At 41.8% G+C, this 144,179-nt stretch overlaps 5 protein-coding genes and 2 non-coding genes across 13 annotated transcripts; 1 reads left to right on the forward strand and 6 right to left on the reverse strand.

Moving 5' to 3' along the window:
- Window positions 1-1,132: 1,132 nt before the first annotated feature.
- SUPT16H (SPT16 homolog, facilitates chromatin remodeling subunit) lies at window positions 1,133-20,151 on the reverse strand. The gene is made up of 26 exons (XM_072149980.1): window positions 19,749-20,151; window positions 18,520-18,612; window positions 18,210-18,380; window positions 17,394-17,549; window positions 16,333-16,479; window positions 16,102-16,253; window positions 15,844-16,016; window positions 15,069-15,159; window positions 14,891-14,964; window positions 14,138-14,250; window positions 13,957-14,022; window positions 13,731-13,829; window positions 13,481-13,596; window positions 8,992-9,145; window positions 8,037-8,164; window positions 7,817-7,952; window positions 7,605-7,731; window positions 5,829-5,947; window positions 5,606-5,731; window positions 4,312-4,424; window positions 4,162-4,237; window positions 3,907-4,076; window positions 3,674-3,803; window positions 3,252-3,381; window positions 3,035-3,112; window positions 1,133-2,150 (listed from the first exon to the last, which is right to left on the reverse strand). The coding sequence occupies exons 1-26, from the start codon at window positions 19,812-19,814 to the stop codon at window positions 2,047-2,049; spliced, it is 3,108 nt and encodes a 1,035-aa protein (XP_072006081.1). The 5' UTR covers window positions 19,815-20,151; the 3' UTR covers window positions 1,133-2,046.
- LOC140087859 (small nucleolar RNA U6-53/MBII-28) lies at window positions 18,700-18,797 on the reverse strand. Its single transcript, XR_011850039.1, has one exon. It is a non-coding gene; the product is annotated as a small nucleolar RNA U6-53/MBII-28 (small nucleolar RNA).
- Window positions 20,152-30,043: 9,892 nt separating the features above from the next.
- Window positions 30,044-80,683, reverse strand: CHD8 (chromodomain helicase DNA binding protein 8). 5 transcript variants are annotated; one of them, XM_072150027.1, is made up of 38 exons: window positions 80,536-80,683; window positions 66,885-67,679; window positions 63,442-63,801; window positions 62,881-62,986; window positions 57,528-57,810; window positions 57,293-57,407; window positions 55,388-55,573; window positions 54,570-54,638; window positions 54,425-54,480; window positions 54,110-54,311; window positions 53,218-53,355; window positions 52,002-52,123; window positions 51,651-51,894; window positions 51,101-51,277; window positions 50,835-50,978; window positions 49,925-50,180; window positions 49,602-49,812; window positions 46,455-46,650; window positions 45,531-45,698; window positions 45,266-45,448; window positions 44,964-45,074; window positions 44,046-44,239; window positions 43,724-43,923; window positions 43,429-43,585; window positions 43,224-43,313; window positions 42,981-43,084; window positions 42,767-42,893; window positions 42,435-42,507; window positions 42,288-42,339; window positions 41,287-41,488; window positions 40,979-41,187; window positions 40,360-40,875; window positions 40,103-40,230; window positions 39,821-40,021; window positions 39,586-39,693; window positions 32,810-32,956; window positions 32,337-32,450; window positions 30,044-31,137 (listed from the first exon to the last, which is right to left on the reverse strand). In XM_072150027.1, the coding sequence occupies exons 2-38, from the start codon at window positions 67,545-67,547 to the stop codon at window positions 30,733-30,735; spliced, it is 7,017 nt and encodes a 2,338-aa protein (XP_072006128.1). In that variant the 5' UTR covers window positions 67,548-67,679; window positions 80,536-80,683; the 3' UTR covers window positions 30,044-30,732. The 5 variants fall into 5 exon arrangements, with proteins under 5 accessions (XP_072006128.1, XP_072006092.1, XP_072006111.1 ...); XM_072149991.1 differs by having other exon boundaries at window positions 40,103-40,233; XM_072150010.1 differs by having other exon boundaries at window positions 40,103-40,233; window positions 80,497-80,671.
- LOC140087837 (small nucleolar RNA U6-53/MBII-28) lies at window positions 42,590-42,699 on the reverse strand. The gene has a single exon (XR_011850038.1). It is a non-coding gene; the product is annotated as a small nucleolar RNA U6-53/MBII-28 (small nucleolar RNA).
- Window positions 80,684-92,840: 12,157 nt separating the features above from the next.
- On the reverse strand, window positions 92,841-107,217 carry RAB2B (RAB2B, member RAS oncogene family). The gene is made up of 8 exons (XM_072150071.1): window positions 106,951-107,217; window positions 98,965-99,036; window positions 97,947-98,014; window positions 97,297-97,379; window positions 95,728-95,820; window positions 94,967-95,078; window positions 94,824-94,892; window positions 92,841-94,738 (listed from the first exon to the last, which is right to left on the reverse strand). Exons 1-8 carry the CDS (start codon window positions 106,994-106,996, stop codon window positions 94,637-94,639), a joined length of 645 nt encoding a protein of 214 aa, XP_072006172.1. The 5' UTR covers window positions 106,997-107,217; the 3' UTR covers window positions 92,841-94,636.
- TOX4 (TOX high mobility group box family member 4) lies at window positions 103,895-119,720 on the forward strand. Of its 3 annotated transcripts, none has more exons than XM_072150058.1 (9): window positions 103,895-104,059; window positions 112,925-112,993; window positions 114,035-114,277; window positions 114,370-114,630; window positions 117,047-117,274; window positions 117,391-117,471; window positions 118,042-118,749; window positions 119,362-119,528; window positions 119,635-119,720. In XM_072150058.1, exons 3-9 carry the CDS (start codon window positions 114,209-114,211, stop codon window positions 119,693-119,695), a joined length of 1,575 nt encoding a protein of 524 aa, XP_072006159.1. In that variant the 5' UTR covers window positions 103,895-104,059; window positions 112,925-112,993; window positions 114,035-114,208; the 3' UTR covers window positions 119,696-119,720. The 3 variants fall into 3 exon arrangements, with proteins under 3 accessions (XP_072006159.1, XP_072006150.1, XP_072006142.1); XM_072150049.1 differs by lacking the exon at window positions 103,895-104,059 and adding an exon at window positions 107,120-107,349; XM_072150041.1 differs by lacking the exon at window positions 103,895-104,059 and adding an exon at window positions 110,442-110,629.
- Window positions 119,721-131,498: 11,778 nt separating this feature from the next.
- On the reverse strand, window positions 131,499-138,328 carry METTL3 (methyltransferase 3, N6-adenosine-methyltransferase complex catalytic subunit). Its single transcript, XM_072150083.1, has 11 exons — window positions 138,064-138,328; window positions 137,802-137,989; window positions 136,332-136,715; window positions 135,617-135,792; window positions 135,150-135,366; window positions 134,833-135,020; window positions 134,441-134,479; window positions 134,240-134,348; window positions 134,066-134,131; window positions 133,732-133,844; window positions 131,499-131,754 (listed from the first exon to the last, which is right to left on the reverse strand). The coding sequence occupies exons 1-11, from the start codon at window positions 138,167-138,169 to the stop codon at window positions 131,643-131,645; spliced, it is 1,698 nt and encodes a 565-aa protein (XP_072006184.1). The 5' UTR covers window positions 138,170-138,328; the 3' UTR covers window positions 131,499-131,642.
- Between the last annotated feature and the right edge of the window lie 5,851 nt (window positions 138,329-144,179).

The raw sequence follows: 144,179 nt of genomic DNA on the forward strand, positions 1-144,179 counted from the left end.
GTCTTCAAAAGTCGCAAAAAATGACACCACCCACAGCTGCATACACCAAAGTATGAAAAAGTTATTAGCGCAAGAAGACGGCAAAATGAAGAATTTTTTTTTTGTACAGGAGGTTTTAATTTTTGTAAATGTATGAAAACATTATAAAACCTATACAAATTTGGTATCCATGTGATCGTATTGACCCAATGAATAAATTAGACATGTCATTTGGAGCGCACAGTGAAAGACGTAAAATCCACGCCCACAAGAAAACGGCGCAAATGTGTTTTTTCACCATTTTCACTGCATTCAGAATTTTTTTCCCGCTTCCCAGTATATGGCATAGACAATTAAATGCCATCACTATGAAGTGCAATTTGTTACGCAGAAAACAAGCCATCACACAGCTCTCTACATAGAAAAATAAAAAAGTTATAGATTTTTGAAGGTGGGGTGTGAAAAATAAAGACGCAAAAACGAAAAAGGGCCTGGTCCTTAAGGGGTTAATGGAGCAGAACGGTCATGCACGGCTGTATGCTCCATTAGTCTGATGGAGCGACAAGGGGTTACATACAAATGTAATTGGATGTAATGGTACGTCCTTGCAGGAAGATACTTCCCACACCGGGACGTTCTATTACGTTCCGCTCCGAACAGAGCCTGCACCAGAAGCAACGGCGTCAGCTGTATATTACAGCTGATACCATGCTCTAATAAATCGCACAGCACAGGGGGGTCGGATCCTACTGGTAAGCACTGGGGAATGGGGTTCCGATCCACAAGTCGCATATACACCGAGGTCATGCAAGGCTGTGGCGGAGAGGAGTTGTGCCAATTACTATTTCAAAGATTTTTTTTTTTTTTTTTAAAGTGTAAAATTTGCTAATTTTGGAGCTGGCCCTTTTCCCATCCCTGTTATTATGAGAATATTGAATTTTTGGGAACAGTATGGCCATATAATTATATAATGTAAATTAAACAAAAAAAAGAAAACACAAACCAGAAGATGTGGGCTTTATTTCTTTTGTATTTTTATTTGCTACTACCCTAATAGTCCCCACTAGTGACACTACTGGAAATGAGAACATTGGCCCAGGCTCAGTGCGTCTAAATATTAGGTAATGAAAGCACAAAACCACACACAAAAAGGTGGCATTGTATCCCTGAGGAATCTCACTTTATTGTTTAGAACAGGACTGAACAATCACGGTGTCATTTACAAGTGCTGCTCAACAATTCGAGTGTTCAGTAAAAAGTCCCCAAATCTAGCACAAAAAAAAAAAATCGCAAACGGGGAAAAAGGTACAAAAAGTTTTTTTCTTTTATTTGTTTACACGTCTCCAAGGTCTGAAAAACACCATGTACACCTCACTGCTAGAGAGAAAAAAAAGCAATGGAAATGGAAAAAAAAAAAAAACAAGATGAAAACAAAAAAAGAAAACCACCACACCTTTATGGTGCCTGGAGTCAGAAGAGAGGGCAGTGAGGAGAATGGCGACTCCTGACACTTTAAACAAAAGAACATCGCAAATAAAAAAAAATGTTACATTTTACAAGAAATCCTAGGAGAGCAGCACGAGAAATAGGAAAACGGCAAGCGATAAGAGGCAGCAAGGGGATTGGTCAAGTGCACGTAGGGATACAGGCAAACCACCCAGCTCCGGAGACCGGCAGTGTCACTTTAACCACTTAACTGCCGCAGAGCATCACAAAGTCCATGAAATAATGGAAGGGTCTGTAGATACAATGAGAATGTCTTTGTAGGAACAATAAGTGGAGTATTTTTTATGTTGTGAAAATTCACAAAGGATTTCATTTTTGTGACCAGCCCAGTTAGGAGGACATGATAAAATAATGCCATATTGGTCCATTTAACCATCACATAGCATCCCAGTAGTCTGTAGCAGCAGAAGCACAGGTGACACACCTCAGACTCAGGGCAAGTGAAGGGAGAAATTTTGAATTCTGGGAACAGGACAAAATAAGGAGGAATGAGTAGAAAGATGGGACATTAGAAAAGGGAGGGGAAATGTGAGTTGGGAAAAGGAAGGGGTCTTGCTAGTGTTACTTCCTCCTCTTCTTTGATGGGGTAGGTGCATGTCCGTGACCCTTTCTCTTCTTAGAGTTACTTTGTTCCTCCTCTTCTTCATAACGACTTTCACGGTCAGCTGTTAGGATTAGAAAACAAAGAAGTTAACATACATCAGGCCAGTTCACATCTTGGTACTCTCCATCGAATTTACTGAGCCAAAACCAGATATGGAGAGGACAGAGGTAAACTCACAGTTTGCACCTCTTCTGTGTGTTCCACTACTCCTGATATTGGCAAATAACAGATAATAAAAATTTGATCTTGCCCCAAACAAGTCAACATAGCAGAAAATTGCATGTCATCACCTGTACTTGTCACTGTACAGATGCGTGAATGGCTTTTAAAGCACATTGACTACCTAAAACTGCAATATCTCATACACATTCTTGCTTGATGTTTTAGATTTATTGTTAAAGGTGTATTCAAGATTATTAAAGGTTGATATAATGTATACTGTGTGACTCTGAATATGCTTATATACAACTAGAAACCCCCTCTGAAGAATACAGACAATAGAAAATATATGAAAAAAATCAATTATACATATTTACTCCATTTTCCTGGAATTATTTCTCTGGTCAACCAGGGAGACTTTGAAGGGGCAACAGTTGATAAAGTTCCTATTTTATTACTGAAGGAATCAATGGCTTATCATGCACCAATACGCTTGTATAAAGCAAAATATACTTTCTACACAATTTAATGCTGCTATATCAACACAACTCAAGTAGACTAGCTTGAAGAAGATTGTAACTTACACAATGGCAATGTTACTGAAGCCGCATTGATTCGGGGAAGATTGACCACCACTGGACACAAAAGCCAGTGCAACATACAAATTTCATGACAGAGGTATGTTGAGCTACGCTGTAGAGTGTCTGATTTGGCTAGAGATCATTAATATATAATAAAATATAAAAATGCAAGTCAAAGCCCCCCATTAAAATAAAAAAACACCACCTTTCCTAGCTTCTTCTTCTAGCTCATCCCAGTCTTTGCCGCTCTCTTCATCACTGCCTAGAGAGTCTTCACTGTAGACTGCAAATAGAAATAGAAGTTTGTAAATAGTTCAGTCACTTGCTATACATTTTTATTAGTCCATTAGTGCTCACAACAATTTCTACTAGACTACTTAGGCTGCCATCACAGGGAGAGCATCATTAATCCAAACATTTACCCGATTCTTCTGTTTCATCTGAATAATCCTCATCACTGTCTTCCTCCTCCTCCTCATATTCATCCTCAGAGGGGTTAAATGTCTCATCTTCTACTTCAGACTCTGAACCACCAGCTTCTGCATCACTGCCCTAAAGGTGAAAATTCAATGTAGAGCAATTGGAGGGGTGGGGGGACTGGTTGCATATCAGAGACTTAAAACAGGGTTTTTTTGTTTTGTTTTTTTTGCACAATGCTGGATCTCTTCTATTTAGAACATACTGATCTTTTATTTTCCAAGAATGTTTGCTGTGTTGAATTCTTTTATATGATAGTCAAAGTTCTGAACTTCAATCAGCTTGTGTCAGGCTTGTTTTGGTCACCCAGTCTATTGACCGCTAAAAGGTGTATTGGATTTAAGCTACAATTACATTTTTCTCTCACCTCTCCTTCAGGCTCCAGGAAAGACCAGCCACCCTGTTCAAAGAAACCTTCAGGGTCATCCACAATGGTTTTCATAATTTTTGTCCAGTTCAGGGACTGCACTCCCTCTGTGTATTTAAGATCACATGAGCTAGAGGAGACAATATGAGAGCACATTATAGCAACTCATTTTCACTGGTAGCGCAGGTCACAAAAAGTCAACTATAGGTGCCCGTAAATCCATAAATACTTACTTTAGCCATTCTTTAATAGGATCAAGAGATGCCACAGGAATGGCATTGATCATAGTGACCTTCTTATTATAGTCCTTGTAAACGATGACCATATCAAAGTTCTTAAGGTGAAACTGGACTCTCTCAAAGTGTACAAGCTCAACCTCGTCTAATGTTACAACAAATGGTGGCTGTGAAATAAACCAAACATTAATAAAAAAACAAATAGGGCCATTTGAATGCCAATGCGTCTTATAACATTGTGTTAATACTCACCCATTCTGTTGTGTTTACAAGAGCACTGCTAGTTGGTTGCAAGAGACATGTACTTCTGTATGGGGCTCCATTGAACCTGGAACATAGACATGAAATTTATAGAAATCTGACAATTTTTGTCAATGGGCTACTGCAGAGATAGATTCTTACCCCAGGTCTCTGAATGGAACCTCAAATTCCAGATCCTCCTTTGTTAAAGATTCAACCTTTTCAATGAAGTTTTTGAAGGCAGTTTTCAGTTTGTGCCTCATTTCTCTCTCCAACTACATCATGAAAGACAAAATGAGGTTTATGTTCTGGATAAAATTTACACATTTAAAAAGAAATTTCAGTACAGCCATAGCAAATGACAACTTATCTACATAGGCAAGATAACATTGTCAAGAGAGACTGTGCATATTGAACGCTGGAGCAAGAATTAAAGAATAACTGTAAAGGCTCTTGGAATGTAAAACAACTTTGCCAATTATCTTTATTACCTATATGCAGGAGATTATTTGCTATAGCCCTCACATTAACTCATTGCTGCTAAGGCTGCCTCCTCTCCATTTGCTGACAAGCACTATGAATCCGTATGTTGTTTACACTTTGTTTCTGGTCGGTTTCCTAGGAGGGGAAGAGCTGCTGCTTCCAGCTCACAGTGCAAGAGGTCATGCGTCAGTGAATGTAGCAGAGCTGGAAGCGTACAGAACTGTATGCAGATGTCTCCTGTACAGAATAGTGAGGTCCAAGATCTCCCTGCTCGCTCCCCTCCATCCAAGTTCATCTGTCTCTGCTCTTCTCTTTGTTACCTTGTTATTGGCAGTATCAGCTATGTCCAGATAAGCTATTAACCCTTAGTGCTCACACAGCACAGGCTATAGACTGCATGTAACTGGGGTACTAATGATTTCTACCACTTATTACATGTCCCCTGCCCCTCCATGTGATGGAAGCTGCCAGGCTAGTCACCATACACATCCTGTACGTGCTGGACATGTGCTCTGTGAATGTACCCTGCTCCTCCATGTGAGGGAAGCTGCCAGGATGTCACCATATACATCCCGTATAATTTTTGGCAAACACTTTCGTAACAGAAAATGCCATAACTTTGGAAAGAAAAGGACGAGCAGCACGAAGTAGGCGTTGTTCTGTTTAGTCTCAAAGGGGGAATCACATTAATAATTTGGTAAAATCTCTATAGCTTTACAGTTACGCTTTAAGAGATTGGATACTGTTGAAAATCAGCATTACAAGCCTTACAATAATTTCCTCTTAAACTGTAGAAACATTTTTTGTCAAATAAAAGTCAACAAATTTTTCATCCATTTAAGTGGAACAAAGTGGAATAATTTTGTTAGCATTCAAAGACTGCAGGAAACAAACTATGGTGGAAGCAAATCACAATAGCATTTGCTATGTAGAAGAGAAGTTATGGCACATGTATAAGCATGGAACTACCAACCTGTTCTGCATACAGGTCATCACGGTCATGCATGTGCTGGTGCTTTCCAAGATCTGTTGTGATTTCGCCAACTTCTGTATAGAACTGGACATCTGTGTGTCTCTTTTTGCCAAACATTATGGCATTCTGCACAAACAAAAGGAAGCATATGTTTAAAATGGGATAGATATAAATATTAATAAATATTATTGTAGTTTTTTTTTCTCTCTCTGCCGGTCTATACCTTAAGGTGGAAATGAAGCACAATGATCATCTCTCCATCACAAGGCTGAAAGATGGCATGTTTAATGTTGTTATACAAAATATCCACTTTATCTCCTCTTACCGATGTGAAACGGAAACCTAAATAGTGAACAGAATAAAAAAAAAAAAAAAAAAAAAAGTGTAATAAAAATGAATGTATTATCTACCAGTAGATGTTTATGTCTCATATGACGATTCGTAATTGAATTACCACAATATATATATATATATATATATATATATATATACACACACACATATATTTATATACACATACATACATACATACACATATATATACATATATATATATATATATATACACACTAAAGAGGTTCTTTGGGTTTGTTCTTAAGTTGAATTTGTATATACCGTATTTTTTGCCCTATAGGGCGCACCGGACTATAAGGCGCATTAGTCCGATGCGCCTTATATATGTAATAATTACATATATAAGGCGCATCGGACTAGAAGGTGCGGGGTCCGGGGGCGTGGCGGAGACCCGACGGGACGCGGCGACGCGACGCGGAACGCGGGGAAGGTGAGCGGGGAAGGTGAGGGGGAGGTGGAGGAGGGCAGCGGACCATACTTACATAGGTCCCCGCTACCGGAGACAGCAGATCTCCAGCGGGAACTGCAGACCACGCGGCAGAAGTTGTTCGTGCCGCGTGGTCTGCAGTTCCCGCTGGAGATCTGCTGTCTCCGGTCTCCGGTAGCGGGGACCTATGTAAGTATGGTCCGCTGCCCAGCGCCATACATAGGGCGCACCGGACTATAAGGCGCACTTTGGATTTCCACGGAAATCCAATGCTTTTAAGTGCGCCTTATAGTCCGGAAAATACGGTAAGCCGACCCAAGTATAAGCCGAGGCCCCTAATTTTACCACAAAAACCTGGTAAAACCTATATACTTTTTACTCGAGTATAAGCCGAGTTTGGGGTTTCAGCACATTTTTTTGTGCTGAAAAACTAGGCTTATACTCCAGTATATAAGGTATTTTATAATTAAAGCTGCAGACAAAAGTTTTATGTCCCAGTGACAATTATATTTTCAAAGTGTTGTGCTGTCATAAGAACAAGGATTATTAATAAATCTTTATTGCAGACACCTTACAGCTGATCATTGGAGCCTGGGACTATAGTAAAGCATCCAGAGAGCTACACCAGAGGTCACAGTGGGCATGGAGGTCTGTCTGTAACTCAAGTGCTCTTAAGACGGGGGACAGCATGTACTTAATTAACTCCTTAACGACTTGGCCATTTTGCACCTTCCTGACATAGACCATTTTTAAATGCAAAAAAATTATACTTTTGGAGGGACCTGCTGGGTCCACTAAAGGACCAAATAATCGTAACACCCCATAATTTATCTCATTATTGAAACTACACCTCTCACTGTATATTATAAAATCAACCTTTGTAAAAAAAAATACCAAAATCTTCACAAAGTTCGAGGGGGTCTCGGTGAAGGGACCCCCACAGATCACTAGAACGGGGGTTTGATGATCTCTGGGGGATCTGTGGGGGCAATCCTCAAATGTATTTTACCGTGTTACAGTCGGGTCCTGCTCAGAGGCACTCAGCAGAACCCCAAGGCTGTCAATCCATGGAAGCCCCTTACATGTCACAGTTATGCTGCCCCTGCAGTACTATTATGTCCTTTGTCAGAAAGGGGTTAAATGGGTTAATGGCACTAATTTGAATTCAGGATTACAAGTGTTTAAGGAGAGGTTTTGCTTTTTACTATTCACACTTACCATTTACATGGGCCTCAAGAGAACCTTGCATTCGTTTTTGTGCAATATTGGGTCTAATGTACAGGTCTTTCAATTTAGGGTTACTCCGATTCAGATTAATGACAAGAGAATCTTGCTTTACAATGCCCTATAAAATGATTGAAATGCATCAATGAATATTCCTAGAAATCAGGAATCAAAGATAAAGACACAAGCCAGTCTTCTTTCCTCACCTCTTTCTCCTTCTCTTCGGCCTCTCGTGTCTTGTATCTTTTCTGCACCTCTTTAATAATTCGGAAAGCATTCTGCAAGTTTACTGATGGCACAGCAGTCTCTCCTGGAGTCTTCATATTGGAGGCTCGGTACGTTCTAAGTTAAAAACAAGATTTATGAATACAAATTGAAGGGAAAAAAAAATCTCTATGCAAAGGTCTTGACAGACTTATTACTTACATTTCCTTAACAAATGTGGCATCTGGGTTGGGAAAAATGTTGCCTTCATTTCGGCCTAAAGCACTACCAGGGCAGTAGAAATTAATTCGGAGATAAGTGTAGTCTCCTTCAACTGACATACTAATGTTCTGTGCAGAAAAGACAAACAATGTGAAATGATCTTGAATGCCATCAAACAGTACAGATGTGCATGCAAAATGTAGATACAATTGATAACATATTGACTTTTTCATACCTGACAGCTAAGACATAAAGGCAGCAATATGCCTCTATTCGGATTTCACATTTCTATATAGGTGTAGGGCACTAAAGTCAATCTGTCCATTGAACATGCTTTCCTACGTAAAAAGGTACAGCTACAGGTTGGTACTCCTAGTAGAAAAAAAATGGCATAAAAAACGTTTTGTATGGCTTAATAAGAGCACTGACAGAATACTGCAGATGCAGAGTGACGAAGTTGCTGTATTTACATATTGCATATACAATCTATCAGTCCCCTGAGGAAAAAGGCCAGGGCAAGAGGTCTCCCTCGTAAATACACTGGACTCATGAACTTCACAATATTGTATTTGTGCAATGCTCCTATTAAAAAGGCTCCTATTATTCTAAATCAATATTACTAGAAGTACCAACATGCTAGAACCACAAAGGCCAACATGTACAAAAGCTTTAAATATACCTTTTCATCAAATATCTGCTCACGTACCTGTAAATTCTTTATCTTTAGTAACCAAATGATTTGCACTAAAGTGGAACTACTATTATATAATTACAATCTTGTTTGTGGCCAGCTATGATAAGTGAAGAGGCCTCTATTCTGCTACATTGTGCATGGCAAACACAGCTCAACAAGTCTACAGGCCATTTACTTTGGCACAGGGGTCTTCAGAATTTACTAAGCTGTTGATTAAGCAAATGCATTGCCGTACAGTTCACACATCACATGCTTGTTTACCTTAATGGTGGCAATATGGAAGGGAGTAGCAATTCCAAACACAGGCATAATCACAGTCTCGTATTTCTTGTCTATATGAATTTTCATCTCTCGAATTTCTGGTTCTTTTGGCATTTGAGATGCATTTTTGTAGGAAACATTGGATTTCCGAGCCCTGAATAAAGAAATAATTATTGCCAGTAAATAAAACTGTAAAAAAAAAAACTGTAAAAACTGTAACAAAACAAGTTAGGCGCTATCCTCCGTGATGAGACCCCCACAGATCACAAGAGCAGTCCGCAGAATGAGCAAACCAACAGGACGTGCACAACTGAGCTCCATAGAATTGAATGGGGCAACCCGGCCATGCGCATCCTGCTGCTCTGCTCATCTCGAGGAGCGACTAGGGGTCCGTTGGATTCACTGAGACCCACACCAATCAGTAAGTTAAGCCCAAACTTGTTTCGTGGGAAAATCCCTTTAACAGGTCAAGGACTGTCTATAGAAAATGTCTGTCATAAAGAGGTTAGGGCTATATGGAGAAGTAGTCAACCTGTTAGTTTCCGTGGATAAAGACTCATTTCATATAAACAGCAGCTTCACCCGGGCGCACCACCATAATACGGTCAATCCTTACATCATCATGAGGGGTTATTGACTGATTGACATGACAGCTAGGGAGCCTCTGGGAGGCTGCAAATTGACGCTCTTTATCACAGCCTGCTGAAGACAGACTGTAATAAAAGATCTGTATATTCACATTATATACCAATATAGTTGTATATTGCATGAGCTAGTGAAAATGACCTGGTCCTTAAACGGTTATTATCACAGTATCCAAGATTACCTGCACCAGTAAGGCCCAGTTATGTTAGGTCTTCTGTTATTTTAAGCAAACTCAGGGGTGGTCAGATAAGCAGAACATATGCAAGTCTTTCAGTTGTACCTCACCTCTGTATAGATGCTGGAAACAGAATTAATGTGGTGATCATGACCAGGGTTGCATACAAGAATGAAGCGATGCGCCAATTACAAGACACGGACACATATATCCCCTTGAAAGGTAACCCTACACCTAGGTATCAAGATAGACTTCGATCCTTTTTAAGATGGGGAGTGTAACAAAAAGTTATATCAGAAAAGACGGCAACCAAATTGCTCCCTCTGAGTCCAAAATATCCATGTTGGTATTTCCTCCCCAAAGTGCACAAAACGCTTGTTAACCCGCCCGGCCGACCAATTGTGGCAGGGATGGGGTCTTTATTTGAACCCCTGTCACAATACCTGGACTGTCTACTTCGTCCTTTATTGGTTAACATACCCTCGCACCTTAAAGATACAAATGCTTTCTTAAAAGTCCTAGAACATCTACAGTGGCAAGAGACACACTGTTTGACTTCAATAGACTTAGAAAGCCTATATACACGCATCCCACAGGATCTGGAAGTAGAATGCGTTAGAGAAGTGCTGATTAATGCTGGGCAGAGCAATAAATATATTGAATTTGTGTGTGAGGGCCTCAGTTTGGTACAGTCACATAATGCCTTCACGCTCGATGGGAAGTGGTTTGTCCAAAAGACCGGTACAGCAATGGGCACACCGGTGGCTTGTACTTTCGCCAACATTTTTTTGGCGTGTTTTGAAAGCCATTATATTTTTTTCTTGGACAACCCATATGCATCGAATGTGAAGGCATACCATCGCTATGTGGACGATGTCTTCCTGGTTTGGGAAGGATCCCAATCCACCTTTTTGGACAGCACGAACACTATGAACATGCGTTTCACAGCATTTGGCAGTAAAAGCCTAGAGTTTCTAGACGTCCTGGTGTCAGTCAGGGGGAACTCTATCCACCACAGCCTTTCGTAAGCCCACAGCTACCAATTCTATTCTGCATTATAGTAGTTTCCATCCTGAACATACAAAAAGTAACCTTCCCTACTGCCAATTTTTACGGTTGAGAAGGATTAACAGTGATGAAAACAGGTTCCTAGTACAGGCAGAGGAATTGAGAAGTAGGCTGTTGGAACGGGGCTATCTGCTGAGCTTATTGGACTCTGCACAGAGAAAAGCCATGGAAATGTCACGTAAGGAATTACTAGGAAATAAGAGCAAAAGAAAAGGAGGAGACAAGGTTGAGAGTAAAGACACTAGATTTGCTTTTACTTTTGATAACAACCCATGTGAGAATGTGATATGTTCAGAAATTCATAAAAATTTGCAAATCTTAGGACAGGACCCGGATCTAGGGAACATCTCAGCCAACAGACCCCTAGTGACATTTAGGAGAAGTAGGACCATCAGAGATAGATTGGTACACAGCAGGTTCTCACCCATGGGCGCCACTTGGCTCCAGGGATGTGCTCCTGCTGGTAACCACAGGTGTGGCCACTGTAACTATTGTACCTTGAATGGCCAACTGAAGGTCATCAGTTTTGGAGGTATAGAACATGCTGTCAGGTCGTTTATTACATGTCGTTCTGATTTTGTAGTTTACGTGGTGTATTGTCCATGCGGAAGGTTTTATATTGGCAAGACAATCAGAAAAATGTTTACTCGTTTTAGGGAACATTAAAGGTCCATCATAAATGGTAATGGCAGCCCTCGGCTTGTGGAGCATATACAGAAAGAACATGGAGGGGATCCGGGGGTGTTGAAGTTCTCTGGAGTTGAGCGAGTCAATTGCCCCACAGCAGGAGGAGATCGTTCTTTACTTCTCCTCCAGCAAGAAAGCAGGTATATTATAAAATTCAGAGCGTTGGGACCTCTGGGCCTGAATGACCGTAATGAACTTGGGGTGTTTTTGTGAGGACGCTTTACCCTGGTTACTTTGCCCCTTTCCATCTATTTAATCCACTACGTTATTATGTATGTGTATCTGCATGTCCCTTTTTTTTTTTTTTTTTTTTGTCCTCAGCCATTGGCCATATGCTGTGTACCCACTTAAGAGGTCTGTACTATTGAGATTATAATGAAGCCATTAATACATTAATAATATGAATGCCGTAGCAACTTTTGTTGCAGTAGACATAATTAATTTTCTCCTCTGTCCAGGTCAGTACTCATACATGTTCCATGTGAGGTCTATATTTATGACTGTGTGCATGCATCATAAGTTCTTTAACCTATAGCAGTGATGGCGAACCTTTAAGAGACCGAGTGCCCAAACTATAACCAAAATCCACTTATTTACCGCAAAGTGCCAACATTGCATCTTAGGGTGAAGACACACATGGCGTTTTTACTAAGTGTGTTTTCAGATCGTTAAAAACGCATGCGTTTAAAAAAAACGGCTGCGTTTTTTAACGCATGCGTTTTTAACTATCTGAAAACGCACTTAGTAAAAACGGCCCAAAAACGCCATGTGTGTCTTCACCCTTAAGCAGTAACTTATTGCTACATGCTCTTCAGCATCTATCAATCATATCGGCCCCTTGAGGCCATTTTAAAATAGCGCTGATTGCAGCATCTCTTAAATTGCCTGGGTCTGCAGGAAGATTTGGTGAATTTGTCCCTGTTTAGTGAGCTCTGTCTTGGGGTCATTGGCCTGAGTGCCCACAGAAAGGGCTCTGAGTGCCACCTCTGGCACCCGTGCCATAGGTTCGCCACCACTGACCTATAGTATAAGGTGGTCCATCCTTTTGTTTGTTTTTAATGTCAAGGTGGTACCTCATGTCCATATGAACAACTAGGCAAGGTTGCTGGGACCTGTGGTCTTCCCACTTTTGATTTTAATTACTTACCTGTTTGCATGTGATTGTGTTTATCTTTTCTCACTTTGTATCATCATAGCTTGCATCTATTGTTATGATGCTGATATATTGCAAAACAGAGTATACATTGTATTCAGTCTTGGTGGCTCCGCCCACTGGTGGTCACATGAGTGCATATATGTGATGTCATCAGTGGGCGCCGCCATTGGCTTGAGAAAGCGCCACTGAGTGCGAAACGGCCCCGTTACCAAGGCTTGCTTCTCCCTGCATGTGATTTTATGCTTCTTCACCTGAATAAAGGACATTGCACTTTTCTAACAAGTGGGTGAATGCCATTACTTTCTTCTACATGTTGCTTATAGAATTGGCAGTCTCCGTAAGAATAACTCTTACTTCCCGACCCTAGTCAACAGCCTCTCACTCAGCCAAACCTGTTCCCTACAATGTACTTTAGAGACCCAAATAGGTCAAAACAAACAGTGCCATATACGGTTGGGAATCTGTTCCTTCTGGAATAGATATACTGGTTTGGTTTTAATCCCACTTCATGTCATTAGGCTTCCTGAATATCATGCTTGATGTCCAGGGAGCTGCATTACAAGGTAGCATAAATAGGCGCGGTTTTCTTTATCCTACCCGGGAAAATTATATGCATATTTTCCTAATTGCTGGAAAGACATTCACCCATTCTGTGTGTACAACCTAGCAAGGTTTTGGCTCAGAATAATTGAAAGAAAAACTGAAGACCTAATACAAATGTGAACTGGACCTTAAATTGTTAAAGATTAGGAACTCACTTCTGTGCCTGTTGTTCACCCTTTTGTTCCGTTAATCGCCGCCGTGCTTCCTCATTCAACTGTGTAGCAAGCTCTTTCTGATGAGTACGGCGCTTCTCTTCTGCCGTCATCTCATTCTATGGATGAAATTTCCAGAATCAAGAAAATACAGAATACTAAACACACACCAAAAAGAAAAATAAATAATATAACAGAAGAATTCTCCATATATTTCCCTCCTTAGATAATTTTATGCCTAACTTGAACATACCCTGGTTCTTTCTGTAAGTAGTGCTGCTGCTCGAGATCCCCGGCCAAGAAGGTCCTCAGCTTCATCTTTTTCTTCCTCCTCCTCCTCTTCATCTTCATTCTGACAAGACAGAATAGTCATTATATGGTACTGTGATTTGTAAAAATTCAAGTGTAATTTCAAGTAACAATATTTTAAGCTTTGAAGAGACATGTTTGATGAGAAAATTGATAAATTCATAATTTACCTTTAAAAAGATTCCCACATTCTTTACTTTCTTCTTAACACTGGTAAGAATAGTTGCTGGACCCTCCTAACAAAAAAAAAAAAAATCAAATGCTATTTTAGTTTTCATTTATTTCCACCAAAAACTCACAGAAATTTAAAAAATGCCTATTTAACAAAGTTCCCAAACTTTGGATATTTACCTCGTTAACCAGCACAGTATCTCCAACAAACAAGGCATACGTCTTTTCTTCTGGTTTCTTTCCTTCTTTGTTGGTAAGGTCTGCCAGGCCCAAGTGAACACTAAATACCATGCCTGAAAAGGAAGCAAACAAAGAACGATTTGGAGCAGCACTGTGGTATATTAAAAAAAAAAAAAAAAAAAAAAAACACACAAACTGGCACGTGCTAATGGTCAGACTTTACAAGCAGCAATCTTCAAAAAAATGGCAATGAAGCAGAACTCCATTGTAGAAGAAGACTTGATAATTCCTTCATGGAAAAGGCAAAACGTTGCTTGATGATTATGGTGGAATAAAGAATAAGGCTGCATTCAGACGCCCGTTGCCCGCCGTACCATAACACGGCAGGCACACGTCGGCGCACAGGGAGAGGAGGTGGAGGTGAGCGCTGCTCTCCATAGGGATATATGGTGCACGGCGCCGAATGCCGTGAAAAGATAGGACATGTCCTATCTTTTCACAGGGCACGGAGCCGTGCGGTGCCGCACCGCTCACGTAAGGCGCTGTGCGCCATTGCCTTCTTTGGGGGACGTATATCGGACGTATATATCTCCCCTATACGTCCGTCTGAATGTAGCCTTACACTTTTTCTACAACGGAGTGCTTCCTAAAAAGCCATGCCCAAAAAGGAATTAAGTCAGGAATAAAAAGAAAAATATATCTTGAGGTACAATAAGCATTTACTTAGAGAAAAACAATACACTGGATTCTTACCTTTCTTAAGTTTGTATTGATTTTTGCTGTTTATTACAAGAGATCCTTCCCGAAACTCTATTCCCATTGCAAAGCTGTACAGACAAAAATAAATAAAAAATTTCTAAAAAATGACTGTTCCCAAGGTGTGGGTTATCTGGTGCATTACTATATACACTGACATAAGTACTGCACATACCCCAAGTTCTTTGTGATCTTACTCATCAGATCAGGCTTCTGCTTCTTCACTTGATCCATAGTTGCTTGATAAATATCACTTATTTTTGCACCTGGAATTAATGCAAACAAATGTAAAAATCACCAATAATGATTCTCCTGATGCATACACACAACATATCCATATGGCCCCTTTTCTCCACCTATTACAAAGGGAACCCTATAGGCAACATATTGCAGCAGAGGAGAAAAATGCTCAGGAGTCACTTTATTCCAATTCAGTCTAATTAAGCTTCTTTCAATGATGAATGCAAAGGAGATAGCCCACTGGCTTCAGGAATATGCATAAATATAAAGAAAAATGCTTTCCTGCAGCCAAAATCTGATATGATCAAAAATAGATTTTCTCTAAACGCATAGGGTATGCTGTGAACAATTTTAGGATTTGTAACCAATGAAGAGGGTTGGATGCTAAATTATATTTATTGGACAATTAACATCTATGGACTTTAGAGTTTCAACAGAGATGGCCATTAGGTTTGTCGTGAAAAGCCATCTATCTTAACTGACTATGGCACCAAAATGTATGTAAAGAGTATTTTGCCCTGTAATCTGAGAAGTTTTTATCATATACTTGCTAAGCTACTGCTGTAAATTTACTGAGGGCCTTCACCTATAGGAGCGAACTAGCTGTAACCAGAGGGGAGCGATTAGACCCAAAGGCCTGTGAAGCCATATCTCATCTGCCCATAAGGCAATCAACCAGCACGCAGAAATATGGTTCATTTAGCACGTACCATGCTTCAACTCTTTGCACATTTCCTCCTGCAACTGTAGCAAAAAATTGTAATTTTCCTGCATTTCTTGTGTGGGATCCACCATGAGCGTGCGCACCAGATTGGAGCAATAAGATTTATAGCGAACACCCATGGCACATGTGATGGCCCCGAAGTGCATGTGATTTTTATCACTGTGAGAAATAAGAAATACACATGAGATTTACCTGCAGCTCCAGGACAATTACTCATTTTAGTATATAAAGATTACAAACCCACCTGACCACACTGAATTTTAGATTGTAGGTGCCTCCACTCTGGATTATTGGAGGGTAACACATTTCAATGGTGGATGGATCCGTCCCACTCAAATATTTTTTATCTTCTATGGCTTTCTCCACAGACTCTGCTAGCTTGCTGTGCCGTACTTTCTATAAGGGGAGCAGAATTATTTGTACATCTCTTTCAGTAGTGACAAGGATTCACATTTCTTCTGAAATATTTCCTTACCTCATCTGCGTCCACAATTTCCATGACTCGCTCTTTAAAGAACTTATTGAAGACATCAGAGGTTATTAGAGCTGCCTTTTTCATCAGGTTTAGTTCCCCATCCTCTTTTACAGCAATTGTGTAAGCCACTGCTGCACTAATATCCACCTGTAGAACAAAAGACTATGAGACACCAGCTAATATCTTATGTACCATTCAGTGTTTGCTTATTTCAAGGCCAATTCACAAAATCTTCCATTTTACCACAGAATTAGAATTTTATAGTATGAAGTATGAGTTCATCCAGAGTTGCCTTGTGCTGGACCACAAGCAGCTTAAGTGAACCCAACCATCCCATAGAAAGGAGTACAACATGCTGTAATGATAGAACCAGACCTCTATAGAAAACACCATTATTGAATTCAATTCTTACAACAGATTAAAGGGAACCTGTCACCAGGAGACCCATTTTTTGCACTCCCCCTTATTGTACCTTTCACTTCCAGGTGCGCTGTTACTAGGCACTTGTCCCCGGAGAGTGGCTATAGAGGAGCAGTTTCCCTCCACCCTTAGCGACGCCCCCTACTCCTCTATAGCCACTCCCAAGTGATGGGAATTATTCATATATTTGAAAAGGACACAAAAACTTTTTGGCAGTGTACGTACTATGCTCTGTGGGGACTGGGTCTTCTGGTGACAGCTTTAACGTAACAGCTTAGCTATGCAGCTTCCCTAGGTAAGCATGTTAGGAAAATTGTTGCCTAGACCTCAGGGAGTGGAGCTCGCGTCTATGGCCACGAGGGTATAAATAGGAGTTACGTGAACACTCTTGTGAAACAGAGCAGAATTTGTCACCATGACCTATTGATGGCCTGGGTGCCCACGAAGAGGGCTCAGAGTGCCACCACTGGCACCAATGCCATAGGTTCGCCATCACTGCACAAGAGCCTGCACTGCATCCCTGGTACAATCCAGACTGTAGATTTCCTTTAAGGAGTTTTCACATGTAAATGAAATATTCAACAACAGCAAAAAGTTTAAGTGAACAAAGGGATTTTCAACATAAACAAGTTATAACAAACCTTGTCAAGGCCTTCTTTGTTCAGGCAGTCATACCAGCTTTTCATGAAATCTCCTGGGAACTTGTCCTTGCTAAAAACACCAATACGTTTCCCCTTCTTGCTTCCTCGAATGGCCTCAAGCATCTTGTCGAAGTTTGCCTTGTTGCCATCATTTTGCTATAGGACAGACAAGCAATAGTTACAAGACATGTGCATACATTACCTATTCATCTAACTACAGTGGTAAAGATTTGGCAGTGTGGAAATGTATTTTCTACAGCACTAGTAAGGCTCCGTTTACATCTCTAGTTGCGATTTCATTTCAGTGGCTCTTTGTTATGATGGAATTAATGGGGGGAGGCTCTCAAAGCGGTGTACCAAGTTTGCATGTTGTTATCCCAAATCCACAGGATAGGGGGATAACAATCTGACTGGCAAGGAACTACCAACAATACAGGGAATAGGGGGTCCTCTTCTCACTAATGGGTGGAGGTTTTACGAAGCTGCTATTGAAGGTGAAACACTTGACATGCACTTGATGTTTTTATGAAAAAAGGCCAATTTTATCTAAATGTTGTGTAAGTAGAACAATAAGAAGTGTTTATTGGACTATACCATGTGCATATATTTCCAACAGAGATGTCGGGATATGGGCTAAGGAAGAAAAAAAAAAACTGCCGCACATTCCCAGATATGCATGGTATTTTATGCCAAGGACGCCCTCCAGAGAGGAAATGTGGAAAATCCCTTAAAATAAGGTAATATGATGACTGTATTTCCCTGACTAAACACAAAGTTTGCGGTTATGTTCAGAATAGTCATGTGTGATGCACATACCTTCTCCCGGACTAGCAGTGTGATTGCTGGGGTGCCATTGGCATTCTCATTGCCTTTTGTGTTTGCAATCTGTTTAAGAAACTCCACTTTTTTCTTGCTGGCCATAAAGATAATTTTCTCCTCACAGAAAATCATTATTGTATCAGTTAACTCATAACCGAAAAGCCAAGTCTAACACAAATAGACAAAAAAAAAAAAAAACAGAGAACATTAGATGAGCAAAAACAGAAGGATCAGCAATTGTGGCATACAGAAATGTGGGATTTTGTAAGAAGCTCTTCACTGGCTGTAGCCCATAGTGTCATCTCACCTGTAGGGCAGTGGACTTGGCGTACACTATCTCCTCATCCACCCCTACCGATACCACAATGGCATCTACATTGGAAAAGTCATCTTCACCTTTCTGAAAAATAAAAATCAGCAATTACTACTAGATCCTATTACCCCTACAGACATAAATGTGGACATGTTACCCATGTTTTTGTCATGGCAGCCTCAGAAAGTCATATGCACTCATTGCTGCCTGCACAGAAACCACATGTCCCTGGCTACAGCGTCAGTATTAGCATGGCAAACTCATCACAGGCGATGCCAGACATTGGTGGGCACAATCTTCCCTCACCATACACAGAGAATTAGCCAGTGCAATGAATGGTTACATGTGTAGGTGAGACTTGAACTCATGGCCTCAGCGTTACAGGGACACAATGCTAACCACTCAGCCACAGTGCTGGCCAGAAACCCCCTATTGTCTCAGGTGACCTGAGGAGACAGCAGGAACAAAGTATTGAGGTTGTTTACACTCCTCACACAATTATGGAGCACCCACCATTAGGCTGATTAAACCAATCTGAAAACACCTGCATGTGACATATCCATGTGATGAGCATGTACAAGGCACACATCACACACATGTATATGTACACATACCAGTGGGGTACGAAGCACACATATCATGCCTATGTATGTCTACACAGATCCCCGTGGTGTGTGATATAACATACACATCCCAGTAGTGTAGGAGATATATATCATATATACACTGATCCCCGTGGTGTGTGATATATCATACACGTGTATATATACATATCCCAGTAGTGTAGGAGATATATATGATATATACACTGATCCCCGTGGTGTGTGATATATCATACACGTGTATATATACATATCCCAGTAGTGTAGGAGATATATATGATATATACACTGATCCCCGTGGTGTGTGATATATCATACACGTGTATATATACATATCCCAGTAGTGTAGGAGATATATATCATACACGTGTATATATACATATGCCAGTGGTGTAAGAGATATATACCATACACGTGTATATATACATATACGTATAGACCTCCATACACACTGAGGACTCTCTGCGGCTACATAATGGGCCGCTGGCGGCAGCACGTGACCCGGCCGGATGACGGCTCTGCCGGGGCACAGGACGCGTGTTTCCCGGGTCTGTGATGGACGATGTGAATAGGGAGCAGGAAGCAATGAGGGAGACATACACACAACCCGGGATGCATCACCTTCCAGTTGCTGTACAGACGCTTAATACGCCGGTAATAGGCCTCTTTATCCAGGTTCACCGCCATCCTGTCCACTGGCTCCCTCCCGGAGCAGGCCGGGCTTGCCGCCTGTCTTTCCTACTCTACTGGCCGGCTCAGCTGCCAGTCAGCCGGGGAGCTTTCCGGGAAACACCGCGGGCTGGATGATGGCCTGCACGGGCTTCAAGCAGCAACGCACAAGCGATGGCACGTAGAGCGGGAAATCCCGGCCTGCTACACAGAACCGGGGGGTGGAGAGAAAGGACCGCGAAAGGCGGAGAGCAGCGCCCACAGCGCCCCCTGCCGCCGGATATCAGCGCATCTGTTGTCTTGTTGGTGAATGGTGGCGAGGTTTACATGGCACCACAGATGGAGCTCTGCATTGTCACTTACACGCCAAGGGCACATATACTGAGAGGCTGCGGGTGCCGAAACTAACCAATCAAGACCATTCTTTCATTTTCCAATGTTCCCCTGATAGATAAGAGGTTTAATCTGATTGGTTGCTATAGGCAAGGGCTTCACTTGTCTTTTTATATAGTTTTTTTTTGTTGTTTTTAAATCAGCCCCAGATACCTTTAAGGGGTTGTCCACTTTTGGCAAATACTGCATATGGTTAACTAGTAAAAGTTATACAATTTTCCAATATACTTTCTGTAAAAATTCCTCACGGTTTTCTAGATCTTTGCTTGCTGTCATTCTATAGAAAGCTTCTATATTTTACTTCCTTGGGTTATGGGATACACATATGGCCAAACCCCCTCTCACTTGCATTTTGGATGCATTTAAAAACATGACAAAAACGTGGAAGTCCACCCTGAGCATACACATGCCCAAAACACTGTGGGTCACATTTATCAAAAGTATATCAAATATTTGCTGAAAGTTGACAACCCCTTTAAGATATGGACCCAATTTACATTTTAGGTCTTATAAATTTTTTCTGCATTTCTGATGCTCCATTACAGGCCCTTTGACCTGCCCTGTATCCCCCCCTTCCACTAGTATTCCCACACAGTATACAATGACTCTTACACTATACTAGTGATAGTAAGTCTAGCTCTTTATTGTGAGCTGGATCATTAGGCTCCACTCACTACAAAGGGACGGCTCCTCAACAATTCCCTATGTAATAACATAGGGAATCGTATTCAGGCAGCCATTTCCACTCCACTTTCAACCCGAAATTTTCAGGTTTGAAGTATGAAAAAGTTTTCGTACATGAGTTTTTTAAAAATCTCTATTAAAACACCTTAAAACCTGTATTGATTTGGTATTCCTGTAATCGCAGCTTTGACAGGTATTTAACTTGGGTTTGTGCTGGGATTATGTCGCGTGTGATCGGATTGTGGCGCAGCTGCGCTGGTTTCCATGCAACAGTAAATGACATCACTATTGTCCATTCCCTCTGCATATCCAGTACAGTTCTGCCTCACACACCTTCATTTTTCTCCTACATGAATTGATCCCTTAGCAAAGATATCTGAGGCTGTTCTGCTCACGGGTCCAACCACCCTTCCTCAGTTGTAAGGTGATCTCCACATTAATTGTTACAGGGGAGGATAACATGGCTGCCAGTACTATAGATGACAAAGTATAACAGAAGACTCAGAAGTCGTAACTGTTTAATCACACTTTATTAGAAGACGCCCAGCCTTCTATATAAAAAACAGAAATACTTTGCTTATGGCGTAACAGGTGATAGAACACTAAACTGCTATAGGTTAGCTTGAATATACTTGGAGCACCTCCGAGAAAATCATCCTAGACCATTTTCCCAAAATAATGTTGACAAGTTCTAAGTTTGTATTCTCTGAAAAGCACTGTTCTCCAGGGAACAGAAATGTATTACTATCCTACCCACAAATATACTGTGAAAGTTCCCCAGAAGTCAAAACATGACCTTCCAGCAGAAGCTACAGAAAGACAAAGGCTTGCAAAGACAAGCTATCACTGGGTACATTACACAAGATAGTGGATGAACATGAAATGGATGACAGTTGATCAAATGGCGTCTGGATGAACAAGATGGTGTCTGGAGAGAAATATGATATCCATCACACACCCTTTTTCTAGCTAAAAATAGTTTACCTAAGGGTGCGTTCACATGTAATGCTAGCAATGCGTTAACAAATGCAGTGCTAGGGAACGAGCCCCGGTTATGTGTGAGCAGTGTTACACCACAGGGACGTGGGAGAAACAGGCCAGGGCCTTCATCAGCACATAAACTCACACCAATCCGATATTTACAAAAGAAGGAAAGATCTCCCAATGGCTGCACATTTCTCAAGAGAGGTCAAAACTATTGAAGATTTGCAGACTGAGGTTCTAATGGGACATTTCAAATACAGAGGGAGAGGAGAGTAGGGGATGCCAGGCTATATATGGATGCCAGGCTATATAGCAGAGATTTGATGCCAGCACCAATAAGGAGGACGCTGGCCCTTTAAATTCCTGAAGAGCCGGGCGTGCGCGCCCTAGCATCGTGAGTGCGCGGCCTCGGCAGGAAGCCGGCATGGGACCCAGATCGGATCGTCGTGGAGTCCGGAGCCAGGTGAGGTGAGTATGGACCTCGGGGAGTGGGGACCGCGGCAGCACAGCGGGACACGGGTGCCCCCGCAATCCGAGACATGGATCGCGGGGTCACCCGTGACAACCCCCAGATGGATCTCACTTGAATCGCAACTTATATACCCAGCATCCTTGCCGAGCCTGTTCCAGATGACAGGTCCCCTGCCCACCTCACTACAAGCCACTTCCCCTTTCTCACTACACTCTTTAAAACTTTGGCGTTCCATTAGATTCCAACAAAAGCTACATTCAAACCCCTCTCCTTTACTACCATTGTTTAATAACCCCACCTTTCCCCCAGGGATGAAACGTGGGGTTTCAGGTGGTCGGAGGCAAAAGGCATATCCCACATTAGACACCTGATGTCTGGGGGCAAAATTCTAACTAGCAATGAAATTGCTACTAAATTTGAAGTCCCCCCTTCCGAACACTTTTGGCTCATTCAATTATTACACTTTGTACGATCCATACCCTGAAGCACTGTCACAGACTCCCGAACAGCATTCAAGAGAATTTGCCTGAATAACCCGTTTGGTCAAGGGACAATTTCCCTCCTATGCTCAATCTTTAATGCCTCTCCCCAAGACATCAAGTCGCGATTTATGGATCAGTGGGAATCAGATTTAGGCTGTGTCCTTGCCGAGATGAGGACATTGTTGCTCCACTGTAGCAAAGGGCAGCCAGCGGGTATAATTGAAAGAGACCTCTCTTAGGTTACTACACAGAGTGATTATTACATTCCCGACGTCTGATCCCCACCTACCCACTACCTGCTTCAGAGGCTGTAATGCCCTGGGTCATATGGCCCACATCTGGTGGCAATGCCCCATAGTGGCTGCTCTGTGGAACAACATTAAGACCCTTTTCCGCTTTGTATGAGGTAATGTAACCAGCAAGGGTCAAAAATAAAGCACATCCATTGACTCAGTTTATTGGCAACTAGAATTTATATAGCAGCAAAATGGAAAACAGAGTAAACCTATTGATGTTGTTCGAAAGGATAGAGGTAACCAGGAAAGACACACTACCTGTACTTGGTACTTGGAACCCATGGATCACTGCAAAGGGTTCACATACCCTTGAGAGGACTCTGATTTTGTCCCCTCAAGGACATTGATAGATTATACATGGCTCATCGATATGTATGCTTGTTACCACTCTCACCTTTAGCGACCACCTATACTGATCTTGTCCTAACTCCATCATCAAGTTAATCCAACCCTTTGCCCTCCCCCTCCCTTTTTCCCCATTCATTTGTTCAGTTTGTTTATTACAGTTGCTGATTATGCATCACTCTGAAACCACTTCTATGAGATACCTCTGTGAGGGGCATATGTTATGCCATGACCTATTGTAAGGCACAGTTATGCTTTTAATTCAATAAAATCTTGTTCAAACTAAAGAGATATGGCAAGCTTGGCAAAATAGAAGGGTGCTAGGTTGAGTTTTCATCTTTTTTTTCGTGTTTGTTTAGTTTTTCTCTCCGAGTTTTCCACGAGGTGGGGGGGGGGGGGGTAGGGAAATGAAATGCTTGATAATTATATATTGATGCATATTGGCTTATTTGTATTCAGAGTTTGGCTAATTTAATATGTATTATTTATTGTATTGCCTATGTATTTTTCTATTGATATTCTGTATTCATATTTTGTATTGAAAATAAAATAGATAAATATTGTTGTAGGAGAGGGCTCTGCATCAGCTGCATCCTAAATAAGGTGCTCCATACCGCTGAGACCCTTAATATGGCCCTTAATATGGTACCAATAACGATGAGCAGGACTGTACCTGTCTTCCAGAGGCTGGTAGTCGGAAAATGCTGTAGTCTCCTGCATGTGGAAGGCTGTAGTCAAACAAAATGAAACCTGGAAGAAATGATTTTGGGGACTGCCATCTTCCTAGGCTCTAATACCAGCATTTAGTGATAAAAAAAACAAACAAAATAAACAAACAGGGGAAACAGCACACTCGAGGACGAAATGCGGAGGATGCAAGCAGCTTGTTGGTCCTAGTCAATGGGGGATATTTATCATATGCTGGCGCTCGTGCGCCAGCGTATGATCGCCCCGCCGCTGCAAATTCGCAGCCCGATACATGAAGAGGCTTCTGCCTCTTGATGTATCGGGCTGCCAGTTGCGCAGCGTTTATCCTACGGCAGGCAGGATAAAGGAATGAAAAGTCGCCGGCAGCAGAGATTGCGCAGGCGCGGGGACAGTAACGCCCCGCGCCCCCCCCCTTCACGCCCCACTGGCGTGAAGGTGGCGGATTGGGGAAAATAATCGCAAAAGCTAGCAATAAGCTAGCATTTGCGATTATTTCAGGGCCTCTGCGCCACTGGCGGTGCGCAGAGGTCCTGATAAATATCCCCCAATATGCGGAAATAAAGGTAGATAGAAACCAGAGCAGAACACAATAGTAAGGTGAAGCTCGACACAGTGGGGCAGATTTATCAAACTTACTGTAAAGTAAGAGAGTGCAGAGTTAGACTAGACTATCTTATAATGAACAAGATTCATGGAAGAGTCTGATTCTGGATGATAAATCTGGCGTAGACTGTTCTAGTCGTACTTTGCACCTCCTTTTAGTTCACATATTTTACGCTAGGGCATGCAGACAAAATCCTATCAAGTAAGCATTATTTTTGGCGCACAGACTGTTGGGTTGTAAGCCGCGCCCCTCTTACAGGTCACACTCCTTTTGCCATACAAGCCATAAAAATGCCTAAAAACTGAATAAGACCCATAATATATATGGTGCAGTTTTTATGTGCAAATTATGACAGAAATCTGTTGTAAACAGATAATAAATCTGCCCCAGGGTATTTAATCACTGATGCAACATTTCAGCTGCCATGCAGTCATTTTTTTTTTCAATAAAAGTTTATTGCACAATATAAACGTTAACATGTACAGTCATACATTGTCTACATTATATTTTGTGCGTCTGTGGATCATCAAAACAGAGCAATATCAGATCAATAAGACTCGAGACATGTGTAGTTACGATGACTGCAAGAAAAGGGTCCACAAGGACAACCAATCTAAACTCTAAGGCCCCTTCCACACTGGCGTTGCATTTCACGTCAGGGTGCAATGCGTGAAAAACTGACGTTTTTGGCTGCGTTTTTGTTCCATTTTTCCTTGGAGTAATTAGCGTTTTTGCGTTTTTCACGCGCGTGTTGTTAGCGTTTTTTTGCGTTTTCAGTCAATGAGATACGCGTGGAACGGTGCGCCCAAAATAGCATGTGAAGAACAATATATATATTGTTCTTCACATGCTATTTTGGGCGCACCGTTCCGCGCGTATCTCCCGACAAGTAAGCAGATGTGCCGAACATCTGTAATCTATTCTGCACTGTGTTCTGCACTGTGTTTTTCTCTTAAATGATCCTGTGTTCACTGTGTTCACTGTTTTTATTCTATTCTTCACTGTTCTTCATTGTGTTTTTTTAATTAAATGATCGTTCTCGAGTAGGGGAAATACTGTTATGCTGGTCACCTAGCAACCCTTACGTTTAAAACGCATTGCACTCGCATTGCACTTGCAATGATTGCGAGTGCAATGCGTTCTTGATGCATCTCCATAGACTTGAATGGGGCGTGAAAAACGCGCGTGACTCGCAAAAGTAGAGCATGCTGCGATTTTGACGCGCGTGGGAACGAACGCAAGCACGCGCGTGAAAACCAACGCTAATGAAGAAAGACCCATTGAATACAATGGGACAGAGTGCAATGCAAGTTCTGCGCGTCAAATGCACGCGCAGAATTCGCGCGTGAAAAACGCCAGTGTGGAAGGGGCCTTACTCTTACTAACACAGGAACTAAGAAAGTAAATAACTTGTCCTAGTTCTAAGTCAGACAAACAATGAAGCATAGACCAAATACACGCAGAAGACACAGAAGGTGTAAGGACACTGGAGGGTATAGGAAGAACAGATAACATCCTAGTGGTCAGAGATAAGAATAGGGAGTGGTCACCTGGAAACAGGAGCCTATCAGAGTCTGCTGGCTATCCAGGCTACAAACTGTTGGGAGCTCGGAAGTCTATCCATGGTGACCAAATTCTAGTATATCTTGAAATCAAGGTCTACCATGTGATCCATGGCTCTCATCTCCTCCATTCGCATTATATGATTAAGGGCTTCCCGCCCACTGGGCCTTACCAAAGATTTCCATAGTCTGTGAATAATCTGACACTGAGAGGCAGTGCCTCAAGAAGCCCTTCTTAATGGAGGGCATGGAGCTGGGTAGCATAGATAGCAAAGCAATCTCCGGCTTCATGGGAATGGAGTCTAACCATAAACTGTTATATAGGGTGAACACAGTGTCCCACAAATCCATCACCCCATGTAGCATGGACCCCACAGCCTCATTGCACCGCCAACACCTTTAAATGGAACTGACCCCCACAGATCTACCTATTAAGGTAGATCTGGTGGTAGGTGGATTTATAGGACGTGATATAGATATAGGTAGATCCGTGGTGGTAGGTTCCCATTAAAAGACCAGTCTACTCAGAGGTTTCACTTTACTTTACAGCAGCCTAAGGCTGCAGTCACAAGTTCCACTAGTGGCGCGTTCATAACGCGACCCTAGTGCATAGGGGGCAGGCCTTGGCCCTATCGCAAATGCGTTTCCCAGGAAACGTACATGCGATCGGGCCAAGGTCCACCCCCTGTGCACTAGCGTCGCGTTATGAACGCGGTCTTATGCCTATGGCAGGAATGGTCTGGACCTGAGTCAACTGGGATCATTTATCAACCGGTCCGCCAGGGAAGATTATCTTTTTACCAATACTAAGCAGAGGAAATAAAATTCTTAAATTAACTCTGGTATAATAATCAGTGAAATTTTTAAAACAAATTATTCTCATGTAGTAGCAATTGTTGAACCATTTACATTTTTTGAAATAGGATCCCGAAGTGGCTACTATTTTAGATCGAGGGTGCAAATTTGCAACTAAAAAGCCAAAACACTTGGTAATATATTGGCACCCAATTAATTATGAGGATGTTGGAGGAGCAAGGAGCACCAAGGATAGCAGTGAGCAGAAGCAAGTTGTAATTTAAAATTTTCCTCCTTGGAACTTAGCTGAGGGATCTGGTAGGGGTTGAGGTAAAGTTTCACATACAGTCATGGCCAAAAGTTTTGAGAAAGACACAAATATTATATTTTCACCTGATCTGTTTCCCTTTGGTTTTTATGTGTGTTTGTCAGATGTTTTTATCACATACAGAAATACAAGTGCAATCATATTATGAGTAACAAAAGCTTTTATTGAGAGTTAGAATGAGTTAATGCAGCAAGTCAGTATTTGTAGTGTTGACCCTTCTTCTTCAGGACCTCTGCAATTCTTCCTGGCAGCTCTGAGTCAACTTCTGGACCAAATCCTGACTGATCGCAGTCCATTCTTGCACAATCAATGCTTGCATTTTGTCACAATTCGTTGGTTTTTGTTTGTCCACCCGTCTCTTGATGATTGACCACAAGTTCTCAATGGGATTAAGATCTGGGGAGTTTCCACGCCATGGACCCAAAATCTCTATGTTTTGTTCCAATCCATTTAGTTATCACCTTTGCTTTATGGCGAGGTGCTCCATCATGCTCGAAAAGGCATTGTTGATCACCAATCTGCACTTGGACGGTTGGGAGAAGTTGCTCTTGGAGGACATTCTTTATTCATGGATATGATTTAAGGCAAGACTGTGAGAGCCGATTCCCTTGGCTGAGAAGCAACCCCACACATGAATGGTTGCAGGATGCTTTACAGTTGGCATGAGACAAGACTGGTGGTATAGCTCCCCTTGTCTTCTCCGAACAAGCTATTTTCCAGATGTTCCAAACAATCGGAAAGGGGATTCATCAGAGAAAATGACTTTACCCCAGTCCTCAGCAGTCCACTCCCTGTACCTTTTGCAGAATAGCAGTTTTTCCCTGATATTTTTTTCTGGAGAGAAGTGGCTTCTTTGCTGCTCTCCTTGACACCAGGCCTTGCTCCAAGAGTCTCTGCCTCACAGTGCGTGCAGATACATTCACACCTGCCTGCTGCCATTCCTGAGCAAGCTCTGCACTGCTGGTAGCCTGATCACGAAGCTGAAACACTTAAGAGATGGTCCTGGGGCTTGCTGGTCCTTCTTGGGCGCTCTGGAGCCTTTTTGGCAACAATGTAACACCTCTCCTTGAAGATGCAATAGATTGTTGACTGCAATCTTTCTAACTGCGATACTTGTTAGGCCAGTTTTGTGCAGTGCAATGATGACTGCACGTGTTTCTTTAGAGATAACCATGGTCAACAGTAGGGAAACAATGATGCCAAGCACCAGCCTCCTTTTAAAGTGCCCAGTTGTGTGATTCTTACTGAATCATGACAGATTGATCTCCAGCCCTGTCCTCATCAACACCCACACCTGTGTTAATGGAGCAATATGTAAAATTCCACCACATTTGGAATCCTTTTTCTAGCGTAACCCTTTCAAGACCAGTTTATTTTTCACTCCTCTCAGATTTGTTAATTTACAAAGCTATATGTTGGCTTGTTTAGTACCTACTACTTTTAATGTAGTAGCACCATTAAATATCCTGTGCGATGTACTGAAAAGCTGGTAATAAAATATTTAAAGGTGGTGGAATCAGCAAAAGACCATATTCTGATGGGCTTTATTCGTACTGCTTTCAATGTGCCGAAGAGATGACAACTCTCCGTAATTCTTTGGATCTGTTACGATCGCAGTGAAACCAAATTCATATAGTTTAGTAAATGTCTCAATACCTTAAAATACATCTAACACTGGGATAAGTTCTAACTTTCGGGAGGAGCGGGAATAATAAATGGAAATGGAAAACAGAAAAGTACTTAAAATTTTGGATCTGCAGAGCGGAATATTCAGGCAGTGTATCATGTTTAGTCGTGTTTTTCTGTTGGATTTCCGAATTATACCTTAGAGCAGTGGTTCTCAACCTTTCTAATGCTGTGACCCCGCAATACAGTTCCTCAAGTTGCGGTGACCCCAAACCATGCGATTTGCAGTAAAAACGAAATAAAATTGCAGCTCCGATGGCTTTAGGTGACCCCCGGTTTTAGTTGTTCGACCCCCGCTGGGGTCGCGACCCACAAGTTGAGAACCACTGCCTTAGAGACATCATCTTTGTTAAATTTTCCTTCCAATGGGATTTGTGATATAGTGTCTTTACTTTGCGTTTTGTACATTACGTTTTTCTAAGGTCTTTGAGGTGCTTTTTTTTTTAAAAAAAAAACAGCGATTGTGTTTTTTTTTTTTTTTTTTAAAGAGATTTGCGTCCCTGATCGAAGCTTGGAAAAGATGTAATCACATGCACAAACAGCAGCCAAATAAGAAAAGAACCTGAACGCCACATGTGTCAGCGAGCTTATTGTTGAGGGTCATACTGTACATGAGGAGGTTTATCTCCCAACTTCATGTGAATGTAGAAATGGTCAAGCATCCAGGTCTTGCTCAACTACTGCTACATCACTAATACGGGGAATACAAAAACCCTGTTATGAACGTTTGCCTAGGTAGGCCTCCGTCTGTGGAGAGATGATATATTAAAACACACTTTATTTTATGCAAAACTCAACCCCCACCCCTACAATATAAATATAAAAAATATGACCACATTTTAAGCCAATGGGCTAAAGCGAGACATAATGAAAACCCCATACAGACTAATTTGAGAAAAACACACACATTCTATTAAATCAAGTCATTTATTGATTTCATATGGATGTCTGAGGAGGCAAAGTGAGGGCTGGCTCCTCAAATCTCCTGCACCCTACAAAATTCATTTTCTGCTCCTCAGTGTCAGGTCCCGCATGTACACACAAACAGAAAGTGCCCAATCCCTCCCTCATACACAGTTTGCACAGGTCTAACTCTGCTTTGCAAAGATTTGTTTATGTCCTGTGCAACAGGTTAATGTTATGTTACCGCATCGTCTCCACTTGATCGCATCCCCGTTACAGTGACCTATGGGAGTGATGCACATCAGGGCTGGGTGAATAGTGGACAACCCCAAAATGGGAAAGAGACCTTGTCACCCAGTTCCCAAGTGCTTTATTGCACTTTAAGACTGTTCATTATGATCCAGAACCTGTTCTGCGCTAGTGTGGTGCAAGGCCCCTTCCAGCAATAGTTAATATTAAATTAAAAAAAAATATAGATAATAATTTGTCCTTTGTGATCCAGCGTGAATCCTGCCGCGGAGGATCCTGGGACTAGAAGCTGGAAAGAGTATGGAGTCCTGAAAAGGCAGGGGGGAGAACAAAAAAAAAAAAAAAAAACAGGCTAAGGAAGAGAAAATGGTACAAAGTCTCTAAGGAGGGGTTTTGGCCCTGCATCTCTGAGTTGTTCATGGTTCCCACAATGGAAAGGGTCCTATCAGGGTCTGTCCAAATCATCGTCACTAGAAGAAGAATTTGCTGGCATCATGGGGTCATCAAGCAAAGACAAGTGTTGCTGTGGGGGTTCATAGCCTGGTAAATCATCACCAAATGTAGGTCCTTGAATTCTGCTTGCAGAAGCTGCATGCAGAGAATGGAAACGGGGTAATCCCATTCCTCCAAGTCCAGACTGGTGCAGCATTCCTCCCCCTGTTCCTCCATACATTGCTCGCAGGGGATTAGCAGTGGGCTCTGGCCTAGGGTCCCTAGAAAAGGAATGAGAAGAGTCCCCAGCTGTGTGCATGACAGACGGAATAATGATCTTGGAAGGAGGACGTTTCTTCCTCTTTTTAGCAGATGTGGGAAGGTGTTGAGTGTCAAACGTAGAATCTGGAAGAATAGACTGAAAAGAGACACGGGGCATGAGAATTGGCATTCAAAATTCTTGTTTAAACATAAAAATGTGAAAGAGAACCAGTATTTATTAAATTGTATAAGAAAGAAAAGCCCTAAAAAACAAAACCAAAAATTTAACAGAACAATCATAGTAACCATGACAGTATATGGGGGTGAGGTGGGGTTATTCATTGAGGCTAGCAGACTCAAATTCAGAAAAGCATCCAAGTCTGCCATATAGTGCAATATGGTAGTAGTTCAACTAGTTCCTCCATACGTAAAATAAAGTTGACGTCTTAAATCCATTCTACTATCAGAAGGGGGGGGGGGGGGGCATATTGAGATTGTTCATCCAATACTTGGGAATGGCCGCTAGAAATTGGTGTAGCAAGCCCTTCATGGAAGAGTCTGGGGATCACAGAGAGAGAGAGAGATAGCCCAGGTGCAGATGGGGCACCATATCACCAGCCCAAACCACGTTATATATGTGGAAGAGCACCTCCTCCCCAGTAAGCGGTGATGGTTGGGCATGTCCACCACATAAGTAGCATGGAAGTGTAGCTCGGATAATGGATCCAACAAGCTGCAGGGACCCAATTTGCATTTTTAAAAGAGTTGCAGGATTTGAACTCAGGACCCTTGGCACCAGTGGCAGCAAGGACTCCCTGTCCTTTAGAAGTGTACTTTAGGGGCTTGCAGACTTGCTCATAATAGCAAAGCCTTCTCCCTTCCCTATCACTTCTGAGGCAAATCACAGATGAGGCTTGGTTTTGCCATCACAGTGAGGTATAGCATTTAACCCAATAACATGCATCACAGCAGGCAATACAAGTGGAAGCCAAGAGCCATCCTATTTAACTTCAATGTTTACTAAAGGCTTTAATTTTTGGTTAATGCAGAGCTCCGATTCCCTACAGTCATTTGTATTGTATGAGGTGTTGCAATAGAACTTTGTAACCCAATTCAAGCGCAGCAGGGAGGAGCTTGGCCCAGCTGCATTAATGTTTACACTGAAATGCTTGCAATAATCAAGTGCGTTGCATGTTGGAAATGCAACATACATGCCGCTTGCTCCAGGTGGCAAGCATTTCAGCATATAAACATATGCGATAGGGAGCCACACATGATTTGCGCAATAAGCACAATTCAAACACTCCCTGTGAACCCGGCCTGTGACTAGAAGCACCGCTGGCTTAGGTACCTTACCTTTTTACCATTGTGATGGTGGGATTGATGCATAGTTCCCCCGTGTCCAAGTGCTGTTGAGGAAGATTTTGATTTCTTGCTCTTTTTTTTACGTTTCCTCCGGTCTTCCATATACTGTGTGCGCACAAGAAAATATAAAGTATCCAAGGTGAATCCTTTACCGTATCATTACCATAACAGGTTTTAAAGAGGCTTAAAGCTACATTGATATCATTGGTTTGAGTGTCATTTTTCTAGTAAAAAAATTACTCCAATCATATCAGAACTCCAGGCCCATCTTGTATAACTTCTCATATATAAAGAGAATTGCAAAACTGTTTTGGAACCATTTGGCCTGTCCGTCGTCTTTTACGGTTAAATGCATATATATTACCAAAAAAAGGGTACGTTTCTGACACATGGTTGTAGTTTTCACTAGACACAGGTTAGATTCTTTATAATTTGCATAATACGAATTCTAAAAAGGGTCTTACTGCTAAAAAGCGGGGATCCACAATGTAGTCAGGATGCCTATGAAGCCATTCATGTAACTGACAGCGTTTAGGGGCTTCCTCCCCAAGGAGCACAGTGCCATCCCTCTGATTAACTACTGGAATTCGAGCATCCATGTCTAGATCCATCTGAAAGAAAGAAAAAAAAAGGCAGGTGATTAGACATTTTACAGCTCTCTACAAGTTATTTAACAGTTATACAGAAGTCTGGAGGGTTAATGCAAGTAGCTGGACCAGAACACATCACACAGGCTGATTACCATCTAACAGGACCCAATACAAGCCATAAAGAAAGTGACCACCATTGCTGCAAAGTCATCCTTGCCTTCATTATGAAGGCTTCTTTTAATAGAATGAACAGAGGAAGCAGCAGGCAAATGTCAACCTATTGTAGCCACTGATCTAATCTTGATCCTATTAGTAAGGTACATGATAGACCAACTTAAGCGTTGACAGGAAGGTAGTTTCTCTTCTCATTCCTATGACAGCCTTGACGAAAAACTCATTGGAATTAATGGAAAAACTGACTTCATGTCTAAACGTGATATGCCAAGTCTTAATGCAGGTCGCTTGATACAGCTGTGGACCAGAAGTTGACATAAATACAGGCACCAGTAAGAAGATTAAATACAATTTACTTTATATGGCTTTTCAATGGGAACCTACAGGGGTGTCCAAGAGGAAGAGGGGAGCTTTCCTTGCTCCACTAATAGAAAATATTTGAAGGTATATAATCTACATGCGTGCCGCACCTTCAGTATCCAAATGAGACATTAAAGTAACAGGTTTTTTTTACAGCTTTCGGTTCACACTGTTTGTCTGCATTTGTGGTCAGGATTTTACATAAACAGGGTAGAACGGAGCAACACAGCTCCCATAGAAATTATTTAGAAACAGTCAGTTCTACACGGTACATGTAAAAAAGTAGATTATAAGGGAGGATGAGGAGCCATATAAAGCAGCATACCAAATACATTTTAGAGAAAGGCTCCAGCATCGATCAATAAAACTAGTGCAAATGAACAGTGGAGCAGTTATCCAAGGCAAGTAAATCCCAACTTATATTATACACTACTTATACATCCCGGCAAAATGTTTTCCTAAAGTAGGTATCCAACAGAGGACACTTGTTTCATTGGAAACTTTATTTTATACAAGTAAATAATGGATTAGAAGATCCGCCATTCTAGCTGCAGTTTCAGAACAGTAAAAGAATTCCCAATCTCTGTGTCAGTGTGTGACTATGCCATAAGGTGGCTGGCTCTAGGACTTCATCAAGTCATCCAACTCCATTAGAGATTATGCAGAAAACAGGAGTTACTTACCGGTAATGATGTTTCCTCGTACCACGACGGCACCAACCAGAGAGAGGGATCCACCCCCGGGGACAGGAAACCTGAGCATAAAAACACGCCCCTCCTATCCTACCTCAGTGGGTTACAGAGACTTGGAAGAACCTTATTATTAGTATATCAGAAAAAACATTTTCCATGTAACCATAATTTTGACAAAATTATTTTATTACCTTTTTTATTTATTTTTAAAAAATTTAAATATCAATATTAATATTAATATTTATTTTATTTTTTGACACCCATGAAATACCACCAATAAGAGGTAGGAAAAAAATCACCAGGGTGGGAATATACCAGGTGCCGTCGTGGTACGAGGAAACATCATTACCGGTAAGTAACTCCTGTTTTCCCCAGCACCACGACGGCACCAACCAGAGAGATTTTCAGAGAGAAATATTTAGGGAGGGAAAAATCATAAGAAACACGCCCCCAGAGGAGAGCGCTTTTCTCTCCAAAGAGTTCAAGAGTACCCACCACATTTAACCGATAGTGTTTTAAGAAAGTGTGGGGGAGTAAACCCGCATGCTCCCTGACAATCCATCTCAATTATGCCCAAGATGTGGCTAGTGCTCGGGTAGAAAAGGCACGGATAGTTTCTGGGGCAGATTCTTCAGTTACTTCCTAGGTCAGATTCTATTTTTTATAAAGGTCTAGACCACCAAGTAAAAAGATTATTTTCTTTTACACCATACACATGATCTTAAGATATATTATAACCGAACAATTGGCCTCTAGGTAAAGAAAAACCTTCTTCCACTTCAGACTTTGGATTAGAAGCAAGGAACATAAGGAATATTCTGTATGACAAATGAAAAATAGAGGAGGCCAGTCCACAATACCTCCGTAACTACATAATTAGGCAAAACCTTTGCGAGTCGGAACATCCTACTGTGGGATCAAAAGTGAAACTGTCTTTTTAACCTAATCACCCATGGATTAGATGTCAACTATACTAACCAGAAAGCATAAGGTTTTTCCCCCCAGAGAAAAACCTGATACTAGAAAATAAAATGTTCCAAAATAACTTGAGATTTACATATGACGGACAACGGATTGATCTTCCATTTATATTAGGTGTTCCTAAGGAACACGTTAAAGAGCAACTTTGTTTACATTGTATCTCTTTTTTTTTTTTTTTTTTTGACAGTATATATAATAATTTATTAGAACCTCTTTTGGAATCCTGACAGCACCTTGCTTAGATTCCAAAGGTCCGACCACTAGACTCTCTAGTGAGGATTACAGCCTCTACCCTTCATGCAAAACACAAGTTGTAGTGATCTCAAATAAACTAAGACCGGGTAAGGCTGGTATAAAGGCCATCGTTAGAACTAGGAGGGACATGGGTGGCCTGCCGACTCAGATTAACTGGTTTATCTATTTTAAAACTTCCTATAAGAAGGTACAGCTTTTGCCCCTAATGGCAGATAGCTTTCTCTATATACAAATGCAGCATAGAGGAATGACTGGATATGAATGGAATATCAGGGTCCTCTCCCCTATTTTAGTATTATGTGATGTATATGATAGGTGGATGACTCCCTGACGTCATAGGGACTTGTGCACCTGTACACATTGTATCATAGAATGTGGAGGGACATGGGTAAATAATGGGGTTATTACACATGAATATATTTGATACCCAGATGGATGTTGGTCACTACAAGCTATTAATGGCTAATTTGAAGTGTAATATGGTTGTAGAATGTACCTTATATGATCACATGATTTAATGATGTCCATATACAGGTAGTCCCCAGGTCACGAACAAGACAGGCCCCCAGGTTCGCTCCCAGGCAGAACCCGCATGGAAATCGGAACTGTACGTTCCACAACCGTAGTCCCAGACCAAAAAAAAAAAATCTCTCTTTTTTTTTTTTTTTTTTTTTTTTTTTAAAACTGCAATATATTACTTAAATCTGCAGGATCTGAAAAGAGACACTGAATATGAGGGCGCTACACCAAAGACCATCACCATTATTATTCTGACTTGCTCTTGCTCTACCTTTGTGACCTTGAAGAGAGGCAGACTGTCGGGCTTATACAAATAAGCAGACCACCATCAGGGAAACATATCCCATTGGGAATCTCCAAGTCTGGGTACACATTGTTATTTGGAGTTCGCTGTACCCGCAAAGCACACAACGCCAGGAGCATATCTTATCAGTAAGGATTTTGCCCTTATTCACCACATCTTGCTCCCTTATAGAGAAATTGCTTGGAGCAAAGATTCTGATACCATTCACCCTAACTTGCTTACCTTTGGAACAGCTGCTCTCAGCAAAGACTCTGGCATCATTCACATTAACTTACTTACCTGTGAAACTATTGTCTCTATCAAGGTCTTTGACATAATCCCCATTATCTTGTGTATTTTGGATACTTGTGGAACCACTGCTCACAGCCTGGATCATTCACATTACTTTGTGCACCTGTGGAAACTATTCACAGCAAGGATTATGTAATCATTCATATTACCTTGGGTATTTGTGGAACCACCGGATTCAGCAAGGAGTATAGCATCATTCCAATTACTCTGTGCCTGTGGGACTATTCACAGCGACTATTATTGTGTATTTGTGGAACCACCGCTTACAACAAGGAGTATAGCATCATTCACATTACTCTGTCTATGGAACTATTCACAGCCACTATTATTGTGTATTTGTGGAACCACCGCTCACAACAAGGAGTATAGCATCATTCACATTACTCTATGCCTGTGGGACTATTCACAGCAACTATTATTGTGTATTTGTGGAACCACCGCTCACAACAAGGAGTATAGCATCATTCACATTACTCTGTCTATGGAACTATTCACAGCCACTATTATTGTGTATTTGTGGAACCACCGCTCACAACAAGGAGTATAGCATCATTCACATTACTCTATGCCTGTGGGACTATTCACAGCAACTATTATTGTGTATTTGTGGAACCACCGCTCACAACAAGGAGTATAGCATCATTCCAATTACTCTATGCCTGTGGGACTATTCACAGCAACTATTATTGTGTATTTGTGGAACCACCGCTCACAGCAAGGAGTATAGCATCATTCACATTACTCTGTCTATGGAACTATTCACAGCCACTATTATTGTGTATTTGTGGAACCACCACTCACAACAAGGAGTATAGCATCATTCACATTACTCTATGCCTGTGGGACTATTCACAGCAACTATTATTGTGTATTTGTGGAACCACCGCTCACAACAAGGAGTATAGCATCCTTCACATTACTCTATGCCTGTGGGACTATTCACAGCAACTATTATTGTGTATTTGTGGAACCACCGCTCACAGCAAGGAGTATAGCATCATTCACATTACTCTATGCCTGTGGGACTATTCACAGCAACTATCATTGTGTATTTGTGGAACCACCGCTCACAGCAAGGAGTATAACCTCATTCACATTACTCTGTGTCTGTGGAAGTATTCACAGCCAAGGTTATATCATCATTTACATCTCCTACCGTATCTTATGTATCTGAGGAACAACTATTCCCAGTAAAGGTTTTGGCATTATTTATCATAACTTGCTTGGTTTCTGGAACACTGCTCCCACAAGGATTCAGGCATAATTAACAATATCTTCTATACCTCCTGTTATAAAGCTGCTCTGTCTTTAGTGAGGAATCCCATCTTTCCATGCACTGGCGCTCAAAAATCACCAATACAATTACTGGAACTGTGGATAATACCAGCGCCCCTTCCTAACTAATATAAAGTCCAGTCCTAACTAATATATGTGTCCAGTGGCCCCACAACCACACTGTATTATATGAGCAAACCTTTTATATCCTATTGTATGCAGATGAACAAGGTTGGAGAGAGCAGTTTGAATTAAGTTAGGAAATTGCACACCAAAGTTACCAAACTGCAATATGCCATAAAAGAGTAGCTTTCAAACTTAAGTTTGCAGGCATAGAAGCACCCGATAATGAGGGTTTTTCTACCTCTTGTAATTTTGAGCCAGGTGATCCATGTTGATGGAAACTCACTTTCTGTGTCCAAGCAATGCTTTATGAAAGCGGCATGTGGCCTAAGATAACTGAAGAGCAACCATGTGCTCTGTGAAGTGTCTCAGTCCTGAACTTCTCTCCATACCTGGAGGGGAGGCTAACCTGCAAGTCGTTAGATGATTGACTGAACTACCTGAAACTCTCATACAAGTGCAGAATTCCCTTTAGCTGCACTTAGCTGTAGTAAACGCTCATAGGCTATAATTCAGAGCATGCTTGCAAACAGTTTATGTAGCATTTTTTGTCTCCTGATCTGCTCAGTTAAACATACACCACAATCTGACCATCAGCGAGTTCTGTGCAGGACGCCATAATAAACAGAAACCATGTGTTTCCTTGAGGCACCTCCACACTAAGCTCTTCTCCACACTGGGAGAAGAGGTTAACCTGCAAGCCGTTAGCCAATTAACTGAAGCTGGCTGCAAGGGTAATTAATCCAAGCTGCAACCCAAGCTACTGAACAGGATTTTAGACCTGACGAGAGCAAGTATGTTCAGCTTAGAATGGCTGGTAGTTTTCCAATGTATCCATGGGTTAAACTAGAATCCATATTACACATTTCATATCATGAGTGTAATAAAAAAAGTAGACTTACCACCCGGAACTCTCCTATGGGTACGATGGTTTTTCCGGGTCTGTGGGGATCGGTGACCTTTTTGTCAGGTCCTGTGAGCCCCCTCATAAGAGATAATCCAACAGACACAACCCATTCCACTGGAGGTGTGTACTGTACAGGATGCCCGAAGTCCCATCCTGTTAGCGCCATTCACCACGTGAGGTGTGTTTGGAGAGGAGGAATCACACCATGCAACTGTGAATCCTGTTTCTGGAGAGGTCGGATACTGGACACATCTCCCTGCATACCTGCTCCCACTCTGGGGTCGGTACCGTGCAGCAGAAAACCAGAACAGGCACACTCTAGTCCCCATTATACATCATGTTGTTTCTGGGGCTAGGACACACATAATGGCAACTATCATTGCTGACACTTTGCCTAGACCCGCAGCACCTCGCCTGTGCTGCTTTGGATCGCTCCAGATCTGGATAACCTCCAGCTCACTGGCCGGGTTCAAAACCTAGTACCTGCCGTCTGACAGGCACCAGGTAGTAATCCTCTTAACACTCAGGTTCCCGCCAGGGACAGGAAACCACTGAGGTAGGATAGGAGGGGCGTGTTTTTATGCTCAGGTTTCCTGTCCCCGGGGGTGGATCCCTCTCTCTGGTTGGTGCCGTCGTGGTGCTGGGGAAATAGATAGTAGTGCTGAGCCAGCTCACAATTCTAACAGCCACAAAACATCACTGACAATGCCGGGAAGTCCATAACACATTTGAGTGCTACATAATTCTTATTATTAGCGAAACCAATTACCTGTGCCAGTTTCTTTTTACTTTTTTTCTTATGAACATGCTGTACAGATTCCACTGCTCCATTATCTAGAAGCTTGTGTTTCTGAAACTTTATTTTCAGCCCTTCTTCCTAGATATTTAAACAAAACATATATAGAAGATTGATGCACATCACTATGGTCGGCAACATGGTTTCAGAATTTGTAAGTTAACCAAGCGTTAGGAAAGTTATTGCAACAAGCGATTGCGGTGCTTACACTTTTTATTTGTACTGTAAATTCCTTTGGATCGGGAATAGGCCGGATCTGTGTAAAAGAGGCCGGACTCCGCTCCTCTGGTGTTGGAGAGAGGCTGTCAGGACTATCACTTGGTGGATCTGTTATTCTTCGAGGTGAAGCCCATTTTCCAGTCAGCACCGCATTACATATTTGTTCAATTCTACAGATTAGAACCCGGTCCTATAAATAACACTGTGTTAGTCCCATGTACTATAAATCTAGGCCTTTGGGGAGCTGCAATGAGTGAAGTACCGCTCTTACCTTTGGCCAGTCTGCACTGTGTGGATTCTCCAGAACCGTCTGAGCACTGTCCTCAGTGTTGAGGTCAGCAGGGGAGGCAGTGAGCGACAAGCGACTTTCTTCATCAAATAAACGTGAATGTGACAGACCTGCTAAAGAAACACAAAAAGGAGCCAAATCAACAAAAACAATTTCTCTATGTCCCCCAGAAATTAAACACTTTAGGTAAAGTAGACTGTATAAAATGTCAGACAAATGGATCTCTTGTATACACTCACCATTTAATTTGGACAATCTGTTTTCATTGCCCTCATCTGAAGAATTGTCCGAACTTGACGATGAAGAGGATGAGGAACAAGAGGATCTGCGGGGAGCTGGAGAAGAGCTGACAGATGATGAAAGTGAAAGCAAATGTGGCTGTTGAAGTTCTGATGTAGGCAGTGAAGGAACAACAGAATTGGGAGTGGATGGGCGGGAGTGATTACCCACACCTCGAGACTGGAGGTAGCCAAGACGGCAACTTAAGAATGAAAATGAGGGGTCTGGCATCAATGTCAGATCAGTGCGGCTCAGACCATAGCGTGCTGCTCCTTCAAGAAGTTCCTTATCATGTCGACCACTCTCCCACCACTCTGGTAGTTCTGGGTCAGGCCGGCAAAGAGATAAACGTGCAGGAAGCAAAGGGTGGCACAGGACCTGTTCACGCACTCTACGCAGAAGGTCTAGGCGAAACAAAGCTCGGGAGGCACGCTCTTCTGATATAGGCTCAATGAAGAGAGATGGGTCTGGTGGCTCTAAAACAGAAGATTTACATGTACAATGAGTTGAAGGATTATCATTTCACATAAAACAGCAATTCTACCTGCTAGTTTTCATACACGTGCCAGTTTAACTTACCATCTCCTGCAGCTGGTGGCAAACGACATACTTGTCGGCACATGGCCACAAAACCATGAAAGTATTTAAGAAGGGATTCATCTGTTTTCTTATCCAACCGTGCCAAACTCCGAAATCTTTGCCATTCATAAAGTTGTGTGTCAGGGTCATATTCAACCCCAAAACTGGAGAGCACACGGAAAAAGTCGCAAGCCTCACGACGTGTCCACCTGTCATGACAGAAATGATAATAGAAGGTGAGGAATATTTGCCGTCCATACACATCCACATAGGATATATGTCCTTATTTCATGTAACAATATGCTCACCTTTGTTGCTTTTCCCGACGTGCAATTTCCTTCAGTTTAAACGCTGCCTCACAACGTTTCCTCCGTTTGTCGCCTCTTTCTGCAGCTTCCATCTTCAGTTGTTCACGTTTGTAGCTACGCTGGTATGCAGTAATAAGGCGACGGAGACGTGCTGTCAGAGCAGAACCCGGTGGCCATAACATGCCACTGGGCATAGGGGTTGCTAAAGATGAAAAGAATAAATTCTAGATTAACTGGTTTTATTAACAGTAGTAATGTTCCAACATGTACCCCTGGAGGCAAGTATTAAAGTTATTTTTAGGACTCGGTTGCCCCAGATTGGTCACCCAACAGCTACCGCATCATAATAAATAACGCGAAGCCCAGAAGCCAAATTTAGACAGAAGGCTGTGCTACATCAGCTGGTGGGTGGTCATTTGTAATGAGAAATACTAGGCAACAAGAGCCACAATTCTAGTGTAACTTGTGTCAAAAAAACTAACCTGCCTTGAACCACTTTTCCAGAACGTGGAACCATTTTTCTAAGGTCCCTTGCACAAGAACATTTTTCTCACACGTGTGTTGCCCGAGTCCACATTAAACAGTACTCAGTCTATTGTGCTGTGCAATTTTCATATGCTTTTCATGGTTCATTGACGTATGTGTGTGCGCGCGCATGTGTGGTTAGTGTTTCATGCATGTCTTTGAAGAAAGTTTCACAGAGCTATACAAATCGGAGGTGAAAATAGTTTTAACTCTGACAGTATGAGGACAAAACAGATAGCCGTCTAGCACTCAGCAGTTTCAAATCGGATCAAATATGGGTCAGAATTGTACAATTTAACACCTGTTTTTGAGTAAACTAGTGGGCCGTCCTTACATGCACCATCAACTTTACACTTATTAGCTTAGTTTAACAAACCTTTATTAAGTGTTCTTAAATCTTTTAGTTAAAGCACAGCTTCCTGTCAACTGTCTGGGCACCAACATCATCTCAAAGTGAATATTGAAGTTGAACTTACCTTCTTCTCCATCAACTACGGAAATTTCTTCATCCATCATTAAAGGGTCCATCTATAGAAACACAACAACATATCAACAGAATGGGTGGTGGAGATATTTAGAAACAAGCATGAAATTGAAGAAAGAGAAGGAGTGATTAAGCCTACCTCATCTTCGGGATCTTTCTGGCCATGTAGTGGTTTGTATTCTGGATCTTCAATGTCTCTATCAAAGTCTCCACTGCAGGATGTAGAAGAGTTATAAGACACATGCAGAAGAGAGAACCCCTTAAGAACCTGCATAGTGGGTGTATTTATAGCTGCCATCAGAGCTCACAAGTTGAGAAGGGAATTTAACTCACTCGCCCCCAGCACAAGTCCTAAAAGGCCCTGGCTGTTGCATCAGTATTAGCATGGCAATTCATCACTGACAGCAAAAATCTGTTGTAATGGTCAATAAAACCTTCATAGAATACAGATTATATATAAACAATTCTCACCTCTCAGGCAACTCAGCAAAGTCTTGTGCATGATGCTCAGCTGCTATTGCCTGCTCATCTGGTCCTCCCACCTTTTCCAAGAAACAAAGCAGAGGATCAGCCCGCATGGTGTTGTATTTTTCATAACCTGTACAGAAAGTAAAGCGGTCAATAGAATTTTTCCACAGCAGTTAAAGAACTTTACTATTTAATAGAGATTCCTACTCAAACTCACCATGTTTGAAAACACCAATAAGAAGAGATTTGTCCGCCTCTCTGTCCCACCAGAGTGAGGGAACATCTGCTTGATCAACCTGAGGAACCCATATATCGATTTCTCTGTTAAAAAAAATGGTTTGCATGTTTAGATTGTATGGTGCAAAGTTTAAAATGCAAAATAATGCAATAAAGAAATATATATAATAGACAACAAGTGAATCACAAGAAATTCATACAAATCAACCAGAAGAACTCTCACCTAGCATCTACTGGTGACAGCACCCTGGAGGCTTGGCTCCCAATAACCTCCTGTCTCAGGTAATACAACATTCGTACACGCAGTAGTACCCTATGGATAAAAATAAAAGGAACATTAGGGTTTTTACCAAGATCTGCAGTTTTATTAAATTTATCCTAAACAACTACCAACTACAAGATCTTACTCAGCCCCTATGTATACTCACTTATTGCACTGGTGTTTTAGATGCTTCTTATAACCTTCATCTTGAAACAAGGTGTCCGGGTTGTACTTCCTGATCCAGTCTGCTTTATGTATGTCAAAGCTGCTCTGGGACTTGATCTTTTTTCCCTTACGTCCCCGGGGGACAGGAATGGACAGACCTGAGAACATAGTTGTCAGCAATATAAATATCTTCATCAATTACAGAATTATCAATACACACACATGGTTATCTTATCCAAATCTACTGTACAAGAAATCAAACCGAAAATAAGTCAAGCATGTGCGGATAGCATTACCGGAGTGATTTTGCAGCTGCTTGGTTTTGCCATTTTCTGCAGGAGTAATAAGGTCCCAAATAAAGCTCTTTATGTTCTCATCTCCTCGGTAATGTAAAAGACAATAGACCAGGATGGCTCTGCAGATCCGTTCCACATCCCGCTCAGTCATTCCACGTTTAAAGCGACCATGTAATAAAATGTCACGCCATCGGCCCCATCTAGTTTAGACATGTAAAATATTCTCAACTTGAAATAATCCTTTTCTAGAATCTATGGTAACGTGTAACATTTTGTCAGCATGCAGTTGGAAGAAACAAACACTACACATATACAAGCTCACCCATATACAAGCAGATGTTTCTCCACCCTAAAACAGTCTGTACGACCATAACCATTTTTCCGATCTTGGCGTCGAGCTCTTGGACGGTCCTCATCATCGCTTTCCAAATCAGAGAACTCTACCATATCATCATCCTTGTTACTGAAGTGCCGAGTCTGTTTCCTAATACGGGGTGTGTCTATTACTAATGTGTTCTGCAAGGAAAAACAAAATAACAATACAAGTGAGCTTGTTTGATTTGGACGTTACAATGAAAAGGAGGTGGGGCATTTTCATAATGTATGCATAGTGTTACAGAACTACAAAAATGTACAATACACATCACAAGTGGGGGAAAAAAAAAAAAAAACACGCTTTTATGTGTAATGCTACAAGATTTTGCTAGAGAATTGAGAGTTTGCAGTACATAGAAGATAATCCCACAGCAGGAATGGCAATGCCTTCAGTAACCACATACTAGAAGGTGGAAACCACTATATATATATATTTTTTTTTAAGATTCTCAGGTAGGGTCAATAACATGTAGTCACATGTTACATTAACCCAAAAATAATACTATGGACATATACAAAAGTGATATCACAAAACATAAGTCCTAAGCCACCTACATGAACGAAAAAGACAAGATTACGGAAGTGCACTAGAACAAAAAGGAAAACCACTGATGTGCCCTGAAGTGCAAATGTGTTTGTAAAGGGTTAAATACTTTATCAAACATATGAAAACACATTGTTTAATTGGTGCACAATTTAAGATGGGATGTTGTGTAAATATGTACCTTGTAAGCTTCCTATGGGTTTCAAAAACATCCCACATTATAAGAAAAACAAGTATGTAATCTAACAAAGATGGATGGATAGATAGATAGATAGATAGATAGATAGATAGATAGATAGATAGATAACGGTGTCACCTTACCTTACTGCTGAGAAGATCTAGGTCTAAGTCTGCTTTCTTGGCCCACTTCTGCCAGAAATTAGGATCATCAAGTGAAATATCTGTTCGATTTTCAGAAGCCACGAAACTAGCCTGGTAAATCAAAGGAAATCCATTAAATGCTTTTCAAAATAAAATTGCTATTCTTCTTATCATATAGAACCTGAGTCAATGCAATAACCATTAAAGCATTACATTAATAAAACAATGGTGGAAGCTGTGGACAACACAATCAATTGTCCTCAAGAAGAAGTATTAAAGAGAAAAAAAAAAGAAGGACAAACCTTGGAGAAAGTTGAACCTTTGCCCTCCGACTCGATGGTAATTGTGGTAGTTCGTCTCAAGAGAATCTGGTCAATGTCTTCCTCACAAAACTTCGACCCTTCGTCATCTTCATCCATGATGGCTGCATATGCTCCTTTCCTAAGGAGGTCTTCAATTTCTTTCTTTGTAAACTGTTGTATTGGCTGAATGTATGACAAATTAAAGGTTAGGAGTTAAAAATCCATCAATGGAAGTCCAGGAAAGTTCCCATCACCAGGTACTCACCCCACTAAGGTGGTTGTCACGACCACTCATCGACTGGAGTACAGCTTTGTCAAGCCCTAACTTCAGACTGGCTTTGTCAAACATCTCCCTCTCATAGGAGTTTCGGGTTATTAGCCGGTAAATTTTTACTGCCTTGCTTTGACCGATTCGGTGACAGCGAGCTTGAGCCTTAAACGAACATGAAATGCAATGTTTTTTTTTCTAAAAATTTTCAAAGATTTCTAAAACCCTATAAAAACTCACATAAAAGGCAGCACTGGATAGAGATTTTATATCTATATACATAAATCAAAAAACAAGATGTGTATATGAACTAATGTGCTTTTATTTAAATGTAATACACATATACAAATTGAGAACAAATTAAAACCAGAAATGACCTGGATAGAAAGCAAACCCCACCTGCTACACCCCTCCTGATCTAGCACTTTAGACCCACATTTACAGTAACTATTTTAATATCTTATTTATGTATTAGACATCATGAGAACACTGGTGTGCATTTATCTGGGCTTCCTTCTAGCTTTGGCACTGGATTATTGGCATATTATTAGATCTTATATCACACTACATTATTTGGTATATGAATGCTAGAGGTAGGCAGATACATTACCATAGAAATTCCATAATTATCTGACCATTTCTTGATAGCGGGTTTGTCGATTTCTATCCAGATCATTTCTGGTTTTATAATTGTTCTTAATTTGTATGTGTATCACATTTAAATAAAAGTACATTTGTCCATATACACATCATCTTGGTTTTTTTTTTAGAAGCTTGACATTAAATGTGTGGACATAATATAATACACCATTTAGTCCCTCCCTTTTTCTATGAGATACATGAGAAAGAAAAATATTGTAATATGAGAAAAAAACAAAAACAAAACAAAAAGGGAATCTATACAATGCAAGGAAATGGTACCTGGAGGTCATTTTGGGGATTCCAGTCAGAGTCAAAGATGATACAAGTATCTGCAGCAGTCAGGTTGATCCCTAGTCCTCCAGCACGTGTGCACAGTAAAAACACAAAGCGGTCAGAATCGGGCCGGCTGAAACGATCAATTGCAGCTTGCCGCATGTTCCCACGTACCCTGCCGTCAATTCTTTCATACAGATATCTACATTTAGGGAAAAAAAAAAATGCATGAAAAATATAACCCCTTCGCTCCTAGGTTAGTTTGGCCATTGATACGTTTTTGATAGATTTACCACCTAAATAAGTTGCTAAATGAAATTTCCCATATGTCTACTTTCCATTTTCATAATTTTTGAACAGTCTGGATGATTTATTTTGTTGTCACGTGGCTTACAAATCGAATATCGATTTTCCGTATTTTAATAATTGACTATTGTGCGGATAAATGCGGTTTTCAATGAAATTTTAAATATTTAGCATTAAATTTCCCCTATTTAATCAACCCATTTTCAAATCTGCACCCCTCAAACCATCAGAAACAGCTTTTAGGAAGATTGTTAACCCCTTGAGATCTTCATAGTAATTAAATCAAAATGGACGTGAAATTTAGAATGGTCAAATTGTGCCGGTTATACGTTTATTTAGCCCTAAAATTTACACATTTCCAAAAGATAAAAAGAGAAAACCCACCATACAATTTGTTCTGCAATTTCTCCTGAGTACATCTGCTGGATGAGATGCTTTTTCCAGTGTTACCATTTTGGGGTTGGTATCTACTATTGTTGAAAATAGGAATTTTTTTTTTTTTTGAGGTCAGGAATAGAAAAGCATCAATTCTGTACTGGATTTTTTACTTTTTTTTTGTGTTCACCGCATAGCCTAATAATGATATCTTTATTCTATGGGTCGATACGATTACAGGGATACCATACAAGAATATTTTTTCTTACGTTTTACTAAATTTGCCAAATAAAACCCCAATATGATTTTTTGATCACTTTTTATTGCATTTTTTTGTGGGATTAAATAGGTAAAAATCATAATTTTTGGTGTTTTTTTTTTTACGTAATTTTTTTGCAGCTTTCATCGTACAGGTTCAATAATTATTTTGTTTTATTCTATGGATTGTTATATATGCGTTGATACTATATATGTGCGATTTGTTATGATTTAGACTTTTTTGTGGATTATACACTCACCGGCCACTTTATTAGGTACACCATGCTAGTAACAGGTTGGACCCCCTTTTGCCTTCAGAACTGCCTCAATTCTTCGGGACATAGATTCAACAAGGTGCTGGAAGCATTCCTCAGAGATTTTGGTCCATATTGACATGATGGCATCACACAGTTGCCGCAGATTTGTCGGCTGCACATCCATGATGCGAATCTCCCGTTCCACCACATCCCAAAGATGCTCTATTGGATTGAGATCTGGTGACTGTGGAGGCCATTTGAGTACAGTGAACTCATTGTCATGTTCAAGAAACCAGTCTGAGATGATTCCAGCTTTATGACATGGCGCATTATCCTGCTGAAAGTAGCCATCAGATGTTGGGTACATTGTGGTCATAAAGGGATGGACATGGTCAGCAACAATACTCAGGTAGGCTGTGGCGTTGCAACGATGCTCAATTGGTACCAAGGGGCCCAGAGAGTGCCAAGAAAATATTCCCCACACCATGACACCACCACCACCAGCCTGAACCGTTGATACAAGGCAGGATGGATCCATGCTTTCATGTTGTTGACGCCAAATTCTGACCCTACCATCCGAATGTCGCAGCAGAAATCGAGACTCATCAGACCAGGCAATGTTTCTCCAATCTTCTACTGTCCAATTTCGATGAGCTTGTGCAAATTGTAGCCTCAGTTTCCTGTTCTAAGCAGAAAGGAGTGGCACCCGGTGTGGTCTTCTGCTGCTGTAGCCCATCCGCCTCAAAGTTCGACGTACTGTGCGTTCAGAGATGCTCTTCTGCCTACCTTGGTAGTAACGGGTGGCGATTTGAGTCACTGTTGCCTTTCTATCAGCTCGAACCAGTCTGCCCATTCTCCTCTGACCTCTGGCATCAACAAGGCATTTCCGCCCACAGAACTGCCGCTCACTGGATGTTTTTTCTTTTTCGGACCATTCTCTGTAAACCCTAGAGATGGTTGTGCGTGAAAATCCCAGTAGATCAGCAGTTTCTGAAATACTCAGACCAGCCCTTCTGGCACCAACAACCATGCCACGTTCAAAGGCACTCAAATCACCTTTCTTCCCCATACTGATGCTCGGTTTGAACTGCAGGAGATTGTCTTGACCATGTCTACATGCCTAAATGCACTGAGTTGCCGCCATGTGATTGGCTGATTAGAAATTAAGTGTTAACGAGCAGTTGGACAGGTGTACCTAATAAAGTGGCCGGTGAGTGTATGTCTCTTTATATGTTTTGGGGTTTATGGCCGTTTTTATTGATTTATTAGTGTATTTTTTATTGAGTGACTTTTTTAAAACTTTTTTATTGTTTCCACCATGGGACAAACAAGCAATAATCTGATTGCTTATTCGTGATAATAAGCTGCAACACTTATGCATTGCAGAGTATTAGCAGTGTCAGCCTATGCACATGCATAGGCTGACACTGCCTTTAAGATGACCTCACTGACGCCATCTTAATGGCACTGCCTTCAGGCAGCCCTGGGGTCCCGATAGGAGCCCAGGGCTGCCATAGCAACAATCTGTGCCCCCCCCCCAAAAAAAAAACCGGCACGGGGAAGCAGATTGTGGGATAAAGACCTCCGTAAATTCTGCTGCATTTAACGGGTTAAACACCCGTGATTGGAGCCCACTCCGACTGTGGGCGTTACCCGGGTATGTCAGCGGTAGATTACCGCTGACCTCCTGCAACTCCTAATGCAGGTTGGGCTCCAATGCAGAGCCGGACTGGCATTGGCTCAGCGCCGTACGAGTACAGCTCTGAGCGCAAATAGCAGGAGCCCGCGTCCGTACTTGTACAGCGCAGAGCGCTAGGGGGCAAATTTAGGACACTAAACCACCAATCCATAATGAGATTGGGTTGGTTTAGTGGCCCAATTCACCCTGAACGGTTGCCATTACAGACTATATATACTTGGGTATTGAATGGAAACACATGTCAGGAAAAGTCCTCACCTGCGCTGGATGAGATAATCCTCTAATATATCCAAGCACCGAACCATTTGAGAAAAGATCAGAACCTTGTGGCCTCCAGCTCTGAGCTTCGGTAGAAGCTTGTCAATTAGCACCAGTTTGCCAGAGGAGCGCACCATAGCTTGTAAGTGGAAGTCTAGAGGGATAACTGGAGTGGCTTCCCTGAAGTCAGACAGTATCTTCTCTTCCGCTCCTAAACAGAACCAAAACAATTACATAAAAAAACCTCAAAAAAAATAAAAATAAAAAATAAAATCACAACTATGCAAAATATAGGAACATATTAAATCTACCAAGTACCATACCAGTAATGAGGTAGGGGTGGTTGCAGCATTTCCTCAGTTCCATCATGGTATTCAGCAAATTGGGTGTATTAGACTGACTGGCACCTTTAGTTAGGAATGAAAAATTCTTCTCCAAAATAGCCCTGTAATATTTCTTCTGAATATTTGTCAATTCAACTTCAATGATAGTTTCCTGCTTAGGAGCGAGATTCTTTTCTACATCTTCTTTTAACCTCCTCAGCATCATGGGCTTTAAGATGGCCTGGAGCTTCTGGACCTAACAGACCAAAGATAATACAATCAGAAGATGAGAAATTCTAACGCTTCTACCTTACGTTTGGGTGCAGTCAGGCCTTCCAAAACCAACCATCACAAAACTTGTTTTTTTTTTTAATTTACAAGAGGACCGACCTTGCATTACCTTCCTCAACTCCAACTCTTTGCATCCTTGAAAAAGCATAGTTCCATCAGGCATAGTTAGAAGCTTCTCTCAAATCCCCAAGCAATCAAAGTCGATATTGTTTGCCATCTACGGTTAGATGGGTGAACCCAGACTGTGTTTCAGCCTAGGACTACCCATTTGAAAGTGGAGAGGAAAAAGGGCCAGTAGTACCCAAACGTGATTGGTCAATAAAAGACTGCAATGTGTCTGGATTTCATGGACTAACCACAGTAAAGAGGATGATATGGGAATAGTTTTATGGACAAGGAGGGACAAACAATCCTCCACTCAGCACAGGGTTTAGCAGATTTGAGTGCAAGTCCCAGAGGTGGGGCCTACATTTATCAGGTATTTTTGCCATGACCAGTGAATATGTCATAAACACTGCCCCTTTAATTTAAAATTTTAGTTACGTTTGTGGGATTTGCGAAACCCTGTTTATGTTTAAATAATTTCAGAAAGGTTATAAAACGCCTTGCTTCTTAGTACCTGCTCCTCCGTTTTCAGATCTCCAAAGTCCTTCAAAAACTCAGCCTCTGAGGCAAACTGAGATGGTTCAAGGAAATGTAACAGACTGAAAAGCTCCTCCACAGTGTTCTGTAACGGGGTCCCAGTCAATAGGACTTTGTGCTCCTAAAAAAAAAAAAAAATATATATATATATATATATATAATAATAAAAAAATTTTTAGATGAAAGAAATAAATAAATTAGATATATATTATCTCAGAAAGGGTGAAAAAACTTTATACTCACTAGGTCCATATGCTTCAAGCTATCCAGCAGTTTGCAGTTTCTGTTCTTCAGGCGATGAGCCTCATCAATAATAACACAGCGCCATTCTATTTCCCGCAGCTCAGGGCAGTCAGAAAGTACCATTTCAAATGTTGTGATCAGAGCATCAAACTTGTAAGCTCCAGGGATAAGACGACCCTGTTGAATGTGTTCAACGAGCAGAAGTTCAAAATAAAAGATTAAAAGATACAAGAGTGATGCTCAAGCACCTCATAATACAATCATGTATTTTTTTTTCTACTTTTAAAAAAATAGGAGGTTTATTTTATATAATGGAAGAAAAATAACATGGATGACACAATGATTATGGCCTAAAAAAAACAAGTATCTAGAGTAACTGATGAAGGAAGAAATCACACAGTAACATTTTAGAGAAGTGAAGGCTGTGAGGATTATCTTAGTGTTGCCACCTATTCAGGTTTTTCTTGACATATCAGCAACGTTCATCTCTTTGGACTGGTTAGATATGTAACTAGATTATTCAAGCCAATTACCAGAGAAAGGAACTGACCTTGGAGTCTTTGCAGTACATTTCATACTGCTGAATCATCTGTCGGCTAGCCAGGCTGCCATGGTATACAATGGTGTTCATCTGGGTCCAACTTGCAAACTCCCTCTCCCAGTTAGTAATGGTGGACAGTGGAGCAATGACTAGAAAAGGTCCCCGAATGCCTACATTGTACACCTCCTGAAGAAATGTAATGGACTGGATTGTCTTTCCCAGGCCCATTTCATCAGCCAGAATACAGTTTTGCCTGCAGAGAGGATGAAACATGAGGTTACAGAGGCCTTAAATAAAAGTTAGCAATGAAAGAAAATCAAACATTTACAATATTGACCGAGTGAATGCCATGAATCGCACCTGTTGTACCAATTGAAGAGCAGCCAATTCACCCCCTCTAACTGGTATTCTCTAAGCTGGTTTCCATTCCTGTATTCCCGAGACAGTTCTAATTTATTCCATGTAGTGGCAGCAGGCCTGGCCTGGAGGAGAACAATTCTTGTCAAATCAATGAAAATAACATTGTACAGTCAAAGAATAGCAGCAGAGTTTTGATGGAGGAAAAAAAAAATAATAATAATTGCTTCCTTGAGTGCATATCAACAGGTCGCAGAATATAGGGAAAGCAAATGCAAACTTTTGTATGAATATTATTTTTTAACTATCCCCTTAAAAAGGAGCCTGCCAGCATGTTACAACTGGCAGAATATAAGGTTTTCTGGGAAAAGATTCCATATAACTGGACATTCATTAACTTTTAACTATTTGACAGACTTTCCAGTTAGCTAGACAAACACAGACACACACAAAGGACCACCTCCTTGACTTTTCCGAAAAGAAAGAATACAGACATAAATTGAATAAATCCCAAAATTTATATACATTTTCAAACTTGGGAAAGGCTCATCCCATAGCAGAAAAACAATATATAGCATCTGCTCAGTTTCTTTCTCTATAACATCCTACCAGCAGATGCAGGTTACCCAGCGGTGCAGACAGCTTCAGAAAAATCTACTTACACATCTAGCTACACTGAAATAAGTGTAAACTAGGACAGAAAGTGGGTCACGTCAAAGGATTTGCCCTGACAGCTTTTAAAGCAGTCAACATATTATATACAGATATTTTGAAAGTTTCAAAGAATTGTTGCAAATGAAAAGCTATGTTGAATATACAACAATTTTTCATACATTTTATCAAATTAATCAAATTGTTATATGTCCTCTGTCGGCTAAGCTGCTCAGATCTGTCTTCACTGGTCCGTATGTCCATTAGGAAGGAGAGGAACGTACACAGGGATATTGTGCTACAAGAAGTTTTGTGGTGGAGTAGAGGAAAGTATTCCTTTACAAAAAAAAAAGTTTTAAAATAAAATACACACACTAAAATGTTTTAAAACTAGAAAAGAAATAATGTACTCTTAATCCCAGTTCACACCTGTGCTCTTAAAAGGAGAGCATAACAGAAACTAAAAACAGAGGGTGTATAAATCTCTTTCATTCGTCATAGACATTTTGTTTCCTATCATTTCCCTAACTGGTATAATTCAAAGATGAACAACAATGTTGCTACTCACCATACGCTTTAGATTTGCCTGACGGGATTCTATACGTTTAAATTCATCAACCTTCCCATCATCTACATCTTCTTTAAGTTCCCAAGTGCTGTCTTCATAAGGCAGTGAGCACCACTTGACCAGATAATACACAACGGGCTGCAAAAAGAGACATGCAGCTTTAGGTCACCATTATTTACATTTAAGCCTCTTTCACAAACTCGAATACATTCACATACGGCCAAAAAAATTGAATAACACACATATATATATACACACACACACACACATACATACATACATACATACATACATCTACACCTAAGGCCTTCGGTGTAGAAATATACAAGGGGAGGGGGGGGGGGGGGAGGGGGGGATCTGCATGCACAAAGCCTCTGCCAACCTTAGCTTAGGCCTCATTCAGACGGCAGTCTGAAGATGTATACGCGGGCGCACCGTACACAGGGAAAAGATAGAGAACGCTTTATCTTTCCCTGTGTCTGCGGACAAATGCCACTGTTTTCTATGGAGGGGTCACCTTCTCCTCCTCCTCTCCACCAGACGGGCATAACGCCGTGTGAATGTACCCTTAAACAGGTTAAGAAAGTCATACAGGCTAAGGGGTGTCCTGTCACAGGACACCCCAGCCGTTCAGTGAATCAGTAGAGCCATGAAATTTTGAGCGTGGATTTTTCGCTACAATGGAAAATGGTGATGTACTAATGCTATATGTCTATGCTTTAAGTATAATATATAAAGAATAATTGCTAGTATATACGGTCTAAGTCATATCCTTTGAAGTCTGTACAAATCCCAAACGTGAGAGTCTTGGTATATTAGACTAGTGTTCACACTTACTTAAAATACCGAAGCGTTTTTACATATATATTAAGATAGAATAGGCTTAACATACCTCCCCATTGTCTTTATCAATACTATGGGATTCATCTAGAATTCGATCAACCTCCACATAGTCTGGATTAAACGGCTCCTCGTCCTCTGGCATGAAATGCCGCATCTGAGCCATCTTAGTTTTAAAACGTTTGAGCTTCTGGTGGATGCGTTTGTCTCTCTCAAGTTGTTCAATCGTTGCCCATTCACAGTGCAGATAAGAGCTGAAAAAAGAAAAAAAAAATATGTTCATTACCATCAAAGTACAGAAAGAGGCTTTCATAAATTAAAAAAAAAATTATGTACACATGTAAAATATAATTTCATTCATACTCACTAATTTTTATACTTTACGAAAAATTCTTCTGCATCAATATAACCCCCTGTAGAAAGCTGAAAAGTGAAAAAAATATCGGAGCTGAATTAGAGAGAGAAAAAAGATTAAATAAAAGCACTAAAATGTAGAAATAACATTTCCACACCTCTTTTTTCACCACTCTCATAGACAGTATTTTGTCTACAATTGCAGCATCTTCTTCACTTGGGTTTTCCTATAAATAAAATAAATAAATAAAAAAAAAGTCAAACTCTCCTGGATGCATACGTATAAAGCATTAATAGTTGTTTTGTAACCTTTGAGAATATTCTATACAAGCAACACAATTGCTGACGAGTCCAGTATCAGCTGCTGACTCCATAGAACCTACAAGAATCTCAGTTCTTATAGGTTGGGGAGCCCCATTGTCATAATCAGTGAGTGATCCTATTCTGTGGATTGGGATAACCCCTTTAATTTTCCTATCTCTCCATTTTTATATTGACTAAAATGATAAGTGTAAATATTTAAGCATAGAAATTTTATGTAATTAAAGGGGTTGTCCCATTGTAGCATATATCCACTAGTGGGACCCTGACAGATCATGAGAACAGGAGTCTGATGTACCCTCGTCGCACCCTTGAGTTGACTGGAGCTTATAATAAAAACTTATTACTGGTATAGTCCAAGAACAAAACTGACATTTTAGCCATCTACCGCTAATATCATCTACCATCATAAACGCTAGTTTCTAAGCAACCTGAAGGATAAATTAATTGCAATATTTAGTGGCAGTAAGTATAATGCTGAGCCACAGAGAGATGCTATTCTATATCTCAGAAACCAAATCACAGAAGTCTTAGCTTAGAAGAAAACACTCATTTATTTTTGTATATACACATTTTGGCTTCAATCCAGTAACCTGCTCATAGTCCAATGTCTACAAGCAAATAATTTTTATATATGGAGTACAAATCTACTTACAACAAAGAACTGCATGGAAGGGACAGCTTCATTTTCAGGTATTGGGATGGGTTCAGGCAGAAAGATCGGCTCACTTTTCACAGGTCCGGTCACATCAACTTCCTCATCATCTTCATCATCAGTAATCTTAATATCCAAATCCTCAGTATACTTTTTGCGTTTCACCTGGCGGTTTGATCGTCTCTTCTATAAAAATGTGAGAAAATAAGCTTTTTATGTCATTTTTTTCCACCGATTAAAGTTTTTAATACGTTATAATAAGTTTTAATAAATTACCACAATAGGATATAAATATGTACACCAGTATTCCTGGTGAAAGGGTTTCCTGCAGCCCCTTCAACATTCTGCTTTCAGCTGACAGGCTGGAGGGGGCACACTTTAAACGCCAATATCTCTAGAAGGCTGGAACCTAGAAATACAGTATAATAATTCGAGTGTCATATTAAACAGGAGAGTCTCCCGTTTAATAAGATATACATATTGTTTATGGTCGCATCACAGGGCCAGAGATATCCACTCTTAGGCTGCATTCACACTACCGCAAGGGGGACGTATATACGGCCGATATATGTTCCCCATAGACGGCAATGGGCGTGCGGCGCCCTACGGGAGCGGTACGGTGCCGCACATGTGCGGCACCGTACTGCTCCTTGCCCCGTGAAAAAATATGGAGAGGGGCAGGGGTGAGCAGCGCTCTCCCCCTCCTCCTCTCCCCGCGCTCTGCCGTGTGCCCGCCGTGCCAGCCTTAAATTTACATTTAGAAATAGAAAACTGTACATAAAAATTTAACTTTTTTTTGTACAATTATAAGAGTGGATATTTCTGGTTTTGTGAAGCATTCATATACAATCCTCATATCATATTAAAAGGGGAGATTTTGCTGTTTAATAAGACACCAGAATTTAGTTGCTAATGTTCAGGAAATATAGGCGTTTGAAGTTGGCCATGGTCATGAAGTTTATCAACGTCCTTTCTGCACAGAGCATGTGCACATATATAGCTGCATGGCAGTCGTGCAGGGGTTTATACAAATGTTGCGGTTTTGTTTTTTTTTTCCTTTTAAAATTCAATATTTATCAATGTAAAATGTATTAAATCTATATATATTTATTTAGATAATAAAAAAAAAACAAAAACATTTTCATACTGGCCAAATTAGAAGCACTGAAAAGGATAAAATAATGGCCCATATTTATCAATAGTGACACACCCTACACGCTCCGGTCATACCTAAACTGAGTGCACCAGTGCGCAGCATCTTACAACAACAGGCTATCCCATCTGGTTTGCATTTAGTTGGACCATCATTTATTTTTCAACAGGACAATGACCCCTAACACTTCCAGGTTGTGTAAGGGCTATTTGACCAAAAAGGAGAGTGATGGGGTGCTACGCCAGATGACCTGGCCTCCACAGTCACCAGACCTGAACCCAATCGAAATGGTTTGGGTTGTGCTGGATTGTAGAGTAAAGACAATAGGGCCAACAAGTGCTAAGCATCTCTGGAAACTCCTGCAACACTGTTGGAAGTCCATTTCTGGCAACTACCTCTTGAATGCCATCAAGAGAATACCAAGAGTGTGCAAAGCGGTAATCAAAGCAAAAAGGTGGCTACTTTGAAAAGCCTTGAAAATATGTCTTTTATTCAGTTACACACTTTTTTGTTATGTATGTAATTAAATTTTTATAGTCATGAAAATACAGAAAACTTTGAATAAGAAGGTCAGTACTTTATCTGTCTATGTGAAGCCAGCCCAAAACTCTAGGCATTTCATGGCGACCTTGCAGATGCTATAAGAGCCTAGAAGTGCAAAATATGTATCTGCACGATTCGTTTAAATACCAAGAATTAAATTTAGCTTTTTTTTCCTGGGAGGAACACTGGAAGGACTGGGAGCACAGTACCTGAACACTATCCTCATCTTCAGCTGGAGAAGCTTGGGATGGCACAACTTCAGCATCAGAGTTGTCAGACGATGGGTTACGCTTTCTTTTCTTACTCACAATGGGGGTGATGGTACTAGAAACAAAAAGGAGATTCATACTGTACTGTCAAAAAGGCTTCACACTGAAAGCATTTACAAGACTTTCACTAGCAAGTATTCTACCAGAGTTAGGCATCTTGTGCATGGTCACTCACCTGGGCTTTGACTTGCTCTTGGAACGTGAACTACTACAGGATTTAGAGGACTTCTTGGACTTGTCAATAGAGCTCCCATCTCCTAGGTCACCCTTCTTTTTCTTCCTCTTTTTCCGACTTCCATCATCGTCATCAGTATTGACACTTGGAAGTTCATCCTCATTTAAGACACGGGGAATATTTTGCTCTCCTCTAGCACGGGCTCTGGCAATGGCTTCAGCCACAATACGGTTTGCTTTTTCCTGTTTCTTCTGATTATCCAGTTTACGCGATTCACCAGGTACTAAATACAAAATTTGCTCAGTATTAAGTATTATTAGCCATAAGCTAATAAAGTGAAGACATTTGGTTAAAAATGGCACAATTAACCCCCCTGCTATATATCATCTTTCACCATCAATCAATCTATGCAATAATCAGTCAACATTTCCTGTTGCTTGCATATAGAGCATTATATTCAAAGTAACAGGATTCCTAGAACTTGTTTATCCGGTATTTGAAAGATATAGAGGTCCATCTATCCATACATGCACACACTATATATGCTGCATATTGCAGTAAAGACTTACCGGTGTTTTTCCACCGGCAAGGCCAACGGCAGCTTCAAAAAGATGGCGGCGCATGAGCGCCACCATCTTACCGAGGGTCGATGCTCCCCGTCACGTCATCTTCGGAAGACCCGAGGCTGACTCGTGTTAACCCCATCATTTCAATGTGCTATCAGCACATTGTAATGAGTGAGGAGGAAAATCCGTATATAATGCTATACTGTAGTATGGCAGTATATGGTAGGAGCGATCAGACAACCTAGGGTTAAAGTACCCTAGGGAGTCTAAAAAAAAAAAAAAAAAAAAAAAAAATATATAGTAAAATAAAAACCTAAAAATTTCCCTACAACTGATATAAATATTATCAGTGATTCCGAAAATGCCAGATCAAAATGTAATAACGGTTTTTCACTGCGTTTAACCCCATAATGGAAAATAGTACCCAAAGTCAAAAATGGCACTTTTTGCCATTTTGAACAAAAAAAAAAAAAAAAAAAATTCAATAAAAAGTGATCATACAGTCCTAAATATGACGATGAAAATGTCATCAAAAAGTCGTAAAAAAAAAATGACACCACCCACAGCTCTGTAAACAAAGTATGAAAAAGTTATTAGCGCCAGAAGATGCCAAAAATAAAAAAAAAATAAGTTTTTTTTTGTACAGGATGTTTTAATTTTTGTAAATGTATGAAAACATTATAAAACCTATAAAAATTTGGTCTCCCTGTAATCGCACCGACCCAAAGAATAAAGTAGACATGTCATTTCGGGCGCACAGTGAAAGCTGTAAAATCCAAGCCCACAAGAAAATTGCACGAATGCATTATTTTCACCATTTACACTGCATTTGGAATTTTTTTTTCGCGCTTCCCAGTACACGGCATGGAAAATTAAATACCATCACTATGAAGTGCAATTTGTTACGCAGAAAATAAGCCATCACACAGCTCTTTATGTGTAAAAATAATTTTAAAAAAAAGTTGTAGATTTTTGAAGGTGGGGAGTGAAAAATAGAAAGGAAAAAACAAAAAAAACAAAACAAAAAAAAAAGGTTAAGGGGTTAACAAAAACATTCAGTATAGGTGGTTACAAGACAGGGCTTGTGTTCAGGTCTATCAAACATAAAGTGCTTAACTATAGTGCTATATAAAATGTTATAATTGTGTACAACCTTTTATAAACGTTTCCAGACATAATTTTCTTGTCTTTCAATCATCAATTATTAACCCCTTCAGGACTTAGCCTGTTTGTTAAGGCGCAGTCAGGGTCTCATCCTGTGGTAATAACTTTTCAACACTTTAATTTCAATGTCTCATGGGAAAACATATCTCAAAATCACAGCGGTATGTTAATGTTAGTATAAATTTCGCTGATCTGTTACTTTTTTGGGAAGTAAAAATTTTGTAAAATTAGGAAAAATTTGAAAAAAAAAAATTACAAATTTTCAAAGTTATAAATGTTGTACTTTTTAGAATATTTTTAGAACTTCTTAGTCATACCACAATTTTTTTTTTTTTTTTTAGAAACCTTGTGCCATTTGTCATTTTTATATATTTCAAATCAGTACGTCACCGAGAAGTGACACCATTTTGGAAACTACACCCTACAGCAGGGGTCAGGAACCTTTTTGGCTGAGAGAGCCATGAACGCCACATATTTTAAAATGTTATTTCGTAAGAGCCGTACCATATTCACATGACCCCCAGTAGATAGGTAGTGCGAGTGTCCCGGATGCCCCTGTGATCTAGGTCTCGGATCGCAGGCACACCCCTGCCCCTTTCCGAGCTCACTCAACCCACCACTTTCCGGCTCCCTTCCCAGCTGGCCAGCACGCGCACACCAGCACTTGTGGATTTAAAGGGCCAGTGCGCTGCTTATTGGTGCTGCCCACTTCCTGGGTTCCTATAAAGACCAGTGGCTACCAGATAGGTAGTCATAGCACATGTCCCCCAGTAGATAGGTAGCCACAGAACATACTCCCAGTAGATAGGTAGCCACAGAACATACTCCCAGTAGATAGGTAGCCACAGAACATACTCCCAGTAGATAGGTAGCCACAGAACATACTCCCAGTAGATAGGTAGCCACAGAACATACTCCCAGTAGATAGGTAGCCACAGAACATACTCCCAGTAGATAGGTAGCCACAGAACATACTCCCAGTAGATAGGTAGCCACAGAACATACTCCCAGTAGATAGGTAGCCACAGAACATACTCCCAGTAGATAGGTAGCCACAGAACATACTCCCAGTAGATAGGTAGCCACAGAACATACTCCCAGTAGATAGGTAGCCACAGAACATACTCCCAGTAGATAGGTAGCCACAGAACATACTCCCAGTAGATAGGTAGCCACAGAACATACTCCCAGTAGATAGGTAGCCACAGAACATACTCCCAGTAGATAGGTAGCCACAGAACATACTCCCAGTAGATAGGTAGCCACAGAACATACTCCCAGTAGATAGGTAGCCACAGAACATACTCCCAGTAGATAGGTAGCCACAGCACATGCCCCCAAGTTGATAGGTAGCCACATTATATGCTCCCAGTAGATAGGTAGCCACAGCACACGCCCCTAGTAGATAGGAAGTCACAGCAAAAAAAAAAAAAAAGAATATTCATTTACCAGCGCTCCCTGCAGCCAGCTCATATCTCTCCCACACTCTTCTCTTTGACCCAGGCTTAGATGATGGCGGCGATGGCACCTGGGTGGTACAAAGGACGTAGGCAGTGGTAACATCTCTGCCTGTGTCCAGTGATCAGTCTAAGAGACACAGCAGCCATCACTATTTATTAAAGATCTGTCTGAGAGCCAGATGCAGCCAACAAAAGAGCCACATCTGGCTCCCGAGCCATAGGTTCCCTACCCCTGCCCTACAGGATAAGCAAACGCCAGGACTCAGGATAAAAGGAGCGAAATGTAGGTTTTGGAGCTCCATTTTTACTAAATTGGTGTGCCCCTGAGGTGCCAGTACAATGAAAGCTCCCAAGAAGTGACCCCATTTTGGAAAGAGCACCCCTCAAAGAATGTATCTAGGGTTGTATGAACATTGTAACCCCTAAGATGCTGGCTCAAACGTAATACAAATTGAATGGTGCAGAGTAAAAATTGCATTGTTTTCTCAAATGTGCCAATGAAGGGACAAATGAAATCAGCTCAACTCCTGCCACTGGGGACAAACAGCCCAAAAAATATTCTGCGTTTTTTTCCGGGTCATAGCTCCTCATAAAAAAAAAAAAAAAAAATATATATATATATATATATATACACACACACACACACATACTTAAAAGTCCACAGCTCTGAGCCCTGCCGTGTCAAATTTATTTCCAAGTTGGCCCAAAAAGTCTGGAACCTAAGGGGGTATAATTATCTGAAGCTACCAATGTGGGGTCAGGGGAAGTCCCAGCCACTCCTCCAGTATAAACCCTACGGCGCCCTCTCGGGGGTTCTTGCAGGTCACTGGAAGGTGAGGAAGAGGAGAAGTATCATTCCCACTAGCCGACTCTGTGTCAGAGGCCTGCATGTCGTATGTCTCTAACACGGTGTATGTCTTCTGAGACATTGTACACAGAAAAACAAGATAATCTGTACCATACTACATGGAAAAGCCACACAGCCGGCACACAGAGAAATTAGCACAGATATTAGGACAATATACAGGACACAGGAGGGATCAGATAGGAATCAAACAGCTAATAGTGATTTTGGTGTAACAGTAATGCTCAGCCCCTCTTTCCATCGATCCCATTGCGATATCACCATGTCACTACTAGTACGGTACATGTCACCACAGGAGACTGCGCCATAATTGTAGGGCGCAGAGTTCCAAGGGGTTAATGGGAAAATGCTGTTTCTATCATTATGTAAATAAGCTTCTGTGGGTACCAGGCCATGCTGGTGTACAAGATGCTTTGTACCAGGCCATGCTGGGTAACTTAGAAGGAGATACAGGTGCATTAGACAATTGCGTTAGTGAGAAGTGGATAGAATTTTGAGTAAAATGGCAGCTTCGGAGCAGTGGCCACGCAGCCACGGGCAGGCTGCTCTGTGCGCCATTCGTTGCTGCGCGCCGAAGATGTCAGGGTAGGAGGAGAAAAGAGGCTACTGGGGACCCAGTAGCCACTTAATAAAATTTACATATTAGGATATTAACGTTTTAAAAAGATAGCAGGGACGTCAGGATTAGCTTTAAAAAGGGCTATCCTCAAGTCCCATACATGCACCTACCACCTTTATAGGAAGATTTGTGGTGGTAGGTTCCCTTTAACGATCTGGCCCTTTTTGTTTTTGCATTTCCATTTTTCCCTCCCCACCTTCAAAAATCTGTAACTTTTTTATTTTTACATGTAAGGAGCTATGTGAGGGCTTGTTTTCTGCATAGTGAATTGCTCTTCATAGTGACAGTATTTAGTACTCCATACTGTGTTGCACATTGTAAAGTATAGGCAGCCTCAATTATGTCTCGGGGAGCGACGAAGCCCCCGACAGCGTTAGACGAGTTTACACCCGCGATCCGCAATAAGCAGTAAACACTTACCGGCTATGGAGAGAGCTCAGTCTGTGAGCTCACTCCATTCACCCGCATTCCACGAGCGACGTACCATTACGTCACGTGTCGTTAAGAGGTTAATAAAACGCAACATCAGCAAGAAAAATTATAAAAATTTATAAAAACAGCACTTACAATATATAGTGTATTGGATGTTACCAGCAAACTCTACAAATATAATTATATGCAAATGACATTTCTGGAGTGGGCAGAGAATAGGTAAAATATTCGGTCTTGAACAACTTACCTCCAACTTTCATTATTGTTGGGCTCGCTGTAAGATTTGCCACTTCATTCGCATTCAAAACCTTCACCACAGACAAACTTTGTTGACCACCTTGAGAGGAGCCAGCCTGGAAGAAACATGTGTGTTGGTGACAGGCATCCTAAATGTGAACGATACCACATTATGATATCCAGATATTAGACATATGGATTTCTGAGATATGGAATCCTCACCATAGGTGATCAATATCAATAAGAGCGGGGGTCCAAGTTGCCATCTCCATGGTCACAAGGCTTGTTTGCAGCTCAGTCCCACTTAAATGGTAGGGACTGAGCTGAAAAACATAACGTACATTGTATAGGTCTGTGCTAGGTAAGAATTAAAGAAACTACAGGACTCATCTGGACACTGAAAACCAAAACATTAGGATGTATAGTGGGAACATCCCTATCTTGCATCTCCTGTATTCTGTCCCCTTATTTTAGGCTGTTTTAAACATGGAATGATTAAAAAATAAAAAAAATAATTGAACAGAAATAATCCCTTTATTTTGAACTCAATAAGAGCCGCTTCCTTGCTCACCTGTGGCTGTAAGAGAACCTTGAGGGGCACTGAAAGCCTCTGAGCCCCCTGCTGACTTATAACATGTGTCTGCTGGCCTCCAGGTGCCAGAGTCAGGCCGCCTGGTGTCTGCTGTACTATCTGAAATTTCTGTGGCGTTTGTCCTGTGGCCCCCGGCTGCTGCACCTGCAGCTGGATAGTCACCACTTTGGCAGGTTGTCCTTGAGTATTTTTGGCCTGGGTGAGAGCAGCCAACTGGTTTCCTTGAAGAACAAGTTTTCCCGGGAGACCACCGAGTACCACATGCCGTTGGCCCTGTGGTGCTCCGGAGGCAGCTTGAGCCGTTTGCTGAACAACAAATGTGATGCGTTTAGGATCCCCCTGAATGAATAGAAATGTTAACAATAAGTTAGTAAGAAAATAAAGTAATAAAGAAAAAACAAAAAAACAAAACAGGAACCGAGCACATAGACCAAATCAGAGAAATGTGAAGTCATGCTGCAGAGGCCAACCAGTTCTACTAATAGCCCAGTCTAAGAAACCGACAACCTATCTTTAGGAGGGACCATCAATATCACATCAGTGGGGTGCAACATACCTGGCTGTTCACTGGCAGCTCCTAAAATCACCTTTGTGGTTCTGGGTATGTCAAGGACAAATTATCAATTTCAAAAGGATGCAAAATCCCTTTAAATTCCCCATGCCTTGGCATTTAGGAAGCCTTCATACAAATCCACTAAAGACTAGTGCCTGCAGCAGATCGATTATAAAGACGTCATTAAGACTGACTAACATGGATAGCTTTTTATTTTTTCTTATGATGTTGCTGCCATATTGTGTGTGTATGGTAAATGTGCCTCCGTTATCCATTGCAGAAACAACTACACACAGCACTGGAAGGCAATATCTCAAGCCCCAAAATGCTGCAGACATCAAAGACATCAAGTTATCCAACCATGTTCACCAAGTGGGAACAGTCTGTGCCATCTAAAATGTTGAAGAGCTACAATTCAGTTTAGCTCTCGAAAAGAGGACGTGAAACACAAGAACCAGAGTCATGATGCACTATAGACACACACGCGAGTGTGCCGTGGGTGCTCATCCCTTCTCTGCAGCGCACTGAAGTGTGCTGGGGCAAGCACAAGTCTGTCTCAATGAAGCCTAAAGTCTCAAGCACATGTATGTATGTATGTATGTATGTATGTATGTATGAAAATGGGCGTATATACTTGTAATATAGAGCCCCATTTATTACAATGGACCAAGCTAATGGCCGTATTGTGCAACATTCCGTACCATGAGCAAGGCATATAAAAAAAAAAAAAAAAAGTAAAAATTTTTTAAATGCCCCATAAAAGCCTATGCGAATTTATAAAATACGGTATCAAAACGTGCAGCATACAGTTGTGCAGCCTATACTGCCGTATATACATGAAGTATCCACAGGGACACCAATACCAGGTGCATTGCTTATATGGATATGGTAGCATATGTGCTTAAATGGGCATAAAACATCCTGTATTTACGGCCAAAATACAGCTCTATATACACACAGAACAGGAAAAATATGACATATGCCAGTCCTGAAGGGGTTTTCGCTTTCAAAACACACAGGTTTGTAGTTCTGAGATATGGGCAGGTAAAAACAAATTTAGGAATGCAAGCCTTTGTGTTAACCAGCCCAGCTCTCAGAACTACAAACCTGTGCAATTTGAAAGAGATCTCTTCTTTAATCTGATACCAGAACCATGGTTCTAACAACTATAAAACCCAAGGTATGGGCATTTTAAGCGATGAGTGATGCTCATTTTCAGATGACTATACAGGGGTTTGTATGCATATATGGTGAGATTTCACAAAATAGAGGGAATTCTAGAAAGAACATTTCATACCCAGAGGGAGCCGCTGGGGTAACAGACTAAATTTGTGATGCTCAGAACAGGCACAATCGAAAAATAAATAAATAATTGATCCAAGGATACATAAAGGTCTAGTCAAGTAAATAACACAACTCAAGCAAAACACTAGAACCAATGGTAACTATTTAATATATGTAAATATATAGGCAAGGGTTCTGGGGGAGACACCACAGCCCCTCCCTGCTACAGATTCACAGGATGTAACACTGTACAGGAGCACTTTTCCCCTCCCACTGTACTCTAAAAGTTCCAGTGATTGGATCTATGAGTAAGTGTCCCGGTTTTTCATGTTCGATTTTAACTATGCTTTAAAAGGCCCTCTGATGACGTGAGAGGAGTGAAACGCACGTTGAGGTGTCCGACTGGTGTAACCAACACCATGGGTAAGATTTTATATTTTTTTGAGTACAATGATACTGTTAGAATATTTGGAGCATATTCAAGCCTGCCGTTTTGATGGTGCGTGAATGAAAATTAGAACTTGCACTGTACCTTAGGTATTTAAATTATGATGAAATTTTTATTTAAAAAAAAACAAAACAAAAAAAAAAACACACATCATGTGTGTTGATTCCCAGTAAGAACAATCTGGAGTTCCTCACTTAGAACATATAAATGGATTTGTGTTCCTTTTGATTTTTTTTTTTTTTTTAACAACTTCAATAAAGCTGTGTGTGGTTTTTACTTTTAAACTGCATGTGCTCATTGTTTTTTATTGGGTTGATGTACTATTGGAGAGTTGGTTCTCATTGTGTTGTGACGAGGGGATCTCTTTTGATGGAGATCTGTACCATGTACAGTACTGTCTTATTGGAATACTTTGGTTTTAAAATTTCATTAAAGAAAACCTGTCTGGGCAATTTGGGTCACTAAATTTAGAGGTCCACAAGTAGTTGGTTTAGTGTCCGAAATCACCGTGTTTGAAGTCTCACCATGGGTGCAATAAAGAAACCAAAACATAAAACCTTTATACTTACCTAGAGATGGGCTCAATGATGCGCTTTGTGCAGTTGTGGGGTGCACCAGAATTGGTCCAGTGATTCACGCACACTGCATGGAAGCTGAGATGTACTACAGCAGCTTCACTGCATCAGTGAGCAGGCACCGAGAGCAATGGTAAGTATTCAAGTTTTTTTCCAGCAACAGATGGAAAAACGAATGGGCGATTTGGTACACTAAACCATTGGCCCATAAGGACCTGTGGGCGGTTTAGCGTCTCAAATCGCCCTCACAAGTGTCCATTAAAGAAGCTTGGGGCAGAGGCAGGTCTAGTCTGTAATCCTTATTCTGTGCCAAGGATACATTTTCTGCTTTGGGAATCATCTTTGGGCAAGAGCAAACAATTTGCCTGCAGCAATATTCTGGGAATCCTGGTTGAGAACCCCTGGTCACACTATTCACAAGTGCATCAGAATAGTGTCTGGTTTCTGTATGCAATGTCCAAATACTAGACTGGGTTATAAAATCTGCCTCACTTTTACTGAGCGAGCAAAGAATACAATATCCAAAATATAAAAAGAAACAACATTAAGATGATCACTCTACCTGCTGAGGTGCAGAGGCCAGGGTAACTGCAGGTTTAATGCCAGGGTTGGCGTCAGTGCCAGCTGGTGCCGAAGCACGCATTGGCTGAAGTAATAACTGCCGAACAGGTCTCACTCCCGGTTGTCCTCCGATAGCTGGATTTGGAACTTTGGCCAATACTGTATTCCCAGATACAATCGAGACCCCAGGTCTCAGAGGAGTCCCTGTGAGTACTTTAGCAAATGTCACCTTGCCTCCATTAGCTACCTGCCCAGGAGCCAGTGCTTGGATTTGAGTGACAGGAGAACCACCTACGGTCATTCCAGGTGGGGCTTTCAGAATCATGATTTTAGGAGCTCCTGGTCCACTCGTGGAAGTTCCCATAAAAGGATTGCCTTGGTTTATTGGTTCGAGAATAGTAGCTGGTTGGGACGGAAGCACTGACTCTACTGGGGCAACAGGGACAGGAATGTCCTGCATGATCTGTGGTTCTGGTTGGTGCTCACTACCATCAAGAATTGGTTGTTCACTTCTAGTGAGCTGTTCTAGAGGCTCCAGAACATTGCCCAAGCCAAGGGCTTCGTCCATGGTGTCAGGTCCATCACGGGCAAATGAATCACTGGTTAACGAATCCAAGCCAAATAAGTTGGGGTCATCAAAAAGGTCCATAATAGGGTCCGCCATCTTTGAGTTTTTTCAGGGTTAGTTTTGAGGGGAAGGCAAGTAGCCTTCCCCAAGAATACAGAGCGGGTAAGACTTGACTTCAGTCACAGGATGATGCAAAGTAAAAGTAGCCAGGATGGTGGTCTATGGAGTCTAAGAAAGAAGAGGAAATGAGAAATTAATAACCACACTAGGAATAATATTGCAATTGTCACATAATTATATTTCCCAAATATGTTCCATGTGAGCTCTCAGCATCACATCAATGCCCCCGTTAACTCAATACAGTACTAGTATCCAGTGAATGCTCCGGAACAAACACCCACAAGTGCGGCTAAAAGAAGGAGGAAAGTATCCAGAATAATAAATATGCCAGAACCACATAGGAAGACTGCTATGGACCCTGTATCACCAAAAGTGGACATCTGTGGTCTACATTATAACCCGGGCTGTGGCGCTGGCACCAATAACAAATGGGACACCTATGCTCTCACATGGCAGGGATCACAGTGACAGAAAACTCATGGGAGAGAGGGTTACTTTTTTGGGATGAGCCCTGTTATTACGCAGACTGCTGCACTATTATTATATTATGGATTGTGTATAAACAGCCTGAATGTGCAATCATTTACATCCCCTGTACATCAGCCATAACCCAAGACCCGCATAGTAATGGCTTTCTGATGCTTACATGTGTATTATTTCTTGGTGAGTAGTGTAGATCTATATACTCCTGTACACAGAGCCTCCGGGCTGATACATTACCGGTCCCCGGCCATGGTAATGAGAAGTCCCATCACTGTCAGCAATCAGAGATACTGAAAGCAGGCAGACAAGTAAAGTAGAAAGTATGTGCGGGACAAGGACTGTGCCCGGCACGTATCCCCCAGGTGCAGTGTACGCGCCGCTGGCCGCCCGGTGTCCGCCCCCTCAGCGCCTACCTGCGGCCCGACTCGTGCGCTCACACGGCTCGCAGCCGTACACATGTCGTCTCCCGGTTACACACATGCTGCAGCTGCATACACAGCTTTCTCCTCCCCATACACATACACACGGCGCAACCTAACGGGCGCTAGGCCCCGCCCCGCCGTGCAGCGGCCGAGCACTGCCATTGGAGACACGCCCAGTCAATCAAAAACAACCTGGACGTGCATGTTAGGTTGAGGTACTGACTCCTCCCCTCACTCTGGGGCCTAGCCGTATCCAAGGGAAAAGCGCAACCAGTCTCAATTAGAGGGAGGCATGCGGCAGAGAATGAATGAAAGCTCCACACTGACGGCCTACTGGAGGCCACCACAGCGCTGCCGAGTCAGCTGTAGAAGCGGTGGCCAGAAGTCACAGCTTCCAGTGCAGCGGCAGCAGGCGCATGGCTACCTGGTGACCACACGGGCCCCTTCTATACGGGGCTGGGCAGCAGCTGTCCGGATCAATGTGGTGGAGCAGCAGACCGACTGTCCTCCATAGCATATACACTGACAGACACCACCATGTACTGGCCTCGTGTAATAGCAGGAGGTCATATACAACACACTAAATCCATACTGTCATCCCATAGCATGACAAAAAGGTGGTCTTGGGAAGGCTCTATATACAGCACACACTATATCCATACTGTCATCCCATAGCATGACACAGAGGTGGTCTTGGGAAGGCTCTATATACAGCACACACTATATCCATACTGTCATCCCATAGCATGACACAGAGGAGGTCATGGGAAGGCTCTATATACAGCACACACTATATCCATACCGTCATCCCATAGCATGACACAGAGGAGGTCATGGGAAGGCTCTATATACTGCACACACTATATCCATACTGTCATCCCATAGCATGACACAGAGGTGGTCTTGGGAAGGCTCTATATACAGCACACACTAAATCCATACTGTCATCCCATAGCATGACACAGAGGTGGTCTTGGGAAGGCTCTATATACAGCACACACTATATCCATACTGTCATCCCATAGCATGACACAGAGGTGGTCTTGGGAAGGCTCTATATACAGCACACACTATATCCATACTGTCATCCCATAGCATGACACAGAGGAGGTCATGGGAAGGCTCTATATACAGCACACACTATATCCATACCGTCATCCCATAGCATGACACAGAGGAGGTCATGGGAAGGCTCTATATACTGCACACACTATATCCATACTGTCATCCCATAGCATGACACAGAGGTGGTCTTGGGAAGGCTCTATATACAGCACACACTAAATCCATACTGTCATCCCATAGCATGACACAGAGGTGGTCTTGGGAAGGCTCTATATACAGCACACACTAAATCCATACTGTCATCCCATAGCATGGCACAGAGGAGGTCATGGGAAGGCTCTATATACTGCACACACTATATCCATACTGTCATCCCATAGCATGACACAGAGGTGGTCTTGGGAAGGCTCTATATACAGCACACACTATATCCATACTGTCATCCCATAGCATGGCACAGAGGAGGTCATGGGAAGGCTCTATATACTGCACACACTATATCCATACTGTCATCCCACAGCATGACACAGAGGAGGTCATGGGAAGGCTCTATATACAGCACACACTATATCCATACTGTCATCCCATAGCATGGCACAGAGGAGGTCATGGGAAGGCTCTATATACTGCACACACTATATCCATACTGTCATCCCATAGCATGGCACAGAGGTGGTTTTGGGAAGGCTCTATATACAGCACACACTAAATCCATACTGTCATCCCATAGCATGACACAGAGGTGGTCTTGGGAAGGCTCTATATACAGCACACACTGTATAATAATAATTATTATTTATATAGCACACACAGATTACGCAGCGCTGCACTGTGCTTGCCAAATCAGCCCCTGTCCCCAATGAGGCTCACAATCCAATAATCGAATCAACCTGCCAGACCCTGGGACGTGAACCATGCATGCTTTTTGGCCAAGCCCATCTCACTTGCATTTTGGCACTGCATCTCTGCTCCATAGAGTTAAATGGGGCTGCATAGCTACAGCTGTAGAGCATCATGAGGATTGCACTAATGCTATGGAACCACATCTAAGTCCTCAGATGACTGGGCAGAGAAATGGAATCGGCCGTGCACAATAAAATATGTACAAAATAACATGCGAGAACCACTAAAGGATCCTCTCCTCTGCCATGCCTGACCACTATGCACACACAGTGCATGTATGTTTAGGAAATCTGCTCTATAATGCAGTTCTATTGTATATAAATTAGAAAATGTCATGCTATATGGCACTGATGTTATTACATGATAAATTAAAACAAAGCCCATTTGAATATTTTTCAAAGCAATTTTTTTTAGCAAATTGCAGAGATTCAAGAATATAACAATGACAGTTCCAGATGTGCATGTTATTGTAAGTGGTCTAGCACCAATAATTCTGATAGTAGAATTATGAAATACACACACCAGTGGTTTTTAATCCCTTAATGACATCCCTATCGGGTCATCAGGGGTTCTTCTTTTTACAGTGGCGCGACAGAAGAAGATTGCGGGACACTGGGTCGTGCTGGTGTCGTGCTGTGATATCACAGCCCAGACCTGGCACTAGCAGCGGGGATTGGGAAAACGTTGATCCCGGTGTTTAACACCTTACACGCTGCGGTCAAGCGTGACCGGGGGATCCAATCCCTCCTGCCACAGCCTCGATGTCTGGCGAGTGCCTCGAAGCTGCCGGTTCCTCTTAAGCCGGGTTCTGCGTCCTGGCAGGACCCAGCTGTAAGTAACTGAGCATGCGCAGCATGCCGGGTTACTTACACTGTACACTGCAATACAACAAGCGATCGGATGAATGCTCGTTCAAGCCCAAGTCTTTAATATGTAAAAAAAAAAAAAACTGTAAAAATCATTTTATAATAATAATTAAATAAATAAAAGTCCAATAATCTCCTCAGTTACAGATAAAATGCAAATAAAGTACAGGCGGTCCCCTACTTAAGAACACTCGACTTACATACGACCCCTAGTTACAAACGGACATTTGTATATTGGTAATTTATTGTACTTTAGTCCTAGACTACAATAAACAGCCATAACAGTTATCACAGGCGTCTGTAATGAAGCTTTGTTAATCCTGATTCTTATGACAACCCAACATTTTTAAAATCCAATTGTCACAGAGACCAAAAAAGTTCCAACTTACATACAAATTCAACTTAAGAACAAACCTACAGACCCTATCTTGTATGTAACCCGGGGACTGCTTGTATATAAAACATAAGAAAAGCAAACATATTTGGTATCACTGCATCCGTATTAATCTGTACAATAAATGTAAATGAATATTGAACCCGCTCAGTGAACAATGTTATAAAAAAAAATAAAAACACAAAAACTTCCCGTAATGTACAATTTTCTGAAAAAAGATAAAAAAAAAAAAAGTTATAAGATTATACCCTTATATGATACGGCTGAAAAGAACAACTCTTTTTGCAAAAAATAAGCCCTCAACCAGATCTGACAACAGAAAAATACAGAAGTTATGGCCCTGAAAAACTAGTAAATAACATAATATTGTTTTTTCTCATGAAAATTGAGCAAAGATAAGAAAAACTATATAAATGAGGTATCATCGTAGTGAGCGAGAATAAAGACAAAATATTATGTTAAAAAAAAACATTTTTATGTTAGGGTAAGCATTGGAAAAATAGCTATAGGCCTCCAAAATGAATTATCTATACATTGTATCTATCCCCACAAATAAATATGGAGTGTTACTATTATTTAGGCCTTTCAAAGTCACTTGGAAGCTGAGTTGTCCCTAAAAATGCTAGTTTGGGCAATTTTCATGAAAATGAGAAAAATCCGCGCCTCATAACATCCTAGAAAAATGAGAGGATGCATAAAATATCATCTCAACATAAAGCACACATTCTGCAAATGTTAATTATCAAGATTTTTAGGCAGAACATTTCAAACTTTGAAAATGAAGAACTTTTAAGAACTTATGGCAAATTTTCATTTTTTTTTTCAGAACGAAACGCAAAACTTATCAATTATTAATTTAATAATACTAATGTTTTAACCCCTTCAGGACATTTTTCAAATCTGCCCTGTGTCACTGCAAGTGGTTATAGCTTTGGAACGCTTTAACATATGAAGGGAATTTTGAGATTGTTTTCTCGTGATATATTGTACTTCAAATTTGTTCAAAAATTTAGATGATATCTTTTGTATTTAGTTATATTAAAAAAAAAAAAAAAGAAAGAAAATTTTAGAAAAAAAAATTGAAAAATTATTTTCAAAGTTCTAAATTCTATACTATTGAAGCTAATAGTCATAGCACCCAAATTAATTTATAACTTACATTTCCTAAAATGTCTGCTGTATGTTGCCATAGTTTTTTAAGATTCCACATATTTTACTAGAATGTTGTGAGGCTCAGAATTTGGGGCCATTTTTAAAATTTTGGGGAAAAATCACCAAAACCCGTATTTAGAAGGACCTGCTCAACTTTCAATTGACTGTGAGAAGCCTAAATAATAGAAAAACTCAAAAAAAAAAATCACCCCATAATGGAAACTACACCCCGGAGGGCGCTTTGGTTGCATTTTCATTTAGTTTTAAAACAGCTGAGGAGAGGCGATTTGCCTAATTACATTACCGTTAACATTTGCGTTTACAAAACGCATTGTAAACGCGATAACACGTGTTTTGTTAATGAATGCGTTCCCATAGCGTTAACAAATGTAAATAGTAATGTAATAAGGCAAATCACTGGGTAGGAGGAACAAAGAGGCTACTGGGGCGTGGAGTAGCCGCGACCTGTAGCCTCATCTCCGGCTACTCCACGCCCCAGTAGCCACTTTGTCACTTCTCGGGGGGTTGACTTTTTGTCTAAAAAGTAGAACATTTGAAACTTTGAAAGTTGTAATTTTAAAAAAAAATTTTTCCTAAATTATTGAATTTTTACCCCCCAAAAAAGTAACTGATCAGCAAAATGATACTACTAACATAAACTACAATGTCTCATGAGAAAACATGTAAAAGAACGAAAAAACAACAAGAGAGGACGGCGCCTAGTGTAATACTGTTGGGATCAATGGTTGGTGAGAGAAGAGAGTACTGCTCACCTGAAAGCTCCTTGTGAGGGCGCGTTCACACGTTCCGCTAGCGCTGCGTTCATAACGGGGGCGGAGTTTGGGGCGATCGCATATGCGTTTCCAGAGAAACGCATGCGATCGGGTTATTAAACGTGTGAACGCGCCCTTACAGTGCAGTTTGAAGCCCGACCTGGGGAGGGGTTCAGGATCGTACGGCTAATTGAAGCCAATAGCAGGAGTAGATGGATGGTTTGTTGTAAGCAGCCCCCACAGCTCCAAAATACCCGGACCTCGAATAGAGGCCGGTGTAGACAGTGGAGTAAAAAAACAAAAAAACTGAAAGAAGCCATCATGGGGCGCTAATAGCCTAATAGTCTAGGTTAAACTTTTACATTTTATCACTGTTTGTTGTTTTATATAATAAAAGATTTTCAATTCAGATTATTTCCAGCTATTTATCACTATTGTAGATACAATTTGGCCTAGTAGCGCCTCGCGAAAGCTTCTTTCTCCTGTTTTGTCCATTTTTTTTTACTTCATGACAAAACAATCTCAAAATCCCTGGGATGTGTTGAAAAGTTATTACCACAGGAAGAGGCACTGGTCAGATTAAAAAAAAAAAAAAAAAAAAAGGATTGAGCCTTAGGGCGCGTTCACACGTTGCGTTTTGGTTGCGTTTTCATTGCGTTTGAAACGCATATACAACAGCTGATGAGAGGTAATTTGCCTAATTACATTACAGTTTCCGTTTGTAAACACAATGTTAACGCTTGGTTAACGCTTTAAAGTGTGCGTTAACATCGCGTTTACGATGCGTTTTGTAAATGGAAATATTAACAGTGATGTAATTAGGCAAATCACCTCTCCTCAGCTGTTCTATATGCGTTTCAAACGCAATGAAAACGCAGGTCAAAACGCAACGTGTCCTCAACGTACAAACAGGCTGCGTCCTGAAGGGGTTACAATTTGACCCTGTCATGACGTTTATAAACATGCAATCTGCACATGGCATGTGCAAATAGGATGTATGTAGCTGTATCTCTATGAAGGGTTAAAGAGGTTGCTTGGCATAGGGCAGTGGTGGCGAACCTATGGCACGGGTGCCAGAGGTAGCACTCAGTCCTTTCTGTGGGCACCCAGGCAATCACCAGAGAGGACTCCAGGCATCTTCCTGCAATCCCAGACACCCCAGGACTTGCTTTGCACGGAGCTATTTTAACCCCTTAAGGACGGAGGGTTTTTCGGCTAATTTCTCGCTCTCCAACTTCAAAAATCCATAACTTTTTCATTTTTACGTGTACAGACCTGTGTGAGGGCTTATTTTGTGCGTAACAAATTTTACTTTCCCGTAATGTTATTTATTTTAACATGCCGTGTACTGCGAAGCTGAAAAAAAATTCCAAATGTGGAAAAATTGAAAAAAAACCGCACGTGCGTCACGTTCTTGTGGGCTCAGTTTTTACGACTTTCACTCTTCGCTCCAAATAACACGCCTACTTTATTCTTTGGTTCGGTGCGATCGCGGTGATACCAAATTTATATAGGTTTTATTGTGTTTTAATACATTTTCAAAAATTAAACGAATGTGTACAAAAAAGAAAAAACATTTTTTGCCATCTTCTGACGCTAATAACTTTTTCATACTTTGGCGCACGGAAATGTGTGAGGGGTCATTTTTTGCGAAATGAGGCGACGTTTTCATTGCTACCATTTTGAGGTCTGTGCGACATTTTGATCATTTTTTATTTCATTTTTTATGTTATGTAAAAAGGTGTAAAAGTCGCATTTCGGACATTTGGGCGCCATTTCCCGCCTCGGAGGTCACCGCCGGCCGTAACCGTTTTTATATTTTGATAGATCGGGCATTTTGGGACGCGGCGATACCTAATATGTCTGTGATTTTTACTGTTTGTTATGTTTTATATCCGTTCTAGGGAAAGGGGGGTGATTTGAACTTTTAATATTTTATTAATTTTTTTTATTTTTTAAACTTTTTTTTTCTTTTTTTTTTTCACTATTTTTTAGACCATCTAGGGTACATTAACCCTAGATGATCAGATCGCTCCTACCATATACTGCAATACTACAGTATTGCAATATATGGCGTTTTTGCAGGTCTTACATTACAATGAGCCACTGGCTCATTGTAACGAACCTGCATAAACCATGTAGCCTCGTGTCAAGAGAAGACCCGAGGCTACCATGGTAACCGATCGCCGCCCCCCGATGACGTTCGGGGGCGTGGCGATCGAAAAAAAGATGGCGGCGCCCGCGCGCCGCCGTCTTTTAAACGCCGCCCGCGACTTTGCGGGCGGCGTTTAGAGGGTTAATAGCTGCGATCGGTGCAAGCACCGACCGCGGTTATTAGCGGTGGGGGTTTTGTGCAAAATGCAAAAACCCCCACCTCTGTATGAAGAGGACTCAGCCCGTGAGCCCTCTTCATACATCCCTTATACCTCTGCGCCGTAGAGCTACGGCGCAGAGCGTTAAGGGGTTAAAGTGACAGCGCTACCTGGGACTACTGGAGGAGTGGGAAGGTGTGGACAGATCTGGATTATCATTGTAGCTCCTGCTCCGGCCCTGACAAAGTTTATGGGACCCTGGAGGGAAGCTACAATGAATGAAACCAATGATCTTATATTTTCTACTTTATTGGTGTCCTCAGTGTTGATATGAATGAAAACTGTGACAGAGCAGGGAGTTTAAATCACTAATTAAATTTCTGTGTTGGCACTTTGCAATATTGGGTGGGTCTTGTTTGTAGTTTGGGCACTCAGTCTCTAAAAGGTTTGCCTTCACTGGCATAGGGAACAACAATCTGACTGCTAAACCCTACTCAGTGGGAGGGGCTTGGCCAAAACGCGTGTGTTTCCAGTGAAATGCATGCTTTTTGGCTAAACCCATCCCACTTGCATTTTGGAAGTGTTATAAAAGAAATGCCACGGGGAAACGCAGCCGTAGGGTGCCCTCACATGTTCAAATGCAGTTTTTGATGTCCAAACCAGGATTGGAATGAAAAAAAGCATAGCAGCAGCTTCTCTTAATGAAATGTTCTCAACCATTATGACCCATACCTGGTTTTAGCTTCAAAAACTGCATCTGAAGAACTGAATGTGTAAACACACCCTAACTGATGGAGCAGCAGGTTGACCATGTAAGATGGTCAGTTGGTGTGCTATGACAGCCAGGAACCATGTACAGGCGGTCTCCTACTTAAGAACACTCAACTTACATACGACCCCTAGTTACAAACGGACCTCTGGATATTGGTAATTTATTGCACTTTAGTCCTAGGCTACATTGATCAGCTATAACAGTTATCAAATATGTCTGTAATGAAGCTTTATTGTTAATCTTGATTCTTATGACAACCCAACAGTTTTAAAATCCAATTTTCACAGAGACCAAAAAAGTTCCAACTTACATACAAATTCAACTTAAGAACAAACCTACAGACCCTATCTTGTATGTAACCCGGGGATTGCCTGTAGTATTAGAGTAAATTGTATGAGCGATCAGACCCCCTTGGCTCCGAGTACTGAGAAAATTGTAAAAATAAAAAAAAAGTCAGCAAAATTCATTAAGCAAAAATATAACAGAAACATGTTAGGTATCACGGTGTCCCGAAATGCCTTTTTTTTTTTATAAAAACAGTTTAATTTTTTAATAGGCTCCTATCTGTCATGACCGCCACCGTCAGCTGAGAGGCAGATACCGGCAGCTGACAGCTGTACAAAGGTATCTGAAATTGTGCAGATTTTATGCACAGATTTTGTAGCAGAAACCCAAACTGTAATTTAGCATTAACCCCTAGGCACTCCAGGATGTACTATAATGCCCTGGGGCTGTGGGATGAGCTCTCTCCATACACAGTGGGTGTCAGCTGTATAATACAGCTGACACCCGCTTGTTACTACCACGGTCGACACCTAAGGGTATATTGCAGCAAAGACTTACCGGTAACAACCGCAAATGGTGCTAGCACCGATTGCTTGTGTTATCCAGTCGATCACAGCTTTGCCGGCAGCTTCAAAAAGTGTCAATCATCGCTCCTCATTGCCATGCCACGATCAGTTGCCATGGCAGCCTACAGTCTCATTGAGACTGGTAAGTTTGCCTTGTGTAATAATCTCCAATAACCAGCAGATGGCAGGCCATTAGAGATCAGCAGTAAAATTGTTATATACTGCAATACAGTACTATTTCAATGACACCCTGCAGGGTCAAAGTACCCAGGAGGTTCTGAAATATGGTCAAGTGACTTTTATTGTGAATCCTTACGAATTTATGCATGCATGTTTGGTTTTTTTGTGTTTTTTTTTTTTTACAGTCTATGGGAATGAAAATCCTCATCATGAAAAGGTGTAAAATGCACAGTGTGAGCCCTCTCCATAAACCACTTCATGAAAAATGTTTACATTGGCGAGTTATGAAAGGGTTAATGTTTAAAAGTAGCCAGTATTGTGTAGGACACTTCAGACATACATTTCCCATTTCTCAGCTTCCTGTTATTTGAGAGAAAATTTGGTGTATTTATATAAATTTTTATAAGTGTCTCAATGATCTGGGGTAGGCCCATACCAGCAGGCACACCGGTTCCCTTCTTTCTATACAATGCAGTGCCAACCAATACCAAAATGGTACTAGCAGAGATTGAACTCTCTCCAGTCCGCAGGGATGGTAATTTGCATAAAGATAAAAACATAAATAGTAACACACAGCACTATGATACATCACAATAGTGCATGCAATATTATGTAAACAAATCACAACAATCTTATATAATTAGGTATGATCACAATTTTCTATAATGGAGCTGTGGCGTCTTCTGGCCACCGATGTGAGGGTCCCCCTGTTGGTTATGTGGATGCAACCTAATAAAAGAAATGGCCAGGTTTGATGACACTCTGCTACCAATCACGAGTAGTAGAGGTGGAATTTGTTTTCAATCACTTTATTACATTTTGATGATATGAAGTCATTTAAGACAAATTCCACCTCTACTACTCGTGATTGGTTGCAGCGCAACATCAATCCTGGCCATCTTTTTCATTACCTTGCTTTCTCTTAAAACGGCAGAATGCTGGCTAATGAATGGGAAGCCTAAAGAGCGTTTGAAGTGCCCTACACAATGCAGTCATCATTTGTGGGGTATTGGTACTTATTTTACACTCTTTAATGGATCCATTAAATATGTTATATGTTGGCTTAGTGGGAGTTTATTATCTCCAAACTTCCCCAAAAGTAAAATCTTATATGTATAAGACGTTCACAGTTCCTCATGAAGTACACACTATGAGTGATCTGATTGGGACATGCTCTACTCTTTATCGGATCAGTTGCATGGTCAATAAGCAGCGTGGGAACTGACCTATTACTTAATGATGCACACTGTACTTTTAGTGCAAATCTCTGTTAAACGCTACAAACATAACCTATGTGTTGCTGTGCTGGCCACGATTGTGGGTGTCCTGGGTGGGGGGTGTTTGGACTGTAAATAAAAATAAACCATTGGTTGCTTCCTCCAATGCTTCCGGTATCCCAGTGTCAGTCGTTGCTTTCCTCCTGTTTGTTTACATGCCTACCTGTCCCTTGTACCAGCGCCTGTTACAGCTCTGGTATAGTGGACGGGTGGGCATGCAAGGCAGACAGAATACGGTGAGGAAGAGGTAAACAAACCGAAGCAAAGCACCAAGGTAAATATGGCATGGAACACCGGGAGCACCAGAGGAGATACCGGTTTATTTTTCTTTGTACAATACAATTTGATGGGATAGGACATACTTAATAATTTGCAGCCAGAGCACTTGGCTCCCACACGGACCGTGGAAACCACAGCCTTGCGTATGAGCCTATAGAAATACAGGCAGTCCCCGGGTTACGTACAAGATGGGTTTGTACTTAAATTGAATTTGTATGCAAGTCGGAACTGTATATTTTATAATTGTAGTTCCAGACAAAAAAAAATTTTGTCCCTGTGACAATTAGAGTGGTGACACACATGGCGTTTCTAGGCTGTTTTTGAACCGTTTTTAGTTTGTGCGTTTACAGATAATAAAAAACGCATGCGGTTTTGACCAGTTTGAATTAAGATAATTGGTCAAACCTGTCAAAAACGCATGCATTTAACGCATGCGTTTTTTACAATCTGAAAACGCACTAACTAAAAATCGGCCCAAAAACAGCCTAAAAGCGTCATGTGTATCACCACCCTTAGATTTTGGAAATTCTTTGCTGTAAGGGGACCAAGGATTATCAATAACGCTTCATTACAGACCCCCTGTAGCTGATCATTGCAGCCTTGGACTAGAGTAATATCCAGAGAGCTTCACCAGAGGGGGTCACATGGACTTGTGCTAGCAGTGGCTGTGATAACAATGGCTGTGTAACCCAAGACTTCCATCGCTTTGATATTTTACATCGGCAATGGAAAGCTTGAAGCAACAATTGATACGCTGCTATTACACATTGCTGCAGGATAGTCACTAGTACAGTCCCCATAGACTTCTACTCATTCAGACCCCTCATCTTGTGACTGCTGGGGATTCCATATTACAACCCATTTTATAGTGGAAATCTCCCAAGCCGTCCCCTGTGGACTGCTGTATGTATAGGACTGGACTGCACAGGGATGTCTCAGAGGCCTCCAGGGGAGCGCTATATACAATGCGCCCATTAAGCGGCTGTGGTAACAATGTTACACTGATGCCATTAGTTGTGATACTTTGTACGACACAACAATAAACACAGGGTTCCCATGGTGCCAGCGCCACCCGCAGGTCCTCCTCTGACTACACGTGAGCGCCTCCTAACCGATCCGTGCCGCTATGTCAGGGGGCTATATATGTATATGTACGTGTAACGTATTGGAGGTTTACCCCCTCCCCCACCTCTCACCTGTGACCCCACTTTGTGACGTCAACGCCCCCGTCTCACCTGTGACGTCACACTGTCCGGGTCTCGGCCGCTGTTGACCCTTTATGAGCTGGTCCCGGCTGTGCCGAGCATGGACGCGCCGCGCGATGCAACTCAGCCTCGTACAGCTACGCACTACGTCACGGCGGCCTAGGACAATGGTAGAAGGATCTATGCCGTAAAGCCCACCCCTGCTCTTTTACCATTGGTTAAAAACACTGTCAATCAGGCAAATGTGGTGACGTCATGCAATGAGCGTAGGTTGTGCTTATCAGGAAGTACCTACGGAAGAGGGCAGAGGGTCCTTTATTTAGGCTGTTTAGCTAATGCCTGTTTAAAAATCTATGAAACGCCGTATGAATGAATGCTGAGAAGTCAGGAAAGGGTTACTATTCATTCAACAACTTCCTATTAGGTGACGGAGAGCGTGTCCTGTTATTCTCATCTTATTTAGTACATAAAACGAAAACTGAATATTTCTGAGAACGGTGAGGACTAGAGTCCGAGCGGCGGCTTGCTACTTGTTACAGCAATAAACCTTGAGCTCTTGAAGTGTTTTATAGTCCATGAATGTGAATGAGACCGTTTCTGTTCACAGACATCAAACAGAGATAGCAACAGGGGGAATTAAGCGAATCATAGTATATTCCCCAAACTGTTTCAGTTTTCCCATGTAATAAGTCTTGATGACTGTAAACTAATTAACTAGTGCAAGGTCACTAAGCTCTCATTAACTCAATCTACTTAAATGTGTTATCAATGGTCCCCTTCCTTCTAAAATCAACTTTTAAAATGATGAATATGAGCCAGAAGGGGTCTGGGAGGTGTTACCAGTGCTACACCCTGCTGTAGCTTCACTGGCTGTTACACTGCTTCCCCCTCCCCCTGCTCCCTCGGCACTTCCCTGGTCCTGCACAGTGTTACAGCCTGTGAATTTACAGGATTGAGGTACTCCGGTAACACCCCCAGAGCCCTTCTGGCTTATTAGTATTCTGAAAAAAAATTACCCCTTATACAAATTAATCACAGTTATATGTGTTAAATATATTGATACAAAACAAATATTAATTTTACAATGGTTATTTTTTTTTTACTTATTAAAGGAAACCTACCACTTCCGATTGTGCTTCTAAGCTGCAAATGCCGGGTGCCGGCGCTTATTTTCGTTATGTTTTTAAACAGATGTAAAGCATTTAACCCCTTCACGCTCCGCGGCGGATATATCCGCCACGGAGCGCAGTGACTTAGCGCTCAGTGGCGGATATATCCGCCACGGCGCCTATGCCGGCTCGGCTCTGGATCAGAGCCGAACCGGCATCGGGAAACACGGGGTGCCGGCTGTAACTAATAGCCGGCACCCCAGTGTAACACCCGCGATCGGAGTTGTCTCCGATCGCGGGTGCTTAACCCTTTAGATGCCGCGGTCAGCGCGACCGCGGCATCTAACAAGCATCTGGGGTGTCTTTCCCCCACGATCGGCCCCCCCGAACCGTTTTCGGGGGGCGCCGATCGTTGCTATAGTAACTCTGGGGTCCGATCTGGACCCCAGAGTTACTAGCAAGAATTGCCAGTAAGATGGCGTCTGCGACGTCATCTTACTGGCAAAGTGCCAGCCTATGCAAGTGCATAGGCTGACACTGATAATACTCTGCAATACATCAGTATTGCAGAATATTATCATGAAGAAGCAATCAGAAGATTGCTTGTTCATATCCCATGGTATAAAAGTAAAAAAGTAAAAAAAAAAGTTATTCAATAAAAAAATAAAGTCATAAATCACTAAAAATGCCCAAAACCCCCAAAACATATAAAGAGACATATAACTCAAAAAAAAAGTCTAAATCATAACACAAACCCCACATATATAGTATCACCGCGTCCGTAACAACCCGTAGAATAAAAGTAAATCATTATTGAACCCCCACGATAAACGCCGTAAAAAAAAACTGTTATAAACCCTCCAAAAATTATGATTTTTACCTTTTCAATCCCACAAAAAATGCTATAAAATGCGACCAAAAAACCATATGTACTTAGACATGATACTGGTGCAAAGTACAACATGTCCCGCAAAAAACAAGCCATCAACCAGCTCCGTAGCCAAAAACGTAACAAAGTTATGCCACTTGGAAGATGGCAATACAAAAATTATAGATTTTTCCCCACATTAGGGTTTTGTTTGACAAATTTAGTAAAACGTAAGAAAATATATTCATGTCTGGTATCCCCGTAATCGTATCAACCCATAGAATAAAGATAACAGGATTATTAGTCTATACGGTGAACACCAAAAAAAAAAAAAGTCAAAAATCCAGTACAGAATTGATGCTTTTCTACTCCTGCCCTCAAAAAAAGTTCCTAAATTTTCAACAATAGGTGATACCAACCCCAAAATGGTAACAATGGAAAAAGCATCTCATCCCGCAAAAAAAATGCCGTCACATGGCCCCAATAACGGAAAAGCGAAAATTTTATAGCCTTCAAAAGGGGCCAATGAGGAAACTAAAATCCTGGCAGCTGCAGGGCGCTCCTTCCCTTCTGCGTCTCGCTGTGCGCCCATAAAACAAGTCACAGCCACATGTGGGGGTCTTTGTACTCAGGAGAAATTGCAGAACAAATTGTATGGTGGGTTTTCTCTTTTTATATTTTGGAAATGTGTAAATTTTAGTGCTAAATGAACGTATAAGGGAACAGTATGACCATTCTAAATTTCACCTCCATTTTGATTCAATTACTATGAAGATCTCAAGGGGTTAACAATCTTCGTAAAAGCTGTTTCTGATAGCTTGAGGGGTGCAGATTTGAAAATGGGTAGATTATATAGGGGGTTTTGATGCTAAATATGTAAAATTTCATTCAAAACTGTATTTATCCCCAAAATAGTCAATTCTGAAAATCCGGAAAAGCGATATTCTATTTGTAAGCCGCGTGACGTCAAAATAAATTATCCAGACATTTCAGAAATTATGAAAATGTAAAGTAGACAAATGGGAAATGTTATTCAGCAACTTATTTAGGTGGTACATCTATCTGCCTGAAAACGCAATGATTTAGAATTTCGAAAATGGCAAATTTTTCAAAAAATTTATCATATTTTCTTTTTTTTGTAAATAAACGCAAAACTTATCTGCCAAAATTTACCACTAAAATGAAGTACAACATGTGGGGAAAAAACAATCTCAGAATCGTTTTGATAAGTAACAGTGTTCAAAAGTTATAACCATATAAAGCGAAGCAAGTCAGAATCCAAAAAATCGGGCTGAGCCTTAAGCTGTAAAATGGCTGCGTCCTTAAGGGGTTAAACGCTTTAGTAATCTTTATATACCAAGTAGATTCACCGCACCGTGGTCCGCGCTCGGCGCACCATGCGTGCAACCACTTCCTATTCAGGCGCACAAAGTGGTCGCGCACATGGTGCGCCAAGCGCGGACCATGGTGCGGTGAATCTACTTGGTATATAAAGATTACTAAAGCCTTTAAACGCTTTACATCTGTTTAAAAACATAACGAAAATAAGCGCCGGCACCCGCTCACCTTGAGCTGGTGCACAGCATTTGCAGCTTAGAAGCCCTATCCGAAGTGGTAGGTTTCCTTTAAGACAAAACTAGTGAAATTTGGCACCTCTGTGATCGTACTGACTCAAAGAATTATTAATCCCTTAATCACTTGGCCCTTTTTGGTTTTTGTGTTTCCATTTTTCACTCCCCACCTTCAAAAATCCATTACTTTTTTATTTTTCCATGCATAGTTACTTTTAACTTTTTTTTTACTATTTTTTCAGACCCCCTAGGGTACTTTAACCATAGGTTGTCTGATTGATCATAGCATATACTGCCATACTGTGCTACGGCAGTATATAGGTATTGTAAGAAATGCTCAGAAACTATACAGCCTCGGTTATTACAAAGACCCGAGGCTCTCATGGAGAGTGACAATCTAAACAAAAATGGTGGGACCCACGATGTGCCGCCGGCTTTTGACTGCTGCTAGTGGCCATCAAAAGGTTAGGGTGTTACCGGTTGGTGTCTGCTGCAATATGCAGAAAATACACACTTCGTGAGGAGGGGGCTCAGCCGTGAGAAGCTGGCAACACTCACATGTTGGAAAGGAGTTAAAGATGTAAAACTAAAAAGATTATAATAAAAGTAAAAGAACATAATTCACCATACAACTACTAGGAGTACACTGCAGTATTTCAAGAGTGAACGTAGTCTGATGAAACCAAAATGGAACTCTTTGCTTCCCAAAATAAATACCCTTTTTAGAAATGAGAAGACATTGCATATCACCCCCAAAAACAACAGACTGACAGTGAAATTTGAAGGTGGGAACTTTATAACGAGGGGCTGTTTTGCAGCATACGACACTAGCAAATTGTATATAATAAAAGGATGAATGTAAAGATGTACAGAAACATTCCTGGTAAAGATCTACAGCCATCTACTAGGAAAAGGAAGATGAAATGAGGGTGGACATGATCCCAATCATACAGCCAAGACAACTCTCAACTGGGTTCAGATAAAGAAAATAATGCTAGAGTGACCCAACCAGTCACCTGACTTGAATCCAATAGAAGGAGCTAAAGTTCGGAGTTCATACTGTGTGTGACCTTTTCAGAGTAGGGTTGTAATATAAACCCTTAGTAGCAGTAATTCCAGAGTCACACTTCAGACTATATCTTCTACCAGGCATTTAGAAACAGAGCTTAGGCAGCATTGTAAAGTGGAGAATCTCCTCTTAAAGGGGTTTTCCCACTAACCTAAATTGCTGATCAGTGGGGGTGTCAGTGTTGAGACCCCCACAAATCACAAAAAACAAGGGGTCCGTGCTCAGCGATCTCCATCTGCTCCATAGAGATTAATGGAGCAGACCGGTCATGCGCGCTATCACTATCTGTGGAGGTCTCAGCACTGAGACCCCCACTGATCAGCAAGTTAGGCCCTATCCCGTGGACATACTGGTGTGTGCCTCCTCTGGCAGTATCCGCTCTTCCTTGAACTTCCTATGCTCTTGTTTTTAAGAAAGAAAGGCTATAGAAAATATGCAAATGACCCCAAGGGGCTCCAGGTTCAATTAACGCCTATGGAGTCTAGAGCCCCTAAGACTCAGTATGTCAATAAATACCAAAAAGAGAAAACCCAATACTAAGTAAACTACTCCTATTACCAATCCAAAACATATAATACCAATAGAGGTGTATAGGACCAAAATATTCCCAATTAAGTAATACTCATTACCACTTAATTAATGAAAACATTATACAAACTTGATTATCATTAAAGGGGTATTCTCGTCTGGTCACTCACATTCAGTTTCATTAATCTGCCATATATAAACATTTCTTCAATTGGATGTTATTAAAAAAAAATGTTCCTGTGTGAAGATAATTTCTCATAAATGTTGCCATCTTGTCTCTTAGAAACGAGATAGCTTCCCCGGATACGGCCACCTCTACTGGAGAGATTGCACAAAGAAACAAAAAGTGTCTGTATATGAAATGTCCGAGAATTACAGTAGGTCCCACAGCCGTCCTGTAGTAATGATCGCTGAATCCTGGTGCTCCGGCAGGGCTCAATAGCGCATGTCTGGCCACCGCTGCCAGAGTGTGACGTGGTCGTATCCAAGGAAGCTATCTCAATTTCTGAGGGACAACATGGCTACATTTATGAGAAATTACCTTCACACAGGAACATTTTTTTTATTAACATCCAATTGAAGAAATGTTTACATATGGCAAATGAATTTAATTAAATGTAAATGCCCTGATGGGAATACCCCTTTAAGTATGGCCATCAAAAATAAACCATTAAAAGCATATAATAAAATCAAGAACAAAGAGTGTGGCGATGGTCACCAGTCTTTCAATGCGTAACAAGCATTATCAAATACACGAATATCAATATGATCACAGTATATCCAATTTTGGTTGTAACCAAGCACCCAGGTGTTGCACAATACCAAAATTGTGAGCCAATGAATCACGACCACCACAGCACCCAGACGTACGTTTCGCCGTCGCTTCCTCCAGGGGGTGTGTCAGTGTGCTGGTCTACAATCCTTCATCCTGGTGGTAATTTGTGTTAATAGGTGCCAAGGAACTGGAAATATCCACAGGGAGTGCCATTCCCTAGACCAGTGATGGCAAACCTTTTACAGACCGAGTGCCCAAGCGACAAATAAAATCCACTTATTTACCGTGAAGTGCCAACATTTTAAGCAGTAACTTCTTGCTACCTGTTCTTCCACATCTTTCAATTGTATCAGCCCCCTGAGGCTTCAATACAATTGAAAGAAGGAGGGCAAATTCAGACTCCGGCATTGTAGCTTCTCTCCAGGATCTCTCTGTAGAGGAAGAATGGTCGGGTTCAGCAGGATGACCTTCAAAGATAATGCAGCCCTGTCCACACCTTCTTACTTTTCCCACAGTTCCAAAGCCAATGAAGTGTCGCTGCTGAGAGCAGCATCTCTTAAGTTGCCTGGGACTGCAGGAAGATTTGGTGGATTTGTTCCTGTCTGATGAACTCTGTCCTGGGCTAACAACTTGAGTGCCCACAGAAATGGCTCTGAGTGCCACCTCTGGCACCCGTGCCATATGTTCGCCACCACTGCCCTAGACCCTCTCACTCTAGACTGTAACTTTAACAATAGTTATCAATGTATCTGTGGCATCTAGGAAAACAATCCTGGTAAGATTTTAAAGGGGATAGGATGCTATAGCTGAACAGCTGAAGGCAGCATGGAGGAGGGAGCTGCAGGGAAGAGGGAGCTGACAAATGCAAAAGGCTTCAAGGGACAAGAGGGTTTATGTAAGGAAAGTGCAATTTCTAAACATGAAAAGTCACAAGAAATTAATAATGGAATTTAGGGTTTGGAGAGTTATGATGTTCCAGAAGATGATATAACTATATTTGCTAAAGGGTTGATTTTTTTTTGTTCAAGAATAAATTTGTTTTTTTTGTTAATTAATAAATGTTGCTGAAAATAAGTCCATACCCCTTTTTCTTTTTCTCAGAGAAACATGTTAGAGGGAGCTCTCAGAAATTTCAGGATATGAAGTGTGTTTGCCTGGAAGAATGGGCCAAATTACACCTGAGCATTGTATGTGACTAGTTTCTGCGTACAGGAGAACGCTTTTGACATCGAGAGTCCAGACAGACCCCCAAGAATAGTTTTCTCTGAGTGGGAGTCACTGAAGATATTTCTAGGTTTATAACCCATCCTAGGTGCTCTAAGATCCTGCAAACTTTTGATACTTATCCTTTACTGCCTGTTCCATACTACTGGCCAACAGAAAATCATCTAAGTATGGAATAAACAGACCTTGATTTTCTGTTATGTGAGCCACCATTTCTGAGATTATTTCGGTAAACACTTTTGGGGCTGTGGAGATACTGAACTGTAGAGCTCTGCACTGAAAGTGCAAGATTAGTGCATCTATCTGGATTGATTAATTTTGATAATCTGAATGAATAGCTACACGACAGTACATGTCTGCAAGATCTATTAGCACCATATAACAGTTGGTAAATAGAAGGTTTACTGTCGACTTTAAAGTTTGCATTTTGAATGTAGGAACGCGGATATATCTATTCAGGGACTTTACTTTTATGACGGTTCTTAAAGAGCCATTTGTTTTTTTCTATCCAAAATAGGGTACAGTAAAAACCCAGCCTTTCTTCGCACACAGGGAATTGACACAATAGCTTCTTTTCGATGAGCACTGCAACTTCTGAAAGAAATTGTGTCTGATTGACTACTGATGGAATTTTTGTAATTCTGCATTTCGATATAGTAAGAGAGATAAAGTCCAGAGGCTGAGTTGATGATCCAACTTCTTCTTAAAAATCTTGGTCCAGGGGTGAAAGAAGAGAGAGAGAGTCTTTGTTGTGGGCCAGAGCTAGGATGTCCTGATCGATCCAAGGGTTGGTTAAACAGGAAGCTCCTATTTTTTGGGGGGAGGCTTTTAGGATTGAGCCCTAACTCTCTTACTCTTCTTCAAGGGTTTGAATTGTCTAAATGTGGGAGAGAAGGTTTGTCTCCAGGCCAATTTTTTTTTAGCTATAAAGCTCTGCGAGCGGAGTTTGACAGGGCTGCACATCTAGCGGAGAGCCTTAAGGAATCTACAAAGGCCTCTTCTGCTTTACTGGTTTAGCCATAGCAGAACTGAACGGTCCACTCATACTACTGCCATATTAGGTTTAAAGGCAGGGGTAGCAGACTCCCATGACTTTTTAAGTAACCCCTCTGCTTTTTTTATCCATTGGATCTCTAAGGGATCCCATGTCTCCAAGAGAAATTGACGATCTGCAATAAATTTTTGTAAATGAGCCATCTACCTTAGGAGGTGTGCCCCAGGAGGAAGTAGCCTCTGAATCAAACTGATATTTCCGTTAAACTATTTTAGGGACAAACAATTTTTTTGTCTCCTTCATTTTATGAAATTCTATGCATTTCCTCTTCTTAGTTAGTCCTTCAAACATAATATCTTGTATGGATTTAGGTTCCACCCTCTCCTCAATGTCCATAGTGGCCCTGACCATCTTTAACAATAGTTTGGTATCATCAATTGCAAATAATGGATGACCTTCAAGTTCATCCTCTGAAACTGAATAGATGGAGTCGTCTTTACTAATAACCACCTCCTATTCAGAGTCCAAGGGGACATTGGTAATAGTGGCAGAAGATAATGGACCTGGAAGGTGTGGATTAGGCATAAATGGTCTCTGAGAACCTCTAACAGATCTCTGAACTTCTCCGATAATCCAAGGGATTCAAGCCATGAACAAGATTCCAACGCTACAATTTTCTCCACAAAAATGAGCATGAAGTTTTGTCATAATTTAAGGGATGGTTATGTCCAGAGATTTTACATTCCCTTTTGTGTTTTATCTATTTTTATGTGCATTTTCCCCCTAAAACAGTATAAGACTAACATTATATTCCATACAGCATAACACAGGTGAAAGTGCTGTAACTCACCACCCTTCAGTATAAGTTTGCCAGGGTCAGGGTTCTAGGAGGCTCGGACAGCATGCTGACAATAGGATATTGCTGAGATGTGCTAAATAATATAGCATTTTTCAGTTTATTTTTTAATGCAAGTTTCAAATATCCAATACATTTTGTTCCACTTGTTGAATCTTCACCAAAAAATTAGTTTCATATGTTTGAAGCCTGAAATGTGGAAAAAGGTAGAAAAGTTCAAGGGGGCCCAAAAACTTTTGCAAGGCACCGTGTGTATAATATATACAGTGCCTACAAATAGTATTCAACCCCCTGCAGATTTAGCAGGTTTGATAAGAAGCAAATAAGTTAGAGCCTTCAAACAAGAGCAGAAATTATTAACAGATGCATAAATCTTACAAACCAAAAAGTTATGTTGCTCAGTTAAATTTTAATACATTTTAAACATACATTCACTGGCCACTTTATTAGGTACACATGTCCAACTGCTCGTTAACACTTAATGTCACCATAATTCTGTTTGGTTCCCCTAAAGTATTAAGCAGTAGTGCAGGCACAAAGAACAATGAGCTTCACATGTTTGGATTAATTATCTGTTTTTCCAGTCTTTTCTGACTATTTAAGACCCTCCCTAAACTTTTGAACAGCACTCATACATGGTCAACATGGGAAAGACAAAGGAGCATTCCAAGGCCATTAGAGACAAGATCGTGGAGGGTCACAAGGCTGGCAAGGGGTACAAAACCCTTTCCAAGGAGTTAGGCCTACCTGTCTCCACTCTTGGGAGCATCATCCGGAAGTGGAAGGCTTATGGAACTACTGTTAGCCTTCCACGGCCTGGACAGCCTTTGAAAGTTTCCTCCCGTGCCGAGGCCAGGCTCGTCCAAAGAGTCAAGGCTAACCCAAGGACAACAAGGAAGGAGCTCCGGGAAGATCTCATGGCAGTGGGGACATTGGTTTCAGTCAATACCATAAGTAACGTACTCCACAGCAATGGTCTCCATTCCAGACGAGCATGTAAGGTACCTTTACTTTCAAAGCGTCATGTCAAGGCTCATTTACAGTTTGCTCATTATCACTTGGAGGACTCTGAGACAGACTCGTTCAAGGTTCTCTGGTCTGAGGAGACCAAGATCGAGATCTTTGGTGCCAACCACGCATGTGACGTTTGGAGACTGGAGGGCACTCTATACGACCCCAAGACTACCATCCCTACAGTCAAGCATGGTGGTGGCAGCATCATGCTGTGGGGCTGCTTCTCAGCCAAGGGGCCTGGCCATCTGGTCCGCATCCATGGGAAGATGGATAGCACGGCTTACTTGGAGATTTTGGAGTACCTCCACTCCTCCATCAAGAATCCTAAGATGCGTCGTCATTTCATCTTCCAACCAGACAACGACCCAAAGCACACAGCCAAGAAAACCAAGGCCTGGTTCAAGAGGGAAAAAAAATCAAGGTTTTGCAGCGGCCTAGTCAGTCTCCTGACCTTAACCCAATTGAAAACTTGTAGAAGGAGCTCAAGATTAAAGTCCACATGAGACACCCAAAGAACCTAAATAACTTGGAGAAGATCTGCATGGAGGAGTGGGCCAAGATAACTCCAGAGACCTGTGACGGCCTGATCAGGTCTTATAAAAGACGATTATTAGCTGTAATTGCAAACAAGGGTTATTCCAAAAAATATTAAACCTCTTTTCTGTTTAAAATTTATTAAAATATAACTAAGCAACATAACTTTTTGGTTTGTAAGATTTATGCATGTTAATAAATCCTGCTCTTGTTTGAAGGCTCTAACTTATTTGCTTCTCATCAAACCTGTTAAATCTGCAGGGGGTTGAATACTACTTGTAGGCACTGTATATAAAATATATTTACACATACCGCTAACGGAGGTTATTTACTTACACCATTAAGCCCATGAGGAGCGCTAAGACTCCTGTTTTCCCCCGGGTTACAGCCTCGTGATATCACAGGCTAGTGTCTAGCCGAAGGACATGACTTCACTTCTGGTGATGCCGTATAGGAAGACGCCCTGCACTGCTTACCTCACTACAAATTGGCCACATGTAGGGAAGAGAGACAGGCCTATGTGCCCTCCAGCAGCATACAGTAATCTCTTCTGCTACATACTCAACCCCACAGTAGAGCAGCTTGAGATCAGGGAAGACCTGCTGTGAGAAGCTGTCATCTGGATTGAAGTATTCACTCAGGAATATATGGTTTTCTCCTGCAATCCACATTCTTAGTACCTAAACTTCTCTTCTCAACGGGTATATTGAGTACTAATCTAATTTTGCTTTCTTGGACCTTTCACCACCAGTCCACTTGGGTCCACTTCCAGGGACAGGAAACCACTGAGACCAGATAGGAGGAGCTTGTTTTTATATGGTCAGGTTTCCTGTCCCTGGGAGCGAATTCCTCTGTTAGTGCAGCCATGGTGAAAAGAATAAACTTAAAGCTATGTTGCCATGTTCTTTTTCTAATCTCCCTGTCATGAACTTGAACTTTTAACCTGCTAAGACCTAAGCAGTAGATGTAGGTTCTTGGGTTTCTGTTAAATTGTGATTGTTAAATTGCTTGGATATCCATTCCTGAGAAGACCTGGAAACATATTAAAATTGTTTCCACTTGTGATTTATATTTCTAATTGTGGAATAATGTACTTGAAATTGTTTGGAAGCAGCCCAATAACCATTTCTTGATAGATGGACAGCTCCAGACAAGCTTTTATAGAGGTTGTCACATTTGCGGATGATTAGAGATGATTATTATATAAAACCCATCAAATTCAAAATATTGTGTACTGTATTTGGTCCAAGTACTATAATTTACTGAAGCAGTAAACTGAACAGTCAACTTGTCTCGGACCTGGACTCTTATAAACTCCTCCATTATTTTCTATGATGCTCTGTGTTTCCACTCTACTGTTAGGCCCCATGCACACGATGGAATAGGGGTCAGTGATACAACTGCAAACCTGCGGTTTTATTGTGGCCCTCATAGAGGTCTATGGCACCTGATCGCGGTGCGGCGAGCAAACGGTGTATCAAAGTACCATGACCTACACCTGCTCGTCAAAATATAGGACATGTCCTATATTTTTAGGTTTTCAAGGAACCGCAACTTGGCTTTCAATGGAGAGGGGAGTGGTGAGTAGTGCTCACTTACCCTCCCTTCTCCATCCAGCTGTGTGCTATGAGTGTACAGCCATGTGCAGGAGTCCTTACATGGTTGCTGTGGTTCCCATCCTTCTCTGCAATTTCCAAGTTTTTCTTGCCCCAGTACCAGTCATCCCTTCTAATCTTTGGCATGCTAGCCACATATTATTTCCAGATATTTTGAAATTTATACCAGAAAAAGTCTTTAACATGGGAAAAAGTTTAATAACACATAAATTGGCAACCAGAAATTGAAAACATAAAGCGCTGTACACTTTATGGCATCCTCCGGCACCGATCTACAGGCAATAAAGTGCAAAAACACAATTAAAATTCAGTACATTTAAAATAAAATAAAAACCTGGCAGAGACAAAATAATTCATCATACAAATCAAAATGTTTTTGCAAAAAACAAGTTTCAGATTGTATATACATACAAGTAATCAATAAATAAGACAGACAGGTAAAGGCAATCCGAATGATCATGCTATGCTCATCAAGGAATCTGCTACCATCCTTATCCAACTGACTTTTCTACTAATCCACCCACATTCATCAATAGGATCAATAAAGGGGTATTCTGGTAATAATAAGTTAGCGGTCTGATCCTCATTGATCATAAGAATGTGCGACCTTGTACCTATAAGGGAATGGAGGGGCTGGCTGCACTGTAACACTTTTTAGTGATTACTTTTTGCTCATTTATGCCAAATCCTATTGATATACAATGCATTGCATGTAGTAGAAAAGTCTGTTTAAAATGTGATTTCAAGTAAGGCTCCCTATCTGATATTAACTATCAAGATGCAGGCTTGTAAAGAGCCATACACTAAGGTACATACTTTAAAGCAATTTCCTTGCTTTTAAGAATAGATAACTAATTTCTGTCGTTTGAAACGGTTGGAATAACACGGACAGAACATATAATGTGAGTATTTTCAAGTCCACTTTCTTATCATAGCAGTTTCCGGCTGTAATAGGCACGTGGCCATGTACACCGTCTCACTACACGTCTCTGTATACAGAGGCTGGCAGTGATGGATGCCACCAAAGCTAAATGGGAACATCGGAGGAGGGGAGCATCAGCTCTTTGCTAGTCTTTTACCCCCAAAGCCATATATAGTTTACTTTAAATCATGAACAACCCTTTTAAGTCCTTTAGATGTTCCCAAAAAGAGAAATGTTTTTATCTGAAGCACCTTCCCCTTGAACATAAGCAAAACTGCAAATAGGTCTCAAGCAAGTCACAGTTGAACCCAACCCTGATCTGCACCTGCAACAAATATCCAACAGTTATGAATTATTTTAAGATATTAATTAGGCGCAATGTTACGGTGTGACAATGTGATCGCCATATTTCACAATACACCTATAGCCCCAAACCTGCTGCTCTATATAGGTTGCAGAGTAATGCACATTTCAGGGTAATGATCAAGAAACATATGTATGTACCTCAAGCATATGGACTAAAGGTGCCATAAGATGGCAGTGCTCTTTTGCCATTTGATATCTAGTGGACATATGTCAGGTACCCTGTTCATATCAAGGCTTATCCATGAAAACCAAAAGGTGCTGCCCTTAGCATTGTCAATAGGGGAAAGCTGGGAATAACACTTCCCCAAGCCTTTATAAAATAAACTCCAGCAGGTGGCTGTATAAACAGGAAGCCAAGCAGCAATATTATTTGTTGTACTTTCCCTTTGTGGTTCCACATTTAATATGGAAACAGTGGAACAGTTCAGTTTTCTTTCCTTCATTTTGGTAGACTGTCATAGAATCGTATTAATACCGCTAGTTTATATAGAAATAAATAGTAATGGTTGCTACACTGAGCAGGAGGATGAAATGACACTAGGACTTCAGAGAAGAACACCTCTCAAGTGTGCATTGGAATAGGTTGAGAGGAAGAGAAAGACAAAACACTAAAATAGGAAAGAGGCGCACAGATAGGCCGAGCCAGAAATTGGACCCTTGCATCTTCACTTTTCAGGCTTCATCTTTAGCAGCACCCAGAGGAACCCCTCCCTTCTGCCTGGTTTGGTCGTGCTCCACCAAGTGGCTCGGTCAATGACTGCTGAGGTCCCACCTTGATACCATTAGCCTTTAGAGAAAGCAAAGGAATGGACAGAACATTAGAAACCAACAGGCAACAAGGATGGGATTACATTTCTGTACATTTACTTTACCTCATTATTTACATCAAAGAGCCCAAGTTGAATTTTCTTGTAGATTTCTTTGGCAGTACCAATAAAGGCCTTGGGTAAAGAAAGAGAAAGTTACAATAGGTAAAGGAAGTGAATAAGCATTAGCTCATCTTTTCAATTGTTACCTCTTCCACATTGGCTGCAGTTTTTGCAGAAGTTTCCATAAATATTAGTCCATGTTCACGGGCAAACGCTTCTCCCTCCTCCCTTGACACATCTCTACGGCCCTCCAGATCACTAAGGAAATGCACAGATAATGAGTCTTACGGTTCTACGTAGAGTTTAGCAAGCTGTAAAATAACTATATATGCTAATGGAATAGTTTATCAACTCCTAATCCTTACTCAATACACTAATGGCACTAACTACATAATCCATACCATCTATGACTGCAACAGCCTCAGGGTGCGCTACTGTACATAAGACTTCTAACTGGTGATGGAAATGCCATGTCCTCAATAAAACCTTAATGAAAAGTGACTTATTTTAACACACCATTTGGGGTCTGTGGTATTAGCTAAGATAGCTAAGCCTTAACTTCTCCGTGTCTCCCAGTCCAATAAAGAATGAATTCAGGGGTAACACAAATGCTGCTCCATTTATATGGTACAGAGGCTTGTGGTTGCATTGTATTCAGAGACAACCCAATGATCACTGGCATAGGTAAAGTCTGGATTCTGAGACAACAAGAGGGAGCAGGAAACATGGGATTCACCAGCTAATGATTCTAATGCCAAGCAGATGGAGTGTCACCATGCTGGAAAGCATGTCACGTAACAGAAGTCGTGCTTATGCATCTTTTGTGCGGGGCATGAATTTTAGATCTTTAAGATCAGCACCCTGTACCTGTAAACAATCAAAACTGTTTTTCCCTCAGGATCTGTACCTTTTGTTTCCAATAAGTATGATGACCATGTTGCTGCTGGAGTGTTGTCGAGCATCTTCTAACCATGAGGTAAGGTGGCTAAAGGTCTCCCGTCTTTATGTCAAAAAATATTTATGTCAATTATTAAAAAGTTTACAGACAGAGATACAATACAATTTGTAACTTAAGAAACAAGGTGACAATTCCAATTATGATAGTTAAAACCTAAGTGTGACGTGATTTATTTGGGCATTAGGATAAAGAGAGGAAAAAAAAAATGGCAGATAACTGGTTTGGTGATTCTTTGAAGTGCCTGGTTATACCCTACTTCAAACATCACATTTAAAGGGCCAGGTGGTTAACCCCTTGGTGCCTGATGGTCATTGGTGCCCTTTCCTGCAGTTCCTTCTATATTCTGCCTTCACAGCTGATGGCTGGAGGGGGGCACACTTGAAATACCTATATCTCCTGAACCCATGCACCTAGAAACAAAACTCCTGTGTCATATTAAACAGGAGAATATCCCCTTTTATGGATGCTTAACAGAACTGGAGATACGCACTCTTAAAGTAACAATCGGAATCTACAATTTTTAGTACAACTTTAAAGGACATCTACCACCATTTTCTCAGTGGTAGACTGTCCCATATGCCATTCTCATTACCTTATGCTACCGGAGCTTCCTCTGGGGCCCCCGTGGTATGGAGAAAATAAACTTTTATTTACATTCAAATGTGCCAGAGGCGCTCAGAGACTCGTCTGACGAGCGCCTACTGGCTCCTCCAAAGACTAATTTATGCACCCCCCCACTCTTTATCTCTTGAGCAGCCGCACAGGATATCTGCAAGCTGCACAAGACAAAAATCTCACAACAGAAGAGTGCCGGATGATGTCACCGGCTACCTCACTGCTGCTCCATCGCGAGCATAAGGTAACAAGAATGGCATATAGGACAGTCTAACACCGAGAAAATGTTGGTAGATGCCCTTTAAGGGTGGATATCTCTGGTTCTGTGAAGCATCCACACAATCATATTAAGGATGGGGGGGGGGGGGGGGGAATTGTGTTTCTAGGTGCCAGTGTTCAGCAGATCTAGCCATTTGAAGTTGGCCACTTTCATGACATTTATAAATGTCCTTTCTGCACGGGGCATGTACAAATAGGACGCATATAACCTTAGAAATAAATATGAACACAATTACCCAGATCAGTGCCAGATAGTGGGGATATTGGGCGATTTGGAACACAAAACCACCATTCTATAAGGAACGGTGGGTGATTCATGAGCAGAGATCACCCATAGATGACACATGGGATGCAAACAAAGGTCCATGGGACCCTTGTTTGGCACATGTCATGTGTAGGTATCCTTAAAGTCCGTGTATAGAAAGGGTGGGTTGGAGTTAAAATGTAACAAACCCCTATTGTAAATGATGCAAGTCTGAGTCATTTATATTTGTGATGGAGAGTGCTGAAGTGTGATCTCTACAGGTGTGTCAGGATATAATTAAGGCTTGAGGACCTCCATATGCCTGGAAGGATTGCGTATGCTTGTAGATTCTGGTGTTAAGACCAGGTTATGGCACTCACCTAGTGATATCATACACAAGCAGTGCTCCGGCAGCGCCTCTGTAGTAAGACCGTGTTATAGATCGGAAACTTTCCTGCCCAGCCTGAAGATAGAAGGCAAGCAGAGACAATTGTGTGGAACATTCATTTTAAGTATAATAGGTTGATTAAGCATTCATTATTTTCATTGGATAATATGAAATACACCTTAGACCTATACACCCCCACAAACTGACCATAATGCCCCTGCTGGGAAACCTACTCTTTCCTTCAAGTCACAATTTTGAAGGATATCCCCTGGATCACCAAAACAACTAAAATTAACACAATGATGTATGGCATTTGTTAAAATCACTCTCAAAGCTTCTAAAAAGTCTGCAGATTTTTAGAATAGGAACATGTAACACATCATGGAAATTGTATGGAGGGTCTGTGTTTCCCAGGGTCTAAAGATGGGGTGGGGGGTTATGAAAGCAGCTAAGTTCTGGAAAATCAAATCATTAAAAACCCAATGAAGTAGAAAAAAAAAGTTATCCAGTCAAAAAAGGTTTTAAAAAATCCAAAAACTTCAACATGAATAAACATCATAGGAAATATATACATATATATATATATATATACACACACACACACACACACACACACACACACACACACAGGTTCCAGCTTACCGTGTCCCATATCTGCAGCTTGATGGGTTTACCATCGATATTGATCATTCGGGCCCCAAATTCAACTCCTGGGAAAAGAACCAAAAGTCAAGAAAAGTTAGCAGAAATGCTTTGTATTGTGAAAATGCTAAGCTCTTGGAAGGGTCCAAGAGGTGAAACTTTGTGACACTAGACATGGAACAGAGACTAATGTTAAATATTTGGGGGAGTGTGGCTCTGAAGAAAAATCTCCAGTAAAGTAGCAACCAAAATCTTTATCAGGACATGATTTAAAAGCCGAAAGTACAGTAAGGTAGGAACATGATGGGTGAGCTGGTGTTCTCATATTCATTTACAATTGTGGCTCTGTGAGAGTTAAATATTCATAACCTTTGGGCAAGTCCAGTGGTGGCATCTGTATTGGGTTTAAATACACAATTGAAACACACAGGGATGGACATCGGGTGCTGGTCACCAATCACATGCGTTGCAATGTAAACGAATATGCAATCAGACTGAGCCCTGTCCCCTGGTGTTTGCAAGTGCAATACAAACACCACATGTGGCCGAACTTTGAGCAAGTCTCCTCCATGGTTTAGAGCAGGGGTAGGGTATGGCTCATGTGGCTCTTTTCATGGCTGCATCTTGGCGCTGTGCACCAATCATGCCCTTTGTCCAACCCAGGTGCCGGCGTCTATTCTTTATGACTCAGGCGCCATCACTAAAGCAACAATGGCCCGGGTCATAGAGAAGAGCAAGGGAGAGACATAGAGCCGGCGGAAGAGAGTGGAAGTAGGTGAGAATTTTTTTTTTTTGCCGTGACTACCCAACTACCGCAGGCCATACTACATGTGCATATTGTAGGGCTCTCACGGATATGTGGCGTTTATGGCTCTCTCAGCCAAAAAGGTTCCTGACCCCAGGTGTAAAGCATTATATCATATATGACAATTGTCGAAAAGGACACATAATTGACAACAGAAAAAGTGACTATTGTAATTAAATAAAAGCCAATAATGGAAATATTTGAATATTTTACCTATTGTCAGATCATGAACCGGCTGAAACCTCTTATCTGTGAACTGCAGCAGTAGACAGGATTTTCCTACCCCTGGAAAACAAAAAAAAATAACCCTCATTAATTTTTGCTTATTTGATAACTATTCATACACTAGTAGGTCTGGAAGGAGTTAAATTCCGTTTGTCTGGTGCATAGGATAGGTGATTAATAGTTCTGGGTGGGCAACTGCAAATAACATTTCATTGCAAAAAAAAACATTTCATGCTTCATCATGTGTATATTATTCATGGGTAAAATAAACTGCCCCCACTCATGGTATAGATATGCAACTTAGGGCCACATTTATCACTTGTTTTTTCTGTTGTTTTTGCGCCTTTTCGTTTAGGCGCACCGTTTTTGCGCCATTTTTGCGATTAAACGTCAAATTAGCAGCGCAGCAAAAATAACCACCTTTCCCTCATCTATCGTTCAATTCCAGATGTTTTGCTGCGCCTAATGATATTCATCACGGGCGACTTTTGCATTTAGGCGCAAAAACGGGCGCAAAAACACTCCAGCCCGAAGGTGGCGTTATCTGAGAAGAAAGCACTGAGCCCCTTTGCAGAACAGCTCATTTCTAGCAGCAAAGCTCAGCCAGACACTGGAACATATAATAGATACAATTAGATACATTACAGACAGGAGCTGCAGACTCTATTTACAGTTCATCACCTTCTATTTACAAAATATTCTGCAAAACCTGAGCTCAAAGCAAGAGCAAGAGAAGTTTGCACAAGTTTGCAGAAGCTTGCAGAAGTTTGCAGATACTACAAACAAGTGTCCCCCATGTAATTCTGCACAGTGTCTGAGGGGGATATTGTGCAGAATTACAGGGGTGCAGCAGGAGACCAGCACTGGGGGATCCCATCCAGGAGAAGCCCCTGCTGAGGAGGTCACTGGGTGCTGGGTGTCACACCTGGGTGCTGCTGTGAGTGTTATCTTCATTCTGGGCTGTGGGAGAAGCAGAGAGGAGCTTGTAGCAGGATCACATGTAACTGCCCGAATCTAACATTGCGCCTAAACTGTGTTAAAGTAAAGTGATTAATAAGAGGCAGGAAATTAACTTATCACAGATGGTTGTAGCTTGTGATAATTCTGGCAAAACAGTGCGCCAGAATTTAGGCGCAACTAGTATACTTAGGCGCACAAAAGTGATAAATGTGGCCCTTAGAATGTTAAGGGGTTCATAATCATATAGTTTTGCTCATAAAACTGTTGATTAATTAAAACATTAAAAATGTTGCATATAACCCAATTGGAGAAATCAAGGTTTAATCACCAGAGGTGACAGGGCTCTTTTACTATGAGAACTGTCAATCTGTGGAATAGCCTGCCTCAGGCGCTGGTCACAACAGAGAGTTTCAAGAAGGGTCTAGATGCATTTTTACACCTAAATCACATTGATGGTTATGTTTTATAGAATTGTTTCCCCTAAATCCCTTCCTCATGCAATCCCTTTCCTTCCGTGGTTGAACTTGATGGGCGCAAGTGTCTTTTTTTCAACAGTATAAACTATGAAGTATTTTTCTGATATGCAAATTAGCTTTTCTGACTCATGTCTGGTGTTTGTGACTCTTCTCTCTCTCAGGCTGGAATGCCCCATTACTGTGACTGACAGCTCTGTGTCTCATCAAATCACTGCTCTGCCTTCTTGTACTTAGGGACTGCCTGCTAATATTCAACTACAGAAATTCAAAGCTCTATGTACAGATGGAAATTAGTGTCTTTTAACACGGTGTCTTATGTTACATTCCTGACATGTGACTAGTGACATCATTGCAGGTCTATCAGCTAAAAATCACATTGTATGTGATTATATGAAATCACAGCAGCCTCCATAGAGGATGGAGAGGAGTAGAAGTCCTTGGAGACTGCTGTGACTTCATGTGGTCAGATACTTGTATGGGGTACTGTTTGCTATTGTTAAGTGGCCAAAGGACCCGAGATGATGTCACTCTGGTCACATGACATGCACTATGACCAGTAAGGAGACATAAGGCATGGGGAGGAGTAGATGGATGAGCAGGACATGCCCTCTCTGATGCCAGGGAATACAAGATAAAAGGTGATTTATGTGGATGCAAGCATAAAACAATTTTTAGATAAAAGCAGGGTGTCAGTCAGTTAATAGAGCTCTATAGGAACCGGTCACTAGCTGTATATGTGCAAATGTGGTGACAGGTTCCCTTTAAGGTACAAAGGAGGTTCTCTTTATTGCCATTGATGACAGAGTCGAGGAATCAAGTCACCCGACAAACATGGATTTATAGGCATTTTATTACCAACTGTAGAAGTTATTTCCTCTGCATAGGATAGAGAATAAGAGCTGGTAAAGGTTTTACTACCGGGACACCCACTGATCATAATAAGGAGACCCCAGTAATCCAGAGAACAGGGTCCCATTCTCACTATCGGCTGGCGCAGAAGACTGACCTGTGTCCTGGTGCTCCCTTCAATTGTAAGGGAGTGTCAGAAATTGCTGAGCACAGCACTTGAGCATCTCCGACACTCACAGCATAATAGGGTGTGTTTATCATTTTCTGAAACTACCAGACAATTAAAGAGCGCGGAAAGATCCATGTCGACCTGCCTCTCCACCCATCAATGAGAAAAGGACCCCAGTTCTTTAGATTGCTGGAAATTCCATTCCAAGCTCCAGCAGTTGAGCCTCCCCCAATAAGCTTGTTATCCTTGGTACAACCCCTTTATGGCATTGTGAGGCCAATCTAAACCAGTTCTAATATTCTTAATAAAGCAAAGTTAAGAAAAACAAAACATTCTTCCGCTTAACAAAGTTTCAAGGCTGCGATGATCTATTCCTTGGGGGTTTCAGACGTCCTTATTGCATAACAGTCATTTTTCTTATCAAATAAGCAGAGCAGAATTTTAGCAAGAACAACATAAATATCAAAACTTTCCCAACAGAATCAGAACAAGGAGTTTAGAAACACATAAATATCTGGTCTTGGGTCACAATAACTGATGCAAAAAAAAAAAAAAAAATAGAAAACAGATTAGTCATGACTTCAGCAACCTCTAGGTTCTTCTGTTGTCTGTCGTTCATTTGTCTAACAAAATCTACTGTATAAGCAAAATATGAAGGGAACAATAGCATAAGAAACATGTAAACAAGTAAAATATGTGCTCTCATGTGTAGTCAGATTGTATAGGTAAGCTACATATGATTAGATTCTATAGAAGATGCAAAAGGACACATGATACATTGTACAGGTTTAGCGCCCAAACAGATACAAATCCACTTATTATAACTTGAGGACACCAATTCCTTTGAAAGAAGGAGGGGAAATTTGGATTATCATTGTAGCTTCCCCTTGTACAGAAAGAATTGTGGGACAAGAGCTCAATCATAACCTATTGAATGTGCTGGGGTATGATTGATATATATATATGAGGAGTAAATCTATGTAAATATACAGGCAAAGATTGAAGTCTGCCCCCTGGAAATTGCTTAGGCACTTAGTTTAAAATTTAAAGAAATGAGTGACCGATTGTTTACGGATAAGAAACGTATACATGACTATATTTGTTTTAGATACTCTTGTCTGAAAGCCTTTTGCTTGCTACAGTATTTTCTTTGAAGGTGACATACATGGTCTAGTTATATACACATTTTAAAGGGGTATTCTCACGGAGATAAGTTTCTTATATTTCACAGATACTGTATAAGTTAAACCTGTCTCCATCAGTCCTGGTGTATACAATTTTGGTTGTCCCGGGATCCGACCATAAGGCTTCATTAACACATTCCATTGATGCACATATTTTAGAATACATCTGAGCAGCCAAGAGGCGATTTGCCCAATTACATTGCTGTCAACATTGATTTTACAAAACACATGTGTTAACAGATGCTCGCACATGTGTTTGTTAACTCACCGTTAATCTGCATGTAAACATTCATTTACGCATGCATTTTGTAAATGCAATATTGACAGCAATGTAATTAGGCAAATCTCTTCTTCCCAGCTGCTCTGATGCGTTTGAAAATGAAAGCTCAAACGCAAACAAAACACAAAGTGTGAACAAAGCCTAAATCTTCTGACTATGGTCAGATTCTTCTCATGAATAGCTTCTCTTTTCTGCACAGCTGCAGTGTTCTAGCCCCCCCCCCCCATTACAAGACCAGCTCAGACAAAGGCACTTCCTGCTGGAAAGCAGCGTGCAGACACTTAATGTACTTGCTACTGACAAGGTAAGGTTTATAGTGTGTGTATTGCCGAGATGTAGCAGAGGTAAGAGTGTAATTGTGTATTATATGTATCTCATGACTCTGCTCTGTCTCATCTCTCTTTTTCTATGTGTCAGATACTAGTAGAATTTTCAGAAGCTGAATAAAAAAAGTGTAGATAAACCCTGGACCCTGATAATCTAAGCACATTGCCAGCACAAAGCACTATGAAGTGTCTGCTTAGATAATTTCACACTGACCATCACTGAGTTATAGGAGCTAAATTAGCAATAAAACTCAGTAAAATTGTAAAGTAAGGGGCTAAAAATGTTAATTGTGTAAACATCACTAGGGGATTAAAATTTGATAACTTTTTTTATGGGGAAAACCGCTTTAACATTATAGCCTAACTTTATCTGATGGATGTATCTGAAATCATCTACATATGATGTGTATAAACTGAGATGTTGTTATAGACTACCGACAACCCTCTGTCTCCTGATGCAATCTAATAAACTGCTTATTGTGTGAAAACTGGGATGGTATATTTATCCAGATCTTCTACTAACTCCCCCTTCCTCCTATTAGAATGTAGAGTAAGAGGAGGATGGAGGTTGTGGAATGTGAGACTTCTGTGGGATTGGATGTTGGTATCAGGTGGCAGGCGTCCAGGGAAGATAAGGAAGCAGTAATGTTTATACAATGCATATCATCCCGCCAGGGCAATGCCACAGTAACCCTCATAATGGGAACAAGCCTGCAATGCAATGAGGATTGTATTTAGAATATTTCTTAATTCCCCAAATGCAAAAAAAGGAAAGGCGTTTCAGGTTCTATGTATGAGAAAAATTGCTATGGTTTCGATACAGGGATCTAAGCTGACAGGTAAGTCAATTGAGACAATGCTAACGCCCAGGATTTTAGCAGCTACTTTGTCTTTAATCTCCTTTAACCCCTTAATGACCGGGGCACATTAAGAAAATCTTCATACGTATGGGGAAACATAGAGCATGTTCCATCTTTGCCCTGTGCACTATACCACTGCCGGGTACCTAAAGCCATCTATGGGGCCACCTCAAACTTTTTTTTGCTACCTTAAAAATCTAGGGGTGTTTTTTTTCTGCATTACAGAAGGACCTTTTTTCATTTTCTAGTTTTTGTAACCTAAACCGCAAATAAAAGCAGAAAAAAGGCCTTTTTTGTAATGAACAGTATGTATATATTTAATTTTAAAATTCACAAAAAAGTTATATTATAAGTTAATTCCCTATTTTGTTTTGTGACGGTCGTTTGGTATATAATATTTCTGATCTTGGGCAAAGAGGGCGACTAGGGTTTTCATAATGTGTAATGATTTTTCTTTTCATTTTGTGAAATCTTAATGTGTATTTTCTACATACTTATTATATTACATGTTTTCCACAGTAACTGGCGCATCTAAAAGAGTCCCAGTTATAGGGGAAAATGACCCCCCCCCCCATGGGGGGGGGATGTGTGCGGCAGAGCAATACTCTGCTCTACTTAACTCTTGCAGACACTGCGATCTGCTATTCAATGTACTTCACTACTTCAGCGCTATGCAGTAAAGAAAGGAAGAAGGCACAAGAAGTAATAAAATGCTTCTACCTCCTTCTAGGGTCTCAGGCTGTCTCTGATAGTGGGAGACCCAGTCCTACCCCTTGCCAAAAGACGCTGTTGCAGATACTGGTACTGCACCTCCTGCCGTCAAAAGATGGTCGGTATGGACTTAAAACTCGCCAAAATGTGTTGGACTTTAAAGTCAAGCAGCTTCAGATATCACATGTTGTGATTCAAAACACAACTGAAATGCAACAAGGCCCAATTGAATATACATTTCCCCTGAAACACATTTGATCTGTAATGCGTTTTGGATTGTTTACATGGTTCTCAATGCACAGTGTAACCGCCAGGGAAGCTGCAACATGGAGAGGCTCTGGGAACTACCCCATAGCCTGTCTCACTAGCAGAAGTTTAAAGGGAACCTACCACCACAAATCTACCTATAAAGGTGTGATGCCATCATGTCAATATGGACCAAAATCTCTGAGGAATGCTTCCAGCACCTTGTTGAATCTATGCCACGAAGAATTGAGGCAGTTCTGAAGGCAAAAGGGGGTCCAACCTTTACTAGCATGGTGTACCTAAGTGGCCGGCGAGTGTATAAAGATGATTATTTCTTAATAGTACAGATGATAAGGAGCTGCCTCACAAACATAAAAACACACCGTATCTTATACACTGCCTGCATTGAAGTGCGAGCTTTAGCTTTCTTGGATGAGAGAAAAACAGTCCAAGCATAATAAAAATACTGAATGATGGCTTCAGCATCATCCCCAACATGCTATACTGCCCTGATCTGACAAAGAAAAAAAAAAAGCTTCAGGCCGCATTCACACAATGTTTTGCATTTTTTTGGTTGAGTTTCTGGAGCAGCAAATGTGGAGCAGTTTGGAAATGTGTTTTATAATACTATTCATATAAAAGCAATTGTCTTCTGCAGCCTTGAAAAACGCATAACAGTAGGGACTTTGATGAACAAGTTAAGGGAATCTGCTTCCCAGCAAAATGCAAATGAAAAAATGCATCACAGAACACAAGCTTATCTGCAACACAAGTTTAAATGCAATGCAACAATACAGACTGGAGGGCTGCAAACACATGCATTTAAATGGTACAGGAGCGTCTATCTAAATGCGTCAAAAACGCAACAAAAAACTTGACGCATTGAGTGAATAGGGCCTCAGAGGTTTCAATTACAAGGTTATGACTATTTTTGCCTATTTTTTTAATACCTCCAATTAAGGGGTTATTTTGTCAACATGCAAAAATTTGCAAAAAGCAGCTTTACACAAAAGAAACCAGCCTGCAAAAAGTCCTCCTGGTTTAGTACATCAGGGTCCAATTCCTGTTAACGGTCACCCAAAAACAGGAGTCAGTCACCCCTCACCATGCCCAGGGGTTAGTGAGTGATATGGGAGGGTGGACCAAACCCTGCAGTGCAGGGCCTTTGGTGGGTACATGTTTGACCCTTTGCTGATATTTGAATGTTCACAGAATACACCTACTTCTAAAAATAATAAAAATTCCAAAAAAATAGGCACTTGGAACATTACATCAATTCTATCAGAGGCAGTGTGGCATAGGGGACAATTCTGCGGAACCATGTAGTATTTGACTGCTCCCAAAGAAAAGAGCTCACCCTCTGCAGGATCCTGGCAGCGTTTGAACAGCTTTAAAGCAAGGACAGAGGACAGATGCCAAAAAGCTCTCGGTTATCCTTAAAAGATTGGAAAGCACAGGAGATTGGATAAAGCAGTTTTTTGGGGGGTTTTCCAAGTTACTTTAAAAAAAATTGCCCACCGCTATGTATTGATGTGTCCATATACTCTAATCACTGGCCTCAATGGTATGTGACATGGGACTGATGAAAACAGAGGCTGTTTTATATGACACCGATGCTGCCAAGTGAACAAAGCCTGGCAGGGAGAACCCTGAGCAGTGGTGCTGGAGCAGAGCTAGCAATAGGGTCACACTCAGCAGTGTGTAGCTGTATACTAGGGATAGTCACGTGTGGGGACTGAGGGATCTATACCTTTAGGTGATTTGAGTTTGTTTCCTACATAACATACGTCCAGCTCTGTGCCCAGGACACTGCAACATAAAAGTATGACAGGACCCGGGCCTGGAGTGGACACTGCTCGTCCTGAGTCTTTGTTCTTGGGCACCGTTCACACTATCCCCCGTCCTGCACGCACCTGTGTCCCCGATGATGATGTACTTGAATAGATAGGCGTATGACATGACTGCACCCAGGTACCAGATGAGCACGGAGGAGACAAGACGCTCTATCCACTGGATGTCTCCTCTATGCTGCAGGTGAGGACGCTCTACCCGTTGCGCCGTCTCGGTTGCTACAGGAAGCGTGATCCTATTGGTCAGTTGAGCGGGGATAGGCGCGGCTCTATTAGTGACAACCCTCTCCCTCCTCACGCTATAGGATACTTTTCACATTCAATTTCATGAGGGAATCTGTCCGAAGTCTCGCGAATGATGACATCCCGTGCCTCACCGGAAGCGGAACCGCCGCCATCTTGGTGGAGGCGGAGAAGTGTAGTTATAAAAAAGAAGGGGAGCCCTCGGCCCTGAACATGGAGGTGAGGCACGTTATTGTCAGACGATGGAGTGGCGGAGGCTTGTGTGTAGTGGTGCAGCTCCGGTGCGGGGAGGATGGGGGTTTATATGGCGGTGGTCCAGTCATTTCCTAGCGGCCGCATTGTCTGTGGGAGCCTAACCTTGTGCTGATCTTGGGCTTCTCAGTGAGGCCGCTGGTTGATGGGATGCGGATTGCACAGTATGTGTGACTATTGCTCCCAGTGCAGTGTGAAGGTCCTGCCTGCAGATAGGTCTGGTGTCTGCGCCGCCCCTGGGCTGAGAACAGTGCGTTGTAACTTATTGCTGTTTGTAGTTGGAAGGATCCATTCACACAGAAAGAAGTTGTTGTGGATGTAGAGCTGTCCACAAATAGTGGTAACAGTGCGGTACATTGTACATTGACAGGGCTGCAGTGAATGTAGTGTAGGCATTTCTCTGTTTTTGGGTTTATTTGATAACCCATACCCTTTACCCCAGAGTCTGAGTGTGTGCACCACCTGCCCAATACAGGAGGGTTTGGGTGGTTGTTCCTGTGTTGTTGTGATCCAACATCTATATCTGAGGCTACCTGCACACAGACTGTGCTATCCTTGGGCTGCACACAACATCTGTAAACTTCTCTGAGCCCAATGCCCAGGTATTTATCTGTTTTACCAACACCTCAAAAATAAACTAAAAACAAAAGGCTGGTGACCAGCTTGTCCCAACCCCTTTAAGGATCATGTCATTTCCCACTGACCGATCTGTAAATACAGACCATCTTTTTCAGAAATTTCTGACAGCAGAACTGTTCTAGTTGCCGATGATGATAACCAATCAGATGGCAACTTTAATTTTTTTCCACTGCTGCATACAAAATTAAAGCTTAGCTGTGATTGGTTGCCATGGGCAACAAGAACCGCTCCGCTCTCTGACACTTCTATTAAATCTCCCCCATCATCCGTGGTCGGTTACTACGGTCCCTGATCCCCCATGTAGGACCTGTATTTTTTATGTTCCATACAATTCTATGTGAAGGTTCAGGCTGCAAATGCTGATAGGAGCTGCCTCCACGCTGATTTTTGAAAAAGTCACGTGCATGGGTCTACTAAAATAGTCTGAATGCCATCCAAATGAATATCACTCGGTTCTAGTGATAAGCCTGTAGTATGTTCTGTGAGATGGCCCAAAGCTCTGAATTAACTGCAGCTCAACATGGCCTACTGTTTGCTGCACTTCTATTGAAGTTGGTCCTGCAGAACATTCTTCACCATCGCTATCAGTTTCACATTGACTTAACTAACAGACCACATATGGCTGGCAGCCGGATGGTACAGAGCTTTATCCATTACACATGGCACATAATCTCTCCAGGATTTGGTCTAATCTCCGAGTTTCCTAGATTATCTGTGATCTTTTCAGAAGTTTGTGGTGTTGACGGTTCTGCACGGTTCTGTTACTATTTGCTGGGTTCAAGCCAAATAAGTAAGATGTGTTTTGGTCGGCTGTATATATTTTTTATTTATTTTTTTTACTTTATTGGAGTTCATACATGACTTTTCTTTTGTATAGTCAATTTCTGAGGTTTTAAAAAATTGCTGTCACTTTTCAGCTACTGTTGTCAATAACAGTAAATGGCAAGTGTGAATAATAGAAGCTCATGGTTCCAGTACAGTGGGAAGCTCTTCTCTGACAAATGCCAAGGCTCTGCTCTACTGAATCCCATAGCATAAACATTAGTGGGGATTTATAAAACTACATAGGTGACTATAGCAGACAATCTCTGTGCAGCTTTCATTGTCAGAAGAAGGTGATTGTTAGTGGTGTCATGTGACCAGTATTTCTTTTTATTGCAGTCTCCTAGGTATGCGTAGAGATACTGCAGCACTCTAGCTAGGCTTTTCTGTAGGATGATGTAATGCCTCTAGGATATTCATGAAGGAACAGACTTGCCCCATTAGGTTTTAAAGGAAGATGTAGATATTAGAAACCACTGAAGTTCATCATAGACATTAGATTAAGGGGGGCTTCTAGCTGCTTTGCTTGGCCTGTTCCATGGACTGAGCACAGGGCCATGTATCCCTATGATGCATGGAGTGCTGCATGATGTGTGGGATTCCTAAAGTTGACAATCCCTGCATTGTAGCATGGTCGGCTTAGTTGCTACAATATGGGGTGTAACGTTTTCACATCTTACCCTTTGGCCCTCCCTGCAGGGTGTGTGGTGATCTGTAGTAGATTTGGGAAGCTCTGAGCAGCGCTGGGTAATCTGTGTGCACCATATAAATAAAGGAATTCATATAAGTCGCTTGTAGTGATTAGTATGAGCGCTAATTCTTCCCACACATAAACTTTGACTCCAGAATATTGTTCGTCTTTGGTTTGCTGTGATTTATATACCAACTTTATGGAAAGTGTGCTTTTGAAAGTTGCCCAAATGTGATCTTATTTGCTTTGGGTAACTTTCTATAAGAAGGTTTACTAGTAGGTTGGTAGATGTCTGCTTCCTGTACAGTGCCTCGTACAATGTTTGTGCTGGGGACACAGGCCCTGAGATGCTGGCTGTGTTACATCTTCCTAATTCTCGAAGGTTTTCGGCACTAGTAAATGTCACTAGTATATCTCCAGCTCATAGGTCACTTGTATCTGGCTGTGTTCAGTACACTGATGCCCCTTTAGCAGATTCCCATCAGTTTCCCTTCTCAGGTTTCCCTACTATAAGACTTGGGTGTTGGAATAAAGCCCTGTTTGTAATCTTTCTGGTTCGGTAGTGTTTCCTAACAGTGGATTGTGTTGCCAATTTCCTTGTTGTAAGAGATGTGACTATAAGAGCTGTAATGGGCCTATCTTTTATATACCCACAGCTGGTCTTGTATGTCCTGGGGTGTGGGTGGTGTAGCCAGAACTGTGCTTGTTGAGTTTGTTTTTGGACTGGAGCTGCTATTTTATTGGACCTTACATGTAAACACTGTTAATATAGACAGACACTTGATGGCAATGTTCTGAGCAGAGGTCTGTCTGGTTTTAATCTGATGACAGTTTAGGACTTGCTCTTTTACTTGCTTCACTGTGGCACACTTGGCAATTGGAGTTAACCCTGTGTGTGTCTCTTCAGCCGGTGGCATTACTAGGTCATAAATGGACCTCCGTTTCTTTCCGAGTTGGGATTGTGATAGTGCTGATGGGAGTGCTGCTTTTCCAGGCCAGCACTTGTTTTCAGGAGAGGAGACCCCATCCTCTTCTCTGGACCCTTCAGTTCTGTTGCCCACCCAGAATATGTTTGGCATGTATGGGCACAGCAAGGTGAGATTCAGGGTATGGGTGTAATACTGTTGTATAATGCTCTTTATTGCTGTTTTGAATGTTTAATCCATCCAGTTCAGGCTTATTCCTATATTATAAAGTAGTTGTATATTTCAAAGATGCTGTCATCTGAACCAGCCCAATGTTATTTTATCATTTAGGACCCCTGCTGATAATATAAGGTGGCACCTAGCTGGGCTTCATATACTGTAATAATGTAACACACTGCAGGAGTCCATCTAGCTCTGCCACATGTACTAACAAACCACCAATTGCTCAGTGAGGGTTAACCCATTGCTTCTTGGTATTACCAGCCTCAATCAGACGCTGCAAACAGTTTTACACTGAAATTGGATTCTGGTAAAATCTGACTTGTTTAAAGATTTCTATTGGTTAATGTTAATTAATGTCCTTTCCTATGAGGGTGTGGTCACATGCGGTTCTTGTATTGTATCTAGAAACACAATGCAAACACGCGGGGGTGGCCTTCGGCCCGATCGCATATGTGTTTCCATGGAAACCTGTACGTGGTGTCTTGCGTTGTTTGCTGAGCCCCACCCCCATGTGCTTGCATTTGGTTTCCCAGCACAATGCAAATGCGGCGTTTGACTGCGCCCAATACAATGCACTTCAACTCAAACAAAGGCCGCGGTCACACATACCGCTAGGCGTCCGTCATAACGCGACGCTAGTGCACAGGGGGAGGTCCTTGGCCCGAACACACATGCGTTTCCAGGGAAACGCATGCGATTGTTAAGCCGATCGCATGTGTTTCTCTGGAAACGCATGTGCAACGGGGCGAGGACCTCCCCTGTGCGCTAGCGTCGCGTTATGAACGGACGTCTAGCGGTAAGTGTGACCGCGGCCAAATGGGGAGAAACTCCTCGCTGAACTCAGATGAGTTTAGATTTAAACACTTGCTTTGGGAAGTAGCAACACTTGTTCTGCTTTTCAAAACGCATTCCAAACGCGTCATGTGAACGCAGTTTGAAAAGCGTTCGAGATCAAGGGTTCCTAGTGGTTTCGGTTGCAGCCAGATACCACTCAAAGGGTTATTCCTATTACAGCAAATTAATGATATTGTTTGTATTCTAAAAAGCTATGCAAATTTCCAATGTACTTTCTGTATCAATTCCTCAGTTTTCTAGATCTCTGCTTGCTGTCCATCTATAGAGAGCTTCTGCATCTAATTCCAGTGGACAGAAATCTGACCCTGGTCACACAGGTGCACGGCTCATTATATCACACAGCTCTGATTACTCTCTATGATGTAACAAGTCATACACCTGTGACCACGGTCAGATATCACAGAGTAATCGGAGCTGTGTGATATAATGAGTCGTGCTCCTGTGTGACCGTGGTCAGATTTCTGTCCACTGGATGTAGACACAGAAGCATTCTATAGATGGACAGCAAGCAGAGATCTAGAAGACCGTGAGGAATTATACTACAGAAAGTATATTGGAAACTATAACTTTTTATCCTGCAAACAATGACTTTAATTTGCTTAAAGGAAACCTACCACTGGGTGAGCTGGTGCCGGAGCTTATTTCAGTTAGTGTTTTAAACCGCGGTATCGCGGTTTAAAACACTTTTTAAACTTTATAGCCGGCGCAGGCAGGTACGCGCTCGGCGCTTACCGTGCGCGCGGCTACATAGGAAGTGAATGAGACACGAACTAAAATAAGCTCCGGCACCAGCTCACCCTGAGCTGGTGCCCGGTATTGCCATCGGAAACCTGCCACTTCAAGTGGTAGGTTTCCTTTAAGTGGTTATACCCCTTTAAGCTTATACCAGAGGAGTATTAAAAACAAAAGTAAGTACAGTTAACAGTATATAGATTGGATAGTCTCAAAATCTATACACTACAGATATTTTATGTATTGGTTTTCTTGGGGTAATGCGTGTCATTTTACATCCCCGGGGCTCAAATCCGTAAAAAGTCTTAGGCTGATGCCACACGTAGCGCTTTGTCTGCGCTTGCAAACGCAGACCAAGCCTCGGCCCGATCGCAAAACTACGCAAAACACTGGCGGCTGCGGCCCGCCCTGGTGGGCGCGGCTTTGTTTGCGTTTACAAGCGCAGACAAAGTGCTACGTGTGGTACTCATCCTGGACAACCCCAACCCCTTTAATTGTGATTTTTCCAAAGAATCCAGTGTGTCTAGGTCAGCATGTCTAACTTTGCTTATTTAGCTATAGAGTACTTGCAGTAAACCAGATTTATTTCTGTTCTTGAATGTTTCCTTCATCACCTGCCATATGTTTATGTGTATTCTGAATTTTGATCCGGCAGTTTCCCGGGGGCAATGACAGCTACCTGACCATCTCAGGATCTGGACATCCCTTTCTAACTGGGACAGAGGTGAGTACAAATCATACGTTGTATGGCTTGTTTATGATTCTGGTTTTCCCACCGATCAAGGCAAAGTGGGCCATGGAAAGGGAATAACCATAAAACTTTGTACAGGGATACCTGCAATACGAGGCTGCAGACAGACTTGCTGATTTTTTTTTTTTTTTTTTTTTTTTTTCTCCATATGTGATGCCTGCTCCCATGATGGCAACAGTAGAAATGACTAGAACATATTTCAAATTGGAGGTTTGGTCAGTCAGCTGACATGTGGGCCAGTGGAAACCATACTTTGATTTTGAAATAAATGCTTCAACAGCTAGCACACGGCCTTGTAGCCTTGGACTGAAAATCTACATTAAGAAAACTGGGTTTTGGATGTGTCTCTACAGATTAGAGATGAAAGGATTGAACGTTTAATTTGTATACCTTAATGCAGACTATGCTTTAGTATTTCAATCCATAGAAATGACTGGACATCTGCTGAGTTGCTTATTCAGTTTTTTAACTGTATTTTTTATAAAAAATGTTATGGTACATCATAGATAATCCACAATGTATGTACATGAGATATATATATATATATCTCTCTATTCATATCATGAGGGGCTGTAGCTAAAGAACCCTTAACATCACATATTACTGCAATTGGTGATCAGAGCTAATTAGTTCCCAACCACTGCAGGTTCCCTTGTGGGTAGGAACAGACCCCCAATCGGGGGGAGATGTAATAATAAAAACACTAAGAAAATAGTGTAGAAAATAAGGGGGGACAGACATGGACAAGACATGAAACGGGAATGACGTATCAATGAGAACGGACCCGAATCAAGAGACTTTGTGGGTAAACCAGTATGAGTCCCAGATGAGATGGAAGGAATTTATCTGAGCCGCTTATTCTTTCTATCAGCTTGAGTATTCTGGTTGTGGGGACTTGGGTGTAGACCAGATCCAGCTTATCAGCTGGAAGCAATAACTTGTAAATGTGTGTATTTTCTTATCAATGGACATATTAGTGTGTATATTCTGAATGTTCTCAATCATTCTTTACAGACCTTTCACACGCCCAGCCTGGGGGATGAGGAGTTTGAGATCCCTCCTATTTCTCTAGATTCTGACCCCTCTTTGGCAGTCTCTGATGTGGTTGGGCACTTTGACGATCTTGGGGATCCTACAGAAGTCCAGGATGCAGGTTTTGCAGCACAGTATGGCGTTCAGACACTAGACATGCCGGTGGAGATGACTCATGAAGTTGTAGAGCAAACTGGAGGACTTCTTGGGTCTGCATTAACCATGGTAAAGGGTTTTGCTAACTTCTGGAAATGTGAGGTTTGTTTTTTTTATATACTATTGCAATGGCTAATTGGTGTCAATCATTGTTAATACAGGATTTGGATCACCCTATTGTCACTGCTTATAGTGCCAATCCCCCAGTCACCATAGACGTTTCAATGACTGATATTTCTTCTGGTCTTCTGGCTCATAGTCAGCTCACCACTATTGACCAGTCTGAGCTGAGTTCCCAGCTTGGCTTAAGTCTCGGTGGTGGTACTATTTTGCCTCCAGTTCAGTCTCCTGAGGACCATCTTTCTCCTACCCCCTCTCCAACAAGTTCCCTGCATGATGAGGATATGGAGGACTTCAGAAGGGTGAGTTTATTCACTATATACAAATTTTTTTATTTAACATTGTTTCCTTAAAGGGCTAATTTCATTAATTTTCCATGTATACCACTTAAAAATGTTAGTTATAAGCCTGAAATACCTTGCACCAGCTTGAGGTGAGCTGGTGCTGGAGCATAGCTTCCTGATTTTCACAAACCGCTGTATCCCTTGAAAAACTTCTTTATTCATTTGATTTCAAACCCCCCCCCCCCCCCCCCCCCCCTCCGGTGCACATAACACGTTCACGGCGCACCATGCGTGCGACCATGCGTGCACCTGATTAGGAAGAGTGTGCTGGAGCGTCAATGACGTCACCGAGCTCTCGGGCACGCTTGCGCAACTTTTTCAAGTTTATCAAGCGATACAGCGGTTTGTGAAAATTAGGAAGATCTGCTCCGGCACCAGCTCACCCTGAGCTGGTGCAAGGTATTTCAGGCTTATAACTAACATTTTTAAGTGGTAGGTTTCCTTTAAGTATTGTATAAGTATACAGGCAGTCCCGTACTTGAGAACATCCGACTTACAGATGACCCCTAGTTAAAGACCGACCCCTCTGCCCACTGTGACCTCTGGTGACGCTCTCTGGTTGCTTTACTATAGTCCCAGGCTGCACTGATCAGCTGTAAGTTGTCTGTAATGAACCCTTATTGATAATCCTTGGTCCCATTACAACAAAAAATTTTGAAAATCCAATTGTCACTGGGTCAAAAATAAACTGGATCTACAAAGATAAAATATACAGTTCAAACTTGCATACAAATTCAACTTAAGAAAAAACTTAAATAACCTATCTTGTATGTAACCCAGGGCTGCATGTATACACTATATATGATAAAAGGGGTTGCCCCCCTAGAACAGGACAGGGGCAGAAGTTGTAATTGATTTAAAAAAAAAAAAGGAAAATGTCTGTACCATGTAAGTTGTGATTTTTCCACTGCAGTGGCTACCTTGAGGGATTGCCTCATCCAGGCAAAATGTCTGAAAGTTAACTTAAAGGACACCTGTCATCAGGTCTGTGTCACTTCTCCTGTCACTACTACCTGTTGGAGCAGCTCACAAGGATCCATCCCAGCCTTTATCTAGTTATTTCATACATTATTCATTGTAAAATCACATATTTTTTTATCAAGTAAATGAGGCTGGTCACATGTTCAGAGGCAGTGATGTCACCCCTGTTACCCCTCCCCTCTCCTCCCCCTGCTCATGTCTGTGTGTAATGTATAGTAAAGCATGGCTAGTGTGTGTGCTGCATCTGCTGACATGCTGTGTCCTCCTAATATACAGGTGAGAGACACAGACATCAGCTACACATGAATCTGACATGTTCTGCTGTAACATGGCTGCCTGGAGCTGCTGAATCTCTCCTAAACACACACACATGCACGCACACACACAGGCTGCAGGGGGCGTGGCCACCAGCACCAGGAAGCACAACATTATACAGCCTCACACCATTATACAGCCTCACATCATTATACAGGCTGTCAGTCATGCACTGGGGGCGTGGCTGTGCCTCCCACTCATGAATAAAGTGGACAGCTTGAATATGCTAATGCTTCATTGGACATTTCACAGGTCATTTGCATACAGCTTTAGGACCTCATTGCTTAGGTTTACAGGCATGTAGAGGGACAATGAAGGGATAGAGGCAATGCTCTCTAATGGCAGTTTAAGAAAATATATTTAGTTTAGGGGGTTATTTTGCATGACGGGTTCTCTTTAACCAATATGCGACTGAAAAAGATGAGGAAACTACCTAAGGCTGTCTGTACAAGATGTGGCACAAATGTGGGAAGGGGAATTTTACATTGTCTGGGACTGCAAATTATTGGTCACTTTTGGTCATCATTCTTCTCCTACTTCTCTGGCAGCTTATCAGTTATTCTCTTAGGGCTGATCTACAATATAGTGCCCTCCAAATATAAGATATTGCTGTTACTCCTAACACCAAATAGTTCAACAGGTTGCCCTTGTGAATTATAATCTTCCACTCAACAAGGCCCAGGTCGCTATTTAAAAAATACAAACTACATCAGACAAATCTCTAGTGCTATCCATGCCTGCACAGTGATGCAATGAAGCCTGAGCAGTACACCCCAGATTCATTCATACCTATGGTACATTCTTCATTGTGTGACTTGACAGGCACCAGGAGCTCTGGTGTTAGTAGGCAGAGAAAACTAAAGGGCGATTTGGGGAACTAAACCGCCAGTCCAAGTGGACCAGTGGATGGTTTAGTGTCCCAAATTGCACTGACCAGTATTGATATTGACGGACTGTAAATATTTATTGCCACACTTCTGCATTTATTTATACCTGCTTGAGCTTGTAATACCATGACATATATCTGTTCAGCATTCTGCAGATATCTCACTTAGCTGTGTCTGCTGTTTACCTACAGATAACTGCCCCTAAGAACATTGTAGTGGAACAAGCTAAGAAACAGAAACCGTCAAAAAGGAAAAAGAAGAAAAATCCCAATGAACCTCAAAAACCACTTTCTGCATATGCCTTATTCTTCCGTGACACTCAAGCGGCCATCAAGGGACAAAACCCCAATGCCACATTTGGGGAGGTATCCAAAATTGTGGCTTCTATGTGGGACAGTCTTGGAGAAGAGCAGAAGCAGGTAACATTTGTGATGCATTATTGTTGTGTTATTGTGCAGCAGGAACAACTCCATGTAATTGCAGATTTAGACTTTAGACTTTGATCAGAAAAGACTCCTATCCTGTCTGTTCTCAGGTTTACAAAAGGAAAACTGAAGCCGCAAAAAAGGAATATCTGAAGGCTTTGGCTCTGTACAAGGAAAACCAGATGTCACAGGTAATGGCTGTTTGTCTAAAATGTGAAAGCTTAAATAATTTCAGTGGACTGGTTACTGCACACATTACTCTGGATGTCAATTTGGAAGTTCAGTTTTGTGTGATGAGGCCACTGTATGGTGTGTGTTGTATTAAAGGACATCTACCATCAGGTATAATGATGGTATAACTCGCCAGTCGCCGCCTTCTGCACTTTATAAAACTTAGACAATACTGTAACAAGTAATGAAATATGTCAAAATATAAACTTGTATTCTAATGAGACGGAGCCACTCTTGGCCCCGATGGCCGATAATTTCTTCACGCCCTGTATAGTTAAATTGTGGCTGGGTCCATATGTAAGTGACTGTTCCCTCTGCATTTTCATGTTTGTAATGTAGAGCTTGTGATGGATGCAGAAACAACTGATGGGAAACTCTAAAACTGTATCTTCGGCATATACTTCAGTATGTGTTAGTTTTATAACCGCATTCAATACTGATGGTGAAATTGAAAATGTTTAGGGGGGGGTGGGGTTTCTCAGTTGGCATCTTGGTAGTTATTTAATGCTTTTCTATTTTATTCAAAACAGGTTGTTGTTGAGACGCTGGATTTGGACCCTCCTGCTGCACCAGCTGTAATTTCGGAATCTCCAGTTCCATCTCCCTCTGTTGTGACCACTTCTAGTGTTCAACATGTTGTTTCATCCCCACCTACACCTACTATTACCCAGGCTCCAACTCCTCCCCCTGCTCCTACTCCACCACCCCAAACAGCAGCTCCTTCTCAGCCCAGCATTGCAAAAATAATAATTTCTAAGCAAATGCTGCAAGCCGGACAGATTCCAACATCTATTGCAATGTCTCAAGGCATGGTGACGGTAATCCCTGCTACTGTAGTCACTTCCCGAGGTCTTCCTCTTCATCAGTTACAGCCAAGTCCACAGGCACGTATTACGCGTTCTGTACTTCAGGCAGCAAGGCAATTGCCCCCACGCTTACAGCCTCCACCGTTACAGCAGATGCAGCAGCCTCCACGTCTGCAGCAGATGGCCCCTGCTCAGCAGCCATCCATCACTATCCTTCAGTCACCACCACCTTTGCAGCCTATGCAGAAAGTCCGGCTCAGCCTGCATCAGCCACCTCCTCTGCAGATCAAGATCATACCCCCTCCTCTACAACCGCAGCCACAGACTGTCCAAGTTCAAGCAAAAACCATTCCAATTATCAATGTGCCCACCTCCCCAGAGGTCTCTGTGTTACCAGAGCATGTGGAAGTCTTAACAGAAGTTGTTCAGGAAGTAAGTTCTTGTTACTGGCTAATTCGTTTGCTACTTTTCTGTTTAAATGGAGAAACCTGCCGGCTGAACAGCTGTGTGTATAATCGAAAATCTTGCATTATAGTTCACTGTCAGATTAGGGGGGGGTTCAACTACCAACATCCTGGCCAGTCAGCTGATAGAGGGGGTTGTGGACCCTTACAGTCAGACACCACTCCATGTATTGCATAACAGCCATGGCTGCTTATTAGAGTTGTGTCCTATTGACTGGTACTGAACTGCAGTAGCCATTATAATGTGGGGGAAGATTTACCAGTCTTGTAAACAGATCCACCATCAACCCGTGGTAGATTGTTTGATGATAAATATGCTGCAGTTACTGTCTAGTTATATCGCCTTGCTTTGCTCCACATATAGCATATACCCTTGCTAAGCTAAACACCCTTGAGCAAAGTGGAGGGGTTTACATTGCTCTAGAATGCAGTGTCCAGGCTTTTTAGCACATTTATTTACAATGTTGTAAATTATAATAATTATATTATTATAAAATTGCACTTTTGATAGAAAGGTATTGCTTATGTATGTTGTGTAGTACTGGATGTGTAAGAGCCTTTCTTTTCTTCTTCTTCTTAGGAGTCCCCACCTGCACAGATGGCTGTTGAACTAGTCAGTGGTTCTCCCCCTCACAGCCCCTCTCCCCTGCCAAGGTGCATACGCTCTGGATGTGAGAATCCTCCTATAGAGAGTAAGGATTGGGATAATGAGTATTGCAGCAACGAGTGTGTAGTGAAACACTGCAGGTACGTAAAAGCATAAATTATAAACTAGGGTATTCTGAGCAATATTTCACCTCTGGGTGTTGGTTTGTTACTTTGTGCATGCCATTTATGTTTTTCTTTCTTACAGGGACACCTTTACAGCTTGGATTACAGCACGAAATCAAGGGACAATTGCTCCTGTAAAATAACACCTGTCACTTGGAGCTTCACGGATAATAACAAGAATAAGGCAAATATGTAAAGAGGAAAAAAAATCAGCCCTATAGTGACTGTTCTATATATATTGGGGCATCCAGAAAACAAAACTGTTGGGAACCTGTGCTTCTTGGTTACTTGTTGGATACGGATTCAGTTGCCGTCTCTTGGTTACTGTAGATCTTGAAGAAATGAAGGCTGCGTAAATGTGTTGTCGCTGTGAGGAAGCATGAATTCATGACAGATGTGCAAGAATCATGAGTAGAAGATCTCTAGTGTTTCCTATTATTTCTTAGCCACGGCTTTGGTAATAATGTTTGGATGCCTATTTTTTTTTTTTTTTTTTTTGGAGGTGGATTTAAATCTATAATTTTGTGTTTCTGACAAATCTGCTGCAACATCCATGTCTTCCTTGTGGATTTCCATGCAGATTTGCTTCAGAACCGCAGCGGACTGCACATCTTTGGCAGATCACATGTTAGAGAGTTGTCTGAATCCATCCTTACAGATAGTCTGGTAAAGGACTGAATGAATGGTTTTTCATAACTTCTTTGAAAAAAAAAAGGGTCTATTTTAATTAGTGCTGAATGTGTTTGCGGATATTTTCTCCTCCTGTCTTATGTAACCTTTTCAATGCCTGATTTCACATGAGGCCTAGCCGGCATCATACTTTTCTCTCCATATGTTCACTGGATGAAGTATGGGGCCCAGCATTCTGTAGGTTATTTTCTTTTACCTTTTGAGGACACACTGAATTAGAAGGCCCCTAGGTTTAATGTGGGACTGCATAGTTTCCATTTGAAGCTTCCATGCCTATTGTACAAGGGCTTTGATCTATCAGCACATGCTCATCCAGTTCATTGACCACTGGAGTGCTTACAATACTGTGTATTTAAAATGGAGCAATCCCTAATAAGCAGCAGCTATTAATGTCTCACTGGAACATGGTTCTGTTCATACTACTTATACGCCGTGATGTGGTTGTATAATGGCTGTATTAAAATTGAAAGTGTCCCAAAAATCCTAAGCGTTGGATACAATGCTTTGTTTCTTCGGCACCAAGTAAAATTCAAATGGCACAGGTTATAGGAATAGGTTCCGCATTCATACTGTTTGGAAGGAGATAAATGGGGTCTGTCAGTGCATAACTGTACCACTGGGTACTGGTCCCAAATGCATTTGCTATGTACCTTTTATGGATATTAAGCAAGTAAAAGTAATGCTTCATAAACCCCTTGTTTCCTTTTTCTCTATATTTGACCTCCCATCCACCACCTATGAGAGATGTCTGTACAGAGGAGAACACCGGAGGGATATGTAGTCCGGTCTACTATGGATCATCGTCTCATGTGCCATGTAAAAGTGCTCACACCATTATACCAACTTTGTAATTTGCACATTTTGTGTAGAAGGGCGATGTTTTGGCAGCACTGGAGACCTCCATCAAGACAATGTCCTATCGCATTTGCATTTATCGGGTGACAGTTCATTAACCTTGTCTATAAATGTATGTGTACAGATGGTTCTGACCATCCCCCAGTGCTGTATTTAGTTTGATGGCATGAAAGGTACTGACTTGGTGTTTTTGGATGCAATCTAAATTTGCTGTAAAATGTTGAGCTGTGAAAAGCTAAGCAACAGAAATTGGTTATAATATTGGTGTTATGCGGTTATTCAGCTATACTCTAAATAGGGACCTAAATCCTGACTGCTGTATATGAAGGGTATGTTCACCTTTGTATAACAAAAAGATGGCTGATAACACAGACTCTCCCTCCATCTCTCGTACTACTTGGGCATATACATTCCAAAGAGGGCAGGGAACAGTAACCATAGGTAGACATATGTGAGAAGAAAAGCTGTAGCAAAGGTGTTTAGTCTTTTGTCTCCTTGAAGGCTGTACAAAGATTTATGGAGAAAATGACAAGTAGATTTCTATATAAAAAAAAGTTTTCGTCATTGGTTCCCAAAATATAAAATGGCTCATCACTGTAGTGACCCCGACATGTACATGATCCGCATCCTCCAGTGCAGGAGTGTAGGTGTCCCAGACCTGTCATGTCAATCTTAAACATTTTAGGAACCTGCCTTTGTAGAGATTTTTGCACTGTTTTACTACACCTATGCTATGACCAAGAGAAAATTATAAAAATGTTTGGGCAACAATAAATTATTTTGAAAAACTATTTCTGTATGGTGAAATGAGTGCTTTTTAAAGGTATTTATTGGGTAGAAGCCGTATCATACGTTCAGCATTCAAGATACATTACACAGAGATTGTATACCCAACATACCTATGGCATAGTCCCAAATAATAGCCACTTGAGGTTGCAAGTGTACAACAAAAACCTAATGAAATAACGGAGGCTGGGGGGAAGGGGGTCTAGGGTAGAGGAAGCCCAGATTTCCAATACGTCCCCCATGACATCCCACTTGGAGGATGCCCCTTGACAGGAACAGGAAGGGACAGGAGCAGAGAGGTTAAAAGCCTCCCGCCAGTGTCTTCCTGTCCCTACAGGGGATAGTTCAGAGAGGCTCTCCCTCTCCTCCAAGTGGGGAGGGGGGGGGGACGTTTTTCTGTCTTACCAGGGGTTACGCCGGTCTATTGCAGGCTGTAGTTCCCCTCTGGATCGGGTCCACGTCTGGGTCCTTCCCTCCCTGGTCCTAGTTGATCCGGAGCTCGGTCCTCTCCAGCGGCTGACGGCGGCCTACGCAAGGACGCGCGACACCTCCCAGGAGCTCCGTTCCCAGGAGTCCTTTGCGCCCGATGACTACTTCCGGAAGTGAGGTCAGTGCGTCCCGGAGCGCCGGAATAGGCGCAGAACAGCCACCTGCTAGGGGGATGGGCCCCCCGATAAGGTATTTTAAACTAGCACTATCATGGGGGCCAGTAGCGGTGTCTCGTACTGGTGCTTGTACCGTTCAGTGGCTTTGCCGTCCCAGACATTCCTGACATGGCTGAGGCAGACTTGGGCATACTCCACCCTCCTGGTTATGTAAGTGGTGCTGTATAGCATGTTCTAGTAGTAGTTACTATACACATTAGAACCCCAAGTTACTTATTCCTCACCTTTCTCCCTTAGGTTAAGGATCAAGGGACTAAGGGGAAAGGTAAAGATGATAGACCAGAAAGGTCTGAAAAAGCTAGCAAGCCTGCGAAGAGCAGAAGCACTGCTAAAAAAAATGCAACCTGTGTTTTCACACTGCCTGAGGCATACTCAAAGCCCATTTGCAGAACTTGTATCGAAGAGTTCATGCGCGAAGAGAAAACATCTTTTATGGATGAGTTAAAGTCCTTTATTGAGGAAAAAGTGGTAGCTTCGGCAGCGCAGAAGGAACCCCCTCCTAAAAAACCGAGATTAGCAGACATCTCCTCCTCTGAGGAAGAGAACTATGATTCAGAAGTCCCATCCTGTTCTCTAGTCGACACGGAGGAACTCGATTCCCAGGATATAAGTCTAAAGACTGATCCGCGTCACCTTTTCCAATTAGAAGAGCTAGATAACCTACTGAAGGCCATACACGAAACTCTAAAGATTGAAGAAGTTCCCTGCATGTCCCAAGAGGACGAATTGTTTGGAGGGCTGAGAGCCAAAAAACAACGCGTCTTCCCGGTTAATGATACCCTATTAGGTTTAATTACAGAAGAATGGAAGGACCCAGAAAAGAAGATAACTTCCAAAGGGTTTAGGCGACGTCTCGCCTTTGATCATGAGGTCTCAAAAGTTTGGGACTCTGTCCCTAAAATGGATGTGCAAGTGACGAAGGTTGTCAAAAAAACAGACTTGCCGTTTGAAGACTCTGCACAACTCAAGGATCCTATGGACCGGAAGGCAGGCGCTCTTCTTAAAAGAGCCTGGGAAACATCCATGATCAGCCTAAAGTCCAACCTATCAGCCACCTCAGTCGCCAGAACCCTCTTCTTCTGGCTGAACCTTCCATCACTTCAAACCCTTGGGTCCTGAATATTATCAGCACAGGGTACAGGATAGAATTCAGTGCCCCCCCGCCATCAAGTTTTATGCCACCTTTATCTTCTACTTCTTCCTCTACCCATTATCTCATCTGGCAGGAAGTTTCATCTCTCATTCTCTCAGGAGTGGTCACCCCGGTTCCTCAAGATCAAGTAAAGACGGGCTATTCTATTCCCCCCTCTTCTTGGTCAAAAAACCCAACGGGTCAAACCGGCTGATAATAAACTTAAAGGCCTTGAACAGCTTCATCACCTACAGGCGTTTCCACATGGAATCGGTAAGATCTGCTACCCAACTGATTTACACTGATTACTGCATGTGCACAATAGATCTGCAAGACGCCTATTATCACATCCCAATTCACCCCTCATCCCAGAGATTCCTCAGATTCTCTGTCTTTTCTCCAGAGGGTTCTATCCTCCACTTCCAGTTTCGGGCTCTTCCTTTTGGGATCTCCTCAGCTCCAAGAGTATTTACAAAGATCATGGTGGAGGTGGTGGCATTCCTAAGACTACAGGGAGTATCTATCATCCCTTACTTAGACGATCTGCTGATTATGGGGAAAGACAGGTCAGATCTTATTGCAGCAAGAGATCTTACTATGAACAAACTCTCAGATCTGGGATGGTTAATCAACACCCGGAAGTCAGACCTTTCTCCCTCCACTCACAAGAAATTCCTTGGTGTAATGTTAAATTCCACTCGCCTAATGTCCTTTCTCCCTCAGGAAAAAGTGGAAGATCTGAGACATCATGTTCACTCCTTCAGAAGGAAGATTTCCATCTCAATCCGAGGAGCAATGAAAGTTCTAGGTCTCCTTACCGCCTGCCTCCCATCGGTGGCCTGGAGTCAAAATCATTCCCGTATTTTACAGAGTTGGATTCTCAGCAGTTGGAATCAAAGGTCAGGGTTGGACAAGAAAGTCATTATTCCGTCCTCCGTAAAGAGAGACTTACAGTGGTGGTTACAAAGGAAGAATCTGGAAAAGGGGTCCATTGGCACTGCCTTCCACGTCTTAAAATTACGACCGACGCAAGCAGTGTGGGCTGGGGAGCAGTCTTCCTTCCCACTACGCCCAGGGTCCATGGACACCTTCCCAATCAAGGAAGCCATCCAATAACCGGGAATTACAGGCTGTCTGGGAAGCCCTAAGATTAAATACATCTCTTCTAAAAAATCAACATGTACACATATTATCAGACAACACCACGGCGGTGTCTTACCTGAGAAGACCAGGAGGGACAAGGTCGACAACTCTTTCCTTCCTAAGGCGCACCATCTTCTCCTGGGCAGAGGAAAATGTACTTTCCCCCTCTGCAACTCATCTAAGAGGAGTCCTGAACAAGGAGGCGGACTACCTCAGCAGGAGGGAAGTCTCCCCCCCCCCCAACGAGTGGGGCATCAATCAGGAAGTCTTCCTCCAACTGACGTACCTGTGGGGGGTTCCTCAGATCGATTTCTACAAAAGAGAACTCGGTATGCCATCGATATTACTCTGGAAGGAGGGGAGCCGAAGGATCGACTGGATGCCTTCAGCCATCAGTGGATCGAACCTCTCTCCTATGCCCCCCCCCCCCCTATTCCCTTGATTGCAAGGGTCCTCAGAAAAATCCTTACAGACCAGGCAAGGGTAATACTTATCTGTCTAAATTGGCCAAAAAAGAATTGGTATCCCCTGCTGACATCCTTGGCCCAGCAGCAACCGGTGATACTGCCTTCACGGACAGACCTTCTACATCAGGGACCGATTCTTCATCCCGACCCAGGAAGGCTTCAGCTAGCAGCATGGATCCTAAGTCCGAGTTCCTGACATCGCGTGGTCTTTCCAAGGCTGTAGTAGCCACTCTTAAGGCAAGTAGGAAGAAAGTTACGTTTGCAATTTTATCATAAATTCTGGAAGAAATTTGTAACATTCTGTGGGGATAATCCTCCATCTCAACCTAACCCCAATATCTTACAGATTCTGGACTTCCTATAGAAGGTCCTGGAGCAGGGCCTTTCTACTAGTACCTTGAAGGTCCAGGTTTCGGCCCTTGGCACCTTCTTCGATTGTCCTCCGGCGGAGCACAGGTGGGTCAAAAGGTTTATCCTAGCCTCCTCCAGAATCAGACCCCAGATTCTCAGGAGAGTTCCTTCCTGGGACCTTAAACTGGTACTATCCAGACCAACATTTGAACCTCTGGATAGCGCTACCATTAAGAGCTTAACGCTAAAAACTACCCTTCTCATTGCTGTCACTACAGCTAGAAGATTGGGTGAGCTTCAGGCTATTTCAATCAAAGAGCCTTATATGCGTGTGTTGTCTGATCCTATAATCCTTACTCTAGATCCAGGCTTCATTCCCAAGGTGGCATCCAGATTCCACAGGAGTCAAGAGATCACCCTTCCGTCTTCTAGTAAGGAAGCTTCATGGCATCTTCTGGATGTAAGAAGAATTGTGCTAGCTTACCTACAGGCTACAGAACCCTGGTGCATAGACAATAATCTGTTTATTCAATTCCAGGGGAAAAATAAAGGGAAGAGGGCCTCGAAAACATCTATAGCAAGATGGTTAAAATTAGCCATCTCTACTTGCTATACGAAGCAAGGGAAGGAGGTTCCTACGAATCTGAAGGCTCATTCCACCAGGGCTATGTCCACTTCCTGGGCTGAGAAAAAAGATGCTTCTCTAGAACAGATCTGCAAGGCCGCTACCTGGGCCTCGCCATCCACCTTCATAAAACACTACCGACTGGACTTGCCTTGTTCTCAGGATCTTTCCTTTGGCAGGAAGGTTCTACAAGCAGTCATCCCACCCTAGAGTTTCTACTTATTTGGTAGATCTCCAAGTGGGCCGTCATGGGGGACGTATTGGAAATGTAGAATTAGACTCACCGGTAATTCAGTTTCCATCTAGTCCTCCATGACGGCCTATATATTTTCCCTCCCTAGGTTAATTCTGTATTGTATGTGAATATTTAACATACAAAATAAAATTTTGTTGTACCTTCCACCGGTGTAGTTTTTTGGTAGACACTGGCGGGAGGATGTGGGTGGGAGGCTTTTAACCTCTCTGCTTCCTGTCCCTACAGAGGTCAAGGGGCATCCTCCAAGTGGGCCTTCATGGAGGACTAGATGGAAACTTAATTACCGGTGAGTCTAATTCTACATTTCCAACACCACGACAATAACTATTATATTACCACTACTGTTTCAAAGGGAGCATTTCCAAGCCTTGTATTATAAGTATTTCTTGTCAGTTGCAGCCCTTTGAGATTCTCTAAGTGGTACCATTCTTTATGGTGCAGTTTTATCTCGGTGTCTGACGTGTGTAACTGAATTTTTTCCAATTGCAGAAAAAGGATTTTGCGCACTTGTTGCATAATTTTTCAGCCTCTAATTTGTCCACTTCCAAATAAAATTTAGGGTACAGCAGGCTCCAACCAGTGGTTTAATAGACTAGGTTTTACTACTAAGAGGATTATGTGTATAATGGGCGCTATTGGAGTTGTTTCCTCAGTGTCTCCCTCCAGTAACGCGGAATAACATAGTCAAGTCCTGCAACGGGAGGGCAACTTGGTATGCGTCTACTATAACCTGTCTGGTCTCTGTCCAGAACTGTTGGGTTGGAGGGCACATCCGTTTGGAATGGTATAGGTCCACCATCTGTTCTAAACATTTTGGATACCTAGTTATCCAATCGGGCCTGGATTCAGTTGTGGGCATGTTAAACGTGTATATGGCTCTGTGCATCAATTTAAGACTGTGCTTAGTCTCTTTTTCCGATATGGGAACACCAGCAGTTTTTGGGAGTCGGTGCCTTTTTGTTCCTAAACAGATATAGAACTGAGATTGCTAGTAGTCCCTGTATCTTGCTCACCAGAGCAATAATCTGAGCGTAGGAGAACTATTGCCTGTTTCATAGCCGTTTCCACACAATCTTCTGAGTTGTTATGGTGGAAACTAGTATTTGTCCATGTACTAATCTCTCAATAGGGTAACCCATATATTTACCCTGGAAAAGTTTTGTATGTGGCAAAACCCTTTTACTGGAGCTTAATGGCAAAATTTAGTGTTTGATCCATGAATCCACATACAGGTAAATTTCAATAAATTGGGTTAAGTAAACTCACTAGTCCTTAAAAAAATAAACTTTTTCAACTGTTTATTTATGTTGACAGACTTGCATCCAAGGAAAACCCAAAAGTCATTATCTTATCTAATTTTTTTTAAGACCAACTAAGTTTTTGTACACAAATGTTGGCCAAAATGCACTTAGACCAGTGTGGCATGGAGGGGGATCAGCTGCTGGCATTGTAGAGGTGTTATGGAATTCCAGGTTTTGTGATGGCAGCCTTCAGCTCATCTGCATTGTTAGGTTTGGTGTTTCTCATATTCTTTTCGACAATATTCCATAGATTCTCCATGCAGTTAAAGTCAGATGAGTTTGCTGGCCAATCTAGCACAGAGTCAACAATGGTGGAGTCAGTACTGCAAGAAGCACCACACAGAGGTATTCATTATGAGCTACAAGTGTCAAGCCACTCCTGCTTGCACAGGTATTTAACCCCTTAAGGACGCAGGGTTTTTCCTCATTTCTCACTCTCCAACTTCAAAAATCCATAACTTTTTCATTTTTACATGTACAGACCTGTGTGAGGGCTTATTTTGTGCGTAACAAATTTTACTTTCCCGTAATGTTATTTATTTTAACATGCCGTGTACTGCGAAGCTGAAAAAAAATTTCAAATGTGGAAAAATTGAAAAAAAACCCGCACATGCGTCACATTCTTGTGGGCTGTTTTTTCGACTTTGACTGTGCACTCAAAATAACACCTCAGCTTTATTCTTTGGTTCGGTGCGATTGCGGTAATACCAAATTTATATAGGTTTTATTGTGTTTTAATACATTTTCAAAAATTAAACGAATGTGTACAAAAAAGAAAAAAACTTTTTGCCATCTTCTGACGCTAATAACTTTTTCATACTTTGGTGCACGGAGAAGTGAGGTTTCATTTTTTGCGAATTGAGGCGACGTTTTCATTGCTACCATGGCAACCAATCGCCGCATCCCGATGACGTTCGGGAGTGTGGCGATCGTAAAAAAAAAAAAAGAGATGGCGGCGCCCGAGCACCGTCTTTTAAACACCGCTGGTGACTTTGCCGGTGGCAATGGCAAGGTTAATAGCTGCGATCGGTGCAAGCACCGACAGTGGTTATTAGCGGTGGGGGTTTTCTGCAAAATGCAAAAACCCCCACCTTTGTATGAAGAGGACTCAGCCCGTGAGCCCTCTTCATACACTCCTTATACCTCTGCGCCGTAGAGCTACGGCGCAGAGTGTTAAGAACTCCCTCCTCCACATGCAACAATTGTGTGGCGTGCATGTACTGGTCTTGTGACAAATTTCTGCACCAAAGGGCACGGTGCTCAGTTGGACTGTGCACCAGATTTTCTGACCGGGTGTGCAACACATTTCTGTTAGTGGTGTACTCTGTTGGGAGTGCCGGATTCATGCAGAATGGGCACTAGAATTCATGAATTTGGCACATTGTACCATACACAGGCAAATTGCACTTAAGACATTGGGGACACATTTACTATCTGGGACAAGGAGAAATAGAACTACAGTGTTGCTCAGTTGTCCAAGGTGTTACAAATAAAATGCTTTTAGATGATGGTGAATTTTTCAATTACGGAGGTACAATACAAGTTTCTTGAAGTCTAGTGTGAAGACTAGCTAACCACAGTATCGCTTCATTGGCCAGCAAACTCTTCTGACCTTTACCCCCAATAAAAAACCAATGGATATTGTCAAGAGGATGATGGGACACCAGACCCAATAATGCAAAGGAGCTGAAGGCTGCTATCACAACCTGGGTTTCAACAACACCTCTGCAGTGCCTTTAGCTGATGGCCTCTCTGCCATGCCGCATCGATGTAGTCATTCAGGCAAAAAAAAGCCCCGATTGAGTGCATTTTGCCAACATTTCTGTGTTCAAAAAAAAAATATATAACTTTGGATTTTCTTTGACTAAGCCATCATCAACACTTGAAAAAGTTGATTGAGTTTTCTGATAATTTATTGCGCCTGTATAACTATGGAAATGTACAGGTGCATAATAATTGAATAGCCCTCATCTTGCTATTCACATTTTAACATCACAACACAAAGTTGACACTTAACAATTGATTAACAGTATCTCACCACTGCGAGGCATCGAGCAGGATGTTTGCCTGAAGTGGCCACTAAGCTTAATGCCATCAGCAGAAACTCACAAGAGAGGCTGGAAGTCACAAAGGCATAGAAGTGGATGCTCTTTTGCTGATGACCACTTCTTTATGAAGATTGTACAGTGGAATCTGGCAATGCATGCCATACAACTTCAGGCAAATTGATAGGCAAGTCCCCCCAAAAGTTACATCCGATCACTAAACAGTTTACATCAACTCAGCTTGGTCTGTGTGCTTATAGATGACCATAAAACCAATGTCCTGCACATGCAAAGGAGCATCTATGCTGCATGTTTACACTGAGCAGAAACCATGTCTACCAGTGATATCTGTGTGTTTTTTTTCTTTATAGAAATGAAAGCAGTGGGGAAAAAAATATATATTTTCAGAGGCTTTTTTTTAACACACAGTTCTCCATTTTCCATACACCTGGACCATGTGCAGAGCTACACTAGTATTGGAAAGATCCATTATTTCTGCACACAGTGACCATCTGCACCAGGAAAGCAGAAGCATTTATAAACCACTTCTGTCTTCTCCCCAGAGTCTTCAGTGTCTCTTACAGCTAGAAACTCCTCCTCCTTCTGTGATCTGTTTGAGGCTCATTCACATACTAACAGGTATGCTGGGAATTATAGCTTTGTCATATTCAGGTGAATCAAACAATTGTACCATAATCATTGCATGGAGCACTGCAGACCATAAAAAGAGGCTGTAGTTCTCATTAGGGAGGTGTGGAGCTTACAACTACCAATAATATGCATTTTAATCTTAAGCATCCCTTTAAATCATGTGTCTTCATATTAAAGTAATTGCTTCATCTTTGCAGGTTTCATTAGTCACAGATTTGTACTCACAGCCTGCAATGTTCTGGTTCGTGTTCCATATTCTATTAACCTCTGGGTAAGCTTCTCTCCTTCCCAGCATCAGTCTCACTTTCACTTGAAAAGATGAAACAAGATGTGCCCTTTGAGACTTTACTGAAATTAAAGTTCTGGTGGTTACTCTTGTGATTCCTCCCTACCAGTGTGCATGATCCATTCTCATCTGCATATCCTGTTGTAGGCACTGGGTTTCAAGAGTTTTGGTTTTCCCTTTAGTCACAAAAGTATCTTACATGTTCGTTTTCAAAGTTGCTGGCCATGTCTTTATAACTTTCCAATGCTGTGGCATCCCGACAAATTTAGGCATTCAGTACTCTGTCTTGGCCACCTTGTCAGCTAACTATGTCTCCTTATCTGCATGGACCTGCAGAAGCTCTGCCTCCTCGTCTGGCCAGTGTCTCGGTTGAATTCCCACAATATGCAGTTCTCCATCCAAGTACAGGGCGGAGATAACCTGTACACTGCTCATGCGCAGGAATTCTGACAAGTCACGGACCAGATGGGGGAAGAGTACCTCCTTGACTGCTGGGGCGATAAACCCCCACAACCCCGACTGAATGCTGAACAGGGCTATAAGTACATTCTTTGGGCTGCACTCAGCACTGGGAAGTTATAAAGAAATGGCCAGCAACTCTGAAAACTGACGAAGTATATTTTGTGGTTTACAAGCTTGGGAGCTGGTGACAGATACCCTTTAATGAGTAAAACCAGATCGCCTATTTTGGAATATTTTGTAAATACATATATTTTGAATGCATCACGATAGAGGAATGAAGTCATAAAACCACTATTTACATTGAATCAAATGTTGGTCTAGAAGCATAAAACCATATGAAAAACAGTCCGCATCAACTGATCAATTTTGAAGTGTTCACATGTTCTTTGGTTTTGAAATCACTCCATCTGGATATTGCTGCTTAAAACGCGCCACCACATCTGGATCTAGTAAATGGATCCCATCCAGCTGATTTCCTAAAGTGATCCTAAAGGAATATTAAAATATAGGAGTGAGATGTTGCACTTCTCTTTACATTTACAACATTTCTGAATCATTTTATTGCTAAAACTATTTTGGAAATGTAGAACTAAATTTCATCAAGAACATCTAGGAAACCTGCTATACATCTCTTTGATAAAATGATATTCCCATGTAATTTTTATTCCAGCACATTGCATGAAATATTAAGAGTGTGTCTCTTATTTTTTATGCTATATTGGGGACCTTACCTATATATCCAATACAATCACTTCCTTTACCTGTTGCACAGTGTCACTGACATGTCACAGGGGCTGTTATGAGATGCTGTTTGCAGCTCTTCCTTGATGGAGAAGACAATGCTTCAGCTTCTGGTTTAATAATTAGGGGGAAGGAGTGATAAACTAAAGCAGTGGTGGCGAACCTATGGCATGGGTGCCAGAGGTGGCACTCAGAGCTCTCCCTATGGGCAATCAGGCTTTCACCCCAGGACAGATTTCGCCAGACAGGATATAAGGTGTCCTCTTGAGGAAGACCAGGATGATGCAGGTGTATGTGGTATGTATGAATTCTGCACATGTTCTACTTCTACATTAAAGAAAGTATTTGCATTTCTTTACTGAGAATATAGAAGCGTTAATTGGAGTCAATTGTTCATGATACATTTTGGCATGTATTGTAATAGTGAACCAATGTTTATCACTCATCCAACATAAATTGCGTAATGGGGAAGCAACTATATCATCGCTGACTTGCACTGATCCCCGTCTAGATACAGTCTGACAAATTATCCAACCAAATGTTTACCCCCTAGAAGCTCCCCTATGCAATTTACCTTGGATGAGGGATAAACATTTGGTTCACTATGACAATTACTGAGAAAAATGGAAAAAAAAAAAAAAATACAGCTCACCCGTCTATTGTAGATCAGCTCTTTTCCAGCTGCTTCAATGTGAATGGTGCATAAGGTATGTAGTGGAAAGCTCTGTGTCAGCCCAGGTTAGTACACACAAAGTAAATTGAATATCCGGTACTTGTGATCATTAGTAAAAAATCCATTCTCTTTAATATAAAACAATGAAAAGTGGAAAAAATAACATGTAGAAAATTCAAGTTTTTTTTTTTAATGTAAGCTTGTAGAAAAATATAAGCTTACATAAAAAAAAAAAAAAACAACTTTTTTTCTACATGTTATTTTTTCACTTTTCATTGTTTTATTATTAAAGACAATGGGTTTTTACTAATGATCATGAGTGCCAGATATTCAATTCACTATTACAATACATGCCAAAATTATCATTAACAAGTGATGTGATCAACACAAGGATAACAATTGTTAGAGAAATAGGTTAAATTCTAAATAGGGCACAAAAGTCGCAGTGACTGTCTTTTCAAAAACCCCAAGAGAACCTGGTTGGGGCTATTATTATTAGTCTTGTCAGAACTAAAATTAAGAGAAAGAAATGTCTTTCGTGACGTTCAGAGTGATACAAGATTAGAATTTTAGTTGGAATAAAGGTTATACTTTAACATCCCTATATTCTTAGTAACAAAATTTACCAGCAGAGAGGCATATACTTCATTAATGAGTGCAATTGATGCATTTAAACTTCTGCTCAAGGCACAGTTTGACAATTAAATCTATTTTTATGTATATTTAATAAAAGACAAATTACACAATCATAATTGCATGGTGGTGCCTAGGTCTATAAACTGCTGAGTGCAATATGACGACGTGATGGATGTCCGTGTTAAGAAATAACATGGTTACAGAGGGAAATGTGGAGGGGCCTACAGCAAACTCATTTTTAAAGAACTTATTTGGAGAAATCAGCTATGGACATAAGGATGGAAAATGTCTGCATCCATCAATACCCTTGTGTTCTAACCCGATTTATATGACCTTAGTGTGCAGAAAGCTATATCTGTATTACATGTACAGATCACAGAATGAATAGGAGGCTCTTAGAGTTCACACACTCACCAATTTGGTTGCACATTATGTGGACGTCCAAACAGCTCAATCTTACGCGTGCCAGGAGAAAGACGTTCAATCATTCCATAAATCTCATCAGGTTTGTGACTGGTAGAACGGACCTGTATGTAAGAGCATACAGATACAATTATAGCATTATTCAGGTAATACATAAGAAGAATTCGATCTTCACATCATATACAGGTAGGAAAGTAGAATCCTTCTGCTGAATCAAGTGATATAGTTTTCGTAAAGTATTCTGTTCAGCATCAGACAAATTATGACATCACTGCAGAATTACAAGTTTTCCATGTTACTCAAAAGACAACATATGTCCCCTCACCTCAGCTACAATAACATCACAGTCTAAACCCCGGTTAAATCCTTGAGGGTTTCCTTTCACGCCAACCTACAAAAAAAAAAAAAAAAAAAAAAAAAAAAAGGTGCATATATCAGAAACAGATGATGCAAGCAATACAAAAACAAGGGGGAAAAAAAAACAACACCCAATCATTACCAGACAGTGCTCCTTGCCATGATTTAGCCAATGGCCGGTACGACCAGTGCGAATAATACGTTGTAACTGGTTGGTTTTCACCCAGATTATTTCATCCACTCGCTCGTATCTTTATACATGCAAAATTACCAAGGAAAGCAAAAGTCAATACCATCATCAAGGAATATATATTTTATTAGGAATAATAAAGACATTACTCACCCCCACAATTTTAGGCATTCCCGACCAAGTTCCATTGCCCTGGAATCAGAATAAACCAACCATTACCAGGGGTTTTACATGGAAGGGGGAGTCTCCGCTCTACTGGGAATATGTAAGTGCCCCCTAGACCCCTTCTGACTCATTAGCATAATTGTATATGTTAATTTTATAAGGAAGGAGGCCATGGATAACAAATATAAGAAGATGACTTGATCTATGAATAAGTGCCCCGATTTATCATGCTGGACGGTCGATTTCATATAATTTTTTTTCTTTAGCAGTTTATGGATGACCGGTCACAGCATGGGTATCCATGGACAATACTGGGGTCATGTTTTGCAAGTTCCTCTGACATATGTGGAATATGAACAGACCCTTAATCTGACATTTACCTGCCTGTGACCCAGAGGAACAGGAATCCATCATCCTGTAGCACTGGGATCTGGAGTTTCCTCATTTCATCATCAGTCAAAGTTCCATATGGCAACTCCATGTGAATATCCCATGGTGGATCAGCCATTACCACCGAGAACTTTCCCAAGATACTCATGTCCAAGTACCGAATGTCACAACGGATCCACTGATTCATAAGAGAGAAAAAAAAATTATTCTTTGTAAGAGTATAACATAAGTAAATAAAACATTAGGATGGAAATAGCTTATTGTGTGTCCTGAAGCATATTATTATTGGATGTACTGTGTTACTTACCTGTGAAGGGAACAGACGCCCTACACTTGCATCTCCCACACCTTTTACCAGTGGCATATCCTGGTTTGGAGTAGACTCAGACCCTGCTGCTGTTCCTGCAGGCTCCACATATGCATCAATCTCATAGTGAACATATTTACAAGTGTCCATGTGAAAACAGGTGTTGAGAAAGGAGCAGTCACCAAGAGATTCATCTGTGTGTATGTTTATGATACGTCTGTAAAACAAAACATAAACCCCTTCAGTGCTTCTCATAGACTTGTAAAATCTTGTACATAGAACATTCTGTTAACTCTAATAAATGAAGAAAGCTACTATAACTAGTATACTTAGTGCAACTAAAAGCATTATGAACTGATTCAAAGGAGAAACCTCAGAGCAGCAAATCATTCTAGCAGGGAAATGTCTGTTGAAGAGCCTAACCTAGGGAACGTACAAGGTGATCAGTGAAGACATTACTAAATTACCTGAAGTGTAGCTTCTTACAAGGAGTGTCCACCCCAGACGCTTTCATACACTCTTCTTTAGTCCCATAGTCACAGAACTCCTGGACCTGAGCCCTCCCACGAGAGCGGAACTTTTCCACAATAGACTGTTCCTTTGCTGTGCTGGTGTTCAGAAGTTCCAGGATCTCCTGGCTTACCTAAATATTATACAATATGAAAAAGAATAAACATTGCAGGGTTTTATTTTTGGTATATTTTAGGCTTATTTATTCGCTTTCCTATCCTATGTCTTTGTATAGCCACCGTGCACACCTGTCAATACTGTAGTGCTCCAGTATCTTCAGGGATGCCATAGCCTTACAGACCAGGGTGAACCATAATTTGTCCTACACATGGCTCCTATTTTAGAATTGTGAAGCCAGTTATATCCACAATTCATGCAGACACGGTGGAAGGAAAGGGGATACAAATTGTCTAACCAAAAAACAGTATTAGAAGTCAATTGCAGGACAGCTTAAATATTCAGATCAAAAAGCGGAACTGTGTTTGGTTGCTTTGGGCAAGGAATATAGTAGAATATAATATAATATGCAGTAGAAGGACAATGTAGGTCACTGGCCTCAAATAGGCTCCATTTAAGATAACAACAGAAGTTCTAAAACCTTCCCCCCCCCCCCCACCAAAAATGACACGAAGCAGGTGCTTTTCATGACAGTCAGAAGAAAGCATCAATTACCTTCTTACTCTGCTGCTCCTTGGTGGACTGCTGACTTAACAAGCTCTCTATTTCCAGGTCCACGTGGGACGCATGCTTTCTTGCTTTCTTCTGCGGCTCTGATACTTTTTTCTCCTTTGAAGAACCTGCAGCAGACGTGGATGATGAGGAAGCTGAGGAATCACTTTCTTGAATTCTTTTCCTTTTAGCTCCTGGTACATTGGCTGGTGCTTTTCTTTCTGCAACAGCTCCCATCATAGCAGAGAGTTTAGAGTGGTCAGCAAAAGTTACTACGGTGGGTCGGTCATCGTCCTCCTGCTCACCGCCTTTCACTTCAATCAGTTCCTGAGCTGCAAATTTCTGTAAAAGGCTTTCCACAGCCTGCCTGGACACAGAGAAGTCTGGCTACAGCGACAATGAGAACAAAAATAAACTGCAAGTCAGGTTTTATGTTACAGAGACAACACTGCATTGTTTTGCAACAGCACATGCCCCCTTGTACTTTTATGGACTCATACTCATGACCTAATGTATGAGCCGATAGTCTAGTTACAATTTACTGAGCAGGTCCTATTCCAGCCAGAGTTTATTGCTCGGGGAGTCTTTTCTACTGTTATCATGCATGAGCTGAGCACTTCAATGACACATGGTATATTCTCATGTTTTTTTCTCTCACCACAAATCCAAACACTACAGAGAATGGAACATGTCAGTGTCAAATTTAGCAAGTGCATAGATGTGTGCATGAAGCCTTAGGTACAATCCAACCCATTTAAAGGGCACCTACCACCACAAATCTACCTATAAAGGTAGATCGGGTGGTAGGTGGATCAATGGGACGTGAGGATAGCCCGCACTTCTTCAGTAACTTTTATTTTACTTTTATGGTAATTTTATTATGCGGCTACTGGGGCGTGGAGTAGCTGCATCTGAGGTTACACGAGGCGGCTACTCCACGCCCCGGTAGCCACTTTACCCCTCCTACTCACCATCTGCGGCGCGCAGCTGCTCGTAGCTGCGCGCCCTCGTCCCAAGATCCTGCCGTCTGCGCATGCGCAGAACAGCAGGCCCGCGCCTGTGCAGCCCCGGCTTCGGAGCAGTGACCGTGCAGGTGCGGGCCTGCTGTTCTGCGCATGTGCAGACGGCAGGATCGTCGAACCAGGGCACGCAGCTACGAGCAGAAGATGGTGAGTAGGAGGGGTAAAGTGGCTACCGGGGCGTGGAGTAGCCGCCTCGTGTAATCTCAGAAGCGGCTACTCCACGCCCCAGTGCCGCATAATAAAATTACCATAAAAGTAAAATAAAAGTTACTAAAGAAGTGCGGGGACGTGAGGATTAGCACTTAAAAGGGCTATCCTCACGTCCTATTGATCCACCTACCAACCGATCTACCTTTATAGGTAGATTTGTGGTGGTAGGTTACCTTTAAGAGATCAGTAATTTGTGGAGGACACGGACACTAGGCGGCCCAGTACGGAGTGCGCTATATACCGTAGTGATGGCCTGCTGGATGGAGGCAGAGTCTGCTGGCAGCACCAGGGACAGGTCTGACAGGTGGTGCAGGAGCTTCCTCTCCAGCTCGGGGTCAGGGGTCACCTCTGCCCCTTTAGGCGGCTGTGCTGCCCCTCCAGGCACTGGGCTGTCACTGCGGAAGGATGGAGCCTCTGGGTTCTGCGGATCTGCGGAAGAGACAGGTTACACATGAGCGGATTGTCCTGCAGGGACACGGAGAGCGGGGATGAGCTCCTCTTACCCAGCCCCAGCTGAGACGTGACATCCTTCCTCCTGCGCTGCAGCCTCTCCCGCAGATAGTCCAGCTGCTTCTTGTGCGCCTGGATGGAGCTCCATGTGTCCGACATGGTGCAGCCCCCCGAGGGCTCAGTGCTTCTCCTCTTAACGGAAAACTACCCTCCAGCCGGTAACTACACGACGAGGAGCTAACTACACAAACCGGATGTTGACAACATGCGCCGGAAGTGAACAATACGAACACTTCCCGCCGGCTTCTCTGTAGCCGCTCCTAACCAATGAGGAGACAACGCCAACATAGACCAATTATAGAACGTCTTAAACCGACTGCCATTAGCGCGTACGATGAGAGGAGACCTCTCATTGGCTCTAGCCTCACTCTGAGGTTGTGCCGCTATCCCATTCACTCCATGTAAGTGTTATGGGAGCAGTTTTCATCTTGGCCACGAGGTGTCAGTACAACCCGCAGACACTGGCGCTGAAATAGTGTTATATTCAATAAAGCACCAGTATAATCCATATAGAGACTATTAGAATTGTCACGTGCTTCTTACATCAATTATCATATTATATGCTGGAAACGTGTGGATAACAGGAATGTAGAAAAAAGTCCACCTGTCACGTGGTGGGAGACACGACAACCTGTACAGGACAGGATAGGAGAAAACTTTAATAATCCCTGATAGGGATTTTTTTTATGCAGGGCCCCAACAGCCCTCTTGACTTTTGTAAGGTGAGTCCTAATTAACCATTTCATGATTGTCCTGGTACCAGGAACTCGAACATAAAAACTAAGACACACGTCGGTCTCTAAGCATATGTAAATATCTTCTCCCGTTTAATATCTCAAAATAATAATAACAATTCTTTATTTATATAGCGCACACAGATTACGCAGCGCTGCGCAAAGCATGCCAAATTGGTCCCTGTCCCCAATGGGGCTCACAATATAAACAACCTAACAGTATGTTTTGGAGTGTGGGAGGAAACCGGAGGACACCCATGCAGACATGGAGAGAACATACAAACTCTTTACAGATGTTGACCTGGGTGGGATTCAAACCCATTCAAAATGTCAAAGGGTATTAGCAGACAGGCGAGCAAACAGGTTACATAAAATGAAGTTTGAATCATGACATTAACTTGACAGTGGTCAGGGAACATGGCCGCTGTATCTAAGATGGCAGACAGTAGTCAAGATGGTGTCTGAAACCAGTGCGATCTCCTTAACATCCCACAAGGTGAAATTTATATTTGCCACAGTATATGTAACAACACCCATTACACATAAATATGAACACATAAATGTCACAAATGAATAACACAAGTACATTTCCACAAAGAGGGGTTCCCTAGATAAATGACAACAGCTTTAAAATTTACAGACCTTTGTGACGTGCCACACGTGCCGTCCGGTCTGCATTTGCAAGCGCAGACAAAGCCGCACCCACCGGGGCGGGCCGCGGCCCGATCGCATCTGCGTTTCTATGGTATCGCCTGCGATGGGGAACGAGCGCCCGGTGTTTAACGCAAAACACCGGCGGCTCATTCCTGATCGCAGACGTTTCCATATAAACAACTATGCGATCGGGCCGTGGCCTGCGCCGGTGTGTGCGGCTTTGTCTGCGTTTGCAAACGCAGACAAAGCGGCACGGGTGGCACCAGCCTAAGGGCGATGTCACACATGACGTTTTTAGTCCGTTTTTAGTTGTGTGCGTTTTCAGATAGTAAAAAACGTCCGTTTTTAAAAACGAGTGTGCTTTTTTGTCCGGTTTTCCGAATTTGTGCAATTAAAAACAGACAAATAGAGAGCCGTGGAGAAAGTGGCGCAAATGTGTTTTTCACCACATTTGGAATTTTTTTCACGCTTTCCAGTACACGGGATGGCATATTAAATACAATCACTGGAAAGTACAGTTTGTTACACAGAAAACAAGCCCACAAACAGCTCTGTACATGACATCATAGACAGGACCTTATAGGCACTGTGCCCCATATTAGACTAGTATACAGGGTATTATAATGAATAAGCAAAAATGTATAACATTTTCATTTTACCAAGTTTAAATTTGCATGTTTCTTGGTGATGGTATATTTCATGCCATGTACTGTGATGCGGTAAAAAAAAAATTCCAAATGCAGTGAATTGCAGTGAAAAACACATTTGCACCATTTTCTTGTGGGCTCAGTTTTTACCTCTTTCACTGTGGGCCCCAAATTATATCTTTTATTGCCATCTACTGCAATGCTACTGTATTGCAGTAAATGGTAGTATTTAAGCTGATCTGCCACTGCCTGTAATACATGGGCAGTGTCACATCTCTCCCATTGACAGATGTTGGAGATGCCAAAGGATTGCCATTGACAGATGCCAGGGATTTAAATGGCACAGGCAACTTTGCCAGCGGCATTGAAACGGTTAACACCTGCAATCGGTGTCGGCACTGCATGAGCCCTCTCCATACTTTCTTAACACCTCCATGATGGATATATCTACAACATCCCCCACCGGGGCCTAGCCTTTTCTTGTGGCCTCGAGGCAGCTGGGACCCAGAATACTGGCGTGGCTGGCTATTACGGCCTATTGCACGCTGTTGTCACGGTGCTCGGCAGGTGGTGTGTGCAAGAAATATGGAGGGAGAGGCTCATGTACTGGTTCTCCCTTTGGCAGCGTATGTACTATGCTCTGTGGGGACTGGGGGAGTGCTAAAAATGGGTCTCCTGCTGACAGGTTCCCTTTAAGAAACTTGTCTTCGTGGGAAGACTGTCACATTAACAGAAAAACAAATATTTTATAGCTTGTCTCATTGAAAAAACTAGAGATAAAAAGAGACAGCCAAGCAGTGTACTTGTCCTACTGCTTGTCCAACCATTTGGACCCCTGTGCTTTGGATTGCTAGGTTATCAGGACCAGTGGGACTAGCAGTTATACCCTCACTAATCAGCTTGCTGCTGGATAGGGGATAACTTGGAAACTTGGTAAAACACCTTTAAGGCAGCAAAATAACTAAAGGTTAACTGAACCTAGAATTAGTGAACTTAGCATGGCCGCTCCAATCTTGGTTTGGCCAAGTAAATCTGGCAAATGTTTTGAGCAAGTTTGTCGAACCAAACTGGCTTGTGGGCATAGGGCCTTAAAGGGCACCTACCACCACCTCATGTCCGGCTACTGGGGCGTGGAGTAGCCGGACATGAGGCTACTAGTCGCGGCTACTCCACGCCCCAGTAGCCTCGTTCCTCCGCCTACCAGGTAATCTCCGGCGCGCAGCTCCTCGCAGAACACAGGCCTACGGGTGCGCGGCCGTAGCCCCAAGGCCGGCGCTATTGCGCATGCACAGAACGGCGAGTACTCGGACGAGGGCGTCAGCTATGAGGAGCTGCGCACCGAAGATTACCTGGTAGGCGGAGTAACGTGGCTACTGGGGCGTGGAGTAGCCGCGACTAGTAGCCTCATGTCTGGCTACTCCACGCCCCAGTAGCCGCTTAAAAAATTAGAATTAGCAAGTCATTAAAGTTTACAAAAGGATAGCCGGGACGTAAGGATTAGCTCAAAAAGGGCTATCCTTACGTCCCATTCATCCACCTACCACCCGTTCTACCTTTAAGTCTTTGTTAGCCCCTTTTATCTGTGATTCTCTAAGAATAATCTGAGAAAACATGTAATAGTTTCCATGATCCTCGTACTTAATCGTTGCTTTAGCTATCCTCCTATGTAAAATATGGTGATCAGTAAGTGTATCAAATGTTAATGAAATTACATTACACTCATTTTCTGAAACCAGCTTTACATATAAACTTTACATATAAATAACTTCTCTTTCAAATTCATCTAATTTAATTTCATCTAACAATCTAGTACACATTTACCAAAGATGCAGAATATACATGATAATACATGTTTAGTCTTTACACTATAGTTTAATATGTATAATTTTAACCCCTGCATGCACCACCACATTATAGTATGAAGTGGAGCGGGTGTATGGATAGAGCTCATAGACTGAGGTATCTCCATACAGGGCAGGTAGCAGCTGTATTACACGATCGATGCTAACACTGATCACGGCAGCTGTCCTGTTAAGTGGCATGGGTGACCCAACGGCGGTACCTAACAGTTCTGCTGGTGGGCACCGTCATGTTAGTGTGCCAGTTAACCCCTTAATGACCGCCCTATCGGGTTTTTACGGCAGTCATTAAGGGTACTTCTTCTGATGCGACGCCTTTCTACGGCGCCGCATCAGAAGAAGTTTTCGGGACACCGGGTCTCGCTGGTGCCGGTGTCGGGCTGTGATATCACAGCCCAGACCCGGCACTAACACCCGGGATCGGAAAAACTCTGATCCCGGGTGTTTAACCCCTTGCACGCCGCGGTCAAGCATGACCGCGGCGTGCAAGTGTGTCCCCCGTGGATCGGACCCCCCCGGTGTGCTTACCGGGGGATCCGATCCCTCCTGCCGCTGCCCCGGGTTCCGACGAGTGACCCGGGGCTGTCGGCTCCTCTTCTCACCGGGTCCTGCCTTCCTGGCAGGACCCGGCTGTATGTAACTGAGCATTTCACTATACACAAGTGTATTGCAGTGTAAAGGCTTGAATAAGCGATCAGATGATCGCTTATTCAAGCCAAGAAGTAGAAAATGTAAAAAAGTAAAAAAAAAAAAATTAAATCTTTTTGTAATATAATTAAATAAATAAATAAAATAAAAGTCCCATAATCTCCCCAGTAACACATAAAATGCAAATAAAGTAAATAAAACACAAAAACACGTACATATTTGGTATCACCGCGTCCGTATTAATCTGTACAATAAATCTAAATCAATATTGAACCCGCTCGGTGAACTACGTAAAAAAAAAACTCCAAAAACTTCCCATAATATACAATTTTTCATCAAACACCATCACAAAAATAGTTACGTTACCTAATATGATACGACTGAAAAGAACAACTGTTTTCGCAAAAAATAAGCCCTCAACCAGATCTGACAACAGAAAAATACAGAAGTTATGGCCCTGAAAAGTTGTCAATAGTAAAAACAATGCGATTTTCTCCAATATTGGTTTTGCTCAGGAAAATTTAGCAAAAATAAGAAAAATTATATAAATGAGGTATCACCGCAATCGTAGTGAACCAGAGAATAAAGATAAAATATTATTTTTACGTTACGGTGAGCGGGGGGAAAAAAATGCTAACAATCCAAAATAAAAATTGATGATTTTGTTTGTGTCCCCCTTGAAATAGTTAATAAAATCTCATGAATAAGCTTTAGACTCCCAAAATAAATTATTTATACATTGTATCTCATCCCATAAAAAATAAGCCCTCATATGATCGCATTACCAAAAAAAATAAAAATTTATAGGTCGTACAATGTGACAATACAAATCTGCTGTACATGGCGCCTCCATTCATTCTATACTTGGCCGTGCGCCCGTACAGCAGTTTACCACCACATATGGGGTATCAGTACACTCGGGAGGAATTGGGCATCAAGCGTTGCAGTGCGTTTCATCATTTAATTTATTCTGAAAATCTCAGTTTTGGCCTAAATGAATGTATTTCCAAAAAAATTCTAGTTTCTAAATCGCAGGTCCATATTTTTTAACCCATGTGAAACACTTAAAGGGTTAATGGACATAATAGAAGTTGTTTTACATATGTTGAGGGGTGAACTTTCTATAGTGGGGTAATTTATGGGGTTTTACTATTATTTAGGCCTCTCAAAGTCACTTGAAAGCCGAGTTGTCCCTCAAAATGTGAGTTTTGGCAATTTTCATGAAAATAAGAAAAATCGCACCTAAAGTTCTGCGTCTCATAACATCCTAGAAAAATGACCGGAAGCATAAAATATCATCCCAACATAAAGCAGATATTCTGTAAATGTTAATTATCAAACTTTTTGGGTAGTTTTACCTCCTGCCTGGAAACCAGAACATTTCAAACTTGGAAAATGAAGAATTTTTACAAACTTTTGCCAAATTTCACTTTTTTTCAGAACGAAACGCAAAACTTATCACTTAAATTTTATAACTAACATGAAGTACAATGTGTCACGAGAAAACATTCTCAAAATCACCAGGATATGTTAAAGCGTTCCAAAGTTATAACCAATTATCGTGAGA

This window comes from Engystomops pustulosus, chromosome 1 (assembly GCF_040894005.1).
Source record: "Engystomops pustulosus chromosome 1, aEngPut4.maternal, whole genome shotgun sequence".
NCBI classification, from domain to species: domain Eukaryota; kingdom Metazoa; phylum Chordata; class Amphibia; order Anura; family Leptodactylidae; genus Engystomops; species Engystomops pustulosus.

What these genes read in the sequence shown, in the direction of transcription:
- METTL3 (XM_072150083.1), bottom strand. Translation starts at nt 138,169, where the DNA reads ATGTCGGACACATGGAGCTCCATCCAGGCGCACAAGAAGCAGCTGGAC. An exon ending in AGGAGCAGCAGAGTAAGAAG is followed by an intron (nt 135,793 to 136,331) that starts GTAATTGATGCT and finishes TATAATATTTAG; the next exon opens with GTAAGCCAGGAGATCCTGGA. An exon ending in GGCGTCTGTTCCCTTCACAG is followed by an intron (nt 135,021 to 135,149) that starts GTAAGTAACACA and finishes CTTATGAATCAG; the next exon opens with TGGATCCGTTGTGACATTCG.
- CHD8 (XM_072149991.1), bottom strand. Translation starts at nt 67,547, where the DNA reads ATGGCGGACCCTATTATGGACCTTTTTGATGACCCCAACTTATTTGGC. An exon ending in ATCCCCAAAATGACCTCCAG is followed by an intron (nt 45,699 to 46,454) that starts GTACCATTTCCT and finishes TGTTCGTTTAAG; the next exon opens with GCTCAAGCTCGCTGTCACCG. An exon ending in GTAAAAAGAAACTGGCACAG is followed by an intron (nt 32,957 to 39,585) that starts GTAATTGGTTTC and finishes TCTTTCTTTCAG; the next exon opens with ATGGATCTAGACATGGATGC.
- SUPT16H (XM_072149980.1), bottom strand. Translation starts at nt 19,814, where the DNA reads ATGGCGGTGAACCTGGATAAAGAGGCCTATTACCGGCGTATTAAGCGT. An exon ending in ATACTGTGCTGGTTAACGAG is followed by an intron (nt 14,023 to 14,137) that starts GTAAATATCCAA and finishes TTTTTTTGTTAG; the next exon opens with GAGGGTCCAGCAACTATTCT. An exon ending in TCCTGGAGCCTGAAGGAGAG is followed by an intron (nt 3,382 to 3,673) that starts GTGAGAGAAAAA and finishes TTTCACCTTTAG; the next exon opens with GGCAGTGATGCAGAAGCTGG.
- TOX4 (XM_072150041.1), top strand. Translation starts at nt 110,465, where the DNA reads ATGGACCTCCGTTTCTTTCCGAGTTGGGATTGTGATAGTGCTGATGGG. An exon ending in CCTTTCTAACTGGGACAGAG is followed by an intron (nt 112,994 to 114,034) that starts GTGAGTACAAAT and finishes CATTCTTTACAG; the next exon opens with ACCTTTCACACGCCCAGCCT. An exon ending in TTGGGTCTGCATTAACCATG is followed by an intron (nt 114,278 to 114,369) that starts GTAAAGGGTTTT and finishes TTGTTAATACAG; the next exon opens with GATTTGGATCACCCTATTGT.
- RAB2B (XM_072150071.1), bottom strand. Translation starts at nt 106,996, where the DNA reads ATGTCATACGCCTATCTATTCAAGTACATCATCATCGGGGACACAG. An exon ending in AGCTGCAGATATGGGACACG is followed by an intron (nt 97,380 to 97,946) that starts GTAAGCTGGAAC and finishes TTCTATCTTCAG; the next exon opens with GCTGGGCAGGAAAGTTTCCG. An exon ending in CTTGTGTATGATATCACTAG is followed by an intron (nt 95,821 to 97,296) that starts GTGAGTGCCATA and finishes TTTGACATAAAG; the next exon opens with ACGGGAGACCTTTAGCCACC.